This window comes from Eretmochelys imbricata, chromosome 6, assembly GCF_965152235.1.
Source record: "Eretmochelys imbricata isolate rEreImb1 chromosome 6, rEreImb1.hap1, whole genome shotgun sequence".
Taxonomy (NCBI): Eukaryota; Metazoa; Chordata; order Testudines; family Cheloniidae; genus Eretmochelys; species Eretmochelys imbricata.
Window position 1 is genome coordinate 105,294,940 of NC_135577.1, and position 144,179 is coordinate 105,439,118.

A 144,179-nucleotide genomic window follows, 5' to 3' on the forward strand; every position below is an offset into this window, starting at 1 on the left:
CAAAAAAGAACTAGATAAATTCATCAAGGATAGGTCCATTAATGGCTATTAGCCAGAATGGGCAGGAATAGTGTCCCTAGCTGCTGTTTGCCAGAAGCTGGGAATGAGCGACAGCGGATGGATCACTTGATGATTACCTGTTCTGTTCATTCCCTCTGGGGCATCTGGCACTGGCCACTGTTGGAAGACAGGATACTGGACTCAATGAACCTTTGGTCTGACCCAGTAGGGCCATTCTTATGTTCTTATGTATTGATGCCTAAAATAAGAATTTCAATAACAATTGATTACCAGGTAAATTTAATGTCTTGGTTGGTGGCTGCTTATTCTAATGAGTAGAGTATATGTCTGTATAATACCTAGCACAATGGGATCGTGGCTGGGGCTCCTACGTGCTAGCACAACACAAATAATAAACAAATGAGCCAGAAATTCTTGGGTAAAATCCTGGCTCCATTGAAGTAAATGGGAATTTTGCTATATACATCAATGCAGCCAGGATTTCTCATTTGTATTCCTGGCTTTGCCACTCACTTGCTATGTGACCATGGCAAGTCACTTAATTCTTCCATGCCTCAGTTTCCCCACTGATTACAGGAATAATAATACTCAGCAAAGTGTTATGAACTTTAATTAATACTTGCTTGAAAAGTATTTTGAGATTCTCAGACAAAAGAGCACTGTAGGCACAAAGTATGTTTTTTTCAATGCTTTACTAGTTTGCTGAGAGGCTCTTTAATATTATACTTATGCTATTTTTTCTTTCCAAAACTGCTAAAAGGCTTGCTCCACGATGTTAAATGCATCTCTATAAAATGTAGCAACTTGAAAAATAAAACACTGAAGGCTGCTTTTGGTTTGCAGCATTACAAAAAACATCTAAAACTCAAGAACTCGATTCATTCTGAAGCCCTCCAAAACACAAACTTTTTGCACCTTTGCCAATGACTTCGCAATCAGATTTCATCTCAATATGTTTTTAAGAGACTGAGGTAACCCCCCTGAAAATGACTGGAAAAGCTAACAGACCCTTAACAACATTTGTCATAGGTACACAATACAAATATTTTAAAACAAACAAACAAACAAACAGGATGGGAAATACTGTGAATATCAGGCAGGATACAAGCTTTAGAACACATAAAACTTTCCTAAAAGGGCTCGTGTAGAAGTCTCTCTCCTGGACTTTAAAAAAAGTTAAAATGATTTTTCATGGTGTCACATATAATCCAAATGATCCATCTGTAGCCTTTTAAATCTTTATTTTATTCCGAGTAACTGACCATTATTTTCAACTTTTATTAAGTGTAGTAGTTCTTCCCGGCCATTTGAATCTTTACGCTACGATGTATATTTAATTTTTCAGGAGCGTTACATGCTCTGAAAAATGTTTTTTGTAGGGCAGTAAAAAAAATGTTTTAAAGTTTTTTCCTCCAAAAAAAGTTTGCATTTGTCAAATATAATTTATGCCTACACATAATTCATTCCTTAAAATAAATACTGAATCCCAGGAGAAAAGCCTTGTGCAGGATTTGTAAAGAAAAAAGTGCCAAGTAAATGGAAGCGGTGGTTAACTTCAGCTACAGTCCTATTAGTATTCTCTGTGAGTGGTGTAACAGACTGGTTTTTTACTGGCCTCTATTGTGTCTGTTGAACTGTTGCTCTGTCTTTAGTAAAATCTCTAGCAACAGCAATCTTCTATTAAAACCACCTGCAAGCCTTTGTCAGCTGAGCTCCATGCTGTCAAATAACTTAGCTTCTTAAGCCAATACAAGTCATTAAGAAGAAGGTGAATTAGAGATTTAGACATTGCCGATAGTAACTATCTATGATCAATTGATATCTTCCTCTGATAAAGTGGAGTTCCACAGTCAGCCCCCTCCTTTGCATCATCCATATAGGCCTCAACCACTGGATCTAATTATGACTGAAGAATACCAGGCCCAAGTCAGCGCTGAAAGGCCATCAGTAGGCCTATCCATTAATAACTCTCTAGTGCGCTGTACATTGTAATTGTCAGACTGCAATTTACAGTAATCCTCCAATGCAAAAACTTAAATAGCTGCAGCTGATTTGAAATTCATACAACCAGTTGAAAGAGAGAAAAACAAGATGCATGGGTTAAAAGGCCAAATTGTGCAAGTGTGTGCACTGAGTGACAGACATTTTAGTACTAGCCTGGGACCATATTTTAAAAGGTCACTGAAAACTTTTGGCTTGGGCCCTCTGACAAACAATGAACTTTCCATATATTTATTTGCCATCTCTTTGTTTTTACAGCAAGCAGAATAAATGAGTTAAATGACGTTGTGCGGGTCTGCACATTGTCAGCACAGGTTATAAGTCATTATTAAACTCCATCAAATCAGCCCAAACCCGGTCTAGGCAATGAGACTAAAAGTTATTTGCATTCCTTCTGTCATAAAAAATCATATCCCCTTACCCAAGACTTTCGTTTCTTTATTAAATGCAGCCACAAGAGTATTTCAGGTCTGGCAATGTGAGCTCAGGAAAACCTACTCTGTATAACTCAGTGTAACGGCTTAGAACCGATTCCACTAAAATGTCCCAGTTGAGTGTATCTGGGCACTCAATCAAGACACACATATTACTTTTAAATAAGATTAGCCTTTATATTTTGCTGCTTAAGTTAAAACTTTTCATGTCATTCTCTCATTTTATGTAAACTCCAGCATAATTCTGTTTCAGAGAATACTTCAGACAAATTAAAAACCTCAAGCTGCATGTGTCTAACAAAACTTGCCTAATGGCCAAGCAAGCTGTTTAGTGACACTAAAGCACATTTAAATAAGATGAATTTTCCCTGCAATGCCCTGGCTTTGTAATTACTGCTGCTGAACAGCATACGCCTTTGGCTACAATGGCAAAAGCAGCGGCTTGTGTTCCGAAACCTATTTGACAAATAACTTACAAGTGACCTGCAACATCTGTTTAAAAAATTGTCCTTTGGTATCTGCCTCAAGTCAAGTTCAGCATTAATTATAAAATGCAAACATATCATCTGAGGGCTAAGGGCACATTTTACACATACACAGGCTATGGCGGGGTGGAAGGAGAAGAGAACTGCAAACAAGTTTCTCTTGCATGTCAAGTGGAAACAAAATGTTTAAATAAACCTCCATTTGAGCTACCAGGTTGTAATGCTGTAGGTTGATGCTGTCTAGGCCTAACTAAGGGCCCTGATCCTGGGAGGTACTAGCGTCCTCAGTCCCCCTCCCCACTGACTTCAGTGGCAGAGGAATGTGCTCAGCACCTTGATGCTTTGAGCCTAAGCTCTGCAGGACAAGGAAAGTTGGGCGATTTTTGTCGAACTCCTAAGCGCTCTCTGGGGCCATTGACTTCAGCTAGAGTTCTGAGTGCTCAGCACCTCTAAAAAAGTCGGGCAATTAGCCTTATTTTGTTGGAAAGCGCCATGGACAGCTATGGTGTGGCGTACAGAACAACACATACCCGGAGCCACCCACTCGCCCTCGCAAGGAGAATAAACAAAGGGCTATGAACCCAAAAGAATTGTAGTAACTGTACATTAATGAAACTAACAAGCGCTGAATTTACCGTTCACAGAATCCTAGAATCATTTGGGCTGGAAGAACCCTTCTTGAATAAACAATAAAAATTGTTTATAAACAGTGTATTGCTACCTCATTCCATCTCATTCCAGCTCATGAGAAAATGTGACTAGTGATGTAAAATCAGACAGACTACTAAATGTGTCACCTCTTCGTCAGAGATAGCGAAGAGTTTTTGTGGTGGAACAAGAATTATGATCCTAGGTTCTGGATTAAACCAATTTGGTATCTTATTTTAAATCAAATTTAAGTCAAATTCTCTGAACTGTAATCAATATCTGCAGTACATTATTTTTATTATTAATAATATTGCCATTGAACACAAACTTTCACAGAACTATTTGATCACTGTAACCTAAATACACTCCTTCTAGTCTGTGTAAAGAAATGTATTAAAATACAGTTTGAAAATACTAAGCTCCTGAGTTCTGCTTCTTTAAAATGTAGGCTTTAAAGAATAAATCTGAAATCCACTACCGCAGACCCCTTCACCCTACACTGCTGTTTCATGACCTCCTGAGGTCCCTTCCAACCCTGATATTCTATGATTCATCTTGTTATATATGAACTTGACCAGCAAACAATTCAGCCATTGACTGAGATTTCAAAAGCTAATTATAGTGCATAGGAGTCCAATATGAAATATTACTAAGCGATCATATAATTCACATTTTGTGTGAAAAATCAAGATACGCTCCATAGCAAATGCCTACAGTAATTCACTGGATTTACACTCACCGTACTGTATTAAACATACAGTATCAACATTTATCACCCATTGCATTGATTCCTGCTTCAACATTATCTTGTACAATAGCACCTTCTACCCCAAAGCACTTTAAAAATCATACATGTGGGGATGAGTTCATTCACCACGGAAATACAGTCGCCTGGGGGGTGGAATGTGGTTTAACGGTACCTCACCCACCTTGTTGCTCTAGTATCCCGGGACCAACACCGTGGCAACAACACTGCATTAACAGAGCCTAGTCACAGTACACAACAGGTACACGTGCTGGCAGATTAGACGGATGGTTTAGGACGGGAAGTGAAGAAAATTATGTCCAAGTATCGAGAGCATAACATGACATAAGTAGGCACATGGCAGGCAAGGGAGGCTTGTTGCCAAGTTAGCTGGGACATATGCTAATTCAGTGCCTGGAAAGCCACCATCAGCAAGGTTTCTATAAAGCCCCAACCACGCACCAAAGCTGGGCTCCTGTGGTGTAAACCCTGAGGGAAGGTGGCAGTGCAAACACACATGCCTTACAGCAAAGATGAATCCTGTCAGGAGCACGGCAGTCCCTGCTAGCTCAGGGAGTCGGGGCTGCTGACTACAGATCAGATCCTGTAGTTAGTTAGCTCCGGCTCTCTAGCTCCCAGACAAATCAACAGAGCCTGCAATGCCTACTGTCACCACACGGGGTCTCCCAAAATCCTAAAATGTACTGCTAATTGTAGGGCTATTGTCGCCGCAGAGACATACTGAACAGAAATCTGGGGAATGGATAGCCGAGTACACAGTTAAATTGTTCAAAATAATCAATGACAGTTTGGTAGGAATTTATGATTTATGATCCGGCCACTGATCTAATCAGAAGTTGGCTATCAAAGGCTGCTGTTCCATACCTTGCTGAAAAGCTTTCACGTTGTCCATTTTGATTTCAGTCACTGTTGCCTCCTTCCAGCTTCTCCATACTTACATTTATGGAACCCAAAATAAGCTCCAATGGCTCCAAGTCAACATGGAATCCTTCAGTCTGGCCTCTCTTCTAGGGTTGCCAACTTTCTACTTGCATAAAACCAAACACCCTCAGCCCCGCCCCTCTTCCGAGGCCCCACCTTTGCCCCACCCCTTCTCTGAGCCTCCCCCCCTGCTCACTCCATCCCCCCTCCCTCTGTCACTTGCTCTCCCCATCCTCACTTGCTCATTTTCACCGGACTGGCTCAGGGGACTGGGATGTAGACGCCAGGGTGGGGCCAGAAATGAGGAGATCAGCATGTGGGAGGAGGCTCCAGGCCGAAGCAGGGGGTTGGGATGTGAGAAGGAATGAGGGCTCATCTGGGGTACGGGCTCTGATGTGGGGCCGGAGATGACGATTTGGGGCATGGCAGGGGCTCCGGGCTGGGACTGAGGGGTTTGGAAGGTGGAAAGGGGATCAGGGCTGGGACAGGGGGTTGGGGCACCGGGGGGGTGAGGGCCCTGGCTGGGGGTGCAGGCTCTGGGGTGGGGCTGGGGATGAGGAGCTTGGGGTGCAGTAGGATGCTCTGGGCTGGGATCAAGGGGTTTGGAGGGTGGGAGGGGGATCAGGCCTGGGGCAGGAGGTTGGGGCACGGGTGGGAGGTTCAGGAGTGCAGGCTCCAGGCAGCGCTTACCTCAATCAGCTCCCAGAAGCAGAGGCATCTCCCCCCTGGTTCCTACACGGAGGTGCGGCCAGGTGGCTTTGCGCATTGGCCCATCTGCAGGCGCCTCCCCCGCAGCTCCCATTGGCTGCAGTTCCTGGCCAAGAGGAGCTGCAGGGGCGGTGCTTGGGGCGGGGGCAGAATGCTGAGCCCCCTGGTTGCCCCTACACATGGGAACCGGAGGGAGGACATGCCGGCTGTTTCCCTGCCAGCCCCGTTGCATAGTGCCGCCAACTGGACAGTCAACAGCCCGGTCAGCAGTGCTGACCAGTGCCACCAGGATCCCTTTTCGATCGCGTGTTTTGGTCGAAAACTGGGCACCTGGGCACCCTACTCTCTTCAGAGCTGCTCAGAATCTCTCTGATTTCTGGGAGAAGTCAAGTTCTTCTTTAAGTTAGGATATCCGATTTAGCTCAGCAAGAAGATCGACCACCTGATAGGGAGCCACTCTGTCCAAGAGTTAAATCTCAAATAGATTTGGATCAGCCTATCTTACCTCACCCAGGCAGCTGAAATGACAAGCAGCAGTCGCTTCTCTTTTTTGAGCCAAATAATTTGGCTGGGCCGCAGGTCAGATAGGTTGCTGCAGAGCATGATTTAGGACCCTGCTCACGTGGTAAAGGTGCTGAATCCATGTGCCACTAAACATTAACACTCACAATGAGCATAGTCATCATCTGGGGATTTTAAACTGATTGACGGCAAAAGACCACTGATGCAGTCAGCTGCTGCTGTAAGGTCTGAGCCCTTTCACTTTAGTAAGCAGCAGCAGCCATAAGCTAAGAAGTAGAGAGTCACATCCCCACAATCCATCTAAATTACATCAGAACGATACAATATCAGCCTGTTAAGAAGGCGCTCCTGTCCTAACAGATAAAGAAACAGATCTTAAGATGCTGAAAGAAAATGTTATTTGATGGCATCACTTATCAACAGCTGTGGTTGTGAAATCTATACTTATTATTGTTTTGCCTTTACGGTCCCTAGTTCTCTATTGTTTATCTGTATGGGTTCTGTCTGATTCTTTGACTGTTTCTGTCTGTTACATAACTAACTTTGCAAGATTTAAATCAACTAAGGTTGTGGGGTCTGATTGGTTACAGAATTGTTTCATAACGGGCTGGGATTGGTGAAAAATGCTGTTTTTTAGGACTTTAGTTTAGAATGATTGGTTAAGGTCTAGCTAAGCAGGACTCAAATTTAACTATATAAACTGGGGTCCAAAGGGAAATTCTTTGGACCCTGACTCCAGTACACAGCCCAAAATCAGAACTGCCAGACCTCAGCACCCTACCAACCATATTGTGCTTCAAGAAGCTGGAGGAGCCCCAGACAACCTGATCCTGCCTTGCCACCAGGAAAAGTTTGTCTGCCTTATTGGAAGTGGCGAGTATTGTATGCTTAACATATGCATTCTGTTTTGGTAACTGTTAATAAATAGAGGTTAAGGATATTACTGTGTAAGACTCTTTCACTGGTAAAAGGCCCCACAAACCCACAGAAGATTATGCCCAGAGCCTTCGGAACTGAGTAAGGGTAGGTGCCTTTCATCCAGAGCCCTAGGAACTGTGAAAGTGTGGGGTGCCTAAATTAATTGGGTTATTCCTTGACCTCACGGAGGGGTAAAGGTGGGGTGCTCAAGAGCAGTGGTTCTCAAAGCTGGTCTGCCGCTTGTTCAGGGAAAGCCCCTGGCGGGCTGGATCAGTTTGTTTACCTGCCACGTCCGCAGGTTCAGCTGATCGCAGCTCCCACTGGCCGCGGTTCGCCGCTCCAGGCCAATGGGGGCTGCGGGAAGCAGCGTGGGCCAAGGGACATGCTGGCTGCCCTTCCCGCAGCCCCCATTGGCCTGGAGCAGCAAACCGCAGCCAGTGGGAGCCACGATCGGCCGAACCTGCGGACGCGGCAGGTAAACAAACTGGTCCGGCCCTCCAGGGGCTTTCCCTGAACAAGCGGCGGACCGGTTTTGAGAACCACTGCTCTAGAGCACGTGGCAGGTAACACCTGCCTCTCAGACAAGATCCTCACCCCCTCTTACTGTCTCTTCTGCAGTTGGCACCTATCTGATAAGACCCAATTCCTTCTGTGGATTCCAAAACCAAGAGAGAGGTCAGGAACCAGCAGCAGAAGGAAGATGGTCACACCAGGAGTGCAGGCAGGGGGAGTTCCTATCCGGTAGGAGGCAGGGACAGTCAGAACTCACTTCAAGCAAGAGTCCTAGCATGGTGTAAGGAGCATCCTTGAATCCTATCCTGGCTTCATTACACAGAATAAGTATGGGGTGGAGATGAATACCATAAACTTCTAACCCCTAAAGCAGCTGAACTGTGACCTCATTTACCCCTTTAAGCACTAGCATTTTTCTGCAAACTTTCCCACCATTCCACCCCCCTGGTGAGAGCCCTGCTGGAGATGGGTAGCCCGAGTTTTGAATATTATACATATCTGATCTCCTCAAGCCACTGTCCACATGGGCGTGAGCTTGTGCAAACAATCTCACCACAAAGTCATGATGGATGGAGACGATGATCAGGCCAACATGTGAGTGGTAAGATTTGCTTCATAAAGGATTCTAGACGCCATAGGCTACACCAAAGCTTCTGGGAATTGATATTTACAAAGCGATGGGAGGAGCAAAGACCATCACGTTACTACACTGATAGTTCACTACTACATCTGGCCCCGCTACACAGTCCTGCATCTCAGCTTACCATATCTCCCTGTCTTTTTAAAACTTAAAGATCGAAAGTTCACTTTTGCTGAGTTGTGCCAAAACCTTCTCTACTTCCCCCATTGTCACTCTTGGCAACACTTCCACCCCTTTCTGGGTGTCAGGTTTATGATCTGGGAGACAATTGTGACTCCTCCATCTCACCCCTCCAGGCTGTCTCCAAATCTTCGCGTCTTCCTCCGTAAGATCTCTAAAACCTGACCCTTTGTTTTGGTGCACACAGCTAAAACTTTTATCCAGCACCCCTTCCCCCCTCCTCTACCCATCATCTTCTTTCTTGATTATTGCAATCTCTACCTCTCTGGTCTCCCTGACACAGACATCTCCCCCCCTTCCAATCCATACAAAAGGAAACATATATTTGATACCTATCCCCATGCATGCTGCTCATCACCTTAAATGGTAAACACTTCTGGATAGGGACTCTATTTAAACAGCACCTGGCACAACAGGACCAAGTCCTGATCAGGTCCCCTCGGCATCGCCATAATAGAAATCTTAAACAACAATAATTGATTTTAGCTCCTCCTGTTGAAGTGACATAAGCTTAGTTGAGAGAAAGTGTAGTATCTGTTAGCTGCACTAAGTAGCCCTGCACCTTAACTACGTTAACACACTGATCCTGGTTCTGAATGGGCCTCCTACCCAAGTCACTGTGCTGCTATTTTCCATTACCATGGTAGCCTGTACCCAACGCCCATGCACAATGAGGTATATCATTGCAATGCACATGCATGAAGACTGTGGGCTTGATTCAGCCCCCACAGGTTTCCCCTTCCCCGAAGGGGTCAACTGTGCCCCACTTGGGATTCACACCAAGGAAAGCCAGCAGCAGCACAGCCCCTCTGCCTAATGGGTTCCACTGAGGGAGGGCAGCTTTGAAATCTTGCTGAGGCTCTTACCTGGGACTCACCAACACTCCCCGGGGCTGATTTCAGGGTGCGTGGTGGAGACAAGGTTGTGGGTGATTTTTGCCACCGTCTTTGCTCCAGGCAAACCTTCTGTTGACAGGTACGCTAGATTGTGTGTTAGATTGATCCCATACATCTGTCAGTACATTAACACGAGGTCTCTTTTGCCTGGAGCACATGCAAATGTGTGATACTATGGGTGATGAGTCATAGAATCATGGGACTGGAAGGGACCTTGAGAGGTCATCTAGTCCAGTTCCCTGCACTCATGGCAGGACTAAGTATTAAGACCATCCCTGACAGATGTTTGTCTAACCTGTCCTTAAGAATCTCCAATGATGGAGATTCCGCAATCTCCCTAGGCAATTTATCCCAGTGCTCAACTACCCTGACAGGATGTATTTCCTAATGTCCATTCTAAACCTCCCTTGCTGCAATTTAAGCCCATTGCTTCTTGTCCTATACTCAGTGGTTAAGAAGAACAATTTTTCCTTGTCCTTGTAACAACCTTTTATGTAGTTGAAGTGTTGAGTGTTGCTGGCTGGAACATTATTGTTGCATAACTGCACTCAAAAACAAAACAATGTAGAACTTTAGAGAATACAGGTCCACTCAGTCCTACTTCTTGTTCAGCCATGCTATGAGAAACAAGTTTGTTTATGTTTATGGGAGATAATGCTGCTTGCTTATTTACAATATTACCTGAAAGTGAGAACAGGCATTCATATGGCACGTTTGCAGCCAGCATTGCAAAGTATTTACGTGCCAGATATGCTAAACATTCGGATGCCCCTTCATGCTCTGGCCACCATTCCAGAGGACATGCTTCCATGCTGATGATGCTCATTAAAAAAATAATGCGTTAATTAAATTAGTGATGAACTCCTTGGGGGAGAATTGTGTGGCTCCTGTATTGTATTGTTTACCCACATTCTACCATATATTTCATGTTATAGCAGTCTTGGATGACCCAGCACATGTTCGTTTTAAGAAAACTTTCACTGCAGATTTCATAAAACGCAAAGAAGGTACCAATGTGAGATTTCTAAAGATAGCTACAGCACTCAAACCAAGTTTTAAGAATCTGAAGTGCCTTCCAAAATCTGAGATGGATGAGGTGTGGAGCTTGCTTTCAGAAGTCTTAAAAGAGCAACGCTCTGATGCAGAAACTACAGAACCCAAACCACCAAAAAAGAAAACCAATCTTCCGCTGGTGGCATTTGACTCAGATGATGAAAATGAACATGTGTAGGTCCGCACTGCTTTGGATTGTTATCAAGCAGAACCCGTCATCAGCTTGGATGCATGTCCTCTGGAATGGTGGTTGAAGCATGAAGGGACATATGAATTTTTAGTGCATCTGGCAATGTAAATACCTTACAACGCTGGCTACAACAGTAGCATGTGAATGCATGTTCTTACTGTCAGTTGACACTGTAAACAAGAAGAGGGCAGCATTATCTCCTGCAAATGTAAACAAACTTGTTTGTCCAAGTGATTGGCTGAACAAGAAGTAGGACTAAGTGGACTTGTAGGCTCTAAAGTTTTAAATTGTTTGGTTTTTGAGTGCAATTATTTTTTGTACATTATTCTATGTTTGTAAGTTCAACTTTCATGATAAGAGATTGTACTACAGTACTTCTGTTAGGTGAATTGAAAAATACTATTTCTTTTGTTTTTACAGTGCAAATATTTGTAACCAAAAATAAAGTGATCACTGTGCACTTTGTATTCTGTATTGTCACTGAAATCAATATATTTGAAAATGTAGAATACATCCAAAAATATTTAAATAAATGGTATTCTATTATTGTTTAACAGTGCGATTCATCGTGATTAATTTTTTTAATTGCTTGACAGCCATAATAGCAATTTAATTTCTTAATTGAAATTTATTGCAAAATCATTATTAATTTCTAGGGACAGGTGTGAATATTGCTGATTTTAGCAATCAAGGCAGATGGTGAAATTCTTCCTGACGGTGAGTTTTGCAACTGACTGCAATGCAACCAGGATTTCACCCATATAATTTAAGTTACTTAATAATAAATTATATAAGCAAATGGAAGGGTATGATTTTAGGGGGATGCCAAGGGTATAAGAGAATCAAAGCTTGCAGGTTGCTGACTATTGTAATCAGGAGACAGGTGGCCAACTGATCAACCTTTCCCGCTACCTGTCTAACACAGATATGAATTTGTGAACCGAGTGAAATCCTGGCACTACCAAAGTTGTGGCAAAACTCCTATTTGACTTCAATGGGCCTAGGATTTCACTCCTAGAGTATAAGCACTTGTATGAAAGTCATTTTCTTTAAGGAATGCCCACAAGCCACTTTGATAATTTTACTTAAATGTTAAGAAACATGGCAGTCTGTGGTGCTCTTGCCTCTTCTTCATATAACTCAGTACTTTAGACTCAGTTAAATGGAATCCAAGAGATTATTACCCAATTAGCTACAAACATGAAGAGCATTTGAAATGGCTTGATGCAAAATGAACCAGGTCAAGTGGAAGTGAACCAAAAGAAGGAATTCTTCTTACCTGGTAATGGATAGCTGTGACCCTGAATTATCTGGTGTCTGAATGGCAGAGTAAGCATTATACAGACCCCATTTCCCTGCTGGAAAGCCTTCTTTCTCCACCCCGCAGTGACTTTCAATCTTTAGCAACAAGCCAGTCTGCTAGGCGTTTAACAAAACCCCATGGAGTTCTAGGCCAGCAATTCTCAACCAGGGATCTGGGGGCCCCAAGGGGATGGCGGGGGCACAAGCAGGTTTCAGGGGATCCGCCAAGCAGGGTCAGCATTGGACTCACTGGGGCCCGGGCAGAAAGCCAAAGCTGCATTGCATGGGGCTGAAGCCTGGGGCCCTGAGCCTCGCCTCCCAGGGCTGAAGCCAAAGCCAGAGCAATGTAGCTTCATGGGGGCCCCAGGCAATTGCCCTGCTTGCTAACTGCTAGCTCCGGCCTTGGCTTTTATATGCAGAAAACCAGTTGTCGTGGCACGGGGGGCCGTGGAGTTTTTATAGCATACTGGGGAGGGCCTTAGCAAGAAAAAGGTTGAGAACCCCTGTTCTAGGCTGTCCCCCCAATGCCCTCCTCACCCAAAAAATCAAAATGGCCCAGGGCACAGATAGTTGTTTACTTAACTATGCTGGTTATTGTCTGGATGGCTAACTTTATACCCATTAATCCACATACCAGGCTGGAGAAGGAAAAGAAAAATAGGAAACTTATACTGCCACAGTTCCAGGGTAACTGCACCCCTGACCCCTTTGTGGCCTCCTGGAGGTCTGTCAAGGTTCCTTCCCCACTCTGAACTCTAGGGTACAGATGTGGGGACCTGCATGAAAAACCCCCTAAGCTTATTTTTGCCAGCTTAGGTTAAAACTTCCCCAAGGTACAAACTATTTTGCCTTTTGCCCCTGGACTTTATTGCTGCCACCACCAAGCGTCTAACAGATATATAACAAGAGCCTGCTTGGAAACATCTTTCTCCCCAGAATCCTCCCAAACCCTCCACCCCCTTTCCTGGGGAAGGCTTGATAAAAATCCTCACTGATTCGCATAGGTGAACACAGACGCAAACCCTTGGATCTTAAGAACAAGAAAAAAGCAATCAGGTTCTTAAAAGAAGAATTTTAATTGAAGAAAAAGTAAAAGAATCACCTCTGTAAAATCAGGATGCTAAATACCTTACAGGGTAATCAGATTCAAAACAGAGAATCCCTCTAGGCAAAATCTTAAGTTACAAAAAGACACAAAAACAGGAATATACATTCCATTCAGCACAGCTTATTTTATCAGCCATTTAAACAAAACAGAATCTAACGCATATCTAACTAGATTGCTTATTAGCCCTTTACAGGAGTTCTGACCTGCATTCCTGCTCTGGTCCCGGCAAAAGCAACACACAGACCGAGAGAACCTTTGTTTCTCCCCCACCCTCCAGCTTTGAAAGTATCTTGTCTCCCCATTGGTCATTTTGGTCAGGTGCCAGCACGGTTGTCTTAGCTTCTTAACCCTTTACAGGTGAAAGGGTTTTTCCTCTGGCCAGGAGGGATTTAAAGGTGTTTACCCTTCCCTTTATTTTTATGACAAGGTCCTACTCAGGTCTCAGGCCTCTTGCCATCACCTTTCCCAGGGCAGGAACTTGCTCCTGTTCCTCTCCTTCAGACCAGAGGTCTAGGCTGCAATTCCCTTTTTAATTCATGGTGCTTATCCCAGCCCATCAGACTTTAGACTGGTGCCTGCCATTCTGCACTCTCCCAGGACCTAGGGCACTGACCAGCCAGCTTTCACAGTACATGTATTCAGGACTAAAGCATTATGGGGAAAGCATATAACAAAACAACAAACATGCTAAGTTTACCAGGTAGCACCCATCTTCCATATGGAGGGAGATCCTGGGTCAGCTTTGAAGTCCTTCAAACCCTTCCAGCAGGGCTTTGCCCTCTTGGTTAAACTCTGCTTGCCACTCTGCTGAAATGTGTGCTATTTTAAACAGCAGTGAATTGCCAATAAGTACCCTCAAGGAGGCCACAAAGGGGTCAGAGGTGCACTTACCCCAGAACTCTGACAGAAATCATTTGTCATGTTGTTGAAATGCCCCTCCCCCCCCCCCCAAACCCTTTTTTAAAATTTTCAATCTGGAATCTACCTTACTTTTATATGAAGGATTTTTTTAAAAAATTGCATGCAAGTCAAGGGCCCAACTGGGAGTCTCTCCAGTGACTTCAGTGGGAACTGGATTGGGCCCCAAAGCCCCAGGGAGGTACTTTTCGAGTTATCAGAAGGTAATTATCTCAACTGCAGCATTAGTAAAATAGCACAAAGCAAGGTTAAGGGGAAGACAGTAATACTGAGAAGTAAATGATAACCATTTTCAGAATATATGAAGGGTCCTTGGATTTTCTCTCACCAAGATCTCAGTATTGTTTGAATTTCACAGTAAGCAGGGACCCATTTAGCTATGGGTCCATTAAAAATAAATCACATACAGGAATGTTTTGTATCATAAATGTCTTCATGTAAAAGGATGAGCGACTTCTATAACGCTTCTGGTGAAGATGCTCTATGTTGATGGGAGAGCACTCTCTCCTTGGCATAATTACTCTGTCTCCACGAGAAGCGGAAGCTGTGTCAGCAGGAGAGTGTCTCCCACTGACATAGTGCCTGTGTGGACAGTGCTTAGGTTGCTGTAACTTGCGTCGCTTGGAGGGGGTGTGTGTCTTTTTCACAACCTATGAGCGACGTAAGTTAGATTGACTTAAGCGGTATTGTAGACCTGACTTGAGAAGGGTCTTGGCCCTCAATTGCCCAATTCCTCTCCCATTAGGGCTCTTCTGTACTTGACCTTGGCTTTTTTTCCTGACGGCCCTTGAACAGAAGGATCAAGAAGGATGCCCCTGACACAGCTCTGGTGGTGGGCCTCTGCAGCCTGACCACTCGGGCTGGGAGGTACTATCGGAATGGGTCAACAAGTGGGGGACCCTACTTGAGTGAGTGAGAGCAGCTGGAAAGGCTGATGCAAGATGTGCACCATTACCCTACTAAAAGCCGTCCAGAAGACAAGTGAGGAAGATGTGGGAACACGTATGAAAGGCCTATAAACACCATTAAAGAAAAGCACTTACACCCAATTTAGAAGGACTGTTGGCAGCTGACAAAGGCACCCCACAGTCAGCAGCAGAGAGATCTGCACTGGAGGCAGAAGGGCCAATCATTCAAGATTCTGCAAGGGAAGCCCTGCTGGTGTGTCTGTTACAAGAGGAGGCTAGAGCTAGATTACCGAGTCCGTCCACCAATCTGGCACCAGCATTCCCCACTTGCTTCTAATGCTGCTAAGGCAGCCACATTGGGAGGAGGGGCCAAAAGCAGCCTTTTTGTCCTCTAAACGCAATCTGTCCCTAAGCTTTGATACCTTTGTCTAGGGGGAACTTTGCCTACCAGTCAGCGGTGGCAGTTGCTCAGATGGGAAGCTAGAGCAATAAGGCAGAGGCTGCTCCTGAGACCAGAGTGCCAAAACCTTGCTTGGAAGGTTGTAGGGGGGAAGAGCACAGCGAGAACCTCTTAGCTGATGCATCCACTATGCTGAACTTGAGTTGGAGTAGAGGAGAGGCTGCTGCATACTGTGGTGCAAGGCTCACTTACAGCCACAGAACAAATCACAGGCAGTTAGGCTTTCTCACAGGAGGAAGGGGAAAAAATGGTGGTGCCACACTGGCATTTGAGTAGGAGTTTCTTTATGCTTTCTAGTTTAGGGAGGAGGATGAGGGCTGTAAATTGCCTGTTGCTGACGCCAAGAAGCGGATCAAACTGGGGAGTTTTCTAGAAGGGAGAGCAAATCCTTGATTGGTGACTGACAGGTCTATCTTGCCTCCTTAAACTTTGCAGCATGGGACTAGTGCACAAGCTGGACTAGTCTGTTTTCTGTATCCCAGATGAGTGAGATGCCAAAAGAAAAACACCATAAATGGGGACAGGGGGAGAAATTGTTTTACCCTCAATGTATTTTTATTTGCATAGGTTAACACATTTGTTTCTTAAAAATATTGGCCCAAGTTGTGCAATCCCATCTGTGCAGACAGACCTTGGTTCATACACGTTCCACTGACTGCAAGGGGACGTTGTGCAAGTGTAAGGGCACACCTACACAGATCCAGTTGTGGCTTCAGGGCCATTATTTCTCACCTGGGTTAAGAGGTGTGTATGGGGGTTTTAAAATAATTCTGAAGAAACCTTGAGAATTTTTTTCTGACTGTCCATCAGTGGAACGGGATGAGCGGAACTGTACACAAACATTATTTCCTAGTCTTGTTTAAATACGTTTTATATTTAAAGACTGTTATTTAGAGTCAAACTGAAAAGTAAGAATTGTGAGCAATAATAGATTAATATTTCTTGAAAATCTCTAACAGTCTAATTAAACTAAAGAAAGACAACACAAAGTGAACAGACCATAACTTTATTGGAGATATACTCAGCTACAATTGTTACAAAAAACTATTAAAGGTAATTGTGATCCATAAGGTGCAGGCTGCAAATTTCTGCAGCATGATTACAGTATGAATGAATTACATTTTATGTCCCTTAAAGACAGCTGCAGCATGTGATGGTAAATATTTTATTGTTCATCAAATTTTATTTGTTATTCATTCTACTTGATTTTAACCATCTTTTATGTCAAACTATATACAATAAAAACACCTGCAATTCCCAGTTCTTGTTCACAAACATTTGTTGTTTTTCTACCTAACTTGCGGCTGCAGTGCATTTTGAGTACATCTACAAAGCAATTTAAGTAGTCTGTGGTTGCTATCAAATTAGAAGGGGGAAGAGATCTAAAGGATTTATTGGGTAAAGCGTATATATATTTATAAAGTTACTTTTGAAAGAAGTTAATTTTAACTGCTAGTGGAGTATACAACAATGACCTCTACTAATATTTGCCAACATAATTCTAATGGAGCTACAGTTGATATTTAGATTATATTTCAGGGTTGTAAATTATAGTTTTATGTTCTTAAACTTAATGTGTAAAATAAAGATCAATCCATTTTAACTTCTTGAAAATTAAAGTGATTGAAAAATACAAATGTGCCAATAATCAAGTACCACAGGTCAAAATCCTTCTCATTGGACTCACAATAGATCCACTGGTTTCAGAGTAACAGCCGTGTTAGTCTGTATTCGCAAAAAGAAAAGGAGTACTTGTGGCACCTTAGAGACGAACCAATTTATTTGAGCATAAGCTTTCGTGAGCGATGAAGTGAGATGTAGCTCACGAAAGCTTATGCTCAAATAAATTGGTTCGTCTCTAAGGTGCCACAAGTACTCCTTTTCTTTTTGCGAATACAGATTAACACGGCTGTTACTCAGAAAACTCAGAAAACAACAATTAATGGCATATCCTCAGCTGATGTAAACTGAAATTACTCTAAACCTCAATGGTGCCATGCCAATTTACGCCAATTAAGGATCTGTCCATGTGTCTACTAGACTTTGCATTATACTCTGAACTGGTACTCAGATTGGCTTGAATTCTTGTTAAATTCGGTACTCTGTGGTCACAGCACAGCTTCATGTAATGAGACTGAAAAATAGTAGGCCTTTTGATATCAATGTTACCAGCATTAAGCTGAACAAACACTTCAGAAGTCACTACAGATCCCTCCATATCCAGAAAAAGGGGAGATTTAGTTGATCAAATTGCTATGGGCTCTCTTCTTGTAAAAACTACACTATACACACAGCATGTTGGTTTGTTCAGAGATAAATACTGGAGTGTCAGAGGTCATTCTAATTTTAATTACTTCACATAACAGTAAAAATGATGTAATAAAAAACAATAGCTTTAAAATACAATCAAGATTTTCATAACATGTCTTTGTTGTATTTTCATACCCAGTAAAAATGCCACAGACATTAAAAATGACCTATATAAGTTGTACAAGTAAATGACACATTGCAGGCATTATAATTATCTTTTTCAAATTCAGTAAATCAAAACAGCAGCAAGGCCAAACCACATTTTTCCTCTCTGTTAAGCATATTTTTTCCCTTGAAATGAGGTAAAGCATGGTACCAAGTGCAATGCTTATTTGTGCTACATGAATAGAACAGCGCAAAAAAAAAGCAATAAAAATAAAAACGCAGCATAGTTAGGAGGACTGTTTAAAGTACAGTATAATAGAACTAAGAAGATCAAAAACAAGGTTCATGCCAACTAACCCCCACACTATTTCTTAGGAGTCTGTGTGGTTGCTTTTGAAGATGGGTTGCAACAGTCCACTTACACTTGTGCTTACACCATTGCCAAGTGATTTCTATCCCAACCTTCAAATTATCAGATTTAGGTCATTAATAGCATACACTATCCAATATCAGAATCATATCAACTGAAGAGTGAAACACATAGTTGTACAGCATGGAAACTAAGATGATTTTTCTATCCCAAAGGATATGAAACATTTCAGTGAGGTCACACTGGAAAAGAGTTACGGCATTTAAAAAACATCAGCAGCAGAAACTATAGTCAGCCACTGCACATTTCTTTCAGAGTAGCAGCCGTGTTAGTCTGTATTCGCAAAAAGAAAAGGAGTACTTGTGGCACCTTAGAGACTAACCAATTTATTTGAGCATAAGCTTTCGTGAGCTACAACATCCGATGAAGTGAGCTGTAGCTCACGAAAGCTTATGCTCAAATAAATTGGTTAGTCGCTAAGGTGCCACAAGTACTCCTTTTCTTTTTACACATTTCTTATTTCCAATTCATAGGCTTTATCTAGTAACAAGGGGATCATTGACCACTGCTGAAATACAGAGCATAATACCACATTCGGTTTGTTTGTTTTCTTTACATCAAACACGTGGTAGCAAAAGTTTGATTTTTCCATATCATTTTTTACTGCTAACAGATTTACCTCAAAACTGTAAGAAACGATGACCTTCAGATGTCCAAGAAAGAAACCTATTTCTTAAAGTGTTCGCAGATGACCCCACCATTTTTACTTTATACTATTCATTGTAATATAATTAACTTTTATTCTTTTTAAGCCTTAGGGATGGTATGACTTATCTTAAAAATTGACCCTTGGGCCAGGTGCCATGGAATTTTCACATTAGTGATAATGCACTTTCCGTTGGTGTGCTGTAAAATCCTGACTCCTGGCTGAAAGAAATGGTTATCAATAAATTTTTAATTGTGTGGCGGTTCATACCAATTTACTCATACAAAGTTTTTTTTTTTCTTTTGTATAAAACAAGTTTAATTTAAATATATTTTAAGACTTGCAGGTTTTAAACATCCCATGATACTCTTTTGCTCTCATAATGATTGAAGAACAAAAATAGTAATGTTATTTTGTTTTAAAAACATAGCACTTGTATTATTATACTATCGATACCAAGAATTTGTTTCCAGATTTTTGTAAGAATTATTATAATTTTAATATTAAAAAAACTTTAGATAGAAAATCTAATTACAAAATTCTGTATTTCAGAGAAGCTTAATGTCCATCCCCTGCACTAAGACTTTTGTTTTCTATTTTCTAGAAAGCTAGAGCTGACAGGGTTTGGTTTTTTGTTGTTGTTTGTTTAGTGAAAGTGTATGGAAGGGAGTGGGGTTTTCAAAGCAGGAAATACAGTATTTATTTGTAATTTTAACACATAAAACAGCACCAAGTTCAGACCAATGTGCTGGAAATCATTAAAACGCCTTGCTCAGCTTTCTCAAACTTCAAGCATAATTAACAGGGCAAAATTGCAGCAAATCTCTGCTGATATTGGTGGGAGTGCAAGACTGACCCACAGCTTTTAAAAAAAAGGTAAATTAAGAGGTATTATAGTTACAGTGCAAAAAATTAAAATTTCAAGCATAATATATAAACATAGCACCAAAACAAAAACAAAACAAAAAAAACAATGCATGCAAAAAAGAAAAGAACAGAACAGAACTGAGGTATTTAAGTGAAGAGTGCCTACAAAAATCTAATTAAAGAAACATATATGATTTAGGCAAAGCCTAAAAATGTATGATTTTTTTCCAATAAACAAACTACAATGAACTAGTTTCTCCAAATTAAGGACCTAAATCACAGATTATCAAAAGTACGGCAGTTTATCTCAAACATCAGCTTTCATGGCATTTAACAGCACAGCTTTGGTAAGTGAAATATGCATGCAACTCTGTGAAAAGCACAGTAAGAAATTTATGTGGAAATCTTTCTAAGTGTAAAGGTGCTCCATTTGTTAAATAAGTAACCAACTGATTATAAAATCTGCAGCATATTTTAGGTGTGATATGTCTAAGGTTATTTTGTTAGCGCAACAGCCTGAACTGTGCAATTCTTCATTACTATTTGTTTCCAAGTCTTGGAACTATCTAGTTTGCAGGTTTGTGTAAAATTGGAATTTTAGCCAAAGACCATTTTTTATTTGTAGTATTTAAAAAAAAAAAAAAAAAAAAAAAAATCTGTAGACGAACCACCTCCTCTGAATTGTTAAAAATAACCTCATTACACATATATGAATACAATTTCTATTATAACCCTAATAAGTTAAGTCACAGCTACACTAATGTGTTGTACTGTAAATAGAGTTGTATCATCATAAAATGCATAATAAAAATGAAGGGAATGTAAAACAAGTTTGTTCCAAAAAGATCAGAAATTAAAGATTATTAATGAGGGTTTATTTACTTTTAAGGCAAGAACCTTTTTATGCAAGACTATGTGGCATCAGGAAGTTGAAATTTATTTCTGCCAGTATGCCAGCCATTTCAAAGAAAAACCTGTCCCTAACAAATAAGTGCAATAATGACTGAGAATGCCATCTTGATGCAACGATGACATGGGAGGTGGGGATGGGGGTGGGTGAAGGGACAACAATACTGGCACACTTATTCTCTCTTATACCAAATCGTCCTCTACAGTTTATAAACTGCTTTATGACTGGCACTAGTGCACAGATTGAGGAGTTTCAAGATTACTATGTATAAATCAAACATCTGCATTAGGCATAAGATCCCTGTCCTTCTAACACTAAGCAAAGCTGTACTGACAATAAAAATAAACCAAAAAAACCTGACAACAATTCTTTGAACACTAACTAAATGTCATCATTAAAGCACTCTTGTGATTAAACAAAGCAGAAGTGAGGAAAGAAGACAAGATTGTGTTTGCGCAAAAACCTATACCTACAATTAGTTCCAAAATTTTATATGTTAAATGTTTTGTTAGCTATTCTGTTATCAAACAAACGTTAAATTCTGTCTTCAATTTGTTCCTCTCAACATTAACTTTAAAAAAAAAAAATGTGGGATTTTTAATTTTTTTTTAATTTTTTTTTTTTTTTTTTTTAAGAGGCGTCTCAGCTGTTTGGGACCTGAGGTTGGTTTGCTTTGAGGCTTCGTAGTGCTCTTCTTGCAGCTGCAGATTTGGCAATCCTATAGCTTCTGCCAACACCTTTAAACTTTCCTTTCCCTACAACTTCCACAGTTACTCTGACCTTTCCATCGTAAGTTCTTTCTGCAGGACTGCAAAAAACATACACACACATTACCACCAAGATAAGCAAAGGTGAAAAAAAGATTCTTCACATGGTCTTCCTATGGATAACATATATAATGTGTATAAAATATATAATTAAATAGGCTTTATTTTTATCTTTTACTTAGAAAGTTTTCTGAGGGAAAACGTCCTAAAAAAGCAATCAGTAAGTACAAAGACAATCTTTCTTGCTCAGTATAGGACAGATTAAACACAATCAATATCCATTAAAATTTCTCAATATTCTGTGAAGCATGGTTTAAAAAATATTTTACGGCAATGCTTACCAAGCAAATATACTCTTACCTAAACTTGGCTGTCTCTGGTTCCATCTCCAGCAGCTCCCGCACTGGGGAACGAGGCACGTTTGCAGAAAACTTTTCTATGGTGTTAAAAAAAAAAGTTAACTGATTTTTTCCCCCGTTACAAGACAATTAATGACTAAAACTTTCTTCTCTATGAAAGCTAACATTACCTATTAATGGCCTCATCATAGGATAGTACACATGCCAAACCATTTCCAAAGACATCCCACTATCCATATAAATGGCACCAGCCAATGACTCAAATATATCTCCCATGGCCTTTGGTACTTCAATATCTTCTTCCTTCTCTTCATCCTCTTCGGATCTTCTGAGCTGTTTGAAATTATAAGAGACCGTTGTTACACTGAACATTTTTTATTTAAAGAATAAATCTTCAGATATGGAAGTACTCTCTTATGCCCTGTCCTATGTGCCTTGTTTGAGTTTTTCAATGACACCTTTCCACAGCTAAATCATTGCTGTATTCCCAAATGAAACCAAGCAGCTGGATTTACTTTTTTCGAACGTGTGAGTGTAAAAAATAAAATAAAGCCACCGCATACACATACCATATATGCTTTTTGAATTCCAATTGTACTAATTCTGCAGAATTTCATCATGGGTCTGTTTTTCCCCAATAAGAAACAGACTTGTCTCTGTCAGTTAATGCTAGTAAACCATGCATAACCAAGAGAGTTCATATTTTAAACATCTTCTAGATGCAGGCTTTCAAAGCCTAAGTCTAATTTTTGGTTGCATAGACCACGTTTAAATGGTATGTTTCAGAGTAACAGCTGTGTTAGTCTGTAGTCGCAAAAAGAAAAGGAGTACTTGTGGCACCTTAGAGACTAACCAATTTATTTGAGCATAAGCTTTCGTGAGCTACAGCTCACTTCATCGGATGCAGTGAGCTGTAGCTCACGAAAGCTTATGCTCAAATAAATTGGTTAGTCTCTAAGGTGCCACAAGTACTCCTTTTGTTTAAATGGTATGTAACTCACATACACTCTTGCCATAGGTTCTTAGTTATGGAAGGCAGGTGAAGCATAAGTGTAACTGAAATGAGCCATTAACAACAACAACTCAGTAGTGTCAGACTGAATTTACACTATTTGTACTATTAGCTACTTGATGCCAGAGAGGCTGCTTTTAACATATATGCAGTGTTTTCTTCTATGGTTTACTATTGCTTTTATGCAGTGCTGTTATTTTTGCACTGTAAAAAGGTGTGCGTATTGTGTTATGTGTACATCTTGATTTTAATATAGTCCTTTATAATAATATTTTTTTCAATCATCTGCAGTTTTGTCCATATTTTGCCTTAGTGCAAATAACACAGGAAGCTGAATTGAAAAAAAAAACAAAAACGGTTTTTGACCATCACATCCCCAAATAAATGGAAATGAACATTTTCCTATCTTTTCTCTTCCCCTTCTGGCCGCCTCTTACTCATTTGGTTGTGGTTCAGGAATTTAAAATTCTAAGGCCAATACTCGGTCCACACTCTTAAAAGGTACAGTATTACTCCATATATTAGTCCCACCCAACATTTATTCCTAAAATAGGTCTAACAGGGAACTAGACTGAATGTGCAAACTCTCCAAACAGCAAACTTATTGTTAAACAAATATGAAACTGTATTTGCACAGTGTATTTCACACCAAATGTACCGCAAAACACTTTAGGAAGTCCTATTCCCCTTATAAATAATAAAAGTAAGGTACAAAGCAAGGGACAAAAGATATTTTAGGAGTGAGATTTGAAAAAATAAGAGCTGGTGACATGGAGAGATGCGTGGAAACTAGTCCAACTGGCAGGATCTGCTGAAGCAAAGGTTCTTGCATTAACTGTGATGAAATTAAAGGAAGAGACACAGTAACCCAGTGCCAGACTAGCACAGGGATCAGGTAGAGTAGTAGATAGAAACAAGAACTAAAGAACTTGAGGTATTTTATAACCTGCTGGTGTTTCTGAGGTACCACCTCAACCATATTAAATGATTGGGTCACTTTCACAAAGGCAAAAACCACTGTTGTAAAACTTTAAGGCTAGATTTTACACCACTTACTCACACTGGGTAAACCCACTGTAAAGAATACTATACAATATAGCAGTGGCAGAGTCTGATCCTTTGTGATTAAATCATTTGACACTTGTCCCCTCAGTTGTTTTCCCATCTTGCAATGAAAAATTTAAAGATTTTGGTTTGTAGTAAATGCAAGGGTGATAAAAATGTATATATACCTACATAGATTCAAGTCCTTTGTCTCCTTTAAACTGAGTAATGGAGTGAGCAAACTACTGAAGACATAGATGGCAAGTATTTATTCACAGATTTAATCAACACTATTCTTTGAAGGTAGGTTCTTGCTCTAAAAGCAATTAAATCACACTTTTTAAGACTTACTATAGAGGACACTTATCAGACAAAGATCAAACCAAAATGTTAAGGAAGACTGGATGGCTCGGGGGCTCGATAATAGAAAGAAGAGTCTCATCTTTCTGTTCTAGGTAATTGGTTTGAATCTGACCCAGATCACCAGAGACAGAAAGCCATTGCCACGATATGGTTGTTTAGTAGCTTATCTGAAATGATTTGGTTTTAGTTCCTTTCCCAGCAAATAAGTGTCCATCAACATGTAATGTACTTAGTTTTCTTGGCTAGTCCAAAGCCTGTGTTTACAAATTTTCAACCAAATTGCTCTTAAAACAGTTCACTTGAAAGATACTAACAGTGTTTCCCTGGCCAGGGCCTCTCAGTCAGTGATGAAGAACACTGTTGAAGTGGTGTGGGGAAAAATTATGGTGTAAGCATGAAAGTGTGATATCACCTACATTGGATATCATAGGAGATCCTGGGGTAAAATCTGGTATCAATCCAATTAAGAAGTTATTTTCTGAGCACCTTCATTTAGTAAAAACTGCTTAATGAATGCATGCAGTTATGCTAAGTAAGTTACTACATTATTGGCATCCATATGCTTCTTTGGCTGCTATACATTCAAAACTAACACATTATATAAATCTGTATTGTACTAAGAATTCTGATGACATGCTAAAATCAGACATTGAATGCAAATACTTTCAAATACTACTAACCTCAGAATCCATTCCTTGCATTTCATTCTTTTCCATCTGAAACTGTACAAAGTCATCAATAACATGGAACAGCTCAGGAGAGACAGCTTTGAAGTACTTGTGGTAGTCATACTTTACAGCTAATGATGCAAAGATGGTATTATTGACTAGAGCGGATCGTAGGTCAGTTAGAACTCCTGGAGAGTGCTGCCGTGGGTCTTCATAAAGGTGCTTGGTTATGAGGTAGTCCAAAATTGCATCTCCCAGGAATTCCAAGCGCTGGTAACAATCTTAAAGCATTGGAAATAAAAAAAATGTACAGCAATACAATTAAGTTTAGTTAACTAACACATTCTTGTCTGGCCTTTCTGGATAGAAGATTTGGCTTATTACTATGTAAATACCACAAGTTAAACAATGCTCAAAAAAAGATAAACATCTACCCATGTTTAAACATCGATCTCTTTTTACTGGATTTTGTTTTCAGTGTTATCTTAAAAGGCTGTTCTGCCTGTTTTAATGTATTCCAAAAATAAGAAAAAGCTTCACAAATTATATGTAATAATGAAGCTTCTTCTGAACCAAATACTCACTTACAGCATGGTGGCAAAAATATGGGCTTATAATGAAGGCTCAAATGCCTTAAATCAGACTGATTAAAAATAACACCAAGTAATAGTACAACTGTGTTCATCTGAATAGACAATGATAATCAAACTTTCAAAAATTCAATAAAGAAATCAATACACTAAAAAAAAAAGTGGGGCACTTTCGTATTTAATATTTCTGAGCTAACTTTTTATTCCTTTAGACTTTTTTCAGTTTAAATGTTCAATGGTGTTTCACTTGCAGATGTGCTGTTTTTAATTTTGAATTAGGGTTTTTGTTGTTAATGTATACATAAAACCCAGCACAAATCTAGAAAGGCATGAGAGATGGGTTAAGAAAAAACAAACAAACAGAAAGCTTAAAAATGACTAGAATGAAGCAAAAAGAAAAGGAGTGCTCCTTTTCTTTTTACGGATACAGACTGACACGGCTGCTACTCTGAAACCTAGAATGAAGCAGTTTTCAGTAGACATCATATGGATCCTGACACATTTTAACTTTTACTTTTCATGAAAACATTTAACACTAACATTAATAGTTTCCCAAAATATTCTTCCCTGTCAACTAAAGTAGGAGACTGGGAATATAAATTCCTAGATTCCATTCAAGTTTCTGCTACTGACTGTGTAACTTTGGTCAAGATATTATGCTTCAATTTTCTCATTTGTGTAATAGGAATAACTACCTACCACTTACCTCATATGAGTATTGCGAAGCTCAATGTTTGTAGACGAACAGCTCTTTCTCCAGATAAAGCACTTTACAATACTATGTTAATTTTTAATACTATGTATATTCTCGTTAGACCTCTATTGTAGCATATTAACATTTCAATAGGATTTGTGTTAAAAGCTCAGGGTTTTTTGAGAGGAGTTTCTCCTGGAAAATCATCACTCCCACTTTCCGAGGCCCCATGATGTTTGTTCAAGACATCACTAGATTGAAAGTGATCCTTTTCTAAGATCTAGATCCCATCAGGTACAACACCCCTCAGCCCCCAACTGACCTCAGCGTGAGCTGAGGACACTCAATACATGCACCCCACAGGACTGGGTTCTAAAGGTACTCCTGAGCATTTCCAAACTTGGCCACTCCAATGAACAGATTAATTCAGCCTACAGAGGAAATCTTGGCTCCAGTGAAGTCAAGGTGATGCTCTTGGGATGAAAATCAGTGAAATAGCTACCAATTTTTTTTGAAACACCGTTTTTTGAAAAAACATTTATTTTTGAAAACCATGGTGGCTAATTCTAGACAGGCACTGCAGTTTTGGAGGTTCTTTGCTAAGTCACCCTGATGAGCAGGATTAGTATTGAGCACATAACAGCTGATGAGAGAAGGGACAGAAGTAAAATATGAAAAAACTGCCGTCTAGAACAGGGATTGGCAACCTTTGGCCCGTGGCCGCCCTTCCTGCAGCCCCCATTGGCCTGGAGCGGTGAACCGCGGCCAGTGGGAGCTGCGATCGGCCAAACCTGCGGATGTAGCAGGTAAACAAACCAGCCTGGCCCACCAGGGCTTTCCCTGATGGGCTGCATGCCAAAAGCTGCCGATCCCTAGTCTAGAAAAAAACCCTGTGTTATGGTGCCCTATACCACGCACTTGGTCTAGGGAATTGAGAGTCACCCACGTGCCCTGGTAGTATTTTAGGGAGGGAGAGGTCACACACAGTTAACTGGAAGACCCCTTAAAAACAGCAGAAAGAAGATCCTTCTTGGTATTCATTTTTGTATTAAGAGATTATTATCATTTTGTATTTTGACATATAAAAAAAGTCAAGATCTGTGCACAAAAAATAACTGCACTGTACATCCTTTATTTATATCAATCGAATACTGAAATGAAGTAATTTATTTCAGGCAACTTACCAGTAATGGTATTGTAATGGTAGGAGGCATGAGTAAATGCCTGAAGAAGATAAGCCTTATTCTTAAAACTGTAGTTAATTTTCTTCTCAAAATTTTCAAAACCAGATATCAGGTGATTCAGGGTTTTTTCAGCATCTGGGTGATCAAACATACACCTTGGTGGAATCTTCAAACAGCCATACTCCATTTCTTTACACAGAGAACACTCTGAATTGGCTACAGAGGCAGAAGCACAGTTTGGTGAAAGATTTTTCTGTTGACTGTTAAAATTCTCCCTGCTAGAACACGAAGTGCTGTTCCACTCAGTTTTTTTCATTACTGGGAGCACCTTCAGCCCTAATGAACACAGGAAAAGCTGAGCAGCTCTTTCACCACAGCTGGTCAGATAGCAACCCAGCAAGGCTTCCACACAATCTGCAATGCTTTTGTCGGCAATACACTGCTCCGTATGCAAGTCATACGAGATTGACTGTTTCCCTGTGTCAACACCACAGTTTTCTTCTGACGGATTCCAGAAGCCTACTACAAAATCATCTTCTTCGACAGCCTTGCTAGGATCCAGATAGCACATAGCATCCCAAGAACTGTAGTCAAAATCATCAAAATCTGAAGAAAATTGAATGTTACCCAGGGATGATTTTTTGGGTGCTTTCCATTCATAGCTGGAATCAGTGGTTGAAAAGGGTGAGAGAGAAATTTTCTTCACAAAAGCCCCAGATCCCATTAACATATTATCAATGAATTTGATATGTTCCTGATCATATTCCAAAAAATCATCTTCAAGGTCAGCGTCTTCCTTGGGTAACCTCCACATTAGGTCTTCATCCTCCTCATCATCATAATCGTCATCAAGTTTACCATTAGCTAACAAGCTTTCTTTTGTCTGAAAGAAGAAATAAAATGAGGTATGGGGAAAAAAAAGGTATAATTACTTCTTACACAAGTTTCATAACTCTGCCAGCAAGAAATAATCGTTTTCAATTATAACCACTGTCAGCTAGCTTTAACGGTATGACCATTTGTTTTTTGTTAATTGATATCAATTAACTTGTTTAATCAGATGCAAAGAGCAATACCACTTAATATTCTCATTCTAAGACCAAAATAATTGCCTTGGTGTACAATGAAATTTTCTATAAGCAACCTTTATTGTTACAATATATATTAAATATAATTTCTTACAATGAACATCTAAGTTTCATGGGAATACAAAAAAAGCAGAGGATTTTTTTTTGTTTTTACTTGCGTCTAGTACACAAGTGGCTTAAAAAAAATAAAAACCATCCATAACCCACTTATGCTCATAGAAACAGGAGTGAGTGTGAGTGTGAGTGTGTGTGTGTGTGGGGAGAGGGCGTGGGGGGAACCAATTTTAAAATAGTGACATTAGATGCACCAAAATTTGTTTCTCTCTCTCTTGCTGCTAAGTAATGCTACTATATGCAATCAAGGAAGGTAATAATAAATAGCATTTCTACACAACATAAATTTTAACATAGGGTTTTTGCAAACCTTATTTGAGGTAAATCATAGGTATGATGCCCTGTATTTATGCTTTTGAGATATTCACATCAACATACATGAAAAAGGGTTTTAATATGTTGGCAGAAAAGACAAAAAAAACCAGGAGCTCTAATGCCAGTTTGGCAAAAGTTTGACATTTATGTGGGTGATGGCCTGGATAGATTGCATTGGGGATTCAGTAACTTGGTAAGAGATCTAACTTAAAAAAATAAATAAATAAAAAAAAAGCACAGGCCAATTTTTGATTCTGCAATATGAGCTGTATTTGAAAAAAGTCAGAAAAAAATTAAGACAATGTAAGTTCTAACACACAACCTTCCACACTCTGTTTTGCCAAAAAGATTTTTCCAATTTGTCATGCATTTTTGTAATGTTGCAAATATTTCATAAGATCAGGCCTAAGAATGGGGAAAATACAAACTTAGACAGCATGTTTCTTAAATATTGCATTTTTGGATAAAATATTAATGTGCACATTGAGTGAAACAATACCATAACTCAAAAACTACTCCAAAGGGGATACATTAAGAGACTTAATTCTCTTAAGAGGTATTCAGTTAAGCAAAATCTCCTGGGTTACATTTTAGTTTAATTAGAAGTGGATATAGTAGTTGTTGTATATTGTTGCTCGATTTTCTTTCTAATCTGTGCATTTGTCATTGAAAGGAGGAAAAATTAGTGATACATATGATTAATGAAAAATAACAGGTATTGAATTTGTATGGCTTGGAGTAAATCATCAAAAACAGGTATGTCAAAATGTTACCTAACTAAGGATTGCACTGGAAGCTTGTTAAGGCCCTGACCCAAGAAAGCACTTAAGCTCAGTGCAGTTGCTTGCGTGCTTGATCCTGCACCACTGAAGTCAACAGAAGTTTTGTCATTTCATGGGAGCAGGATCAGACCCAAAGCACTTTCCTGGATTGGGGCCTACAAGCGTAAGGACCATTCCACTTTGAATAAAATGGAATCGTTTATATGTGCCCTCATTTTTAAGTATGGATGTATGGCTTGCAGATACTATGGCCCTAGCATGCAGTGCTCCAAATGATCTGATCAGAAGGGAGTATGTAGTATTTTGGAAAATGAAGTATTAGGAGGGCGCATTTCCATATTAGAAAGGAAAATGAACTGTAAAAACTCCATACTCCATATCTGGCCTGAAAGCAGAATTTTGACTACTCCAGTTAAGAATGAGAGATGCCCAAACAGCAGTTTCAAAATAGACTTAAGTGATTATGAATGAGATCAATTTTAAATTTTCTCAAAAGGAAAAAAAAAAAAAAAAATTTGTATTTGTATTTCAAACCAAAGATCAAATATGCTTAAATGTTCCTTTTATGCTTTTTCAAATTTAGTTATTTAATCAGACAACTAAACTACTTGCATTTTTCTTATATGGTTCGGCCAGGCCAAGAATCCCAGCATTTGTCTACAATGTTTTACAACAGTAATTCAAAGTGTTATCAGAGCTCTAGTTAACCCTCTCCCCAGAAAGAATGGAATTTATTCCCTGACAGTGAAATGACTATTTTACCACTTGGCAGCAGTAAACATATCTTGTGAGATCACTCTCCAATATGAGTACTGGACTGAAATATATATATAAAATTTGTGACTGGCAAAGGCATAAGCAGTAAAATGGGTACGAAGAATCATTTTTTGCCCCCTTAGTAATTTATCAGTTGCAGCCTCAAATATGCAGTTTTATTTTTAGAATGGTATAATGATAAATCCTTTTGAAATGAAACTTTGGCAGAATACAGAACTACAATAATCAGGTTTGATTTTTCAATAAAGATTTAGTCATACAGTACATCTGTTTAACAGTCCTCTTGTGTGCCCTCTGGTGGTTCTATAGTCAGAGTATTGTATTGAGTCAAAACATAACATTCTGAGTATTTACAGATTAAGTCATTAATGCCATATAATTAGTGATTTTTTTTCTCTCTTTTTTTTTTTTAAAGCAAGAGTACCCATTTTTACCCTAACTTTTTGAGTTCATAGGGTGAAACATACAAGTATTACAATTCAATTACAAGATGAAATCTGCGAAGTTTTAAAATTGAGATTTGCCATTCTGAGCCTGCTGGTGGGCACAATCTCACGGAAAAGTGAAATCCATCACCTTGGCAGTATTGGGCCCTAACATTAGGGACCAAAGACCAGTTTACAGTCAGCTGTAATCCTGTTTAGGATCAGCAGATGAACTGCACAACATGAGTTTAGAACTGCACTGTATGAGAGACAAACAAAACATCTAAAAGTAGTCAAGATCTTTTTGTGTTCACTCTGGATAGGAGCTAAACAGATTCTTCAGCCCTCACCTATTTAGAGTTTAAATTTCAGAAAAGAAAAATGGTTCTGTTTGATTATTCCTTTTCTACTCTGGTCTCAATCTTCAACCATTAAAGATAAAATGCCATCTGGCAATGGTCAGTTACTATTGAGAAACTTCTCAAACCAGCCATCACCTCCACTCAATCACACAACTAACAAATACTAGTTGTACTAGGTAGCAGTTAGGGGGCACCTGGTAAAGCAGGACAAAAGCTAGCTCACAGAATCTGATGTTGTGCTGCCCATGTTGCCAAAGATGGGCTCATTTTTCAGCAAAATGATGTTTAGCCACCAATAGTGTGCAGAACAGAAATGTTAGTCAAAAACATCATTTATACATATATTTCACAGTTCGCACGAAGGGAGAAACACTTCAAACTAGGTGAGCTTCCACAAAAGAGTGCTGAGAATAATGGAAGGAAGCTTTATTTTAAAATATTTAAGCTCTTATACCATTAAGATATACACTCATTTCTGAACTATGGTCAGCAATCTGTTCCACAAATTGCCCTTCCTAAGTTCTCCATCAGCATCTCTTTCTCCCACATTTTTCATAAATTAGAGATATTTTAAAGAAAAGTAGGAAATGAAGATGTAGGAAGCTATATTTTGCTGAACCATGATAAAATGAAAGCTCGTTTTCTTGTCCCTCCACCTTGTGATATAATAATATATACAAAAAGTTATTTAAGTCTTAACATATTTCAATGACAGCTTACCATTTCATCTTTCTCCCATTTGTCTGCGTTACTCTTGTCTTGGTTTACTATGTAACCAGGAGGGAGCCAATTGACGGGTGGATCAAAAATAGATACCACCATACGACTAGGCAGCCCTTTCTTCTTCCCAAGACGATACAAGTTACAATTGCTGACCTTTAAGAAAAAAACACTATAAACATCTACGTATACATTCATACAAAAGTATATGAGAATACAAATATAAACAATTTTATGTGCCTAAACAATAAAATAAAATGATAGCATGTTTGTAAAACAGTCATGCATTTCTTATTTAAAATAAAACATGCATATGATAATTTATATACAGATATATTTTCCAGTTCTCAGAGGTTATTATGCAGACTTCCTAACACAGTAACTGTGACTGGCCAAATCCTGGCCTACAAACAGAAGTAACTTTTTAACATTTATGTCTATAGTTTCTTGAAAAGTTAAAGCCTTATTTATAAATAAAAGTATAACTTTCTGAATAATAGTAAAAATTTACACAATAAATATCCCATTATATAGTAGCATTCTTGATTGCCACTTTAACAAGATGTATCACAAGCCCCTTGTTTAAATTAAACCTTGGCATAAAAAAAAATTAACAGTTCTGAGGAGAAGTTTGTCCATAAATGTAGCTTTAATTATGATATAATTAATTTATTTTGATGGTATCTCAAATGAATTATTTTAGTCATTTTAAAGGAGAGAGGATTGTATTGTATAATTGTATTCCTAACATGCATGCTAGCAAATTTATAACACAGGTTGTAATTTTATTTTAGACATGAAAATATCTGGTAAATATAAATATGTATTAACATATTACTTATTCAGTGTTCAAATATTTTATCTATAAATCATATATTGTAGCCATTGTTTAACAGAATACTGATAGATCATTAGCTACTCACTTTTTTACTTCTCATATATGACAGGCGTCCCTCATGAGCATCTGGGTAAGTGCAAAACAAATATGTAGTGATGGCATGCTTTAAAAATGAATCACCAAGCATTTCGAGCCGCTCTAGATTAAATCCATCACTAGCATTTGAAAGCGTCAAAGCCTGAAGAATGAGACCAGGGTTTGGGCCAAGAGTTTTTGAGGAGTATCCACTAGAACAGTTCTTTTCAGAATCCATTCTGTCTTTTGAAAAATTAAGAGCTTCTGAAGTACTGGTGGTCACTGCCATTTTGGGGCTTCCATCTGAGGTAGATCTGTTAACATTTCCATCACGGTATTTATTACTCAGTAGAGTACATTCATTGCTGGGCTTGGGCTGGTTCTCACTGTTGTATAAATTCTGAATGGGATATGAGGTAGTTGGTTGTACAGGTATTTCCTGCCTGCAGTAATTCAGTTGATTTCCTTGGCAAAAGTCTCTGTTAACTAAATCACAATTGCCATTGGCAAGATTTTTATTATAAGAAACACCATTAATTGCTGCAAGTTCTACCGATACATCAGTTTGGAGTTTACTGGGTGACTCATTGAGCAATGTTATGTAGTTCACAGACATTTGGTCATGATTTTCTGCAGAGGAGGCTCTTGTAGCACCTTGATGTGCAGCATTTTCAGGGACTACAATTGTGCTGTGCTTACAGTAATTTTCATTCTCTGCTAAAGTGGAGCTAGGAATAGAGATGAAGGATTTGCTGTCAATGGACTTTTTCCACCCGAAGTCCAGGTTAGGATATCTGCAAAATAAATGTTGATTTTTTAATTTAAAAATATCTCAAAGTGAAGGCATAAGAGAACTCCATATGTATGTTCATTTTTACATATTAAGAAAGTAGGGCATTTTTTAAAACAAAGATCATTGTAGTATCCAACTCCACTATTTACAATCAAGTATTTTCTAGCTATATGCCCAACTGAAAAAATTATATGAACCATATAGAGCAGATCAATTTTGCACTGTTCCAGCATTTGCAAATGTTCACTTAGTTGTTCAAGAAGATTTAGAATACATATATGTGTGGCATAGTAAATACCTGAAGTCTGCAGGAAGTGATTTAACCCCTACACCAGCATCAGTGGCTGTTTGGGCTCTCAGTTCCTCAGCTGTCAACAGGCAGTGCAGACGATAAAGTATGCTAGGGAGACAAACTGCTTTTCTCCACAGCGATGCTGGAATAGGATGTATAGCACAGAGTTCCGGAACCAATATCTTTGAAGAAGGGAAAGAGTTTTACTTTTAAAAATAATCTCAAAAACTCTTAAGTGTGGTTAATGATTTAAGCTGAATTAAACAATTTAGAATGGAAAGCAGTTCATTACCTGCTTATTTTGCAGACTTTCCCACTTAGCTTTCCTCTTCTCAGCACTGCTTAGTGGAAGAGCTTTCCCCTTCTGATTCAAATGGCGAGGAGTCAAAAGATTAAGTCTAAAAATATATTGTGAAAATATTTCCTTTAATGTAAATATACAAAAAAATCTAATTAAACCATGCTGAACTAAGTTTTCAAATGATTTTGACCATCAACACTTTTAAACAAACCTGATTTTCAGAAAGCATTTGCCCTCTGAAAATCAGGCCCTTTAATGATGGCTCAAGTTGACTGCCCAAAAAATTACACCCAAAATTTTGAAAATAAGATTGCCAACTTTATTACACACAGTTTACAAAATGTTTCATTATACATGTTGCAAGACCATAAAATATAAAACCCAAAGAAGAATTAAACTAAGTTTATACTATTCAGAATCTCCTCACCTTGAAGATGTGTGGTCCACATCCAGCAGTGGCTGGTTGAGATTGGTCAGGTCAAGATTATACTTTGTTTTATAATATTCAGCAAAAGTTTCATATTCAGGGGAAGGAAATTTACTCAGTGGAGTAAGATCAGTGTATACATCAGCTACATAGAATCGATGAGGCTGATCAAAATTTCGATACCTAAATAAAATCAGATAGTTTGGAATGAAAAGCATTCTTTGAGCAAATTTTCTACCTAAGGCTCTGATTCTGCATTGGGATCAGATGCTAAGTTAAATAACTCAAGTATTTAGTTCTTTGTGCAGAAACTGAATAGATGTGACAAATCAAAGATTATGGTGATGAGTGCAGTATAAGAACTAATATACAACAGAGTAGAAAAAAATCAATTACCCTTTACAATTACTTTCTGTGAAGAAATAGGAACCCAGAACACCTAATTTTAATAAAATTAAGTATCAATTTTAAAAGGGTTATGTATAATGCAATAAATATAGACTTTAGACTATCTGCTTCAATCTGAGCACTTATTTTACAAATGATAAATATTTCTGTTAACCAATATAGAAATTTAGTCCCAACAGTTTTAAATTTTTCAGAAGCTCTTAAATATGTTTAAACTTTTCTATAAAAAGACATTGGTCCTATCACACAATTTTAGAATGCTTAAACAAACAGATTTTTTGTTGTTGTTATTTCAACAAGAATATGTTATTTCAAATAAATAAAAAAATCCCCAAGACAAACCAAACACACCACAAGGCAAATGCAAAATTAAAAAATCCCTTGAAGAAAGATGGGAGGATGTTTGTCCCATAGAGTAGGTGAATGTTCCACAGAAGCTGGAATGATACAAACTTATACCAATAGTACATTTGGCATTTGAGTCTGGTTCTCAACCCATTTATGGCCTCTTCCTTCTTAAAAAGTAGAAAAAGTTTCAAATATTCATTTTCTAGCACTGGAATACTCAAGACGTTTAGTCCTGCCCTTTAAAGCTAGTGTAAATGTGATGTTCACACACCATTTTGCACAAATTGTGATAGCTAGCAAGATATATTCTTAACTATGAGGAGATTTGCATATATTTTTTTTTTGGCACTTTGGTCTTAGTTTCTGATGTGTCTGTCATTTTCAATTCCTATCTAAATATTTACGCATCTGAGTAGACGTCTCTAAATGAGGTAAAATCTCTAATAATTTATTTAATCTTTTCAACCTCATTCTAAAGCGGCAAACAAGGCTGTTACTTTCCAGGACCAGCTGATTTTTTATTTTTTTCAAAATTCTGGAAAAAAGTGGATGCTTAAGTTAAAGCAGCCTTCAGAAAACTCATTTATCTTATCAGCCCTTGCATACTTATTATGTGTACTCTAATGATTCTGGGCATTGTACAAACACATAGTTAAGAGACAATCCCTTGCAGTCAAACAAACAGGGGTATAACAAGGGTGATAAACACATATTTCTATCACAGTTTTATGTAGACTGAATACATGCACTATTTTCAGGTTTTAAGAGGTTTTCTCTTTTAAGATACAAACAAATGAGACAGAATATTCAATTATGTCAGTAGTCCACGTTGTCCACCCCACCTTGCCTAGCTATTATTAGTTGGCAACAAATAATTCTCGCTAGGAGTGTAATTCAAGTCTCCCCCTCCTGAACTTCTAAGTCTCCAATTGTTACTACCACCAATGCAGTTCCACTGGGGGTAGCAACAGAGGGGGTGCTAGTGAAGACCATCCACTGTGTTTTATGGGCAAATCCCTAGCTGGAATCAAATGTCTTAGTTTCACTGAAGTCAATACAACTATGACATTTATGCCAGTTTAGGATCTACCCCCATGTCATTAAGCCATGCTTAGATGACACGGTGGTTAAAAAACTGGTGGCCACAGCTTGTCTCCGCTATCACTCCTATCATTGCTACTGCTGATGGAGCTGCACTGAGGGGGTCATTCTTTTCGGTCTTTGGGACTGCTCTGGCAAGACTTCAGTATCAAGGAGATGTAACTAGAGACAGGATCACCACCAGCCTCCCCAATTTAAAACAGTTCCAGCAAACTAGCTGCTGATAGAGTCACAGCTTTTGGCAGAATACTATGAAAGCTGTGTGGTGACTTGCACTGTTCCTTATGGGGATGTAACAGATTTTTTAGTGACAATACATTAAAACCCCAGTATTATATTTCTATATGAATCATACCACAAACTTGTCATCGACTCTATATTATTAAATAATGTAATTTATCATCAAATGTCATCAGGTTTATGGTGTATGCTAAATATGCTTTGATCCAATACATTAGTTACATAACTTATATGGCAAATACTTATACCGATACATTTTCTACACTCCGAATGTCACAGATGATACAATCCTCACCTTGGAATGATAACTGCATCCTGGTAATCTTCTAATTTGAAAATAAATGGAGTTTCTTTTGTGTACTTTGTACTGGGAATGCCTGTACGTGCTTCAGATTTTTCAATATCTTCCATAAACTTAAAGTCAATGTCCAAAGTGCTGGAGTCATCAACTTAAAAAGAAAAGACATATTTAATTTATTTTGTTGGGTTTCCCAAACTGGAAGCAGTATTATTTTTAACTTGTAAAGTCTTACTTTTCGGGTAGACTATTTGCTGTCAACACACTCTTTGCCTCCCCTCTTCCCTAAAATCTTGAGGTAAACCTTCCACTTATAACAGCACACCTAGATACTTTTAGATCCTTCCTTGTTCACATGAAAACATACTGCTAAGAGATGATTTGTACTCATTTCAAGCACACTTAGAATTGAAAAAGGTGAGGAATGGTAACAGAATCAAACCCGCATACTATTATATTTCTGCTGTTGTTACTATATTAAATATGAAATATGATAACTCTGAAGGATGACAAAATACTAAAGTAACTAGTTTGTTGTTATAAAGCAAACTAAAGGGAATATTTAAAGAAACTCAATCCTTACCAACATTAAGAGGTAGAACACAATAGGCTGAATCAGCTTCTGTAGGTCTGAACTCTAGTGCAGGTTTCTCAAGCCGAAGAATGTGTGAGAAAATGTACTGGTGAAGTCTTGTGATCAGCTCAAGCATTTGTAAAGACAACATAAAACCAGACTTCTTTAGCTCAATAGATATAGTAACCTCTCCAGAACGTGTGTACACAGGAAAGTGAGGAATCTAAGTACATAAAGAGAAACCAAAAGAGAACAAAAATTAGATACTGAAACATGTCTTAGAAAATACCATATATACTTCTTCCAGAATAGGATTGTCCCAATAGAACAGTGATTAATGTTTACTCAGGATTTAGCTATTAATGAACATTAATTTACACATACAGAAACACAAGTGGAAGCCATCATTTTGATACAGGGACAGTTTCACTGTTCAGAAAAGTTTACGTTCTCTCTAACCTAGAAAATGACCCTTTTTTAGAGAGCAGGGGCTACCTGATAAAGTTCCCTTTTAAAATTTTGGCTTCTCTCTAGAGTTTCTTAATTTCCCTGCATTTTCTTATCAATAAGAAGGGTAGTGCTATCCTCATGTCTTCACTGAGGATTTCATTCTCTCCTGTGAAGAGAGACTAGGTGAAGGACATTTTCTTCTGGATTTGATCCTTAACTATTTATTTCAGAATTGATCGGAATCTGAATCAGAAACAATGCAATCATCTCTTTTCTTGTGCTAATGAGAACTAGCATGAAAGATTTTACCCTTGTTTCTCAACTTGTCAGCAAGTTTTATAAGAGGCAGGCATGGAGAGCCATTGCCAGAAACGGGCTCAGTGGTGATGCTGTGCACGAACTGATGCACAAAGAGCAGACACTAGTGAAACTGGAGTTACGGTTTCCGAGAGTCGGACTGATAAGATTCTGTGCCCAGAAAGGCACAGAATTATAAATGAGTGGCCCAAAGGGTCTGACCGGCAGCGGGGGAGGAGTTTGCTGAGAAAGTGGGTGTGTAATGGGGCTTGCGACCCTATAAAACATAACATCCATTGGATGATTTGTGGGGAGGGAGACGTTATTACCTTTACCAATAGTCAGATGAAGACTTCTGGGAGCGAGGGAGTTGATGAATGTGGGACAGGTACCCCAGGAATACTAGGTGGACATTATAGTGAGGGAGTGGCAGAGCTCTAAAAGTGTCCATAACCCCTGCACTGTGATGTTACAGAGTCCTGCTGCTACAGAGATGCTGAAGGAGCTGCGGAGTGCTGGTGATATTGCTGAGTGCAGGGCCATGGTTGGAACTGCGTGGACAAACCCTCTGAGCAGGTAACAGAACATGATTTGTTCTGAGCACAACATAAGCACAGATCCCCTCTCAATGGATGGTTGGGAAAAAGCACAGAAAGAGGTGTATTTCCTCAGCCTGTGCTTAGCCTTGTCTCCCATTTTCAGCTCAGACGAGGCTAGTCAGAAATGTCCTACCTCAGAAGAAGAATTTGGTATTCTTAATCAGAGAATATAAAATGACAATGAGGAAAGTTTGATAGGAAGAAGTTAAACTGTGGAAATAACTGTACACAATACTTTATGATAATTGGAGATCCAGTTTTCAAGATTTCTCCAGGAAGGCAGAGTTGACATGTGGTCTGGTCTCTGGCCTGCCTCAGTGTTTTGAGTCATGAACAGTAGAAGAACTGTCAGGCACAGAAGGGGTAAGAGAAAGTCAGATTCATTACCTGAGGTATAGGTTTGGCTGTCAGTATTCCAAAGCATCTTGTTGTATCCTCAGGAGGATACAGCTTTCGCCTCCTAAAGTTGAGCTCGTCAGGCAAAGGGGTAGTTAACACCATTCCTATTACATACAGATAACAGGGATGATCAGGTTTGGGGTAACTATCTCTCAAACATTCTGGAATCTACAATCAAAGAGAGGAAAATACATTAATATGACTATTTCAACAAACTTCACTTACATTTTCATTCCTAGAACAAATATTTCATAAGATCTGTTGAGACTGGTATGAAACAAAATTATTATACTTTATTAAAACCTTTGGAAATATGTTTCTAAAAGGTAGAACAGGAAAATTCACCCAAACTAACCTGAATTCCCCCCCCCCTTTTTTTTTTTTTTTTTGAACAGCAAGACCCATTAATACTGGTCTTCAGCCTACTTGCAGGTTGGGGGCAAAACCAGACCTCAGTCATTAGTCAGCAGCAGAATGCCTCATGCCCAGAACTTCCTGCTAGCTGAGACAACTATTACTTTCCTAAATTAACAATTGTGTTAATTCTACATTGAAAAACAAAAGTCTCTCCTACTGCAGAGCACCAGAATAATCTTCCCTATGAATAAAATGAAAGCTTTGAATACCATTTTACATCTCTATCCATCTCTGGATAAGCCCTTGTGTCCAGACTCTATGGTCCTTATTTCTCAAATAAAGGCAGTTTTTATATAAAGGTTGGATAAGTCTTCCCATTCTTAATCTGCTAAGATTCAAAGACCCACTGCACTAGGATTTTCTCAGTAGTATGTCTCCAGAATGAGAAGCAAGTTCAATCTTTACTTTTGTACACCAAAAAATGAGGCAAACTATATCTACCCCCCATCTTTCCTTGGCTGTGGCATTAGGCCACAGAATTCTTCTGCCTAAAATGACACTGGCTGAAGTTTGGATGACCAATTTGTGGATTTCTGTGAATGTATGTATTTATGGTGATCAGGTGACTGACTTCCAGCTCTCCTTGTTGGAACCATATAACTTCTCTGCTCATGTGCTCATCGTTGCTCTTAAGAAATAGGATTTGATATTTGATAGAAGAGTAAGATCTACTATTTTGCAGGGGTGAAAAATACTCCATCTCGATTAATCAAAAAACTAGATGTTTTAGATATCCCCTGGCTTATACATAAAAAACCCTGAGTACTTCTTGTAAATCTGAAATGTGCTAAAGCTTCTTTTCCAGATGCAGAGTTGGGACAAAAACACGGGAAAAATTCTTGATTTCTATGAAAAAAACAGTTTTCTTTGTGCCAGTTTGAAAAATCATCTTCTCAGAATGACAGGTATTTTACTGAGCCTTTTGAGCACACTCCATATTGCAAAAGGTCACCTTACTGAGGTAACAGATATTGGGAAGGGCACTCTGATGGAAAGGAAATATGACAATACCTCTTCCAGTGGTTCAAACTGATGAACAGGTTCTTAGTGCTGTAGGAAATAGGTTTTCCCCATTTACACTGGACTGTTCAATCTACTGCTTCTGAAGAGGTCCTCTCTTTTGTTGTACTTCTGGGACTTAACATTTCATGTTATCTATATTCCTTTCTATAATATCTGACTAGGGTCAAGTTTTCCCTAGACTTTTCCGATGACTGTGACTACCTTATCCATTGATTTCCAAAAAGCTTCCCACTGGAGTGTGTGGGAATTGCCAGAAGCTGATTTACCTGACAAATATTCTCTACGATTGAGGATATGTATGCCTACGTGATACTATATTGTATCTCACTGCTCCGGATGAGAGCAAGAGAATATCCTTAGATATGACTGAAGGCTGCTGATAAAGAATTTTTCCAAAAAGATGACTCAAAACTTCTCTTGTGGAGTACACAGAGGTTGTGGATGTCCACAGTCACCTTGCAATTCCTTCTGATTAAGGAGTCCACTCTCCCATCCATGGTGTCTTTTTGGTGGAAGAATCTCCCTCAGCTGGGATCACCAAGTCCTTGATGGAGAAGAGTGAGATATGTGTGTGCACCAAGTCTATTTTTGGGACAGACACCAGGTTGGATCTGAGCTGGTGCAAATGGTAGAATCTTTGGGTTGCTTTTCCAGTCTCTTGGCTCTGTTTTTAATTGAAGTTGCCATGGCCCTCCTGAGCAGCTACAAAATTCACTGGTTGAAAGGATATACCCTGTACTACTAATTATCAATCCTCTGGAAGGAATTTCAGGGAATGGGGCTTTCTTCTGCTATCAGTGGCTGACAGGTCTGTTTCTACATCCATGAAAGCAGGTTGAAGACCCATCATAATGGATCTGTGGAACTTTCCATGATGAAGAATGCAGCTTATAACAAACCTGTTCTGTTAAAGTGAAAGTTCAACTCTGCACTAGTTATCCTATTATATATTATGTTAAATAAATCTAATAAAAGAATATTCCTGTAAAGTGATAAACATGTTTATGAAATAACATGACTTATACCAACACTGTACCTTAATAAATCTCTATTTGAAAAAAGTGATCTTTACCAACCTACTGTTCAAACCGAAAGAATTTGATGTTCCATGCTCAAATGGTAAACCTTTAAATCAAAATTAAATATCTGAAATTAATAAAAAAGCAGCGAGTTCTGCCTCTGGAAATGTCCAAAAGTCAAAATTACTAACACCACAACAACAGTCTTTGAGTCACATGACTTCATTTCACAGACTTTAGAAAAAGAAATTCTTTACTTTCTATACTTTGACATATTGAACTGGATGCTGAAGTTTTGTTTTGTTTTTTTTACACAAACTTCTTCTGACACTTCGTTAGTTTCTTTGGGACAAGTTTTTCACTCAATTACATTAGTGAAACTTCACTGACTTCAACAGAATTGCACTGGTATAACAGAGAATTTGGTCCATGATTTTCAAGACTCCATCAGGGACAGAGAGCTATCTTTGTGATGTACAGAAGAAAAACTGTCTGGATATTACAACTAGACAATTTTTTTTCAAAAGAAAAAAAACAGGGAAAAGACTTCATCCAATATGTCACAATTTCTTTTTGTTTCTTTCAACCAGCTTTGAAAGCTATAATATAATAGTAATTATACATGGGATAAAATGCAACTAGCTAATTAAAAAAAAAAAAAAAAAAAAAGTGCTAGCTAGCATGCAAAACATTTTTCATTCCTCTGAACAGATTCACCTTGACAGCTAGTACCTACCCTCTTTTCTCTAAAAGGGAGACAAACATGCAGCTAGAAGCCTGTACTATATATTTTGTAATGTAAAGACCATCCTGCTAAAAAGTTTGAAACACACCTTGCCATAAATATAAAGGGAAGGGTAAACACCTTTAAAATCCCTCCTGGCCAGAGGAAAAACCCTTTCACCTGTAAAGGGTTAAAAAGCTAGGATATCTTCGCTGGCACCTGACCAAATGACCAATGAGGAGACAAGATACTTTCAAAGCTGGGGGGGGGGGGAGAGGGGGGAGATAAACAAAGGCTCTCTCTGTCTGTGTGATGCTTTTGCTGGGAACAGAACAGGAATGGAGTCTTAGAACTTAGTAAGTAATCTAGCTAGATATGCGTTAGATTCTGTTTTGTTTAAATGGCTGATAAAATAAGTTGTGATGAATGGAATGTATGTTCAGGTTTTTGAGTCTTTTTGTAACTTAAGGTTTTGCCTAGAGGGATTCTCTATGTTTTGAATCTGATTACCCTGTAAGGTATTTACCATCCTGATTTTACAGAGGTGATTCTTTTACTTTTTTTCTAAGAATTAAAATTTTTCTTTTAAAGAACCTGATTGCTTTTTCCTTGTTCTTAAGATCCAAGGGTTTGAGTCTGTGTTCACCTATGCAAATTGGTGAGGATTTTTATCAAGCCTTCCCCAGGAAAGGGGGTGTAGGATTTGGGGAGGATTTTGAGGAGAAAGACATTTCCAAGCGGGCTCTTTCCCTGTTATATATCTGTTAGACGCTTGGTGGTGGCAGCAATAAAGTCCAAGGACAAAAGGCAAAATAGTTTGTACCTTGGGGAAGTTTTAACCTAAGCTGGTAAAAATAAGCTTAGGGGGTTTTCATGCAGGTCCCCACATCTGTACCCTAGAGTTCAGAGTGGGGAAGGAACCTGGACACACCTTAAAATATAACCTTCATTTGAAAAACACCCCATTGTCAGACAAGTTAGAGACTTAAACTTAGAAAGCTTGTCTTATTTCCAGACTATAACAGAATATATTAAATCTTAGATGTGGACAGCAATGAATGATACTAACAGCTTTAGGGTAGCACTGCCTTCGTTTTGTAGATCCTGGTCTTCCTGGAACATTGGTTTCTTCTTCATCATGTAAATCAAGCTCCTCCTCATACTTAACCGTTTCTTTTCCAACTGGCATCAAGTGGTCATCCAGTTCACCTAATTTTATTAATGAGTACAGGTGAGTAGTAGTATTAATAATCACATTTCAATTCTTCAGATATTATGGATTAGCTGTGTTCATTCAATGGAATAACTACCATATAACCTGCAAGATGAATTTGAGGGTATGTCTACACTGCAATTAAAAATCTGCAGCTGGCCCATGCCGGCTCAGGGCTTGGGCTAAGGGCCGTTTAACTGGTGTAGACGTTAGGGTTCGGACTAGAGCCCAGGCTGTAATACCCAGTGAGGTAGGAGGGTCCCAGAGCTCAGGCTGCAGCTCAAGCCTGAACATCTGCACTGCCATTAAACAGCCCAATCCCCTGAGTCCGAGCCAGCTGGCACGGGCCAGCCATGGGTGTCCAATTGCAGTGTAAACATACCCTTAGAGGCTACACAATATTTAGGTGACCTCACTAAATAGTAGCGAGAACTTGCTAATCGTGATACCATGCACACATTAACCTCTTACCAGTTAAAGCTGCTAATTTGTTCTGAGTAAAAATAATACTGATGGCAGAATTCTAAGATTTCCGAAGTACATTTAAAATAAAAATTTTAAATAAATATTCTCCCTATGCTGAAGTTGTCACGGAAAAATCAACTTCCCACACCAATTAAAGGCAGTCTGGGACTGAATTACTTGATTGGACTAATTTGCACACAGTAATGTCTACCACCCAGGATTTCTTACTCCCTTTTCTTTGGGAATGTACAGACTTTCTGTACTGGTTTAGAGCACATCTAGCAATATTCTATGGGATGTTGGTTTAAAAAACACACTGTAATAAAGAAATGTACTTATGACATATTTACAAGCAGCACTACAGCTAAAGTCAGCATGACATTTTCGTTTTTTTGACTATGTTCTATGGCTCAGAGAAAACCTGCTTTGCCCTCTTTAGAAATGGAGATTACTGACTTTTAACTGGAAGTTCTTCAAGATGTGTGGTCCCTGACTACATTCCAGATGTGGGTACGCATGCACATCATGAGCTTGAGACCAGAAAAATATTGCAAATAGTGTTTATTGTTCCGTGCCTGCGCCCTGGCTCCCCTAGTGCTCTGCACTGGGGATATAAGTGGAAGTGCAGACCAATGCCTCTCCAGTTCTTTCTCTACCACAAATCCAGTTGTAATTCAAAGCTGGGACGGCAGGGATGGAGGGTATGTAGTGGAATACAGATAGGAACACGTCTTGAAGAACTTCCAGTTACAGGTAATTAATCTCCATTTCTTTTTTGTGCACTAGTCCCTATTGTATTCCACATGATTGCTGACAAATAGTATTCAAAGAGGAGGGGGATACGAGGATGCAGGTGGTCTATATGCTTGCAACACTGCAGCTCCAAAGGCTATGTCAGCAGAAGAGTCTTGGGCCAATACATAATGCTTTCCGAAAGTGTTCTGGAACTCCAGGTTGCCACTTTAAATGTCCAGTAGAGGGTCTTCTCTGAGAGAAGCTACTTAGGCTTTCTGTGCTCTCGTGGAATAGATGTGCTAACTGATTAAAAAAATCCATGCAAGGTATGGCTGCACTGCACTTACCCATGGCTGGCCCATGCCAGCTGACTAAGGCTCACAGGGCTGTTTGTGGAATAGACATTTGGGCTCAGGCTGCAGCCCGAACTCTGGGACCCTCCCATCTCAGAGGGTTCTGCAGACCAGGCTCTAGTCTGAGCCTAGAAGTCTACACCGCAATTAAACAGCCCCTTACCTCGAGGCCCATGAGCCCGAGTCAGCTAGCATGGGCCAGTCACAGGTTTTTAATTGCAGTGTAGACATTCCATTATAGTCTCTGAGAAGATATATCAGAACAAGCATGAGGTCAAGCAAAAACAACGAACGGTCCAGGTGATTTCCTAAAAGATTTCATTCTTTGCACGTAGAACACAGTGCTCATCTGAGCTCAAGACAAAGAAGTCTCCTGTCTTTGCTGGAGGCGTGAGGCTTTGGGAAGAATACTGGTAAGTGAATTGATTAGTTTATGTAGAATTTGGAAACTAATTTGGGATGAATTTCAGATGAAGGAGAAAGGATACTATATCTTTGTGAAATGTAGTATAGGGTGGGTCAGCCATAAGAGTCCCCAGCTCACTCACCCTCCTGGCCAGCAGAATGGCAACCAGGAAGGCGACCTTCCTTGATAAGTAGGACATTAAGCACATGGCCAATGGTTCTACAGGTGGCCTGGTAAGTGCTGAAAGTACAAAACTGAGGTCTTGTTGTGGCATTGGCTTCATTACTGGTGGATAGGTCCTGGTCAAACCCTTTAGGAATCTGGTTGATACCGAATGAGTAAAGATAGAGTAGCTATCAATCAGAGGATGGCATGCACTGATGCTGCTAGGTGAGGCCACAGTAAGCTAATATAGAGACTCGATGTCTTAAAATAGCAGGAATATCTGCTGACTCTGACCATATTGAATCTGTTGTGACCAGATACACAAATTCCTCCCTGTGGCTAGGTAACATCTTCTGGTAGAATCTTTCCTGCTATTATTCAGAATAGTTCAACTGCCAAACATGAATGCTTTGGGTTTGAAAACTATCCAAATACCAAGCTGTGAGGTGAAGAGAATCTGGGTTGGGATGCCTGACCCTGCTGCTTTCTTGAGTTAGTAGGTCCTTCCTTATCCAGAAATGTTGGGATTATATAAATGGAAGGAATGCATTGCAGGCCCACCTGACTGCTCTTAGTTCTAGGAGGTTGATATGCATACTGGCTTTCCGAGGTGTCCATCCACATGGGATCCCCAGCCCGCAAAGGATGTGACTAAGATTATTCTCATGTTGGGTATGGAAGCTAAGAAAAAGGACTCTAACATATACATGCCCCAGGTTCGTCCACCAGATGAGTGAAGCTCTGACCATGACAGCAATTGTCACTACAGAGTTCATGGTGTGCCTGACTGATGTATACACTGACAGGAGCCAGACTTGTAGACAATGGAGATGTAACCTGGTGAAAGGCATTACATAGGTATAATAGCCTACGTGGCCTAACACAGAAAGACAGAACCGGACCATTCGACATCTGAGTGTGACTTGGTTTATTAGACTGCTCATGGCATGGAATCTGTCCAGGGGAAAGTAGGCCCTTGCTGTAGTTGAGTCCAGGGTCACCCCTATAGAGTTTCTGATTTGCATGGGAATCAGGACAGATTTTTTTTTTATGCAGATCACCAAGGATGCCAAAACCCAGTAATGACGAGGTTGCCATCAGAGCTCCTAGGCATTATCTACTTGTTTAAAGCCAGTCATCCAAGTACGGGAAGATAGTGTAGCTGTTTCATCTCATCTTTGCTCCCACCACTGGAAAGACCTTTGCAAAGACTCTGGGTGCTGCTGCCAAATTGTGCAGGAGTTCCCTGTATTCACAGTGTTCCTGACCTACCAGAAAACTGAGGAACCTTCTGCGGGACAGGTGGATGATCACATGAAAGCAAACATCTTTTATGTGGAGAGCTGTGAACCATGTGTCTTTTTCCAAGGAAGTAGTTATTGATGCCAATGTAACCATGCAGAATTTTAATTTGTAAATAAAGGTATTTAGCTGATGCAGGTCAATAATCCCTCCAGCCTCCCTTTTTATTGGGAAATATGAAACAGTTGGAATAGAACCCTTTCCCTTGATGCTGAGGTGGCACTCACTCTTTAGTTTAGCTGGTGGCTGAGGTTGGGTAGCTGTCACTGATATGGATGAGACTGCATATCTTGATTTCTGCACCTTTTGTTGCTTGTCGCGCAGTTTTGTAAGGTCATCGGTGATAGAAAGGCTAAGGAAAGAGGTGTTGGCTTATATGGTCATTTATGGCGTTTCCTCTTCAGGCCCAGAGAATAAATGCCTAGCGGGCAGTGGGCTGACCTGCAGTTTTTTAAGAAGTGCAAAGACTTGTCTGTCTTCTCATTAAAGAGACTAGTTTCATTACAAGGAAACTCCTCAATGGTGTTCTGAATCTCTCTTGGGAACCCTGAAGAGTGGAGCCATGACTCCTGGCACATTACTATTGTGGTTGCCATAGATCTTGATGCAGTATCAGCTGCTTCCACTGCAGCTTACAGTGAGGTTTTGCCACAAGTCCACCTTCCTCAAAAAGGGCCTGGAATTGAGCCCTGTCCTCCTTGAGGAGTTTTATCTTTGAACTCCAGTAACATTGCATAGTTCATAAAAGGGCCTGGTAGTTAGAAATTTTCAACTGGAGACTGATGGATGTGAATACCTTCCTCCTCGGGTCAAGGCGTTGAACTACCTTGTACGTATGGGTAGTTCCTGGGTGTCGCTTCCTGGATCTTTTCATGGCTGCTTGCGCTATTAGGGAGTTAGGGGTAGGGCCAATGAACAAGAGTTCTTCCCCTTAGGAGTAGGGATACAAGTTGCTGGTGTACGCCATACCACTTTAGCTGGCCTCCATAATGGCCTCATTCACAGGGATGCTACCCAATTGGGTCCGGCGGGCTGTCACATGTTCAAGAGTTTGTGCTGCATATCTTGAACATCCTCTAATGGAATTTGAAGCTCTGCTGCCAATGTCTCCAATAGTGCTTGGTATTACCTAGGGTCACTGGGTGAGAGCAAAGACAGGGTAACTACCTCATCAGGTGAGGAAGATGATATGCCTGTTGGCACTGCTAGTACCAGAGGATCCAGTTCATCATCTTCCTCTTCCATATACTTCTGCAGAGCTGGCTGCTGTTGTCTAGTAGGAGAAGGATGGGGAGACTCTGGTTGAGTGCATGGATTTGGTAAGGGTCCCATGGATGCCAAGGGGCCAGTATGAAGGGTTGAAGACTGGTTGGGATGGACCTCAGGACAGTGAGTACCAGTGCTCTCTTGGAGGGGAACCATATTTGTGCAGAGAACAGGTCCAAGACACTCTCAAAGTCCTGTCTGCGATAACCTCCATAGGTTGAGAAGATGATGGTTTGCCTTGGGCATCGCATTTAGTCTATGGCAAAGGCAGATCCAGTTCCATCAGCAGTACTGTCAGTACCAGTGGAAGAAAAGACTGGCTTATGGATGGAATAGGGGAGTGACTCCTCCTTCTTGAAGTGGTGTCCCCTTCTGGGGTCAATATGGTCCTCAGAAAGACTAGGCTAAAAAGTAGAAGAAATTGCGAGTCCAGGAGGATGAAGATATCCTCTGGTGTAGTGTATGTCTCAGTCCATTCTGGAGTACAAACAGTCCTGGTTGTCAGTTCTGCTGGATCCAATGCCATGACAGACTTAGTTGTTGGTGGGTGCTTTCAGAACCGGGTTGGTACAGCTGGGCAGAGAGGATCCCATCTGGCGCTCCTCAGTACTGGCAGCTGATGGTACTTTGACTCTTTAAGGTTGTGGTCAGCACCGATGTTGGTACCGGTATCATGGAAGCTTTCATTTTGTACGCTTTCCCTTTGTGGTCAAAAGGCTTCGGCAGACTGACAAGCAAAGACTCACCTGATTTGGAAGGACACTGGGAGGATCCCTTCTCTGAGAAGGCTACTTAGACGGGGGATGGACTGTTCTTATGCTTGAAAGAGTTCCCCTCACTCTTATGAGAGGTCCAAGGCAACAGGTCTTTAGATTTAACTGATCCAGCCTCTGCTCCAGAGCTCATACTCTGAGAAGAACTGCTCAAAGCCTCTAGTCAATGTACTAAGGTGTCTCCCCAGCCTGGATCTAACAGGGCTTTCTCCATGAGATACTTCCTCTCGTCTATCTTTGGTCTGGGGTGGGAAGAAGCAACAAATATTGCACTTGGAGGAGACGTGAACTTCCCCAAGGCAGTAAAGACAGCATGGGTGGTCATCAGTGTTCCCTCTAATTTTTCCTCACCTCCATATTGGTGCACATAGAGTTCACGTGGCAGGGTGGGACTGAGGGGTTTGGTACGTGGGAAGGGGTTCGGAACGTGGGAAGGGGTTCAGGGAGTGGTAGAGGGTTGGGGTGCAGGGGGGAGGACTCTGGCTGGGGGTGCAGGCTCTGGGGTCCAGAAGGGGGCTGCGACAGGGGGTTTGGGTGCAGGAAGGGTGAGGGCTCTAGGATGGGGCCCAGGGATGAGGTTTTGGAGTGCAGGCTGCTCTGGGGCTACAGCAGGGAGAGGACTCCTCCCCCCGTCCCCTCTCTCTCCCCACAGCAGCACCTGGGCTGAGGTGCTTTCTCCGCCGCAGCCCTGCGCAGCTCTTAATAAGCTGCTGTGCGGCCACACAGCCAAGAGGGATCTTAGGTGGTCGTCACTGACCAAGAAAGAGCAAGGGCAGGATAGAGAGTTTTTGAATCCCGAAATTCTGACATAGTCCTACTCCCAAAAGGGGAGACAGAGAGGGCTCCCCACCAGATGAGGATCTAAGCTACACTACCTATACAGAAAACTATAAAAGCACTTAAAATATATACAATTATATTTACAAGATGAAGACAAACTCGATGTGAGGATAGCTCCAGACACTGGAGGATTCTGACTGAGGCCATGTGGTGGTACGAAGGAACTGGAGGAGTCAGTCCACACCTCCCCTTATATCCTTGGTGCAGAGCCCAAAGGGAACCTGGGCTCAGAGGCAGACCAATGGTCACTATTTGCAAGATTTTTCTGGATTCAGGTGTATCGTGCACATGCACACTCACATATCGAACACACATAGGGACCAGCACTTGAAGAATTTAGAGTTCTGATAAATATTTTGTAGTTAACTAGAGAAGCCTCCTCTTAAAGCATTGAATTTTGGATTGTACATAACAAATGCTGTTACAATGAACTTTTAGAAAAATCATATTCTATGGTTATCTCATGGCTGAGAAATATAGCTCTCAAATTACACTAGAACTCTGAAATGTGATTTGCTAGCTGACATTGAAATTTTTTTCCTGTATAAAAACCATATTCCATGTCAAAAGTTATGTTACCGCAACTGATATTGAATTTACCATTTTAAAAACCACAGAAATTCAGTGGTGAGATTCCCTTGACAACCTTAACTCTACACCTCTACATGGATGCATGTTAAATTATTTCATTATATGATCACATCACAGAACATTGTGCAATGGGGGTTAAACCATGAATTCCTCTACCATATTATAGAGGACAGAAGTCTTTACCTACAACTTTCCAAATGCCTCAATATAAAGATTTTTTCCCCTTAACCAAAGAGATCCTTGTTTTCAAAGACACTTACCAATTTTGTGAAGCTTTTCACAGCAAATAAGAGCTACCACTCTCTCAGCCAGTCTTGCACAACTCATTGGAGGACCCTACAAAATATTTCACAAAATGTCTTAAATCTATCTTTAACAGTACATAGTTTACCAATATATTTAAATGGTGAGAACTTAACAAACATTATAATGGTTTCATAAACTCAGAAAGAACAGACATTAAAACTCATCACAAAGGAGTTACTGTTTTAAAACACAGTATCAACTCTTATACTGCCTATGCAAAGTGCAGAAATAAATAAATAAATAAATCTGGAGCACATCCCACAACTCAAATAAGCAAATGTGTGGCTTATTTGCGGCTTATTTGCTCATGAGGCTGAGGGAAAAGCAGCACAAGTCTTTGGGATGTACAATGAAAGGAAGTTGCTGAGAAAACAGACTACAAACAAAAGAAGCAGAAGTGGTCTGCAGGTAGTTACAGTGTGTGTTACAGCAAAAGAAAAGAGCATATATGCTGGCTACTAATTAATGCCAATGGAAAATTCATTCAGGTATATATACATACATAATTCACTTATTTCCATCCCCATACCAAGTACTTACAACAATAGAGGCTCGAAGAGGTGAGTTGATTGGCAGGTAGAGAGTTGAATAAAATGTAGTATCAGGCAGTTCTCGGGTTTTACACTTAGGAGCCAGATGAGTAAATGGATCGCTTGGTAATCTTGCGCAGTACCTAATTTGACAATAGATTTTAAAAAGCCTATCTTTCTAAATCCAAAAGCAAGATCCTATTTACAGCTTACAGGGACTCTCAAATTACTAATGCAGGAAGTATGGAAGATTTTAGTCCTGCCTATCTCTTGAATTTCCCAAAATTAATATTTAGTAAAGTAAAATGATTTAATGTTGTCATCCAATACCCTTTTTAAAATAATACAGCAGATCATAAACACCAGAAATGTGAGTGAGAGGATTTTATGTGGCCCCCCTCAACTATAGCACTTCTTTAAAATTTGGCACTGTCAAAAGCAACTACATCTCTTCCCATTTGATGGCTGAATGGTGGACTTTATTAAATGTGTTGGTGGTCTCTATTTTATAAAGGTTTTTATACAGCCCATATCACCATAGTAACTCAGTACATTCCAGCAATGCATTAAGCAATCGGAGTACACCTCAGTCATGTTATGTTCATATCCCTGGGTAGTTCTTAGTAGAAAGGGAATCCACATCACTAATACCAATCATCAGAACTGGTATCCTTGTTGGCAGTCTCAGACAAGGACTGAATGGATCTGACAACAGGCCTGCCCTCTCTAACTCAGAGGTGATCTCATTCAGAATAGAGTTGAAGCATGTTGGTAGAGTGTTATGGGGAAGTTTTCAGTGCCATGCCTTACGCTGCCCTGTTTTGTGAGTCAATGGAGAACTTCAGTATCTGAAGATGTCAAAGTGCAAGGAAAAAAGTGAATTTGCCTCATACCTATTGATGTGTCCAATCGCAGTGTTAATTGTAACTCTTGGACTGCTATCATCTGGCCTCAACACATAGGGTGGAAAGATATCATCATCATCCACGATGGATTCAGTTTCAGTTTCACTAGTATCAACGGACTTTGAGCATTTGTTTCTGAGGATCTTAACATTTTAAGAACAGAATGTGAGAAACAGGCTTTTTTTTTTTTTTTTTACTACTATGCTAACCAAGAAGTATGTTCCTCTGGATACATACCTTCTCAATTGCTTTGTAGGTTTTAAGATCTTCTTCAAAACTTTTGATTTTGTCTGTGTCTGCTAACATGATGTAATTTGAGATTGGTGCCCTGGCTCTTCCTTTGGACTGCACATAGGAACGGTATTCTGTGGGCAAATCAAAACGAACCACCAAATTGCATTTTGGTATGTCAACACCCTCTTCAACAATACTAGTAGCAATAAGTAAGTTGGTCTCATGTGCTCGAAATTTTCTAAGTACCTATAAAAGTAATCAAGAAAGAAATGTCTAAGAAATCATTTCTCTACACAACTGTTTGAATTACTTTTAATGAATTTTGTAATGCTATGTAAAAAACACAAAAAAACCCCCCAAAAGGACGGAATTGGAATTCTAAAAACATGTTTAAAAAGAATCAGAAGGATTACAGTGTTCAGCCAAAACAAACAACAATAATAATAAAAAAAATTTCAGAGACTCTTAGAGCAACAACATTTAATCAGAAAGACAATATGGCTTCCCAGGAATTACATCTTAAATATCAAATTACGAGGGAAATTAAAAAAATGTGGGAACCTCTAATCATGCAGGTGGGGAAAACCTGCTTAATTTACAATATTACATATCTTTTGGCTATGCTCCAGCAATGTTTGTTCAGAAAAGCATTTCTGAAATCAATAATTTGGGAATAACCAATCAGCATTTCTGATGTTGAAGCATCATTTTTGGAAATGACAATTTCCACAGTTGATGTTTCTGCTAATAACAATTTAAATTCACTAGGATCAAGGAACAATTATGGTAAACCTGCTAAAAGAAAAGTCACAACAGTTATATAAAAACAAACTGAAATAAGAAATCCTGACAAAAATACTTGCAAAAAGAAAAATGTCAAACTATTCTGTAAAATCCAGAAAAGGAATAAAAAGGAAGTAAAAATTAGGTTCACTTAAAAGGAAAAAAAACATAAGAATTTATAGCTCATTATACTATGTGTGGAAGAAACAGCCTCCCTCCCCCACACAATAAACTACAGTAAACTACTTGTTGCAGTTCATGTGGTTTTAGGCTACTTTTTAAGTCAAGTTTCAGAGTAGCAGCTGTGTTAGTCTGTATTCACAAAAAGAAAAGGAGTACTTGTGGCACCTTCTCTAAGGTTCCACAAGTACTCCTTTTTTAAATCAAATTTGTTACTGAACAATTGCCAACAGTATTTACTAATTTGAAATGTCAGTGTAGGTAAGATCATAAGAACGGCCATACTGGGTCAGACCAAAGTCCATCTAGCCCAGTATTCTGTCTCCCAACAGTAGCCAATGCCAGGTGCTTCACAGGAAATCAACACAACAGGTAATCAAGTGACCCATCCCCTATCGCCCATTCCCAGCTTCTGGCAATGTTGGGCATACTAATTTTCAAAAGAGATTCAGTTTTGAAACAGGATTAACAAAGATTAGCTTTTCAACTGTTTTTAAATTGAAAGTATTTTAAATGATAGATATAGGGTTCTTTCTAAATATTTTCCCTTCAGCTAAAACAATAATACATTCCCTAATTTTGGTCCTCTTTAACTTTTGTTTTAGGATCTTATTAAAATAACCATTTGCTTTTTTAATGAATTGGTTGCTAAATCATTAATGGACTCTACTTAATATCTGTTACACCACGTCACCATTTAACAACAGCCTTAAAAAAGACAGAGCAATATTATAAGTCTTTCATTTGTGAATGCTCCCTCACTCCTTATCATGCATACAGGCCAAACAAACATTCCACACAACGTTTATTGTTAAAAGGATCCTGGCCAATAATACGTTATAACAAACCTTGTAATGCAAAATTACTCAGTCACCCAGCCCAATTAATCAAATACAGATTTCAGAGTGCTAGGACGTTCCATTTTCATAGATTTTATCATCAAGTTGGAAGCTATGTTTGTATTTTTAAAAGTGTTAAATTTTATTTCTTTGAATTTAATAAGCTACTGGTATCAAAGTACGTCAAGCTGTAACAGGGTAGGTGATTTAAATATTTTTAATAAGGCAATTATGGGGGTTCAGGTTATAAATATGGCTTTTATCAAGTTCAAATACAAAACACAGTTAAAGCTAATTTTTTTTTTAAAACGTCCCAACATGAAATTCAAGACCATGGGTTTTTATTCGACACTAGACTCAATGTAAATCTGAGCTTTTAATGATCAGCAATTTACTGTTATTACAAAAGGGCTTAATATTCTACACTGCAGTCAGGAAATTCCAAAACACTTTATTTTCTGTGAAACAGTAATGTAGCACTGTTAACCCATTAGAGGAAAATTAAGTGGTTGATGTGACAAGACAAGAAACTAGTTATACAGACCATTTTAAATTCTATTTGATTATATAACTTGACCACCCAATTTTTCTAAACACATTTTTTGTAAAAACATCTGCACCACAAACAAATGTGCAGCTCTGTCAAGTCAGAATACTTCCTGAGATTCCAGAAGTTACTGCACACAGATTTTGCCTGCAAATGAAATGATTCTGAACATAGTAGTATCGTAGAATTCTTTTCAATTAAGTTACCTCTTCTTGTTTTCTGAATTCCACTTCCATCTGTTTGTTACGAGGCTGATTCTTTCCAATGCCATGTCCAGTTATAAAATTGCTACTGATGTAAGCCAGTTCTGGATCCTGTTTTCCAGCTTCCTTTATCAACCTAAGAATATTACACACATTTTGGAGTCAGGCATAGCTGAGAAAATGAAAGTTAATCTTTCGTTTGTAAGACCTATATTAAAAATTGAAGTTTGGTAATCGGGTATTTTGCCAACATATATACAGATGGCCTTAGCATGTTTTTTTTCTGAAACTGAAAGTTTATGGTGAAAACTTCTGTAGGGATAATCAAAGATGGACTGCATACGTACGCACATGCTTTGGGTCTAGTATGGAAAAGTCTATACTTGAAGGCCAAGATTTTCAGAAGGGACCAGTGATTTTGGGATTCCACAGTTTCTGGGTGCCCAAACTGAGACACCTTTAAAGGGACTTACTTTTCAGGAAGTGCCAAGTATCCCCAACAGAACAAAAAGGCCCCTCTTAGAGTTTGTCTACATAGGGGTAAAAGACCTGCAACACAGCCCGCATCATCTGACTTGAGCTAGGGCTGTGGGTCTAAAAATCACAGTGTAGACATTCAAGTTTGGACTCCAGCAGGTTTTTTATCCCTGTATAGACATACCCAAAGGGCCTCATGTTGGACACCCTAGAACTCAGGGTCCCATGTCACTAGTCATTTGGTCAAAATCTACAAAGGACAGAACCTAAGAAACCAGCACCAAGTGTTCACATCTCTTCTAAATGTTACAAACCTCTGTACTCAAACATTTGACACCTTTATCTGTTGTGGCGTTGTCAACTATACTGAATGTGTATTCTGTATAGGTGTACATATGCAAACATTTATAAACAGAAAAGCAAACTGAAAAGCGCATGTGTGTATATCACACACACATACACACAAATAAAAACATCTTGAACATGAAATGTAAGGTCCCGTATCCTGCAACTATCTCTGTGTGGGTGGATCCCGTGCAGCAAGGGGCTAGCTGTATGATCAAGGCTTAGTTCTGTAAATTAACAAAGCTTCCGAAAGGTTGCTGACTTCTGACTTCACAATCACAGCACAAAACAGTTCAAGACCCTCTTGATTCTTTGCAGGTTAAGTAAGGTAGTATTAAAAGGTGAGATATACAGAAATTGTTTTACTGTTATGAATAATTCTGTTGGAATGTAAGATTATTAGGTTAATATTAAGGATAAATATCTGCATAATTTAAATTATATTTTCTGTTCATATATGCTAATGACAAAAAGTTTTAAGACTTTGCTGTAATGTTTTGAGAAACTAGATATGTTTAGCACTCTGATTAAAAATATAGACATGTATCTTTCTTATTTAACCTAAATATGTTTGCAATTAATTGGTGAAATTATAAATTACTCAATAATACTGAGCATGGATTATATGATTATACATATTTATTCATCCTTTTGCATTCATTTTTAAATAGGTCTCTTCTTTTGTATTTCCCCTTCTTCTTATAGGCCTAATAAGCTAAAAGTCTGTCTGTACAACACTGATTTCATGAGTAAGTTAAGCAACTAGCCATCTGTCTGTATAAATACACGTGTGTGTATAATCACAGTAATTGCTTTTGAAATGCAATGCCCAATGGGGAGTCCTCTGCAGGGGGGGATGAACCTGGAATCTCTGGGTCTAAAACTGTGTCTTTACTACCTGTGTTAAAAGACCCAGAGTCTGTTAGTCAAAGGCTGTATGAACATCTCAATCCCACCCTGGTCCAACCATTAGAAAGGGATACTGCAGAAAACTGGGAGGGCAGTTCTGTACCTGATTTTTTTTATTTTTATTTTTTTGGAAAGTCAGACCCTGAAAATCTTTACCTTTGTTTCTTCTTCTAGATGACATTCCTATTCTAAAGCTCTTTTATCCCATCAAAGATGATCAAAAGAAATAAATCTCAAATTTGGATTTCTATTAAAGATTGCATTAGGTCTTAATGCACTTCAGTTGTAGAGAAATATACAATTAATGACATCGAGATATAACATTTCATAGTGCACAACTTCACAGGCAATTACTTACAGGAAAATGTATTAAGTTCTTTTCTTCTATTTTTGACCATAAACTAGTAATATACTGTGACAGAATGTATCCATGTATTCACAACCTACACAGTATTGTAATTATCTTTGTACAAACATGCCTTGTAAAGTATCATTTGAAAATCTCAATTTGCTGGTCAGTATCCTCCTGATAAAATGCATGTGATAACACTGTATGTGAAGTTATAAGATTCTACTATACGGTGTTAACTCCATGTGTTCCAAACTGAGGTTGGCAAACAGGTCTATCTCAAACAAAGGAATGTGTGATCTGCTTAATTTGCATTTAAACGGTAAACAGAGTCATCAAGCAGGAAGGGAAACAACAAAGGAAGCTCAAACTGGTGAGGAACAAGCAGCAGGAATCATCCTTCCCCATAGACTTTTGGTTCCCTGGTACCCAGTTGGAAATGTTTTCAAAGGGGGGGGACTGAAACTATAAAAAGGAAGGATAAACACCCCAAGGCACCTCCCTCTCTCTCCCTATCTATCTGCACTGACGGTACCTGAAGCAACAAAGAAAGCATTCATTGGATTCTGGGAGAAGGGGTTCTGACCTGATCCTAAGAAGGATGTGGAGAGAAAGCTCTGCTTTGAATGTAACCGTGTTAAGTTAAAATGCTACTGGAGTGCTTAACTTATCTTTGTTTTTCTTGTAACCATTTCAGACTTTTATGCCCCATTACTTGTACTCACTTAAAATCTCTCCCTTTTTAGTTAACAAACCTGTTTTATTGTTTTAGCTAAGCAAGTGTGTTTAAATTGAAGTGTCTGGAAAAATCCAGTTGGGATGGCAAGTTGCATGTATATTATTTTTATTAAAGTAATAATGGACTTTATATAAAACTTGTATTATTCAGGAGAGGGCTGGGCAGATTTCTGGGGGGAAATCTAAGACTGAGGGTGTGTTGGGGGCACCCTGCAGTATAACCCAGGCTGGGGAGAGCCAGAGTGTAACCCAAGTGTGGCTGGCAGGCTGTAGTTACACACACACAGGGTGTGGCTTGCATGCTGGAAGGCTGTTTGTGAGTGGCAGAGGTGGGAGCCCCTTCAGCAAGGCATTGTAAGGCACCCAATGGTGCAAGGCAGGGTGACAGAACTTTAGATTAGTCTGGATTGTTCCCAGGAATGTCACACATATACTGTGTTTTTTTAATATGGACAAACAAAAAACAGTAAAAAGTATAACAAAAACCTTCTTAAATAGAATTTTCCCCCCACATTTCCCGAGGTATACAAACTGAAATATAAGTTAAAAAATACCTATGGCAATGAATGAACAAATGCTTTTAACACACATCTAATAATTTATGACAACTGATTTTGTTGTGCATTTGTAACTAGTGGGTGAAAATGATACGTGATCATTACTATACACAGATTAGGCCAATTTTTGGTTTGACCAGTAATATTTACAATTTAGGCAATAATCCTGTTTCTGAAGAAAGGGATTAGTAGTTAAGTATCATTTCATATTAAATTCTTACCTGTTTCTGCCACAGGGTATGTGTACACTGTAGTTAGACTCCCAAGGCTGCTCTGTGCTGGCTGACTCAGGCTCGGAGGCCTGGGGCTAACAGGTTGTTTAACTGCAGTATAGACATTCAGGCTCAGGCTGCAGCCTGAGCTCTGGGACTCTCCCACCAGCCCGAGCGTCCACACCACAATTAAACATGGTCCAAGTCAGCTGGCACAAGGCAACCGAGGATTTTCAATTGCAGTGTAGACATATCCATGCACCCCTTTTTACCACCAGTATCAGACTCCATTACATAATTCCAGGACCTGTAGACCAAGTGTAATTATTACTATAACAGCAGCAAAACAAGTCAACAGTGCCTATATATTGATCTGGCACCACTTCATGATGTGCAGGGCTTGGTTATTGGCTTCTAGGTGAAATTTAAGGTGTTGGTTATGACTTATAAAGCCCTAAATGTTTTGGGATCTTCTGATTTGGGAAGAATGCCTCTCTCTGTGTGCCCTATTGCTGTAACTGCAATCAGCGGATGCCTTTGAGCTGAATCCCTCTCAACTGAAAGGGCAAGGAACTGGCAGTAGTGAGGGGTCTTCAGCCTTTGGTCTGAAATACCTTGGATCTGCTGACCTTCCAAGTAATCTGTAAACCCAATCTATTCACAAATGTTTTTGGAACAGCAGGACAATGGAACAGACTGCCTAGGGAGGTTGTGGAAGCTCTTTCACTGGAGGTTTTCAAAAGGAGGCTGGATAGCCATCTGTCTTGGATGGTTTAGAAACAACAAATCCTGCACCTTGGCAGGGGGTTAGACTCGATAACCCTTATGGTACCTTTTAACCATATGATTCTACGCAGAGGGAAGAGTTTGATGCAGCTTAAGTTTGGAACTCGCGTGAGTGTGGGGAGACTTTTTTTGAGAATCTTTGTTCAGTGGTTGACTTTTGGAGTGGGAGTTAGATGCTCAATGCTCATTTTATACTTTGGTCACCATAACTCATGTGAAGGTTGTCTGGAGTCTTAAGGTAAGCCTTTTTGTTAATTCTTTATAAATTTAAATAAATAAAATGTACTGTAAGTTTGAAGTGTTGTGGCAGCCAGGGTGTAGTTTGATTTATATATCATGTAAAGTATGCAGGTATGTACAGTGCAATGGAAAAAGTACAATAGCATTTGAATCAAATTTATCATTTAGTAGTCTATATGAACTGTGACTTCATAATCTTTTACTCCCTGAAGTATAATGTAATATTTATTTCAGGTTGCCAGGCATATTTATCAGATTTCATTAAATGTAAAGACCTTTTAAAAAGTTATTAAAAACATGTATTCATTTCACTGGAAGACTTGACTTGTATCACATAATACACTTCCATGAACATTTATGGGTGCAAAAAGGCAAAGAAAAAGGATAAAATACACTGAAAGTGTGCATGTGGGGAAATGCACAGTTCAAAGGATAGGCCAAGTGATCAAATAATTAAAGTGTACATTCAATTAAAACACACTTCATAAATGTTCTGATCCAAAACTTGGAAATCAATGGAAGTCTTTCCATTGACTTTAGTGGATTTTGGATCAGGCCCAAATTCCAAATAAATGTTAAGTACTGGCAGGTGCAGAACATTACATTTCTTTCCAAAATAAAATTATTTAGCTATGCAGTTTTTTTAAAAAAAGTATAGCAAGCATTTACTGAAACTCCACTGAACAAAAATCAATAAGCTCTTGTAACTGCTGCAGGCTTTTCAATAAAATGTGGGCCAAATCTTCAAACAGACATGGCTTAATTCATGCCTCTTCAGAATTCATATGTGCATCCATGGCAGACATTTTCATTTGTGTGTCTATGGATGTAAACAGGTAATTAGATATGAAAACATTTTATGAGTGCAACAAAGTTTTACCAAATCTCGACTTTAGCCAATGTGTCTTACAGTTGGGAAAACTGACCCCACAAAAAGTTATGGAGGTGCCTAGTAGTGACTCCACAGTTGTGTTCCAAAATGGGCTTAACAGTCAGCATAAAATCCTGTTTCTCTCTAAATGGAGGAGACCAGTTGGTGTGAAGTTTCAAACATGGTTAGTTTTTATGTCCTCTGAATTTTCTACGGAATTTATGTAAAAAAAATTGTGAAGAGAAACTAAACAGGAAGTCTTTAAATTTGGGCTCTGAAACTTTTCCTTGTTGACTGATACCTATTAAAAATATTGTCTGCCTACACAAAAATTGGTAGAGAGGTGGATCCTGAGTAGCCCCAAAGCAACAGAGTGTGCTTTTGTTTGTTTTTGTTTTTAAAGACAGTTTTGGATTTAGGGTCATTTTTAGCAATTATCCACTATTTTTATAACGGAAAATGTATTTGGAGTGAACACAAACCTGATTGATGGGGCATATAACCTTGCTTGCTGTATGGGTATACAGAAGACTGATTGGAATGGGAGAGAGTGGTTGAAAGATGAGTGCAAGGTGCAGGCTCATACAAATTCCACTGACTGATCTGGTGGGGTGAGGAGAGGGAAAAGAGAATGAGGAGACGGGGGGTACATGTAAGCCTGATTGACAGGGACTGCTGAATGCAAACTTGATTGATAGGGGTTGGTTGCACATAAGGGTTGCTCCCCCCTGGAGGTTTTTCTGCAGATTTTATCCTATAACAAAGAGTTCATGCACAACTATCGAAGGATAACATTCTCTTGGTGTCCTTGCATCCCCACAGGTCTGTTACCCATCCTAATTAAGCTGTAGAAACAACCCAGGAAATTACTACAGGGAAAAAAAAAATAATTTGGAAGCAGTTGGGGTTGCTATAGACACTTCCTGACAAATCCACAAAAGCAAGGAAATGTAAAATTGAGCTAAGAATACAGACCTTCTACTTCACCCACAACCACTGTACACCACAAACCATGAACTGCACTCTTAACTCACCTCCCAGATCACACCGTTGAACCATCCTTCTGCATAAAACCCTTTAGTATTTTCCTACACAACCAACTGCTATTGTTGGGGAAAAAATATTCTGGTAAAATGATGTGAACAGAAGGGTGAAAACAGAATAGTGCTAAGGCTGTGGAGCAAGATCTGTGGTGTATGACAGCTGTGGAAATGGCAAGGTGTATGTTTGTGCATGGAGAAGTAGAGGACATGTACCGTTAGGTGGAATAACTTTTCATTTCCTTCCATGAGAGATCTTGTTTAAACTTCAGAGAGGTAGCCATGTTAGTCTGGATCTGTAAAAGTGGCAAAGAGCATCTGACGAAGTGGGTATTCACCCACGAAAGCTTATGCTCCAATACGTTTGTTAGTCTATAAGGTGCCACAGGATTCTTTGCCGCCTGTTTAAACTTGTAACGTAAGTAAAAATATTTAATGTTAATACATGATGAACGCACAAAATAAATTGTATGGGGGTATTTTTTTGGCATATTAGCAGTTTAAAAACAGAAAAACGAATTTATTTGCTGAAGTACCTCTTTCATTGTTTACTTGGGGCAATCAGCACTTACTAGTAAAGTGGTGTAACTTATGGCTAATGCAGATCACCTTTTCAGGAAAAAAGAAACATACCTTATGCAACTAGAGTATGCACACATCTTCAATATTTTTTGGCAGATGCCCCAGTGGCCACCTTTTTTTGTTGCTGATAAGCAAAAACAAGGGCTTGACATTTTCTGAATAAAGAGTTTTGTAAACTCCAAATGTTCTAATATTGCATGTATAAACTTTTTTTTTTTTTGAACTTACAATTATCAGCTTAGGCTCCACTAAACTGGAATCAAATTGATGTATGGTCACAGGATAAAATTCACAGTGTAAAATTTTTAGAAGTGCCTCAGTGATTTTGCAGCCTAAGTCCTATTTTCAAAAGTGACTGAGGTACTTTTGAAAATTTTACTCAAAAGCTCATATTGGTTCTTGGACAAATGTTCTAGGTCTCTTGTTTGACTCTTAAACACAAAATGGAGTGACTTTTCTGAAATACAACACTTAATTTCCTAGATAACGCTAAAACACCTTTCCTTTTGTCAGTGTTACATTCTTTAAGATTTTCATTTTTAAAAGCTTTACCTGTTTAGGACGACTGCTGTGTATCTCCTTTCCACAAAAATAATTCCACATAAAATATTAGTAAAGGGAGAAGGGAAATTTGTCTCTGGCTTCTCTTTCTCCTCAATTTCTTCATCCTCATCATCATCTTCAGAATCACTCCAAGACACATAATTATCCTGATTCCTATTATTATACCACTCAACACTTTCAAACTGCTGCCGCTCATATGGTTTATATTTGCGCAAGATTTCAAGCAGTTTTATTACTTTCGGGGTTACAAATTTCAGATCAAGTGAGGCAGGTGAGAAGTGCTCTTCACACAGTGCATGTATTTTCCTTAGGAAAGTGTCTGTAAACAATAAAAATTTCCTGTGCAGCTCCTCTTGCTCATGTTTGATGTACTTCTGTAGCTCTCTCACCATCATTCCAGCTACCTTATCTGCACACCAGGGTCCCAGAACAACCAACACAGCTCGACAGTCTGACAGTATCTACAACAAATGAATTCAAACCCCAGTTCAACAGGATATATTAATAATTTACTCATTTTATATTGGGCTTTCATTTCTAATATGAGGATAATCCTCATTGTAGGCACAATAGTGGTTGGTTTCTTTGTAAAATATATTTACAAGTTATTTCATTTAGAAGTCCCCCACAAACTTGATAGGAGAAAACGTAAAAATACTTCACCAGAAACACCAGCCGCTAGAGCTACACTCTACATTTTATCATTTTTGTCCTTGGACAAGAAGGATTTAATTACTATTTTGTAGTCTGATGCCATTGCAATCTGGAAATATGCCTCAAAATAATTATGCTAAAAAATAATTCATAATGCAGTTATGAGCAACTGGACAGTATTATCCCCACAGTCTAATGGGGAAACAGGTTTATAAACAAGGCAATATTTTCCATAGGCACTTTTGCATCATTATCTGAGACTGATAATTTGCCAAGAAATTCCACAAACAAGGCTCTCAATTCATTATATATTATTCAATGTATTTAACTAGAGCTCATTAAGTCTGTTCTATCAAAAGAAACCATTTTAATTAAACTAAGGAAATGAAAACTACACTTTAAACAGAGAAAAGAACAGTTTAAAGAAAAAATAAATTTCATTTCAATTAATTTAAATAGGGTTAGTGTAGCAGTACTCAACCTGCTGGAAAGGCATCTTTGTCATTGAGTTAAATGGCCAAATGCCACATAAACACTATAGCGTGACATCCTAACATTGTGTTGTGATGTTGCTATATCACTAAAACAAATTCATGACCCATCACATCCTGATATAATATTACAATGGAAGCATCACAATACAGTTAAAATGTTGGACCACGAGGTTTTTTATGGCTCTACAAAACTCCACTTGAAAAAACTATCCTTCTCTCTACTCCGCCTCTCCATTCCTGACTGCTCAGAGATATCGGGAAGACTCTTTGCAATCCCTGTGCAATTCTGCACTCCTTTCTCTACAGCTTGTTTGGCAGGTAACGTAGGCAATGCTCCTGTAACTCAAGAGACTCAAAGAACATGGGAACTGAAAGAAGCAGAGAGTTTGAAACAGGGTATCTGGCTGAGAGTTTATTTCGTCTTATGACACCAACTGGGGATACTTTTTCAGAATACTTCCTGAAGCACCATTTTCTTGTTGTTGTTGCACTATTAAAATCTTATTTGGAAAAGTCACTGGGTCTTAACAATAATGGCCAACGTATAAGCAATAAAATAATTATGCAAAATGAAAAAGAAAATATATCTGATCCACAAATCTGACAAAGTTCTAAAGTAACAGAGTTAAGGGGCGAAATCCTGGACTCCTTCACATCAGGGGGAGTTTTGCTATTGACTTCAATAGATTTCACCCACGGTTCAAAGGAAAACAGGAAAAGGAAATCAGTCACAGGAAATTAAGATTAATTTTGTTAATATATTTTAGGTTGGCTGAACTAAAATAAAAGTTTCTGTAATTAACTTGGAAAGCAATGAACAAGCAGTGATAAAAATCTAAGTATGTGTTTTATATCTGACATAACGTCCTTACCTGTTTAGAAATTAACGTAGAGTCTCTTTCTTTTGAATGTACAGATATGTTGCAGTCATTTAGAAAGTTAAGTGCTTCATCCAATTCTTTTAACAATCTTTCATACAGCCCGCTTTTGTCGGTATATGGTCCACAATCTACCACAATCTCACATGGCTGAGAAGTATATCTTCATTGAGAGAAGCAAAAGATTTGGTCAACCACAGCTGTTGAAAGTCAGAGTTGTTTTTAGCTACTAAGGCTATACATTAAACAGGAAGGACAGCCATAACCAATTTGAGAGTTTTTAAAATTTTTTTGGTAGTAAACAGAAAAACAGAAAACAAATGAATATACAGTTTAAGATATTATATAGGACATCAAAAACAGCGTACTTATTTTTTAATGCCTTAGTGTTAGTATCTCTCAAAAAAGACTACATAAATATAATTCACACACTATGCAGGAGCCAAACGCATATATTTGAATTTTTCAGGAGTGAGTGTCAAAGTCATGTATGAAATGGATGTTACTTACCTGTAACTGAAGTTCTTTGAAATGTGTGATTCCTATCTATATTCCACACATGGGTACACATGCCTGCCACATACCTGCATCCAGAGATTCTCAACAAGCAGTGCCCAATTGCTCTCCTCGTGCTCCAGATTGAGGGTATAAGAGGAAGAACCAGAGAGGCACTGGCCCTCACTGCTTCTTCTTAACTGCAAATCCAATGGGATCCAAAGCAGAGAGGATGGAGAGTGGGTAGTGGACTAAAGCTAGACACCACACATCTTGAAGAACTTCCAGTTACAGGTAAGTAAACCTTCATTTCTTCTTCAAGTGTTAGTACCTATGTGTATTCCACATGTGGGTGACTGACAAGCAGTATTGAGACTGGAGACGGGGTTCGAGAAGGCTGGCAGTAAAGATGCTTGAAGGATTAAAGTCCCCACCGCTGCCACTGAAGCTGAGGCCTGAAGTAGCATGTAATGTTTTGTGAATGTGTGACTGGAACTCCAGATAGCCATTCTGCATACATCCAGTATCAGTACTTCCCACAGAAATGCTATAGAATCAGCTTGCTCTCTCGTTGAGCATTCCCGTACTCCATCCAGGGGATGGATACACTAGCAGTACGTGGTGATGTGACCAGAAATACATTTAGAGATTCTCTGAGAAGATATTGCTTGTCCTTGCAACCTTTCTGCTATAGAGAGAAACAGTCTTAGTGATTTTCTCATTGGTTTGGTCCTTTGGAAATAGAATGTCAGGACACATCTGACATCCAGGGAATGAAGGTTTTCTCTTCAATGGAAAAGACAATGGTTTTGGGAAGAAAACAGATAAGTGGATTGGTTGGCTGACAAAAAAATTCAGAAATTACCTTAGGGAGGAATTTAGAATGAAGGTGAAGGGAAACCGTCTCCTCGCGAAAAACTGTATATGGTGGGTCTGCCATGAGTGCCCCCATCTTGCTTACTCTTCTGGCTGAAGTAAAAACTAAAAATGCATCTTTCACAGAAAGGTGAGAACATAGAACATATAGCTAAAAGTTCAGATGGTGGTTTGGTGAGTACTAAAAGGACAAGCTTGAGGTCCCATTGAGGTAAGGCTTGACCATTGGCGGAAAGGTCATTTATGAATCTCACTATTGTTGGGTGAGTAAAAATGGAACATCCATTTACTGGAGGAAGGAAAGTACTGATTGCTATGAGATGGACTCTCAGTGAGCTAAGAGAGAGACCCGAGTTCTTCAATGACAGGAGGTAATTTAACATGACTGGAATATTTGCAGAGTCTGAAGAAGGCTGACTGACCTGCACCCAGGTAGAGAAGCATCTCCATTTAGCTAGGTAACAGGTCCTATTTAACTCTTCCATATTTTAAAGAACATAAGAATATAAAAATGGCCATACTGGATCAGACCAATGGTCCATTTAGCCCAGTATCCTGTCTTTCAACAGTGGCCGGTGCTAGATGCTTCAGAGAAAATGAACAGAACAGGGAAATTGAGTGATCCCATCACACAGTCCCAGCTTCCGGCAGTCAAGAGGTTTGAAGACACCTGGAGCATAAGGTGTACCTGACCATCTTGGCTAATGGCATTGATGGCCCTATCCTCCATGAACTTATCTAATTCTTTTTTGAACCTACTACCCCTTTGGCCTTCACAACATCTCCTAGCAATGAGTTCTACAGGCTGACTATGTGCTTCATACGTTTGTTTCAAACATGCTACTTATTAATTTTATTGGGTGACCCCTGTTTCTTGTGTTATGTGAAGGGGTATATAAAACTTTCTTATTCATTTTCTCCACATCATTTATCATAAAGCCCCTTATAGCTGCCTCTTTTCCCAGCTAAACAGTCCCAGTCTTTTTATCTATACTTATACTGAAGCTGTTCCATACCCCTAATAGTTTTTGTTGCACTGCTCTATACTTTTTCCAATTCTAATATATCTCTTTTGAGACGGGGTCACCATACCTGCACACAGTATTCAAGATGCAAGAGTATCATGAATTTATATAGTGCCATTATATTTTCTGTATTATTTTCTAACCCTTTGCTAATGGTTCCTAACATTGTTAGATTTTTTGACTGCTACTGCACGCTTAGCAGATAATTTCAGAGAACTGTCCACGATGATTCCAAAATCCATTTCTTGAGTAATAACAGCTAATTTACAACCCATCACTTTGGAAAACCATCATCTCAGCTAAACATACAATGTGCATTACTTTGCACTTAACAACACTGAATTTCATCTGACATTTTCTTGCTCAGACACCCAGTTTCGTGAGATCCATTTGTAACTCTTCGAAGTCAACTTTGGAGGTGATTGTCTGCAAACTTTGCCACCCCTTTTCCAGATCATTTAGGAATATGATAGAAAGCATTGGCCCCTATACAGTTCCTTGGGGGACCCCACTATTTACCTCTCTCCACTGTGAAAATGGACGAGTTATTCCTACCCTTTGCTTCCTATCTTTTAACTAGTTACCGATCCACGAAAGGACAGTCCCTCTTATCCCATGACTCCCTATTTTGCTTAAGAATCTTTGGTGTGGGACCCTATCAAAGTCTTTCTGAAAATCCAAGTGCACTATATCAACTGAATCACCCTTGTCCACACACTTAACGACATTCTCAAAAAATTATAATACATTGGTGAGGCATGATTTCCCTTTACAAAAGCTGTGTTAACTCTCCCCTAACATATTGTATTAATCTGTGTGTTCTTTACTATAGTTTCAAACAATATGCCTGGTACTGAAGTTATTCTCAGGATTGTCTCTCGAGCCTTTTTATTTTTTTTAAATTGGTGTTGACTGGAGTATAGCTAATATCTTGTACAGAGGCTGATTTAAGCAATAGGTTACTTATCACAGTTAGCAGTTCTGCAGTCTTGAATTTGAGTTCCTTCAGTTTTGTCACCTAAAAAGAATGACTCAAGCGTGGGAATCTCCCTCACATCGTTTCCAGTGAAGACCAATGCAAAAAAATCATTTAGCTTCTCAGCAATGGCCTTGTCTTCCTTGAGTGCTCCTTTACCACCTTGATCATCCGGTGGCCACACTGATTGTTTGGTCTGCTTCCTACTTCTGATGTACTTTTAAAAAAAATGTTGCTGTTAGTTGTGTCGTTTGCTAGTTGCTCTTCAAAGTCTTTTTTGTCCTGAAGCAAGAGAGGGACTGCAGACCAAGAGAGCAAGCTGATGGGCTGAGGTAGACTGTTCTCTTTTCTAGCAGGTTGATGTGCAGTCTGGCCTCCTGTGGGGTCCAAGTGTACAGTCTGGTTATTCAGGTGAGCACACCAACCCAGAAGGGATGAGTCTGTTATGATGGTGGCACTAAGAGTGGGAGTGTTGATGTGGACTCTCACTTGCAGTGGTTCCAGATTCGACTATCAGGTAAGAGAGGTGATGATCCTTGTGAGAACAGTCACTCTGGTGTTGATGTGGTTCTGGTCTGGTGAGTAGATGGACCAGAGCCAAGCCAGTAGTCAGCATAGCTGAAGTCTGGTGAATCACGTCACATAAATGTAAGAGGCCAAATGGTCTAGTAAAGTTAGGCATACTTTAACCGTAGTATTTGGTCTGCAAGTAATCTGTGATATCAGATTGCTCACTGACTGGAATCTTTCTGTGGGGAGGAAAGCTCTTGCTGAAATTAAGTCATGTCACTCCAATAAACTTTACTGTCTGTGTGGAGATCAAGATGGACTTTTCTTTATTCATGCAGACATCCAGCACTGCTAGAAGATAAAGCAGTAACATAGTCACCAACCTGACCTTATTCTTGGAGCAACTTATTGGGAGCCAATCATCCAAATATGGGAAACCTAAGTAACTGTGACGTCTCATTTGGGCTGCCACCCCAGAGAAAATCTTTATGACTATCCTGGGCACTGTTGCTAGTCCAAAGGGAAGGACTCTGAACTATTGATGCACTTGACCTACCAGGATCTGAAGAAACTTTCTGTGGGATGGACGAATATCTATATGAAAAATAAGCATCCTTCGTGTCAAGGAGTCATGAACCACTCTCCCCACACAGACGAGGGAGATTATTGATGCTGGTGTAGCCATCCTGCATTTTGACTTTTGAAAAAAGATATTCAATTGTTGAAGGACCAGAATGGGTATCCACTCTCCATCTTTCTGGAGGACTTAAAAAAAAAAGTATGTGGAACAGAACCCTCTCTCGATACTGAGATGACAGTCATTCTGTCGCCCCTTGTTGGAGAAGAGAACCCACCTTCTGGAGAAGAATCTGCTTGTGAAAGTGATCTCTGAAGAGGAACCAGGAAGTGGATTTGTGGGAAGAATAGGAGAGAAGTCTGATGGATTAACCATATTGGATAATTTCTAGACTCCAAATATCTGTTGTGATAGCATTCCAATTGTGGGCAAAAAGTGAGAGCTGGCCCCCAAAGACGTAGGGCTAGAAGTTGTTGGCATCAATAACGACAGGAGGTTCTCAACTGAAGAATCAAAAGCAGCCCTTTGCAAGTGGGTGGAATGGGTAGAGGCCTCGATTTTCAGCCCATGAGTCCTCTGCTGCTTGCGCAGAAGCTTGGCTGGACACTGGTGATAAAAAGATTGTGGAGGGGGTGGATCTTGGTCTATACACCTGCCTGCAGTGTTTTCTCTTCAGGGGGGTAAATTCCCAGAGTGTGGATGGCTGATCTAGACTAGAGTCTTTCAACAAGCATAGAGAATCATCAGTTTTCTCATTAAACTGAATCTGATTTGTTGAATGGTGAGTCCTCTATATGTTCTGATCCTCCCTGGGGAACCCTCAAGAGTGAAGCTAAGACTTACACCTCATAACTATACCAATGGCTACCACTCTGGCTGCCATGTCAACTCCATCCACTGCAGCTTGTAGGGATGTTTTTGCCACTAGCCTGCCTTCCTCTATGAAGGACTGAAATTGGACTGTGTCCTCGAGGGGAAGTTTGTCCTTAAAGTCTGCAAGTCTAAAGTAGAAGTTAAAATCTTTTTACAGTAACAAAGCCTCAGATAGTAATATAGAATTGTAGGGTCACAGGAGAATACCTATCTTCCCAAAAGTTCCAACCTCAGAATCCTCCTCATCCAGGGTCGCTTTAGGATGTTGTGACCTTGCTCTCTCTGTGGCTGACTGCACCACCACGAGTTGGGCACTGGATGGATGAAAAGGAACTCATCTCCTTTGCCCAAGACCAAATAAGCATCTTAGTTCTTTTAGGTGTGGGGGTACAGGAGTCTGGGGTATGCCAGACCACTCTGGCGGGCTCCATGATAACTAAGTGGTGCCACCTTGCTTGGACCTGTAGGTTGCAGAACATCAAGCAGTTAGTGCTGGGAATCCTGGATCTCCTCCAGTGGTTCTGAAGGTCATTCACTATTCTCTGTAGTAGCTCCTGGTTTTGCTTCTGGTCGTCCAGTGAAGATAGTGTGATTCCTTCATCCAGAAATGAGGATGTTGCTATCATTGATACCTGGGGATCCAGATCAATTTCCTCCACCTCCTAATTTGACAGATCCAGCAGATGCCAAGTGGGAGAAGTGCCGCAGGACTCATGGATGGATCCTATGATATACACATAGGAACCAGCACTCGAAGAAAGTGAGTTTTGCAAGAGAATTGTTCAAGTAAGTTAAGGGGCCCTTTATAAGTGTATGCTAGTGGATAAAGTGATTATACCATCTTTTACTTTGTCTTAACTAAAGCAACTACTTAAGTTTATACCAACCAAACACGGTGGGGGGGCAATTACGATTAACTCACTGACTATGGATGCAGAAGTTGATGAACGTACATATTTTTCTTCTGCTACGTGACAAGCAAGAGCCATAGTATTATTACTATTTATTTGTATGTAGGTAGCACCCACAATGTTCTTGACTCTATACCAACATACGGAAAACGGTCCTTATCTGCGATAGTATTTCTGAATTGCTTCTGTCATTTTTTCTAACCATAGTAACATTTTAAAATCTGCAAGACTTTGTAGTGGGAGTTGTAAAATCCTGCCAAAACCAGCTCACAGGTTATGACAGCTCCGATAATATGCTAGTTACTTTCCAAAACATAATAAACCGTAGTCCCTGCCTCCAAAAGCTCTCAATCTAAGGAACAGCTGCTTTTCAGAAATCTCTTCTTAGGTAATTCTTCACAGCACCTTTTAAAAATATTTAAAAGCTCTCACTACTCAGAAAGAAACTTAGCATCAATTTTTTTTATAAAGTGATGGCACTGTATGTATAATTTTATAGATACACACACACATATATACACACACATGAACATTAAAACACATAGCTACTAATAGTGTTCTTTCCTCAGTCTTATTGATATGAAAACACAGATATAAATTTAACACTGACAATTGTGTATTAAAATGTACCTATCTAAGACCACCAAATCAGTTGCAGTTTCAGCATTGCTCTTTAGGATTTTCTCCAGTTTCTGAATCTTCTCCTCTAACTCAGCAGGATCGCATTTCCCATTTAAAATGGAAGCTGTTAATCCCAGGATTCGAGGACAGGATGGACAGTTCTCACAGATCTGTGAAGTAAACCAGAACAGCAGGGTAATAAAACTGTCAATTCCTCCACCAACGCATCCTGAGTGCATCTTTACAGATGTCTGTTAGTCTATAAGGTGCCACAGGACTCTTTGCCGCTTTTACAGATCCAGACTACCACGGCTACCCCTCTGATTCTTTACAGATAGATATCTAGATCGCAGGTTCAACTAGTATTTCAGCACCAGGTGTCAGAAAAAGAACAATGGATATTTTCAATCTAATATAACTAACCAACTAAAGTTAAATTAGAAAATTAAAACATGTTAAATATAAAATTTTAACTTTTATTGTTTTAGTAAAAGTATATAAAGGCAGAAATTTGCTAAACATTCTATTAAGTAGAGATATTCAAAGCACATAAAAGCAGTGTGAGGTACCTCGTCAACATTTATACCATAAAAATGACCACATTTTAAGTATTTAATCATAGAATCATAGAATATCAGGGTTGGAAGGGACCCCTGAAGGTCATCTAGTCCAACCCCCTGCTCGAAGCAGGACCAATTCCCAGTTAAATCATCCCAGCCAGGGCTTTGTCAAGCCTGACCTTAAAAACTTCCAAGGAAGGAGATTCCACCACCTCCCTAGGCAACGCATTCCAGTGTTTCACCACCCTCTTAGTGAAAAAGTTTTTCCTAATATCCAATCTAAACCTCCCCCACTGCAACTTGAGACCATTACTCCTCGTTCTGTCATCTGCTACCATTGAGAACAGTCTAGAGCCATCCTCTTTGGAACCCCCTTTCAGGTAGTTGAAAGCAGCTATCAAATCCCCCCTCATTCTTCTCTTCTGCAGGCTAAACAATCCCAGCTCCCTCAGCCTCTCCTCATAAGTCATGTCATGTGTTCTAGACCCCTAATCATTTTTGTTGCCCTTCGCTGAACTCTCTCCAATTTATCCACATCCTTCTTGTAGTGTGGGGCCCAAAACTGGACACAGTACTCCAGATGAGGCCTCACCAATGTCGAATAGAGGGGGATGATCACGTCCCTCGAACTGCTCTGCTTTACATCATGTCAAAGGATTAAAATACCACTATAAAAAAATTAAACCTACTACATGATCCCTGGTTAAGCCTGTCATTCATTGGGGAAGGAGGGGAGGAAGAAGGAAGGATGAAGGCAAATAAATAAATAAATAAATAAATAAATACAGAAAGAGATGCTCTTTGAGTTGCTTGGTTCACTTCAATTAGGGCAAATAATGCACAGGGCCAAAAATGCCCTCACAACAAAAGAAAGCTTAAAGCTTTAGAAATCAGTACCTACGTATTTTAAAAAATACAAAAACATCCACACTCTCTCAAATGGATATTTTATCAATGGCTTTTTAAAGGTAATTTCATTTACTCAGAAAAAGATTCAATTTTAAATTCACAATAAAACTAGCTGCACTACTACATCAATTCCTGACCAATCACCAATGTACGTTATGGTAAATTTACTGGCTTCACCATTCTATGTCATCACTGGTGTCCATTTAATCCAATAACTCTTCAGTAAATTCAGCATCCCAAAATACACTGTACACTTCCCATTGTTTCTCATCCTCAGTTTTGTACTGAAGAGGAGTGACACTTAAACATTTTATTTTAAAAACACGAAACACCTTTTAAGGTACAAATCCATATTTAAGCTGCCGTGCAAAAGTTAGAAATATTTCATGTTTCTAGTCTGAAATTTTACCACAAACAAGTTCTTGTTTCCAAGCAATTTGCTTAATGAAGGAAGCCCATGTCATCTACATGAAATAAAATAAAGTGCGATTGTCCTTACTGCCCCAATTGTAAGTAAACATATTTTAAATTGGAACACTGTAATAAGAATATAAAATTACTTGAGATAAATACACTAGAATAAATTATCTAATCAAGAAACTCTACAGTATATTTACAATTTGTCTAATCAAAAATCTACACAGCACCAAATAAAACAATTTTATGAAGTTATATTTCTGAATAGCGTTAAAGCATTGACTACCAGTCGCTACATCACTCTGTCATAAAATGGTAGCCACAATTCAAATATTTTCCTTCTTGAGAGCAATATACACCAAAATGATTTTAAGTACTAATCTTTACACTAAGTCAAATTAGCCAGTGAGCTTTCACTAACAGATTTGTGATCTGAATCTCAGTGAAATTAGAGACGCTGAAGATAAAAAGGTTAAATAATGGTGACCTACCTTCATAATTTCTTGATACGGATGGTCCTGGATTGCAAGATGGCACTCATCAAACACCAGAAGATTAATGTTTGACAGGGATAAGTATTCATTTTTTAAAACATTCAAAATGACATGACATGTCATAACCAGAACCTAAAAATACAAAGAGAAATGCAACAAATACTAGCTATTAGCATGTTACCACAAACATTACTAGCTTTTTTGACTGCCACTACACACTGAACAGACGTTTTCAGAGAACTATCCAGGATGACTCCAGGATCTCGCTCTTGAGTGATAACAGCTAATTTACAACCCATCATTTTGTATGTTTATCTTGGATTATGTTTTCCTATGTGAATTACTTTGCACTTAACACTGAATTTCTTCTGCCATTTTCTTGCCCAATCATCCAGTTGAGAGAGATCCCTCTGTAACGCTTCACAGTCAGCTTTGGATTTAACTGTCCTGGGTAATTTTGTATCATCTGCAAACTTTGCCACCTCACTATTTACCCCTTTCTCCAGATCATTTATGAATATATTGAGCGATACTGGTCCTAGTGCAGATCCTTGGGGAACCCCCACTGTTTACATCTCTCATTGTGAAAACAGACCAGTATTCCTACCCTTTGTTTCCTGTCTTTTAACACATTGCTAATTAACTAAAGGACCTTCTCTCTTATCCCATGACTGCTTACTTTGCTTAAGAGCCTTTGGTAAGGGACCTTGTCAAAGGCTTTCTGAAAGTGCAAGTACTGTACTCTATATTGACTGATCACCCTTGCCCATATGCTTGTTGACACCCTCAAAGAATTCTAGTAGATTGGTGAGGCATCATTTCCTTATAAAAAAGCCGTGATGACTCTTCCTCAACCTATTGAGCTAATCTAGGTGTCTGATAATTCTGTTCTTTATTATCGTTTCAACCGATTTGCCTGGTACTGAAGCTAGGCTTACCAGCCTGTAATTATCAGAATTGCTTCACGAGCCTTTAGAAAAATAAATAAATCAAATGTCACATCAGCTATCTGCCAGTCATCTGGTACAGAGGCTGATTTAAGCAATCAGTGACACATCAGTTAGTAGTTCTGCTAATTTATATTTGAGTTCCTTCAGAACTCTTGGGTGAAGACCATGTGCTCATGGTGATTTATTACTGTTTAATTTAATCAATTTGTTTGAAAAACCTTCTCTATTGACACCTCATTCTGGGACAGTTCCTCAAAAATGTCACCTCAAAAAATGGCTCAGTTATGGGAATCTTCCTCACATCTTCTGCAGTGAAGACCAATGCAAAGAATTCATTTAGTTTCTCCCAACAATCTTTTCCCCCTTGAGTGCTCCTTTAACACCTTGATTGCCCAGCAGTCCCACTGATTGTTTGGCAAGCTTCCTGATTTCGATGTATTTTAACTTTTGCTGTTAGTTTGTGTCTTTTGCTAGCTGCTCTGCTAAGTCTTTTTTGGCTTGCCTAATTATACTTTCACATTTGACTTGCTAGTTTATGCTCCTTTCTATTTTCCAGAGTAGGACGTTAGATTTCCAATTTTAAAAGGATTTCTTTTGGTTTCTCACTGCCTCTTGTACTCTGTTTAGCAATACTGGCATTTTTCTGGTCCTCTGTTTTTGTTATTATTTGGGGAATACATATAGTTTGAGCCCCTATTACTGTACCAATGTTAACCAATGGGATACAGTATTATGAAGGTTCAAACTATATAGAAATGACATAGTAGGTTGTGCTGGTGAGGGAGTAGCACTATATGTGAAAGAAACCATAGAGTCAAATATAGTACAAATATTAGAGTAACACTGAATCTCTATGGATAGAAATTCCATGCCTGAATAATAAGAGTATAGCAGTACGAATATACTGCCAACCACCTGACTAGTGTGGTAATGGTGACTGTGAAATGCTCGGGGAGATTACAAAAACAGAAAACGCAATAATAATGGGGGATTTCAACAATACCAATATTGATTGGGCACCATCATCAGAGTCATGGAGGATAGGGTGATTGAAAAAAGGAATATTGGAAGCCCAGCTTCTCAAAGACACACAGTGGATACTCTCAGGAATATTGCATCTCTATGTTTGCCTCTAAATACCCCAAGTATGTTGAACTTTGCACTGAGCATGAGAAGGACTTGGTCACATAGCATTTAGTTTGGGTAAATATTAGTTTCTTCCCCAGATCACCTGCACTGTAAACTTTTCACTTTTTTGGCAGTTTATATTACATATCTTACCTCATGTTTAGCAAATTCTTGATTCCACTTCTCCTTTGTCCATGATTCAATTATTTCTAAAACTGAATACTCCCCCACCTTCAGATCTGAATGGGTCCTGACAGCTGACACTTGCTGAGCAACTTGATTTGCTTTAAAAAAAAAAAAAAAAAGTTTTCAGTTACAAAATGGCAACGAATTTTTAAATACTTTAGTTTTAAGTGTACATGCCATTGTATCCATGAGTTTTATAACACCTTTAAAATTAGTATAAAACTAGATATACACAATTATAAGACAAAAATCAAGCACCATATGGAGAAGCATAGCGGCTCACAATATACCATTCCATATTTGTCTCTCATTCCCCACCAAGAAAGATCAGAAATTAAACAACATCTCAAAGTAAACTGGCCCTCACTCACTTCTTGGTCTGGTCTTGGAACTAGCAAAACAGCAGAAAAAAAAAAAGTGGAGTTTCTAGTGGACAAAAGTCATGGGGGTAAAGGACATGAAGAAACTTCAAACTATGTCTGACTGAATAAATGTAATTCTATCCTGCAATTTTGTGCAGAATGTCAGAAACAAAACTGGTCACTTTTATCTTACTTTTATTAAGGATTATTCCCGTAATAAACATACACACCAAACAAATAAACCCCATTTTTTTCTTACCTGAGTTGACCAAGAAAACTGTTCTCTTTCCATTTTTGTTGAAGTCTCCCCTGATCTGATAGGACAGCTCTTTAGCAAGTAGTACTGCAATAAAAGTCTTCCCTGAGCCAGTGTTTAAACAGACTATCGTATTATGATCCAAAGCTGCTTCAAGCAGTTCAACCTAGATTTGCAAATGATAAAAGTCACTATTTGCACACGTGGAGTAATTAAAAACAACGAACAAAAGCAAAAACTGTCCACAGAAGTTGTACCTGCATGAACTGTGGATGAGCCAATGGGTATTTTTAAAGCTAACTTAGTCCCCAATAACCACCACTGACTTTATAGGACAAGAAATTTATTTACCACAAAGTACATTGTCAGGTTTCACTCAAAACATGGAAACAAGTTATCAGCTCTAGCTTTTAAAATACAACCTGGTTTATACAGTACCTCACTTTGCTAGTGCTGTAAATATCTGATTAAATAAATCTTTACTACATTTAATGATGTCCCTAGTTCGGTGTCCTTGGTTTAATTCCTGCAGATGACTTCTGGATCTAAAAATATGAGTCTCACCAGCTGAGCAAAAGGACCAGATCCATTAGATCAAAGGCAGCAGCAGTCTCTAATCTCTATGGCCACGTCTACACTACCCGCCGGATCGACAGGTAGTGATCCATCTATCGGGGCTTGATTTATCGCGTCTAGTGTAGACAAGACACGATAAATCGATCCCCGATCGCTCTGCTGTCGACTCCGGAACTCCCCCGTCGACTCCTCTTCCACCTCTTGCCCTGGTGGAGCGGCAGCCGTCGATCCCACACCACGAGGATGCGAACTAAGTGATTCTAAGTCGATCTAAGATAAGTCGATTTCATCTGCGCTATTCTCGTAGCTGAAATGGTGTATCTTAGATCGATCCCGCTTCCCTCCCCCCCGCCAGTATAGACCAGGTCTATGAGGCGTAGCCATTAGAGAAGGACAAGGAGCCATACCATGTTAACATGGGTTACACATGGCTTCTACATGTTGAAATACTTGTATGATTCACCCTAGCACAGCGTTAGATGAAAAATTTATATCACCTTAAAGCAATTTTTATTCTGACAGCTGGATGACCAATATTTTAGGTCATCAAAGCAGCTGTTTCAGATCACTCCTCACACATAAGGCTTTCAAATAATTAAAGAAATTAGCATGACAATACTCCTGAGCCATGCTTTCTGGCCGATTTGCAAACTAAACAGTGGCTGGTACAGAAAAATAATGTCTTGAATTTCCAGTTGACTAGAGGTATGGTACCATTATCATTGCTGCAACTGTTAAGAAGTAGAGTGAGTACTGCAATAAGAACATAAGAATGGCCTTACTGGGTCAGACCAAAGGTCTATCTAACCCAGTATCCTGTCTGCCAACAGTGACCAACGGCAGGTGCCCCAGAGGGAATGAACAGAGCAGGTAATCATCAAGCAATCCACCCCAGTCACCCATTCCCAGCTTCTGGCAAACAGAGGCTAGGGACACTATCCCAGCCCATTCTGGCTAATAGCCGTTGATGGCCTATCCTTCGTGAATTTATCTAGTTCTTTTTTGAACCCCGTTATAGTCTTGGTCTTCACAACATCCTCTGGCAAAGAGTTCCACGGATTAACTGTGCATTGTGTGAAGAAATACTTCCTTTTGTTTTAAACCTGCTGCCTATTAATTGCATTTGGTGATCCCTAGTTCTTGTGTTAAGAGGAGTAAATAACACTTCCTTCTTTCCTTTCTCCACACCAATCATGATTTTATAGACCTCTATCATAGCCTCCCTTAGTTGTCTCTTTTCAAAGCTCAAAAGTCCCAGTTTTATTAATCTCTCCTCATATGGAAGCCATTCCATACCCCTAATCATTTTTGTTGCCCTTTTCTGAACCTTTTCCAATATATCTTTTTTGAGATGGGGCAACCACCTCCCTATATAGTTTTCAAGATGTGGGTGTACCATGGATTTATACAGAGGCAATATGATATTTTCTGCCTTATTATCTCTCTCTTTCTTAAGGATTCCCAACATTGTTAGTTTTTTTGACTGCCACTGCACATTGAGTGGATGTTTTCAGAGAACTATCCACAATGACTCCAAGATCTCTCTCTTGAGTGGTAACAGTTAATTTAGACCCCATCATTTTATATGTATAGTTGGGATTATGTTTTCCAATGTCCATTACTTTGCATTTATCAACATTGAATTTCATCTGCCATTTTGTTGCCTAGTCACCCAGTTTTGTGTGATTCCTTTATAGCTCTTCGCAGTCTGCTTGGGACTTAATATCTTGCGTAGTTTTGTATCATCTGCAAATTTTTCCACCTCACTGTTTACCCCTTTTTCCAGATCATTTATGTATATGTTGAATAGGACTGGTCCCGGTACAGACCCTTGGGGGACACCACTATTTACTTCTCTCCATTCCGAAAACTGACCAGTTATTCCTACCCTTTGTTTCCGATCTTTTAACCAGTTACCAGTCCATGAGAGGACCTTCCCTCTTATCCCATGACAGCTTACTTTGCTTAAGAGCCCTTGGTGAGGGACCTTGTCAAAGGCTTTCTGAAAATCTAAATACACTATATCCATTGGATCCCCCTTGTCCACATGCTTGTTAACCCCCTCAAAGAATTCTAGCAGACTGGTGAGGCATGATTTTCTTTTACAAAAACCACGTTGACTCTTCCCCAGAAAATCATGTTCATCTGTGTGTCTGACAATTCTGTTCTTTCCTATAGTTTCAACCAGTTTGCCCGGTTCTGAAGTCAGTCTTACCGGCCTCTAATTGCCAGGATCACCTCTGGAGCCCTTTTTAAAAATTGGCGCCACATTAGCTATCCTCCAGTCATTTGGTACAGAAATTGATTTTAATGATAGGTTACAAACCACAGCTAGTAGTTCTGCAATTTCACATTTGAGTTCTTTCAGAACTCTTGGGTGAATATCATCTGGTCCTGGTGACTTATTACTATTTAATTTATCAATTTGTTTCAAAACCTCCTCTAATGACACCTCAATCTGGGACAGTTCCTCAGATAAGTCACCTAAAAAGAATAGCTCAGGTCTGGGAATTTCCCTCACATTCTCAGCCATGAAGACCGATGCAAAGAATTCATTTAGTTTCTCCGCAATGGCCTTATCGTCCTTGAGTGCTCCTTTACCATCTTGATCCAGTGGTCCCACTGCAGTGGAAAGCTCTTAACACAAATGCACATAAAACAAGAAAACCAGTCTCATGAAGGTAATCTCGAATAACAGATAGAATGAAAATGAAATATTTTTCATATACAATGAAAAATAATATTGTCATTAGTACCTGATATTTTCTTGGCGTGTAAATGTTATCATGAATTGCTTCTTGTTGCCATGGCAGTCCAAAAAAAGGACCCATTGGTGAGGAAGCAGGGGTCATAAGCTGCAGTCCTGCCATGCTGAGGGATTGCAAAGCAGGGCTTTTCATTCATTCATTCATCCAGTGTTTCTTTCATTGCATTTTTGTTCCAGCACAGCTTACTATGAAAAAATAAGGCATTAAAATCATGCATTATTAAAAGCACAAAGCAAAAGACAGGCTTTCGGTATGAGTTTATCTGGAAACACCTTTTCTGGAATTTTATTTCTTGGAAGTTCTAGCCTTTTGTTTACTCATATCTATGGAACAACAATAAGAAAGAGGTAAATTAAGAGCTCTAAATAAACAGACATTTTTCAATTTCATATTTATACTGAGGACAGCATATTATTAACCAATGTCACAAACTCAGAGAATCCACATTTTTAAAGGGGCAACCCAGAGTAACGTCAGATTCACACTCTTGAATTTGCCTTAATTCTGTTAATACAGTCTCTATTGACAAGATCCAGAAATATATTCAATTACAAGAGATGAGAAGTAACAGATTTGTGCTAGTTCCACTTTAAGTGAAACAGAGTAAGATGATAAAATTCTGAAAAGTTGGTCCAATAAAAGATATTGCCTCACCCACTTGGTCTCTCTAAAATTCTGAAAAGAACAGAGATAAGTGTCTCTCTTTCGCTGGAAAAATTCTGATAAGGAAATAATGTGACACAGGTTTCCCTCTGAATATTCCCCAGAAGAAAAAACAATGCAGAGTATCAGTCAGATTAGGGAAACTAGAAACTCATTGGGTACAATGTTTTTGACAGCAAAAAATGTATTAATTTTTAAGCCAGACACATGTAGAGGTCAAATCAATATTTTAATTTTGTAATGGTGTAATAGATTAAAATTTTAATAATTTAATTTAAATTTTAAAAGTGTGTATCAAGGACCTCAAAAATGTATAGCAAATGATTAAAAAACCATAGCAATTCTGTTTCACCACCTTGTAGAAAATGGTATGTGATAACATAGCTCAACAGGATCATTCATTTGTGCGCCTCACAGTGCTTTGTGGAGTAGCCCCATTTCACAGACAGCACAGGCAAGCATGAAGCTTTGGCCTAATTATTCTGAGAGGCAGTCTGGTTTACTTGATGAGATTTGGCTCTGTCAAAGAGGTTCTACTCTCAGCAGTGTCTCAGGGTCTTCACTTCAGGGGTATGACACCCAAGACCTTTCTCAATAAGTAGTGCTATGAATCACTCATAATTAATACCAGTCAGCGAAAGAGGGAGGACTCGGACTCCTAGCCCAATGCATTTTTCCCTAGGCCAAAATGTATTTTGATGAAGAAGACACATACACTTCATTAGCCAAGGAACTGTATGACAATATTGCTGACATTTGGCAGACCGGATCCAATATTTTAGTTTCAACTGGATCAGGTTCATTTTGTAGAATATCAGGGTTGGAAGGGACCTCAGGAGGTCATCTAGTCCAATCCCCAATTTTTGGCCCAGATCCCTAAATGGCCCCCTCAAGGATTGAACTCACAACCCTGGGTTTAGCAGGCCAATGCTCGACTAAGTAGAAATTGTCAAGTTTGGAAGAGAACAGCTACAGAATTCCAAAGAAGAAAGTGCAGTTCAAAACAAAGGAGAAGTTGAGAATACTGTGAATTTTGTAGCTGGGGACGCTATGGGTTTTGCTCATACAAGTATAAAATTTGGTGAGACACATCGAAACTAATTTCAGAAAACTCGCATGAACGTTTATTTCTTTTTCCAGGAACATGTTCCAGTGACCAAAATACTTTAAAAAATTTTCAATTTTTGACATAAAGCCAGAAATAGAGCATGTCTTCCTTCTTTCATACCCCTCCATGAGAACAGTGACTGACTTCCTGCAATTCCATTTAAGTCAGACATTAAACTCCCATGACATTATGCTATATCAGATGTCATATATCTGATGAGACATCATTTATGGATAAAGTTCATATTCATAAGCAGTTTTGGCTGTGTTTGTAAAAGACTGTGAGCATCACATTTGTTCTAAAACCATAATTTTAATTTTTGCCTATCATCAGGAAAAGTTGCCATTTCTAGGGTTAAAGTACAGCACTCTCTCTCTGCCAGAGCAGTAGTCTTTTTGGAGGCAAATGAAGAATTGTGTGTCCAATTTAAACTCAGGAAAAACCTAAGAAGATAGAAAGTAACTACCATAGTTGGATTTTTTTTGGTCATACTACTGAAGCAACCACCACCCTACAGTGAAACAAATAGTATCATGGGACCTTTAATGAGCACAAATGGCATGAGTATTACCATACAATGACATACATTGTCTCATCAGGTAAACAGCATCTGAAACAGCATAATGTCATGGGAATTCGGGTTAAGTACCAGTATTGACTTGAGGAAAAAAGGCCTCCTTCTGAACCACCACCATTACCTTCCACAGCAGCAGGCTTTTCCTAATATATCTCACATCCGAGTAAAGGGCAGGGACATGTTTGCTTAGCTTTGAGATTTGACAAGATCACAGTCTAAAATGGGTATGGCTGTAAGCCGGAAAAAATGGTTACAAACCTTCCGTAACTGTTGTTCTTCAAGATGTGTTGCTCACATTCCATGTTAGGGGTGTGCACCGTTGCTGGAGATTTTTTCCCTCGGTGGTATCCGTCAGGCTGGCTCTAGTGCCCTCTGGAGCCGCGTACTCATGTGCTGGTACATGGGGTGCTGCCTGCCACACACCCTCTCCGTTCCTTCTTCTCAGTCAACTGCAACAGAGGAGTAGGAGGTGGGTTGTGGAATGGACATGAGCAACACATCTCGAAGAGCAGCAGCTATGGAAGGTTAGTAACCATTTTTTCTTCGAGTGCTTGCTTCCACATTAGGGGACTCACAACCAGTACCCTCAGTAGGTGGGCTCGGAGTTCATGGACATGCTGACTGTAACACTGGTCTTCCAAACTTGGCGTCATCTCAAGCCTGTCGAGTGATGGCATAATGGGATGCAAAAGTATGCACTGATTAAGTTGCTGCCCTGCAGATGTCTTGGATTGGGACTTGTGCAAGGAACACAGATGAAGAGGCCTGATCTCTCGTGGAGTAAGTGGTTAGGACAGGCTAGACATGTGACATTCGCCTGCTCATAACAAGCCCGAATACAGGCAGATATCCAGGAGGAGATCCTCTGGGCTGATACTGGAAGGCCTTTCATCTTTTCTGCTATTGCTACAAAGAGTTGTGTGGATTTGAAAAAGGATTTAATACACTCAATATAGAAGGCGAGGGCACGTCTAACATCTAATGAATGACGCTGCTGCTCCTCAGAGTTCTTGTGAGGCTTCGGGAAGAAGACTGGCAGGAAGATAGCCTGGTAGCTATGGAACTGTGAGACCACCTTTGGCAGGAAAGACGGGTGGAGGTGCAGTTGGAAGTTGTCCTTGAAGAACACTGTGTATGGTGCTTCTGACATAATTTCAGAGATTTCAGAGGCCCTGATTTCAGAGACCCTTCTGGATGAGGTGATCACCACCAGAAAGGCGACCTTCCAAGAGAGAAGTAGTAGCGGGCACGATGCTAAAGGGTTGAAAGGAGGGCCCATGAGCCCCAACAGAACCAGGTTTAAATTCCATGGAGGGATTGGTTCACAGACCTGGGAGTAGTGTCTCTCCAATCCCTTGAGAAACTGAACCATCATCTAATTAGAGAACACTGACCTGCCGTTCACCGGCTGGTGGAAGGCCAAGATTGCGGCTAAGTGCACTTTGAGATACACTCGGGCCAGATCTTGCTGTTTTAGATAGAGCAAGTAGTCCAAGATAGCCTGGAGGGAAGAACAAACCTGAGAGAGATCTCACAGAGATGCCCATAGGGAGAAGTGCTTCCATTTGGCAGGTAGGTAGCCCAAGTGGAAGGCTTCCTACTACCTATTAAGACCTTTCAAACTTGCTCTGAACAGGCCTGCTCCTCCAGGTTCAGTCATGTAACATTCATGCAATTAGGTGAAGGGAGGCAAGGTTGGGGAGGAGCAACCAGCGGTGGTCTTCTGAGATGAGGTCCGGACAGAGCAGAAGTGGAAGAGCAGATGCTATTGATAGATCCAGCAATGTGCCAATCCAGACGTGACGTGGCCATGCCAGGGCTATAAGAATAACCATCACCTTGTCCCGCTTGATTTTCAGGAGGACCCTGGGAACCAGAAGGACAGGGGGAAAAGCGTACAGCAGGAGCCCTATCCATGGGAACACAAAGGTGTCGGAGAGGGAGTCTGGACTGTGCCTGCGCAGTGAGCAAAACTGATGGCACTTCTTGTTTTGCTTGGTCGTGAACCCGTATACCTGGGGAGAACCCCACCTTTGGAAGAAGAACCTGGCAATCTCCGAGTGAAGGGACCACTTGTGGTCAGAGAAAAAGGATCTGCTGAGCTGATCCACCAGTGCATTCTGGGATCCTGGAAAGTGTGACGCCACGATGTGGATGAAGTGCCACACTCAGAAGTCCCACAGATGAATGGCCTCCTGACGGGGCAAAGAATCAAGCACCTCCCTGTTTGCTGATACAGAACATGGCCATGGTATTGTCTGTCAGAACTTGCACCACCTTGCCTGAGATCTGGGGGAAGAACACTTTATAGGCTAAGCATACAGCCCTGAGTTCCCCCCGAAGTTTATGTGCAGGGACAGTTCTTCCTGGGACCATAGGCCCCAAGTCCTGAGGAGGTGGAAGTGGGCTCCCCAACCTAGGTCTGATGTGTCCGACACTAGGGACACTGATGGCTGAAGGGGTAACAAAGGGTACTCCCATCATCACTGACCTTGGGTCTTTCCACCAGTCCAGGGAGGTGAGGACGAGGGGTGGAACAGTGAGCACTGAATCTAAGTGGTGTCTGTTGGGGGAGTAAATTGACACTAACCATGTCTGTAGGGGCCTAGGTCTTGCATGACAAACCACATAAGTGCATGGAGCCATATGCCCCAGTAGCTTGGGGCAAACTTGGGATGTCATAACTGTGTGGACCATGACCTTGGATATCAGGTCTGACAGTTTGGAATCGGGCCTCGGGAAGGAAGGCACTGGCTTGGGTCAAGTCAAGCACTGCCCCCAATAAATTCTAGTCTCTGAACTGGAGCAAGAGTGGACGTTTATCAACAGGTCCAGCACTCAGAAGGTAGCTTGGACCATGCTGATGCTGTTCGCACATAAGCCTCTGACTGACCCTTGATCAACCAGTCATCAAGGTACAGTAGACCTGGACACCTCACCATCTGAGAAAGGCCTCTACTATTGCCATACACTTTGTGAAAACCTGAGAAACTACAGACAGGCCGAAAGGAAGAGTGATGAATTGGTAGTGGCACTGGTTCACAATGAATCTGAGAAATCTTCTGTGGCCACAGAAGATAAAAATGTGAAAGTATGCATCCTTTAAGTCCAGGGTGGCATACCAATCCCCTAGATACAGGGAGGGAATGATGGAGATCAGGGAGATCAAGAGGAATCTCAATTTCTTGAGATATCTGTTGTGGTGATGCAGGTCCAGAATGGTCTGGAGGCCCCCCTGGCCTTTGGGTTTAGGAAATATTGGGAGTAACACCCCTCCCCTCTCAAGTCTTTAGGAACTTCCATAATGGCCCCCCATTCAGAGGATGGGCTGCACCTCCTAGGTAAGGGCTGATCATGAGCAGGGTCCCCGAAGAAGGACATGGGTGGGAGGGAGCAGTGGATGAAAACTGAAAGATAAAGCCAATTGTCTCTGTACTTAGCACCCAGCAGTCTGACATTACGCAGGACCACACCGGGCTGAAGTGCGACAAACGGTCCAAAAATAAAGGGGAAGCAGGATCTGACGAGTGAGCTGGTATAACGCGCTCAGGCACACCTTCTAAAGGCCTGCTTGGGCCCATTGGAGTACCTATGAGACCCTGGCTGGGAGGTTGAGGTGGACAGGAGAGGCTGATGCCTCTTGTAAACGCTCCCTTTCCTTTTATAGGGCTCCTGTCTCAGAGATGGCACCAAAAAAATGAGGTGGCTGTTGGGGCCTGAAGTGCTTCCTGGAAGCAGCTGGAGCTTAGAGGCCCAAGTACTGGAGGGTGGCCCTTGAGTCCAACTCTTGAGTTGTCTGCTCCGAGAACAGCGAGGAGCCTTCAAAAGAGAGGTCCTGGATAGACTGCTGGGCCTCATGAGGAAGTCCCAAGGACCAGAGCCAAGAGCAACGCCTCATGGTGACAGCTGAGGCCTTTGTCTTGACTATTGTGTCAGCTATGTCCAGAGCTGCCCGGAGAGAGGTCCTGGCCATGTTCTTACCCTCCTTCAAGAGGGTAGAGAATTCCTGCCTTGAATCTTGAGGCAGAGAGCCTTTAAACTCGGCCAGGGAGTCCCAAAGATTGCAACTGTATCTCCCTGTGACGGGGTTAGGAATCACCACCGCTGGCGCCTCCCACTGGTTGCTCTGGGAATTAGCTCTGTCCAGTCATGGAGCACCTTTTTCACGTGGTGCCTTGCCCTTCGTCTGCTCTGCTGCTTGGGGACCCTCGTTGCTCCCCACTAGGCAGCATTCCACTGCTCCGGTCTCACCCCCTTCCGGGGGTTTGGTGTTATCAGCAGTCCACGAGCTACACCTGTTGTAGTGGCCGGCTGCAGCCTCTAAGTCTAGCCCCTTATCGCAGGGACCAGCCGCAGCCTGGATCAGGCCACGCTCCTCTTCAGCCAGGTGTAGCGCAAGGGGAAGAGGGGGACCCAGGCCCACCTGCTACTCTGGGTCCCGATCCAGGGACCCTCTAGCGGCAGCCTCTCTGCCCTCCTTCTCTTCCATTGCCCTGCTATTGTCCCTGGGCCACTTCCCCTTCGGCCCTACGCACCTACCGGGCCTACGCCAGCAGCCTGGGGTTTTCCCTAGCCGGTGCTCCCCAACTCCTTCTGGCCTTCCCCAGCACTGCTCTATCCAGGGTGCTACCTTCCAGCTCAGGAGTCAGTCCTCCTCCCTTAAACCCCAAGGAGAGACTGCCCACTCCCTTCCTGGGGCAGCCTTTATATACGGCTGAGTCTGGCTCTGATTGGCTGTCTCTAACTCAGTCTCTGACTGGCTCACTAGCAGGCCTTCTCTGATTGGCTGCCCACGTGCACCGCCTCCCTGGCCTGCTGAAGCCCCATCTAGTAAAGGAGTGGGGCAGCCACCCCGCTACACTCCCTAACAAACCTTGCTGGTTAGAGATATGCAGTTGAAGGCTACCCATTGAATAAACGTCTCTCCCAGTTTTTGGGAGTCTTTTTGTCTGGGGGTAGCGCTCAAATGGGCCTGCCTGTCCCTTTTGTTGGCTGCCGACACAATCAGGGAACCTGGGGGTGGGAGGTGTGTGCGAGTACAGGTACTCAAACCCACTTGCTGGCACGTAGTATTTCTCCTCTGCCCTCCCTGAGGTGAAGGGCAGAGAAGGAGTTTTCCACAGGGCCTTGACCGCACCCATTACAGCCTCATTAATGGGGAAGGCCACTTTGGAGGGAGCTACTGCAGCCAGAATGTCAATAAGGCTGTGGGATTTTTCCTTAAGCTCCTCAGTTTCCGCCCCCAGAAGATCCTGATAGGCCTTGAAGATGTCCTGTGGAAGCGAGCTACTGGGCCCCTATGCAGCCTCGTCTGGGAGGACAAGGAGGCAGCTTGCACCGGAGGAGGGACTCCTTCCTCTTCCTCAGCCTCAACAATGCCCACAGAAGCCAACTCCTGGATATCTGCACCGGAGTCTAGGTCTGGTGCCAAGCAGGAAGGTGCAGTAGCCCACCTCTATGAAACCACAGAGTATGATTGATGGGAGGGAGGACAAAGTACCAGAGTAATTCCCCAGTGGTTCCAGTATGGCCACTGCACAGGCCACAGACCCATGGGACAGGTGACAGCGAGGGGACCCACACCGAGGTCCGGTGGCGCATAGGCTGAGTACTGGTAGTGATTCTTAGGCTGCACATAGGTTTCCCCTTCAGACTCTGATGAAGAATTCTCCCTTGGTGACCATGGTGGAACAATACCCCTCTCTGCCTCCATATGGTGCCAAGAGTATGGGGACTGGCAGCAGAATGGAGATGGCTGCAACAACTGGATCAGGGCCAGTTTGCCCCTAAAGGGTGCCACAGGGCCCAGTGCCAGGAAGGAGCTTGACACTCCCTGCTCTTTCCTGCTCTCAGTAATCGTCGGAGACAGCACTGGAGCCGGGGTGACCAGGAGTGAAAGTAAATCTCTGGCCACTGCAAAAGCCTCCAGGGTTGTTGGGACAGTGAGACCACTAGTGCCGCAGTAGCTTCTGGGTGTCAGCAGAGGGTCCTGCACCAGACTCAATGCTCTGAGTGGAGTCAACGGTGCCACCATGGGACCGGGGGTGAAGGAGTAGCCTGGTGCAGGTTGTACTGAGCTTCCTTCCCCCATGCTTTTCTTTTTTCTGCACTGGTGAGCACCCTCTGTGGGCGTGCTGCTTTTTGCGTTTCTTTGTAGTTCTGGAGATGGTGAACGGTGCCACGAAGAGCATGGTGCCGGAGGAGGGCTTCATGCTGAAGCCAAAGTGCTTGGTGCAGAATTGGAATAACTTGGCTCTGAGGCTGGTCTGAGATTAGGATAGCCTTCAGTCTTATCATTCTGTCCTTTTTGGTGTGGGGTCTAAAGTCCTGACAAATCTGGCACTTATGCAAGGTTTGAAGCCCGGAGCATGCCCAGCCCCTGGGGTGAAGGGAGTCCCTCAATGATAGCGACTATATAGCTACACTAATTATTTACTCTAACTACAAAATCTATGAACATTGAAAACTAGATTTAATTAACAAACTAGGGATTAGAGCCCACATCCCACTGGGAAGAAGCCTTGCCAAAGAAAGAGGGGTCGTTCCAGCAACTGTCATGAGTGATAAGATGGAACAGAGGGTGTGTGGCCAGCAGCACCCCTTATACAGGCGCATGAGCCTGTAGCTCCAGAGAGTACTAGAGTCAGCCCGATGGACACCGTTGAGGGAAAAATCTCTGGCAACAGTGCATGCTGAGTGCACACACCTACATTGGAATAGACATGAGCAAGCCCTGGAAGAAGAAGAAGAATGAAAGATTTGTACCCTTCAAAGTTTCTATTTCAAAAGCAAGAAAAACAACACATTCTTTAATAAACCAAAATTGTACAGAAGTATCTAGAAACCAAGAAAAAAATTAATCAGTTTATCTGAAAAAAAAATGTAAGGTTTTAATTGGAAACAGTCAACAACTAAGTACTTGTGTTCAGAATCTACTGAGAGGAATTAACTGGATCCTGAAACTAACCAAGAAGAGAAGCAGACAACAGCTGAACAAAGTCAAAATAGTTGTGTAGCAGGGCAGTCACCCCACTTTGGCTCAGAAAGGGTTAAAAGCCAGCCCTTGGGGAGGGATGGGGCTGAGAGCCAATAAGAAAAGGCTGGGAGGCAGCCAATCAGGGCCAGGCTGGGCCCTACAAAAGGGCTGTAAGCCAGTAGGTGAGTCAGTCTCTCTCTAGCTTTGGAGAGAGATGGACCTAGCTACCTGAAGAAGCAAAGGGTACCATGGACAGAGCAGTGCTGGGGAAGGGGCAGGCTGAGCTGGGGAGCTCAGCCTGCTGAGGACCTCCCAGGCTGCAGCCTGACAGGAAGGCTTAGAGAGGTACTGGGCTGCAGGGAAAGGCAGCAGTCCAAACCCCCCCTTGCCAATGATGAGTGGCCATTACACTGAAGTCCGCCCCAGTGAACAGGGGCTAGATGATGACTGACAGTAACCACTGACGCAAGGTGGGCTTAGAGGGTTGAGGGTTCCCCTGCAAGGGGACACACAGAGAGTGGGGGTCCTGTTGAGGAAGAACGGCAGGGTAAGGGGCACCGGGGTTCAGGAGGGACACAGGGTCTGAGGCAGGTGAGCCGCTGGCCAGCAGTGGGCACTCTGAGCTGGAAGCAAGCTAATCCCCAGGGCAACCAGCAGGAGGCGCCAAACCGGTAAGTCTCACTTCGCTACAAGCTGGCCTGCCAGGTCAGTGTGGGCAATGAACATATTTGCTAATCTTGATCTTCTACATTAACTTTGTAAATTAGTGAATGTGAAAACTCCGATGAAGTGAGCTGTAGGTGACGAAAGCTTATGCTCCAATAAATTTGTTAGTCTCCAAGGTGCCACAAGTCCTCCTTTTCTTTTTGCGGATATAGACTAACACAGCTGCTACTCTGAAACCTGTCAAACTGTTGAACCCAAACTTGGGGAGGGAAAAATACTTCAGAATTATTGTATAAGTTATCTGCTGGCTCATCAGAGCAGAGCAGAGGCAGCACAACATGCTGCGTCAAAACAAAACTGACAGGACCAATTTTAGGCCTACTAGCCTTGATAAGGTAACAGCCATACCACTTTGGGCTGTGACTGTTATGTGAGTGTTTAAATGGGAGACCTCCAAGAAAAACTCAGATGCGGCAAAGAGCGGTAGTGATTCAGTAGGTGCTACTTCCATTCACAGCAATATTGATATTATACCCTTTCAGAGTCTCATGGGGAGAAAACATGCTGTTGGAGCTGAAATCTTTCAGGTCAAATGTAAAACCAAGGTCCTAACTAGCCCATTCATTGAACTGATTCCAGAATAGATTTGAAAGAGCAAAAGGTATTCACTCCAGAATCCTGCTCACATTACTACTTCAGTAATACTCTGCCTAGTAAATATTTTCTTTGTAATTTCAGTTTGAGTAACTAGTCTCATTAAAAATGACTACATTCTACTCTTGAGGTGGCTGCACTTCAGCAGCGGGTGAGTGTTTTATTTTCTGTATAGATTTTACACAGTGTGCACATGTATGTATAAAAACATATTACAAACAAACTACGTTAAGAACATATTAAAGTTGCAAAGTAAATCACTCGATTTAGGAAATGTCAAGTTAGAAAGACTGGGAACTGTGCTTTGAACATGTGAAAGTGTTACAAAATGCAAGTACTCTGGAAAAAAATCAGGTCCCCGTCATCTCAAATTAGGCACCCAAAGTTAGTGGAAACTTTTGAGTTTAATCTCTGGGCCTCTGCTCCTCATCTGTAAAATGGGGATACCATCCCCTCACTTCAAAGAAGTATTGTGAAGATAAATTTGTTGATGTTTGTGAAGCCTCTGGATACTATAGTGTTGAGTGCCATAGAAAAACCCAAAGAAAATTAATAATTCTGTGTTCAGAGCAGGATTTGAATAGTATGTAGTAAATAAGGCATCGGGTCACAAACAACGAGGAAAACAAAATATTGAGTAGGTGCTCAGTAAATAAGCACCATCTCTCTTGTGAACTAAATGAGGACAGGAGTCCTGTGGAAAAACTAGTATGTGACCATGTAAGCACAAAGGGGCTGAATTAAGGTGGCATATGCAAACATAATCATGGCATTTCCTAACTTTTCAGTGCTTGACTTTGCAACTTAATGATTTTAACATAGTTCTTGTGTGTGTAATGAATCTGTGAAACATTTTAGGATTTCTGTTTCATCAACAGACAATAATTGTTTTCACATCCAATAGTTAAGTAATCTGTTCTTTCAGCAGTCACTAACCTTGATCTATGAATTTCTATCTGACATAATCCTAGTGATGCGAAAGTTCTGTACCTAGCTTTTAACTCTACCAACAAACTTCTAGTTTCCCCTCTAAATAACACTCTCAGATGTTGAAGAAAAGTGTTTCCAGGACTGAATCCACAGGACAGGTAGCAAATTTAAAAGAAAGTCACTCATCAACTATAAAAAATTGCATTAAAGTTTCTCTGCTTAACTGCTATCTCTTGCTACAGCACTCAAACACCATGTTATTTTTAGAAAAAAAAGTTCTATATATCAGCCAAATACGTCATTTTAAATAAAACCCAGAAAGATCCAAAAATAATATCCTGTTCCATCTCTTGGGTATCAAAGAAGAAAATGTAATGGAACTTGAGCATCAACAGATGAAAGTAAACATTAAACCATGAAATGGAAAATACTCACTGGAAGCATTCCATGCCCGTTCCTGCAAAATTTGGAGAGATTCTATTCCAATTTTTGTACACTTAAAGACTTATTTGCTTTGAAATTTGCTGCTCTCCTGGTGGATAAAGTCTTTGAGGCAGAAATTGTCCTCTTTGCCAAACTTGGGGCACACACACAATACACCTTTCACAATACTAATATTTAACAAAGGTAGCATATACGTTTGTAGCTAATTTAAAAAACGGCATTAAAAATTTATTCACTTCCATTTGCTTTATCAAAGATATATTTGACCATAAGAACTGAAAATTAAAACAGTATTGTGATTATTTATCCTTACTAAGATTTCAGCCTACTTTGGCAGTTCAAACTTAGTTTTTCACTTAAGTAGAAGTCTTGCATGAAAGACCCTCTAACCTTCGAGAAAAACCTCAACAATAACCAGATGGAGTGGGAAAAGTTTCACTTTCATTGAAATAGGACTCTCTCCCTTTCCCCAGTAACTAATTTCTTGGATATTTCCAAAATGAAGAGTTCAGAATTCTGGATTGCACTTCAGAGTCCTGTGTAAAGTCAGTTTCTTTCATCTGTAACTGTAAGAACCACACTTAGGAACTAGTCAAACAAGTTGGGAGGTGGATTAGATGACCTAATGGGTCCTTCCCATTTCTATAATCTCTGTAATATGATTGTATGAAACTCTTTTTCTCTGTGTTGGCATTCACTTGAAGCATTCTAGAAAGAGAGCCTGAGTTTTTGTTTTGTCTTCCCAAATTTTTCTAAGAGACTATTGGATCTCAGGTTTGTTTTCTTTAAACTCAAGAAAAGTGCAAAGAGAATGTATTGTAGCTGAAATACTCAAAAGCCCTCTAGGAACAAGTTTCCCTGAGGTATCTTTCAGTGGAAATATGGTGCAATTATTTAACCTCATTTTTAGTTCCCTTCTTGAACCAAAAAACCCTAGAGTTTTTAAGGCCATGTATAATAAGATGTGAACCAAAAAGATCACCTTTATACACACACTCTATACAACATGTAAGCAGAATATTGCTTTCTCAACTGAGAGAATAAAAGGCTTTTTTTTGTTGTTACTCAGCAAAGCATATTTAATAATTTTAATAAGACCAGGACTATGACGAGGCTCATGTTAGACTGACCTGCCTCTGAAGAGCTTCCTCTATAACCCATGTAGTATTGTCAACAGCTGGAGTTCCTGACGGATTCTTCCTGACCTGCTGAAATGGTGGACAATTTAGAACTTAAGTCTCAGCAAATTAAGGACCTTTGAAGTCCCTCATCCTAGGTCAGGGGTGGGCAAACTTTTTGGCCTGAGGGCCACATCGGGGAATAGGAAATTGTGTGCCGGGCCATGAATGCTCACAAAATTGGGGTTGGGGTGTGGGAGGGGGTAAGGGCTCTGGCTGGGGGTGTGGGCTCTGGGGATGAGGAGTTTGGGGTGTAGGAGGGTACTCTGGGCTGGGACTGAAGGGTTCAGCGGGGGATCAGAGCTGGGGCACGGGTGCAGGAAAGAGTGCAGGTTCTGGCTCGGGGTGCAGGCTCTGGGGTGGGGCTAGGGCTGAGGTTTGGGGTGCAGGAGGGTGCTCTGTGCTAGGATCGAGGGGTTTGGGGAGGGGGATCAGGGCTGAGGCAGGGGGTTGGGGCATGGGGAGAGGCTCAGGGGTGCAGGCTCCGAGCAGTGCTTACCTCAAGCGGCTCCCAGAAGCAGTGGCATGTCCCTTCTCCAGCTCCTAGGCATGGAGCAGCCCCCGACCTTCAGAGCGGGGCCACGGCGCAGCTTCCGGGAGCCGCATGGTGCGGCCCCGTCCCGGCACCCCAGCTGGAGTGCCGAAGTGGGGCTGAGCCACATATTGTGGCCCCAATCCAGTTCCCTAGCAGGAGCTCGCAGGCTGGCTTGAAACAGGCCTGTGGACCATAGTTTGCCCACCCCTGTCCTAGGTTAAAACTGTGGTATCTCTAATGAGAAAGGAGATTAAAGTACTGACACTACAGTCAGGTCTAGACTAAAAAAAGTTTGTTGGTATAGCTATGCCAGCCAAACCTCCACTGTAGATGCAGTTTACACCAGCAAAAAAGTGATTTTGCCAGCATAGTTTATACCAATTCTCAGAGTAAAATAAGTGATACCAGCAAAAGGGCTTTTATGCTGGGACTACTGTGTATACTTTTGCCAGTGCACAAATTGGCACACTCCTAATTGATACTGATATGCCAGCAAACATTTCCAATGCAGACCAGGTCTCAGAAATAACAACACAGTGTCCGTAAGTTTTACGAAGGAAAGTTCCCACTTTAACAGAACAAAAATACATAGAGCCAGATTCTGGTCCCCGCTAGCCCTTTTGTACCACTTGGCAAGGGGCGAAGGAGAGGGGCTCTAAAACTGCCCTAAACATACAGCTAAGGATTCTCCTGGAACATGCAGAGCTGGCACTACATAAATTCCCCTTCTATGGCCTCCTTGACACAGAGGACCTACTGGGAGTGCTCAGAGGGTAGGAGGCTGTGATAAATGAAAGGGGGAGGGAAAGTAGCTCCCTTTTATGGACACCCTGCCAGCCAGTAGCTATAAAATCCCTCTTAGTAGCTGTTCTTTAATTGCTCTACCTGTAATGGGTTAAAAAGTCTCACTGCTATGCATCGGTAAAAGGAAGCGAGTGGGCACCTGGCCAAAAGAACCAATGGGAAGACCAGAAATTGTTAAAATTTAGAAAAAACTCCCCTTTTGTCTCTCTGGCTGTTCTCCCGGGGAGAGGCAGACAGGGCAGCAACTATGCTGTAAGAAGCTTGGGCCAGGTATGAAAAAATCATCCGTATCATACTTAGAAACTACTCTTTTAAAGCCCCAGATACGTAAGTAGATCAGGAAATGTCACGGAAGACGCGATTAGGTTTATCCCTTTTATTTCTTTATGGCTTGTGGATTCCTCTGTGCTAACCCCAAGTGCTTTTGTTTTGCTTGTAACCTTTAAGCTGGACCTCAAGAAAGCTATTCTTGGTGCTTAATTCTGGTAGTTGCTCTTTTAAAAATCTAGCAATAGCCTGAGTTCCTAGATGCTTTTTCTTTTTTTTTTCCAATAAAATTTACCTTTTTTTAAAAAACAGAATTGGATTTGTGTGTCTTAAGAGGTTTGTGCGCATTGTTTAATTAGCTGGTGGCAACAGCTGATTTCCCCCCCTCCCTTTTTTTTCCTCCTCTCTTCTTTCTCATCCCTTCCCGGGAGGGGTAAAAGGGCTTGAGGGTACCCCAGAGGAAGAAATTCCCAAGTGCACCTTCCTGAGCTCTCAAACGGGTTCTGCACTTGGAGCGGCCAGTATTAATTTTTAGAATCCTTGCGGGCCCCCACCTTCCCCACTCGAAGTGCCAGAGTGGGGAATTAGCCTTGACAGAGACAGTGTAGCCAAAGCACCCAGCTCCAGCGGTCCCAGCCTGGTGTGATTGCTCACTGGGGCCATTTCAACCTTATGTCAGAGCAGCCCTGGCCCCCAGCAGTCACAAGAATCAGAACAGGATACATTCACCCCACCAGCTAAGTGAGCAGAGTTCTAGGTTAGCTAAAAATGTAGCACAGATAGAAGCACACTACTGAAAATTTAAAAAAAAAAAAAATCTGCATCACTCTTCATTGTGAAACCTCCTAGAGAGCTTTAAAAACAAACTCTTCCCCGCTATGAAGACTTACTTGGACAGTGTTTTCTTCTCCTGAAGTTATATATGGAGCTAAAATTAAGAGTCAAGCGCAAATCCTTACCTTTTTTTTGCCTTATCATTAAAACAATACTTTTTAATCCAATCTGATTTATTTTGTGCTGTTTACTTCCTGCATTTCTTTCAGTTTAGATAAGCACACTGGCTACATTCCACCCCTCCATCCTTTTTTAATAAGCATATATTCATTCTGGGTCTAATTCACTTGCATAATAATGCTTGTGTTCACAACACTGTAAATGTTTAAATCCAAAAAATCATTCAAATTTAAAAATAAGTTAAACATTTTTAATCATATTACATTTCATAAAATTTTGAAGGTCTGTAGTTTGACTAATCTAATGGTAAGTATTTATAATTTGTTAGCTACCTACCTCTTACATAGTCAGCACCTATGGAGAAAATAAAGCTACTACTTCGTAAAAAGTGTGTGTGTATAAAATTAAACTACAGATTATTCAATTTTATATTATCCTAGGTTGTGAACCTAAAGCCTTTACAGTATTGTTCTAAAGGTTTAGCCATTTAATGAAATTCAATAAAACATGTTAATGCCTAATTTGATGCATATAAATGTTTGTAATCTGTTTCTCTCATATTATAAAGCACAGACTTACCGTTTTAATTTCTGAGATCTGTGTTTGTGTTCTTTGAACTGCATTTTGACATCATGATATCAGTTTGTACATTAATTGCATCATTTGCAAGCTTCTGCTCTAAAATGAAATAAAAACCAACATAAGCGTGGAATTAAAGGATAGCTCAAATTCTGTAAACAGTCCAAAATACAAGGAATTTGTAAAAGAAAGGACAATAATATTTGGGTCATAAATAATAATGTAAAGGTCCCTTATGTAATTTCTCAAAACCATCCAGAGATATCTATATCAGTACACAAGAAAGATAAGCTCGTGTGTTAAAGGTCTATCGTGAAAGTGACAACATTCTCCAGTATTTTAGTTTAATAGAGAGAATCAGATGTAAAAATTTCGGAATTTGTATTTTTTTAAAATGATTAAAAACTATTTCAAGAAATGAATGTTCAAAAAAGGAAAAGACTCAGCAAGAAATGAAAAGATAAATTACAAGATTTATTTTACCAGGACATTTTAAAATACGATTTTTGTAGTAGTTTTAAATTCAGCAATTGCTGGAAACCAATAGGCTACCATTAGTCAACAAGAATGAAAATTAGAAGAGAAATGCAGTAATTCTGTATCCTGTTTAATTATGCTAAATTTTTCACACACATAATAAAGAATTCTAAGTTAAACAAAAAAGGCAAGAAAGTTCAAATTATGTTTTGTGCAAATTTTAATTTGAGCCTCAACAAACGTCCTCAACGCATGAAAAAGCACTGAGTGTAGTTTACTACCTCCTGAACATGTCAATACATTCAATATCTTATTGATTAGTTAATATCTAGTAAGATGGTGCAATGTACAAAATCAAAGTTCAATTTAAAAAGTGTATATATATATATATTTAACTGTCATTTGTATAAATGCAACTATCGGGATTTAACAAAGAATTTAGTTAAATACAAACATTGTAATTGCTGCTCCACAGACTTGCATCTGAAACACAAAAGTATAGTCTCTAAGCAGCAATTCTACTTTGTGTATACACAACTATATACATCCCCATAGAGAAAAGGGAGCAACAGAAGTTACTCAATTTATTCATCCAATGTGTAAGCATTCCCAGAATGACTGAACCATTCACTGAAAAGAAAAAAGCTCTACCAAGTCCATTTTTCTAAACAGTGTTACTGAAAAGTTAAAATACAAAATGAACTTTGATAAGAATTTCTATCCTAATCAGTTTTAATAAAAAAGGACATTCCTAAAGATTACTTCAGTGTGTTCATTTTTACCTCTAATGCTGCTACAGAGCTTTTCCAGAGTTTCCAAGCCTGTAATTTTGTTTCACCCTAGGTAACCTAAAAGGTAATATAAAAAGAGAACACTTTAACATGAACTCTCATAAAAATCGATCATGCCATGTGGTAGTCTGTTTTCTCGCATTTTAAGATTTAGCTCTGTGGCAAAAGCACATGGTCCTTCAAAATCTAATCATCACACATCCTTTCTTGGCTGGGGATACAGACAATGAGTGTCTGAAATATTGGTTCTAAGTGCTCAGGAGATATTTGCATATTTTCTGTTTTATTTGCTAAAGTAATTGCTAGAGACCAATTAGATTTACAGCCCTTAAAAACAAAAAAACTTCAGTGTGTGTTTCATTTATGATCAAAATGGAGTTTTAAAGAAACTTAATATTCACCATACTTTAAAAGGCTTATAGCATGCATTAGTTTTATGGTGAAATAAATGCAAACACAATTATTACTTCATTTTATAAAAGGGTCCTCCATTACATTCAGGAAAATACAGAGTACAGTATGTAAAATCAGATATTTTGCGCTCTTGTGCGAAAGAGAACTGCTTGAACTTTATATCCCAAGATATCATATTAACCCATGTCTTTCTCATGTAAAGACCCTTTTCTCCAGGATAAATTTATTTTTTCCTTTCTTTTCTCCAGAAAGTACAGACAATCACTTGGTACATTTAGCGATCAGAGCTGAAGTTTAATGAGTTCCTGTTGTGCCTAATTTGTTAGTTACCATCAAATTACATTCACACTGTCTAAAATGTGCATGATTTCTATTGAACCAGTATATGGTCTAACAGTAAAATCATTTCAGTTGCTGTTAGTATGTTATTAAAGAAATCATTGTTTTCTATCTAGTAAAATTGCTAAATCTGGTCTAAAAAAAACTTGTTAAAGATAGAAATGGTTCTCTCTACAAGGGGGAGCAGAATGTTTTCTCCGATGCACAGAGGTAGTCAAAATATATTATAATAAACTGAACAGAAAAAAAATGCCACAATCCTTTGGCATAATATCTAACTTCATACACTACATAGTATTAGTTTTTGATAATTAATGTAGGAGGCAAACATATTAAGGTGACAAAATGGAGACGGACTAAGTATCACTGATTCATTAAAAGTCACTGACAACTTCTGTTAACACTACATAGCCGTAAAACAGGGGATTCAAATTTTAATTGATGGGCATGACACTGACTGCCCTTCAGCATGGTAGGCCCTTTTAAGGCCAAAACTAACATGTATCCCAGATAAGCCACACACCAGAAACTCAGTCAAGTTCTAGTACAAAACAGCAAGCTTACAAAACATTAGCATCTAAATGATGTTGGTTGAAACCTTGGACAAAAACCTGTTGCAGCAGACAGCCAACCCTTCCTGTCTGAAGGCCAAGGGAAACAACAACTTGCAAGTGAGCACTGCTGAACGATGGCAATAGCGAGTGGTTACCAAAACAAACTACAAAACCCACTCCCTTCCTTCACTGCAATGTGTTGCAGATACCAGTCAAATTTTACAGTCAAAGGTCTCTTTTACCATACACTGAACAAGCAACCCACCCAATCTACAGTAAGTGGAAAGCATATTAAAAGAACACACAGAAGAAAAAGGGGAAACCATGACACTGCTAAATGATAAAACTGGAAAGAGAAGATATTTAATGTACGGTGGCATTACTATGGAGAAACTGTATAGCAGAGGTAGGTTTTTCATTTTTGTAGGATAATAGGACTCTCGTCATTTCTGATTAATAAAGATAAAATGAATGACAAACATTTATTAAGAACACTATAACATGGCAACTTACTATGATTGGTTCATAAGTTTTACAAGCTTAGTTTAGCAGTATGATTAACTAGAATTTTGTTTGAGTTGTTTATGCAATATAAAAAATTCACTTATAGTTAAAGCTAAAAGCTGAGATTTCCAAAAGTAAACTATTGATTTGGGAGGCCTAACTATACTAATTTTAAAGGGTGCTGATTTTCAGAAAGTGTTGAGGTCCCTCCCTTTAAAAATCAGGCCTCTTTAAGGTGGCTCAAGTTAAGCACTCAAAAATATCATTTCCAAACTCAACAGTCACTTCTGAAAACCTTGGCAAGAATCTTCCAGGCATTTTGGCTAATTGCTACTCAACGGTCAGCCAAATGTCAGTAAACTTAGCCAACATACACCAGGCCAGTAGGAAGGGCAGACACGGATTCATAAGCATTATGGTACCTAAAAAATAATTCAAAGAGCCATGCTGCAAAATGAATAAAAACTTAAGTTTATTTTATCTATAGTTAGCAATTCAAAGATTGCAAGAAAAAAAAAAGCCAAAATAGATTTTCAGAATTAAAAAACTTCCAGAAGTGTGGTAATGACAGTGTTTTCCAACACAAGTTATCAAAGCTGCTGCTTGATTTAAAAATCTTCTATAGTTTGATAGAAAAATTTTCCCCCTCAAATTGCTACACTAATTTTCTAACAAAACCATAGGGAATCATGGAAATGTTAAAAATAATGCACAAAATTCACTCATTAGGCCCCTATCCTGCTGCTGGATCTGCACAACTGATCTGATGACAATGGGTCTCCATGCAGGAGTAAGGGTTGCCAGCATGAGTCCAATTGCAGGATCAGTATTTATATCAACAGTCACCAAGCCATTTCTAAGATTGCCAAAGACCTCATGCAAAATTTCTTGGATTAAAAAAAAAAAATCTCCATTCTTCCCATTCAGTACCAAACAAAGCATTCAGAATGAATAAAACAGCAGTTTGACAACTCAGGGTGATTGGCAGCCCATAGTAATATCAAGTAGCAAATAAACCTTTTCCTAAGGTAAGCAGTGTTTAAATGTGAATTATTCTTTAGAAAACAAAATCCAACAAAACAAAGCCATGACACTGTATTACAGTAACCAAAAAACATCAGTTTTAGACTGGATGCAATTATTAGCATTATAAATAGACATTATGTACACAAAAAGATATACAGTAAAATAAAATACCATCCTAATTATAAGAGTAGGGCTAAAATTCTGTCAGCAATTACCCTTACTGTCTGGTAGTAACTCCACAGTAAAGACTTCTTAATACCATGGGCCCAAACCTTCTGCCATTGAAGTCAGTAGCAAAACTCATATCAGGCCCCAAGTAGCCTCCTAAGCAAATAGCTTAAGGGCAAACATTGAGAAAAATCTTTCCTCATCACTACTGTGAACCGAACTACTGATCACATAGGAACATTCCTCCCACTAGGATAATACAGAACAGTGGCGTATATTTTCAGAAGTGACCAGTGATTTGGGGAATTTCATTTTTGGAGTGCCCCCACCTAAGAATTTTTTTCTGATTTTCAGAAATGCTGAGCTTCTACTCTGAAAAGTCAGGTCTCTTTGAGATGTCTATAGTGGGGCACTTAAATTGCACTATCATGACAACTTTGGTAAACTGTTCCAGCAGTTAATTGCTCTCGCTGTTAAAAGTTTATGCTTTATTTTCAGTCTGACTTTGTCTAGCTTCAACTTCCAGCCATTGGATCATGTGATGCTTTTCTCTGTTAGATTAAAAAGCCCATTATTAACTATGTGTTCTGTATATACTGTAATCAAGTCACCCCTTAACCTTCTCTTTGTTAAACCAAACAGATTGAGCTCCTTGAGTCTGTCACGAATAGGCAGATTTTCTAATCCTCATCATTCTCACTGCTCTTCTATGAGCCCTCTCCAATTTATTAACATCCTTCTTGAATTGAGAACACCAGAACTAGACACAGTATTCCAGCAGCAGTTGCACCAGTGCCAAACAGAGGTAGAATAACCTCTCTACTCCTACTTGAGTTTTGAATAGGGCTAGAAAACCCATTAGAGGCAGAGAGTCATAGCAATGTAGGACTGGAAGGGACCTCGGGAAGCCATCAAGTCCAGCCCCCTGTGCTGTGGTAGGACCAAATAAACTTAGACATCATTGACATGTATTTGTCCAATGTGTTCTTAAAAACCTTCCATTGATGGGGATTCCACAATTGCAGAGCTCTGGAAGCGAAGATAGAAAATTTTGTACTAACTAGCCCTAACTTTCTCTATATTCTTACAAACTGCTTTGAGGCTAAGTACACGTAGGGCTGGGAGAGACAGTCAGTTAAAAGGGAACCACAGAGTACTAACCAACACACAACCAAGGGCACAGGAAATTACTCCCTTCCCCTTAATTGACTGTATTATAGACAGTTTTTGAGTTGTAAATCCAGCATAGGGAGCATGTGTACACAGCTCTGAAGTACATTGCAGGGAGCATATCTGAGAATTACAAGACTTACGGGTTTAGCAGAAAGAGTATGTGCGGGGGGGGGGGGGGGGGCAAGGTACTAGTGCTAAGACTCAGGACATGCGGAAGTAGTTATTGTAGTTATGGTGGGTATCTGTGTGAAGTGCCACTGAAGGTGTTTTTCCTCCTTGTATCTGAATATGGTTGTAGTCTTTCCAGTATGAGCAGGTTCTGGAACAGGAGCAGATAGGCAGACTTCAAGACTGTTCTGCAGCTCTCCCGGTATGATCCCAGCAAAGTGGAGGTTCCACTGGAAGTAAAATGGTAATCCTGAAAGGGAGGGGCAAGACTAATGTTCAGGTTTTCTGGACCTTCTCAATTAGCCCCACTTCATTGTGAAGCTATTCCAAAGGCACCCAAAGAACTTTGGCTGCAGGAGCACATCTGGTGCTCAGGGAGTGAATCCATTCCAGCTACTACACTCTATTACAAAACAGAAAATTCCTTTAGCTGGCCAAAGGAGTTGAGATGGAACAGAGGAGCAGGAGTAAGACCTTGATAGGGAGGTTACTATTAGAGCTCCTCAAGGATTAGTCCTGGGACCAATTTACTTAACATTTTCATTAATGACCTTGGTACAAAAAGTGAGACTCCAGTAATAAAATTTACAGATGACACAAAGTTGGGAGGTACTGCCAATATGGAGAACAACCAGAATCATACAAGAAGATATCGTCAACCTTGAAAACTGGAGTAACAGAAATGGGATGAAATTTAATAACTCAAGGTTTAATTTAATAGCACTTGGGGACTAACAACAAGAATTTTTGCTATAAACTGGGTATATATTAGTTAGAAGCAACAGAGAAGGAGAATGACTATGAGCCACCAATGCGATGCAGCTGTGAAAAAGGCTAATGCAATCATACGATGCATCAGGTGAGGTACTTCCAGTATAGATAGGAAAATGTTATTACCATTATACAAGGCACTTGTGAAACCTCTTCTGGAATGCCGTCTGAAGTTCTGGTCTCCCATGTTTAAGAAAGATGAATTCAAAAGGGAATAAATGCAGAGAAGAGCTACTAAGATGATCAGTGGAATGGAGAACCTGCCTTACAAGATGAGACTTGGGGAGCTTGGCTTGTTTATCCTAGTAAAATTAAGGCTATGGGGAGATATGATTGTTTAAATACATCAGAGGAATATAAATCAGGGAGGGAGAGAGAGGAGTTATTTATGTTGAGGGCCAAATTCTGGCACAAGAACAAATGGATACAAACTGGCCATCAGTAAGTTTAGGCTTGAAAGTAGACAAAGGTTTCTAACCATCAGAGGAGTGCACTTCTGGAACAGCCTTCCAAAGGGAGTAGTGGGGGCAAAATAACCTAACTTCTTTCATGACGCAGCTCGATAAGTTTATGGAGGGGATGGTATGGCGAGATTGCCTACAATGGCATGTGACCCATCTGTGACCGCTATCAGCAAGTATCTCCAATGCCAGAGATGGGGAGGGCTCTGAGTGATTACAGAGAACTCTTTCCCAGGTGTCTGGCTGGTGGGTCTTGCCCACATGCTAGGTTGCACCCGATTGTCACATTTTGGGTTGAGAAGGAATTTTCCCCCAGATTAAAGTGGCAGAAACCCCGGGTTGTTTTGGGGGTGTTTTTTGCCTTTCTCTGCAGCATGGGGCATGGGTCACTTGCTGCTTTGAACTAGAGTAAATGGTGATTCTCTGTAACTTGAAGTCTTTAAGATTGGAGGACTTCAGTAACTCAGCCCGAGGTTATGGGCCTATATCGAAGTGGTGGGTGAGGTTCTGTGGCCTACAATGTGCAGGAAATCACTAGATCGGGGTTCTCAAACTTCATTACACTGCAATCCCCTTCTGAGAACAAAACTTACTACATGACCCCCCAGGATGGGGGGGGGACGGGACACCAAAGCCTGAACCTGCCCAAACCCCACTGTCCTGGGGGCGTGGGGGGGGGAGGTGCCCAAACCCCACCACTTTAGGTGCGGGAGGTCAAAGTACAAGGGCTTCAGCCCCAGGCAGTGGGGCTCAGGCTTCGGCTCTGGCCCCGGGCTCCAGCAAGTCTAATACCAGCCCCAGCGACCCCATTAAAAGAGGGTCCTGACCAACTCTGGGGTCACAACCCACAATTTGAAAACCACTGGACTAGAGGATAGTGGTCCTTTCTGGCCTTAAAGTCTTTGAGTCTGTTACTTTTAGTTAATGTTATAAAGCACATGCTGAAGATGAAAATTTGTATTAACTACTCTATGTATTATAAAATGAGATCAAAAAGTGTTTAAACACAACTTCCTTTGTACTTTATTTTTTTCTTGTTCCTTTAGAGTCAAGCAATATTTGCTGTTCAAATGCTTTAAATTATAAATTTAAATATTCAAAGTTGTTTAGCAACATAGCAATCCCTTTTCTTCTATTTAATCCCATGGCACTAAGAGTCAGGAATTTTCAATGTAAACAGTAAGAGGAGACTTCCAGTCCAACTGCATATGTTTTTAGAGGTGTAAAAGCCCTACTTCTTACAACAAAGTGTTCACATTATAAATATTTCACACAAAAAAAGTGTTCAATAGAATTGTGAAATATTACAGATAACTCCCAAACTGTTCCTTGTGAAACTAGCTCCAATGTCAGTAACTGCTAGTAACAGAACTCCTTGACAGAACAAGGAGTAATGGCCTCAAGTTGCAGTGGGGGAGGTTTTGGTTGGTTATTAGGAAAAACTTTTTCACTAGGAGGGTGGTGAAGCACTGGAATGGGTTACCTAGGGAGGTGGTGGAATCTCCTTCCGGAGAGGTTTTTAAGGTCAGGCTTGACAAAACCCTAGCTGGGATGATTTAGTTGGGGATTGGTCCTGCTTTGAGCAGGGGGTTGGACTAGATGACCTCCTAAGGTCCCTTCCATTCCTGATATTCTATGATTCTAAGGCTGACATCAATTTAGCCTGTAAATACAAACTGATAAACTACAATCTACATAAACCCTGCAAGCTTTAACCCCAATAATGACTTCCAAATAACCAACATTAGAAGCAACTCAATGTAGTTTTTGAGGGAATTCTGGAAAAGTGCTCCTATCCCACCTGTGCTATCCCGAGTAACCCATTTGATCTCCTTTTCATATATTATAAAGATTGTAGCCTCTCCTAAGTTAAAAATTGCAACCAACTTTCATTATGAAGCCTTAGTAAAAATATTTCAGAGACTAACCAATTTATTTGAGCATGAGCTATTACCAGCAGGATAGTGAGTTTGTGTGTGTGGTTTTTGAGGGGGTGAGAGAACCTGGATTTGTGCAGGAAATGGCCCAACTTGATTATCATGCACATTGTGTAAAGAGTTGTCACTTTGGATGGGCTATCACCAGCAGGAGAGTGAATTTGTGTGTGGGGGGTGGAGGGTGAGAAAACCTGGATTTGTGCTGGAAATGGCCCAACCTGATGATTACTTTAGATAAGCTATTACCAGCAGGACAGTGGGGTGGGAGGAGGTATTGTTTCATATTCTCTGTGTATATATAAAGTCTGCTGCAGTTTCCACGGTATGCATCCGATGAAGTGAGCTGTAGCTCACGAAAGCTCATGCTCAAATAAATTGGTTAGGCTCTAAGGTGCCACAAGTACTCCTTTTCTTTTTGCGAATACAGACTAACACGGCTGTTACTCTGAAAAATATTTCAGCAATATTCGGGGGGCGGGGGGAGGAAGAAGAGACCTGTTTTTCTCTGTAAGTCACTAAAAAGTTACCAGGTTTCAGAGTAACAGCCGTGTTAGTCTGTATTCGCAAAAAGAAAAGGAGTACTTGTGGCACCTTAGAGACTAACCAATTTATTTGAGCATGAGCTTTCGTGAGCTACAGCTCACTTCATTGGATGCAAAAAGCTCATGCTCAAATAAATTGGTTAGTCTCTAAGGTGCCACAAGTACTCCTTTTCTTTTTTTAAAAAGTTACCCTGATTTGTGATTTTCACTTTTATTTATTTCAATCTAGCTCACCTTGTTGCTACTGCTTACAATTTCCCATACAGTTAATGACTTTTGTTGTGGATAGTTTGGGATCAAAGATGATTAATTTCAAGCAGGAGTTAAGGGCCCATTTGTTCACAGTTATTTCAAGGGGGTATGGTCTGGGTCTCACACCCAGGCATTACCCTAGCCTTCACCGGAGCCCACCCCATGGGAGCAGGAAAAAATAGGATAAAGAAGGAAGACGCACAACTTTTATGTTAGCATATTTAATGTATGTTCCTTTATGTACTCATTCTCTCTAAGTTTGGGAGAAAAGGAGTGGAATGGATATGTTAAGCACTTATATTAAAGTTTAAAATACCCTCCTATAGGGATCCTTAACTATGATGTCATGACTGCATAATATTGCTGGATAATTTGGATTCTAGAGTTACGTAATTAGGAAAAAAAGAACCTAAAATTCACCAAAAGTCTGCAAAATTCTTGGACAAAGGATGACCTTGCACCTTCAAATCCCCACCTTATTTGGAGAATGGTCCCAAAAAATGTAAATGTATACAGTTATTAACAGATACCATATAAGCAATTGGATTTCGTCTTCCGCAGAGAAAGAGGTTATTGGCAGTGCAAAATTCTCCCCCTTCAATTCCTTTATACAGAAGGTACTCATTATGGCAAGAAGGAGGAGGGGGGTAAGAAAGGCCCCAAATAATTTTGGCACTCTCCAAAATCTTATGGTCCTGCGGACAGGAGCTTAAGGCAAATGTGGGGACAAGAACTGTTTAGCAAGCAAATCACAAAATACTAAAGCCTTCTCGGTTTCTGTGTGGAGCAAATAAAACCTAATTGATTTAAACCATTTTATTTAATGACGAACTAAATTATAAATGCTGTATTTTGGTAGAGGGAGGGGGACAGGTGTTAAATACCACTACTAGTAGGTCTTTTGGAGTTTTACAAAACTGCTACAAGCAAAAAAAAAAAAATAAAAAAATTAAGGCCTTGACCTGCAAAGACAGAGGCCATATTTATATTACAAAGTTAAGTCGACTTTCCGTAAAGTGACATTGAGCCTCCAATTTAAGCAAGCAGATCTTGCGTCCACACTACGCTCACTGTGTCAGCAGGATGCAAGTCCTGCTAGGGAGGATGCATTGACACACTGAGCACTGCATTATGGGTAGCTATCCCACAGTGCACGTAGCTGAGTGGAATTTTGGGTTGGGCTTGCAATGCCTTATGGGACCAAAACATTGGCATGGGTGTTTATGGGAACATGGTGTTAGCCTACCATGATGGCACTTACCTCCCCCTCCTTCCTTCTCTGAAATCAACAGCAAACAAGCCAAGCCTTTTTCATAAGCCTGGATTACCTACGCGGATACCATAGCACGAGAAACATGGACCCCATTCAGCTTTACACTGTTGTTATGAACATTACAAACATCTTGCGCCTTATCCTGCAGTATTTACACAGCCTATACAGGAGCCACCGTGTAGAACAATGCGATGCCATGCAAGCAGCCCTGCTGGAAGACAGAGCGGAGCAATTGACAGTTGCTGGTGACAGTCACGCATCACCTTGACGCTGTTGAGTGCCATTTCTGGGCCCAGGAAACAAGTACTGACAGGTGGGACTGCATCATTATGTGGCCATGGGACGATAGCCGTGGCTGCAGAACTTTCTAATGCATAAGGCCACTTTCCAGGAACTGTGTGAAGAGCTTTCCCCAGCCCTGAAGCGCAGCAATACTGAAATAAGAGCTGCTCTGACAGTGGAGAAGCGAGTGGTGATAGCTCTGTGGAAGCTTGCCCCACTGTTCGCTAGCAGTTTGGCATTGCATCAATTTGGAGTGGGTAAATCTACCATGGGATCTGTTCTGATCCAAGTTTGCAGAGGCATTAACAGACTTCTGCTAAGAAGGGCAGTGACTCTGGGCAACGTGCAGGACATAGTGGATGGGTTTGCCGCAGTAGGGTGTAACGACACTGGTTCTGGTGGGACCCAACTGAGAGTGCCAGTTCAGGACAAATTGCTTAAAGCAGGGCAGTTACAGCCCAAGGCTGGGGGTTTTCCACCTCTAAGGCAAACCAAATCAGCCAGACAGAGAGGACTTTGGTTTTACCCCACTGGCCAACCACAAGTCACACAAGCAATTCCCTTAGACACCCCAGTTTCCCAGTATCACCACCAGAGCCACTTGTTATGGGGACGAATGGTTATGAAAATCAATATCCCAGTAAAAGAAAAAAGGTTTGCCCGACACCAAAGGACCAAGCCCCAGACCCAGGTCAATATACAAATCAGATCTTACCCACAAATCATGCTGTTCCCAATCCTTTAGAGTCTAAAATCTAAAGGTTTATTCATAAAAGGAAAAAGATATAGATGAGAGCTAGAACTGGTTAAACGGAATCAATTACATACAGTAATGGCAAAGTTCTTGGTTCAGGCTTGTAGCAGTAATAGAATAAACTGCAGGCTTAAATCAAGTCTCTGAAGTACATCCACTGCTGGGATGGGTCATCAGTCCTTTGTTCAAAGCTTCAGTGTAGTAAAGTTCCTCCAGAGGTAAGAAGCAGTATTGAAGACAAGATGGAGATGAGGCATCAGCCTTTTATAGTCTCTTGCCATATGGTCTTTCTTTCTTTGTCCCAAAGACAAGCTGTCCATCACATGGCATGGAAAAACCTCAGAGATCTGTCCATACGCAGGTCCCTGCATACCTTGCTGAGTCACAAGGTGTATCTGCCTTCACTCAATGAGTCAGTTGTATAGCTGATGGTCCTTAATGGGCCATCACGCAGGCTAGGCAGAGCTGACACCAACTTGTCTGGGGTGTCACCCAGAAGCATAGCACAAGTTTGAACTACAGACAATATAGAGCCAATACTTATAATTTTAAATACAAAAATGATACATGCATACAGATAGTATAATCATAACCAGCAAACCATAATCTTGTCTTAGACACCTTATTTGACCCCCTTTATACAAGATTTGGTGCCACTACAGGACCTTGGTTGCAACAATGTTCTATATGGTCCCAGATTATGTCAATAACGTCACACAGGGTTCCCTAACTGCAGTGAGGCGATAAACGGAACACAACCTATCTTGGTACCAGACCACCTTGTAAAAGAGTACATAAACCGAAAGGGGCACTTCTCAATGGTGTTGCAAGAGCTGGTGGATCACAGGGGCTGTTTCACTGACATTGGAAAGGTGCATGATGCGCGCATCTTTAGGAACACAGGTCTGTTCAGAAACCTGCAAGCAGGGACTTCCTTTCCAGACTGCAAAATAACCAGTGGTGATGTTGAAATGCCAATCATGATCCTGGGAGACCCAGCCTATTCCTTGCTCCCATAGCTCATGAAGCTGTACACTGGCAGTCCGGACAGCAGTAAGGATTGGTTCAACCATCGGCTGAGGAAGTGCAGAATGGTGATGGAATGTGCCTTTGGACATTTAAAAGCTCGCTGGTGCTGTTTGCTTACTAGGTTAGACCTCAGTGAAAACAATATTCCCTTTGTAATTGCTGCCTGCTGCGTGCTCCACAATATCTGTGAAACCAAGGGAGAAAAGTTTCCACTGGGATGAGGGGCTGAGGCAGATCGCCTGGCAGCAAAACACCAGGGCAATACAAGAGCACATCCAGGGTCTCTGCATCTCTGTGAGGCTTTGAATACAAGTTTCAGCAATGAGCCAGAGTAATATGACACTTATCTGTGTTGTTCCTTACCAAACGGTCCCCTCTATTGTATTTTTTTCCCTCTAAACTCCACCCCCACCAACCACCATATGTTGATTGAAAAAAGAGCCTTTTCTCCTCAATCCATTAAGTTTTATTATGCACACAAACACAGAGACAGCAAAGAAAAGTGATATAACCCGGGGCAAAATGGCTAATAACACTGTGGGAGGAGAAAAAAGAAAAATTTGCTTACAGATGCACTGCAACAACAATCAAAGGTGTGGGAATGGGTGTCTTCTGGTCCTTGTACCCGCCCCTGGTGTTGAGTGCAAGGGATACTTAACCACTTCTCCCCTGCCACATAGGACAGTTGGGCAGGAGGATGTAGAACTGGGTGATGATGGCGACAGGTTCAGCATAGGCTGCAGAGGGACTCTAGTATCCAGCTTCCTTTCTTAAACCTCAACCAGATGCCTCAACATGTCTGATTGCTCCTTCATAATCCACAGCATCTCTTCATGCATGGCGCACACTTGTTCCCTGCATGCTTTCCTGTCCTCCATGTCCAGGTTCTCGGACAGTATAATCCTCCATGCTCTGAGCTCCATCTTGTCAGTCTCAGAGGCACACATTAACTCACTGAACATGTCCTCCTGAGTCTTCTTTTTCCACCTTCTAATCTGGGAAAGTCTCTGTCCCGGTGTGGAAGATGCACCGACGGACCAGATTTCAGCAGCAAGGAATGCAAAGCACAAGGGTAGCACTGACAGTGCATACATTGTTTCTGGTGTAAGGTTAACTTTTTTTTAAATAAAAAAACCACCCCTCAATACACTTCACTGCAAGCCACAACATAATCACAACTGCTGGCTATTGCAAGAATTGGTTTGCTGCTTCAGCCATGGTGAGTAAGGCCACGAGCCATGGGTGAGAGGTCTTATGCTGCTACTTTTGCGAAGACATCTTTGGGATCACAGGTTGGAACTTGAAGAAAGCCCCTGTTCCCCTAGCAATCTGGATGGTGCTTGAGGACCGGCACCAGAGTAACACCCCCCCGCCATGGTTTTTTTTTTGTTTTTTTTTTTTACAAAAGCAGCACCAGGTCGGGGGAGGGGGGGGAGAACAGAAACCCCACCCCCTTTCCTCCAACCCCAATGCTGCTTGCAATATACTTTGATCCCTTCCAACCACAACCACGGCATGTTTGGGAAAGCATGATTGGGTGATCCAGGTTCTCGGACAGCACAATCCTCCATGTGCTGAGCTCCATCTTGTCACTCTCAGAGGCACACATTAACTCACTGAACATGTCCTCTTGAGTCTTCTTTTTACCAAACGGGGGTGGGGGGACGGATTACTTGTTGAATTGTTTGCGGTTTAAGGGCTAGCATTGAAAACTTCCCATTGCCCCTAGGTGACCATATACGATATTACTCTGGGTACAGAGACCTGGTCCTTATGCTGCAATGCTGTGTGCTGCAATGATGCCGGCAGAGTTCCCAGGGCTGGCCTGTGCCAGCTGACTTAGGCTTGGCCTGTGGGGCTGTTCCATTTCTGTGTACATTTCCAGTCTTGGGCTGGAGCCTGGCCTGGCCTTGCCTTGGGCTGTTTCGTTTCTGGGTAGACTTCCGGGCTTGTGCTGGAACCTGGTCTCTGGGACCCTGCAAGGTGGGAGGGTCCCAGAGCTCAGGCTACAGCCCTAGCCCAGAAGTCTAGACAACAATGGAACAGCCCCACAGCAAAGCCCAAGTCAGTTGGCACAGGGATCTAGTTGCTGTGTAGACATACCCTCAATTACCATTTGTCTAACAAGTTATCTTTGTTATAGTTGAGCAAACTGCACTGTATTTTAAATTTTGCAGATACCCATTACACCTACTTTTTTGTTCAGATTAAACCACCAAAAAATTATTGTGTGTAACCCCTAGTTTGATTGGAAATGTGTACTCACAAGAAGTGCCTTCCCCAGCATCACACTCTGCCGCCAACTGGTCCTGTGAAGGGATATACTCCAGAGTTAAAAACAGTCCTTGGCTGTTGGGGAGAATGAATCCTCTGCTTGCCTGCCTCACACTTCTCCTCCTACTACTCAACAATGTCCTCCTCGTTGTTGCTCAAAGTCCCCTGGAAGCACTCTCGGGTAGTGGAGGGGTCACCACTGAGAATCGCATGTAGCTCCTCATAAAAGCAGCATGTCTGCGCGGCAGAACCAGAACGACTGTTTGCCTCCTTTGTCTTTTGGTATGCTTGCCGAAGCTCCTTTATTTTCACATGGCACTGCTGCATGTCCCTGGTGTTGCCCCTCTCCCCATGCAATCTTGGCATAGATATCAGCATTTCTTCTTCTGTATCAGCGCTCTGCCTGCACAGACTCTTCTCCTCACACAGCAATAAGATCCTCCACCTCCTGTGTACTCAATGCTGGAGCGCATCTGCAGCCTTGAGTCTCCATGATCAGCTGTGCTGGCGAGCTCTCCATGCTGATCAAACAGGAAATGAAAATTCAAAAGTTCCCAGGGCTTTAACAGGAGCAGCTGTTTCCTGTGTACCTAGCTAGCGTGCAGTAGAGTTGAAAGTGCTCTCCAGAGCAGTCACAGCAGAGCACTGTGGGACACCTCCTGGAGGCCAATTCCTTCGAATTACACAACACAGTGTCTACACTATCCTTATGTCGACTCAACTGATATGCCTCTCTCAGAGGTAGAGTACAGAAGTTGACTTTACAGGCCACTTAGGTTGGCAGAAAGGACTCGGTAGTGTAGACACAGATTTAATGTGGCTTATGTCAACCTAAGTTTGTAGTGTAGACCAGGCCAGAAGCAAGTATATAGCTTAACTCACATGACTAGTGCCATTGACTTCAATGGGACTACTCATATGCTTAAAGATAAGCATGCTATGTGCATCAGGCACTAAACCTGTATTTTTATTAAAAATTTCTTTGTGACATAAAATCTTTGCCATTTCAAAACAAAACTGCTGCAACATTAACAATGAAAAGTTATTTAGACTTTCAGTACACTAACACAGTTACTATAAACTTTTTTGTACACAGGCAAAAATTTTCAAACACTGAAGTCTAAAATTAGGTTCTAAAGCCCATATTTAGGCTCCTAAGGCTGACACTGTCAAAAACACCTAAATGACTTTGGAGCGTAAATCCCATTAATTTCAAATGATAAAGCCTGGTAGAGGAGTACAGCCAGGTTGAAGCTGTTCAGCTTTCTTGATTTATGGAAATTCAGTGAATCAGAAGATGGTGCTACTGGTAAATATAGTGCAGGCTATTTGCTAATCAATTTTGTGTTGTTCTCATGGTCAGGATATTAATGAGATCTTAGTCTTTCCATAGATCATCATGTTAAATGAGAAACTTCTTAGAAAAAAAGTAGTATGTAAAATCTAAAATTACACTAACAATTAGGATACTAGAGAAATAAGTACAAAATGTCCACTTTAACAATTTAAGACTTTGAAGTGGAAAGTAGACACTAGCAACATGTACATTTTAAAATGTTTTTTTTAAATCATGATTTTTATCCACCCTGCTCTGTTCCTACTCCTTTCCAGACTTGCTTTGAATAAGCAAAAGCTTAGATGCGGGAGTTTAGTTTCTTTCCAAATTTAACCTTCGTTATTAGATTTTACAGTAGCTAGCTCTGTGCTTATGAACCTACTGAAATCTTTCATTAGATATCCAAACACACAAGTTTGTTCAACCTAGTTTCTTCTTCCCAGATGTCATATTAGACAGAAGGTCTTCAGAACACTTACTTTGGTCCAAATCATGGCTTTGCTTAGCCAATTTTAGTGACATAAGCAGCTCAAGATGACTGCACCAGCGATCCTAATCAAGCATCTCTCGTTACAAAAAACAAAGTATCTAAATGGAAAGTGAGAGAAAGGGAGGAGTGTGGGATAAAGAATTAGCTGAATAAAGGAAAGAGTATTTTATATATCATGGAACATGAAATTATTTAGCACGAGTGAAAGATTTGGATAACAGGCTTTTGACTGTTGCTGAGAAACACACACTAACTTATCTTCTTTCCTGCAGTCTTGTGTTAATGGTCTTGCTCTAATAGCAATAAACGTAGAGTTCCAGAAGCAAGCCCCTTATTGATTATTCAGGGAAAGAAGTGATTGAGTTTAGTAGGAGAGAAGATCAGTGGTGGTGAGCACCAGGGATAGAATGGACTGATCGAAATTTTTAGAAATTATAAATATTCTTGGCAATCAACTTCCATTTTTAAAAAAGTTACAGGCATATTGCTTGAAACCCTGCCAGAAAAGAACACCTGCTCCTCCCAGTCACAACATACCGGATAACATTTAGTGTAATTCCTTGTAGGCCCTTATTCACTGAGATAAAGGCAATCAGGCTGTCTGTCTGTAAACAGTATTGCTGAAACCATGACTTTCCTTACTGGAACTCCCCTTCCATTCTGCATATATAAAATGCAGCTCTGAACAGACTGAAGTTTTGCCAGAGCACTCACTATTAACCAAGACACAGGTTTCACGTATCAGGCCCTATACAAGTAAAGCACTAACTATGTTAAGAAAGCACAGAAAAAAATTACTTGTCTCTTCGGACTTGATCACGTCTTTCCAAAACCCATGAAGCTCATAAACCTTTTTGGCATTCTCCCAGTTCCTTTCAACCAAGTACTTCAAGGTGAAGTGCAGGCCTAGAGCGCCTATAATCTTAAAAAAAAAAAAATACCACACACACACACAAAAAAAACCAAAAAACACCCCACCTGCTCCTCCAAAATTTTGTCATCTGTTAAAGCTCAAGCTTTTTCCTCAAAAGATCCCAGTAGGAAAATTCCTGATTAAATGCTCTAGTTACCATTGTTGAAGAGAAATTCCACCATACTGAGCATCTTCTGATGGTTTTTCAACTACTTTCAATTCTAATAAGATCTATTTATCTATTCAAAACATAATCCTAGGATTTAAAATACCCTTGATCCAGCCTTGTGAATTGATTTGATCCAAATTTAAGATATATTAACAGCAAGTCGTAATTTTAATTTTCAAAGGGTGAATTGCCCTTGATGCCTTACTCCTGTGAGGAGTGGATTAGGGGGACCTATATCAACTAAAATGTAAGCGCTTTGAAGGTAGCCTGCAAAGTTCATTGTGCTTTTTTTGCTTCTCTGCAATTTATAAAATATGAAAGATGTTTTTGTCTTAAACAGAAAATTCAGGTTGCCCTATTTGGAAGCCTATGGTGACTGAAGAATGAATGACATTATACAATATGAATTAGGAAAGTGAAAGCTGAGCAACTGAGAAGGGAAGGAATTTTTAGAAAGCCTGTTAAAAATAATTTGGTTTTGTTAACACCTGTTTAGCTCCAATCAATAATGAACATTCTGAAGAAAGGAAGTCCTAGCCAAAAAACTGTACACCCCTGCCACTTCAATTAAGGTGCAAGACAGCTCACAATACACCTGCTCTGAGACAACCAAGAAGTACTCCAGCAACAGTGGCAAAGACCAATTTTAGTAATCCAGATACTTCTATTTTTTTTCCTTTTTAGAAAGAACTTTTCAGGCCCTCATAAAGCAGTAAAAATGGTATAAGCCACTTTTTAAAAAAATCCTCTGTAGGGAACCTTCGCATCTCTCTCTTGCATCCATGTGCGCAACTCAGATAGCGCCACTGTTTTTAAGATCTTGGAGATTATCCAGACAACACGGTAGTAGACTGCATAAACAGCAACTAAAAGATAGACTTCTACTTATTGATCAAGGATATTTTCCAAAGACTTTTTCACAAAGATCACATCATTTCTGATTCATATATTAGATTTGTGCCAGACCTATTATTCAAGTTTACTTATTAAAAAGGTAACTCAAATTCAACTACCTGTAAAACACTTTTTTTCTTAATTGTTCTAACAGGGAAAAAAAGAAAATCTATCAACAATACCTAGTGAGGTCAGCTATAGACTCATCAACTTACATCTGTGCAACCTGGCTGGGTGGTGGACCAGCACAACGGATACACAATCTCAAATCAAAACAAAGCTAAAGGGCCTAACCACACTTGTTGCTATCCCCATAAATTAAAAAAACCCACACCAAGCATCCTCTATTAGTGATCATACTTTTAACTACATGTCATACACAAATTTCAAACTAACATTTTTAAGGGCCTGTTGCCTAAGAAAATTCCCAGGTAACATGTTTTACTACTAATTTATATTACATTTATATCTACAGGCATCATCATCTAGACAACATACAATCACAGGAAAAGACAATCCCTGCTCCAAAGAACTAACAATATAAATCGAAAGGATATACAAAGAAAAGAAGGAAAAACAGGTGCACAGATGCTAAGTAACTTGCCCAAGGTCACACAGCAGTTCAATAACAGAGCTAGGGATAGTCCCAGGTCAGCAGCCTAGCCACTAAACCATAATGGCTCTGAACTTAGTTTTTAAAATAGCTATCAATTACTAAGGATGTTAACCCTTAAGCAAATGTTATAGTTTTCTCAAAATAAACCCAAGCCCAGAAAGAAAAAAAACAAACCACACACCACACAAGAATATGTTATGGTCACATTTTTAACAATGCTCCTCTATCCCTATATTGTGAGGTAACAATTATGAAGCGCAGAGAAGTTAAGTAAATTGGCCAAGGACACACTGAGTCAGTATGAGTTGGAAGAAAGCAACACATAATCTAGTCTTCAGACAACAAGATTGTTGCAGACAACTTAAGAAGAGATATTACTATTTTTCTGCCTCTTTCCTGCCCACTAGCAAAAAGACGAGTTTGTTGTCGCTGCTGTTCCTACGCATAAGCAGGTGCATCAATGAAAGCGATCTTCTTGAGGTTTATGTTACAGCTCCTCTACCCCAAGAGTATCAGCAATATGAAATTTAGCAGCTTACGTCAATCTAACTCGGAAAGCATCTATGCTAAAATGTTGCTCCTGCCCATGTAACTTTCCCACTATGCCAACTTAATAACTCCACCTCTGTGAGAGGTGTAGTGCTTAGGTCATCATAGTTAGGTCGATACAGAATCAGTACAGACACTGCATTGCTTACATCGAATGTTGCAGCCTTTCATAAGCCATTCCACTATGCCCCACACTGACCGTTAAATCAGTGCAAGTGGTAAGGATGTGCACTGCCAGAACAAGGAGTGTAGTGTGGACATGCAAAAACGATTTAATTACTGCAGTGGCTGTATGTCGACATAACTTAAGTGGACATAATTCTGTAGCGTAGACATACCCTTATGAAATCAGATCAATTTCAGTAAGCTAATGCAGTCTGTAGTAAAGAACAAAAGCAGCAAGAGATGATCCTGGGCATACTGCTAACCCTTCAAACCTGAAAATCTGTGACAACTGACCAAACTGTGGAATACCTGAGTTTTCTAGTGTGCTGCTCTTTAAATGATTAATAAAAAACAGTTTTACATTGTGTAAACTAACCATCTTTTAAACAGAAAACTGAAACTAGAAATATCATCATGTGCAACCATAAGGCTCTCCCCACATGGGCCATCAGCACCGTTTGAATACTAGACCTTCAGATTCCCACCACAAACCTCTATTGTTTGAGCTAAAGTAGTAACTCTCCCTCTATGTCAGCATTTCTCATCCAGTTTGTCGTGTCTCCTAGGGTAGTTACAAAGCGTTAGAAATTTTATTACAATCTATACCAAAGAAAATCTCATTTCCCCACTCCCACATATCCTTACCGTTCAAGTGTTCTCTTTCATCCTCTTGAAAAACAAAAATTAAATAGGCTTGTTAAAATTGATGCACTTACATTTTTTACTCTTATTTTATGTAAGAGGATTTTTTTTTATGTAAGAGGATTGTGAATGTTTTTGACTTCAAAAAAGTAGTGGCAATCTGAAAAGGTTGAGCGACTTTGCTCTATATGAGCTAAGCACCAGAAGGAGATGGGACATGTTATCAGTAGGTCACACACTATTTGCTAGATAGCAGCAGAATTTTGGAGATCATGAATCTCTGGTTCTGGGAGTGGAATAAAGGAACCATCATACTAGATCAGACCAGTGGTCCATCTATTCTAGTATTCTGTCACTAACAGTGGCCAGTACCAGATGCTTCAGATGAAGGTACAAAAGAAAAAGACCAAGAAAACAACCTTGCAATAGATAGTTATTGAGATTAGATTATACATGAGCATTTATATCCCTCCCAAAACTCTTGCCTATACTCTTCATATTTACAATAACTAGTTATCCATATAGCTGTATAATTTTTTTTTAAATCCTCTTAAGCTCTTGCTCTCAACCATATCATGCAGTTAGATCTACAGGCTAATCGCACATTGTGTGAAAAAGTATTTCCATCTATCAGTTTTAATTTTCCATCTCTCAGTGTCTCTCAGTACCCTATTGTTCTTATACTAAGAAAAAGAATAGACAAACATTCCTGATTTCGCATGAGAGATAGGAATATTGATCTGATAAACACATAATGAAAGACAGTGTGGATGAATTGGTAAGGCTTGTGTTCTACCCCCAGCTCTGCCAGAAATGACTGCAAGTTAGCTATCTGTAAAATGGGAAAAATTATATTTTACAGACCTCTTGAGCGGCTTATAAGGCCTGGCTCAATAATAAAGGTTATGAAGCGAGCAGAAATATGGATACAAAAATTTGAACTCTGTGCCTGAAATGCATTGTCACTGGACTTTTTCCTAGGCTACAGAATATTTGAATGAGGAATCTTTCACTAGTGCAATCTAGCAGTTTTGAGCACCATCATCTCTATGAATTAAAAGTGAAGGAATAGGAGAAAAATCACAACTATTTACTGGGTGAGCTGCTTAGGCCTAAATAGGAGCATTTTCATATTTTTATTAAGTACTACAGATTGTGACCCCACAAGCTGTGATCCAGTGTAGAAGGTCCCTCCCTTTAGAAAAGTATTTTAAGATATAATCAATCCCCATATATCAAACCACCAAAAAAGACCAGCTATTAAAAATATGTATGTAACTCTGCTTCTGTACATAACACTTCATAAATATAAAAGACATGTTCATTGTCCCAATGAATTTACAATCTAAAGCAGAAAGACAAGACACCGGACAACAGTTCAAGAGATGGAGGATGAGCATTACTAAACATATACTGACTAGTTGACTAAAGATATAGGTCAAGCTTTTTTCACTTTTGTGGGGTGGGCGGGGGGGAGGGAAAAGATGTGTCTAGATTTGTAAACTAAATTGGCAGAATATCTCTCACCCACTAGTGGAATGCATCCTCACTGGGCTTAAACAGTCAATTGATGTTTAAAAAAAAAAAATGAACACCCACAACTGATAATATTAAGCGCAAAAGATCTTCTAAGTAAGTTTTTAGTGATCAAAGTTAACCTAATCAATAAGATATTTTCTATCAAAGAATGCCTGTTACCTCTGGAAGAAAACAAATACACAAGTGTCCGAGTTTGTTTCAGGTTATATCAATACATGACCCACTTTTTAAATTTTTTTCTATTGTAGAGCTTTCTATAGCATGTGGCACTAGAATAGCTAAATGCTTTAATGGCACTACTTAGACTTTGTAATATTTTGCATACAAGTTTTGGAGAAGGACCTTTTAATTTTATCACTGTATATTTACAGAATGCAGGACGCCCCTCGTTTCAACTGGGGGAGATGGCGAAGAAAGAGAGGGATAATAAAAAACCTTAAAATATTACTCCAGGGGAGCTTTAAGTTAGAACTCCTCTCCTCCGCCCGCAACTCATACCCAGAACAAGGGCCCCTTTAGCAGATGGTCCATGAGTAGGCGTGAGGAAGCAGCTCCCGGGTGCCACAGGCCTGTCGTCTGAAGGGGCAGCGGTGTCCGGGACGGGGCCCAAGAGCCTAGCGCACACGCCTCAGCAGGCCCCAAGTGCTGCTGGCCTTGGGGCGAGAGAAGACAAAGCCAGCGAGAAGGACTGGGAGACCCTTCGCCCTGGGCTCCACCGAGCCGGGGCCACAGGGGCAAGGGGAGTGGCGGGGCCCGCGGCAGGCAGAGCCCGGGGGGTGGCTGCGCCGGGGGCCCTGCGCGGCTCCGGCAGGTGGACATGCCTTGCAGCCAGCGGGAGAGAAGGGAGGCTCAGCCGGGCGCCAAGGGCTGGGGAAGGGGGCTGAGCCGCGCACATGCTCGGAGCGGGCGGTGACCACTCGCCCGGCAGAAACTGCCCATCCCCGGTGTTGGGTCCCCGAGCCCGCCATGAAGCCTTCGGCGAGGGCACATGCCAGAGCCGCCGCCTCCTACCTGCCGGACTGGACCCAGCCCAGAGCTTCCAGACTACAGGCCGCGTCTCATTGTGCTGCTCCCGCCGCCATTTCCCCGCCGCCGCCGCCTCACTCCCCCCAGCTGTCAGGTTCCTCCATTCACCTGGGCCCGGGACAGCCTCCTGCCCTCCCTTCCCCCTGCGAGGCTGGTCCTACGCAAATAGAGCACCGCCCGAGCTCTCCGCCCACAACAATAGGCCCGCCCAACGCAGGCAGCGTACTCGTGCTCTGAGAATTCCATCCCCCATAGCTCACACCCTCCACCTCCCCAGCCCATGAGAGCAGTGAGGCGATTGGACTAAAAATGGGGGTGAGAGGTCAAAGGTTGAGAGGAAGACCAATTAGGTGACAGGAGACAGCAAACGCTTAGGCCGACTGGCGTCTTCCGCGGACTCACGTGTGTTCCTTCTCACACTCAATTCCCTGCTGAACTCTGCGTGGCGCGAGATGGCATCACACGCAGATGCCCTCTCCCTGCACGGGGGCTGGGGGGGTAGAACGCGCAGATGTCTCCTCCATCTCCCTGCATAAGCGGTCGGGGTGCTTACCTCGCATAGCTGCCCCCTCCCACTAGGGTTGCCAAGCCTCCAGGATTGTCCTGGAGTCTTCAAGAATTGAAAGATTAATTTTTAATTAAAGATTAGAATCATAAAATATCAGGGTTAACAGGAACCTCAGGAGGTCATCTAGTCCTACCCACTGCTCAAAGCAGGGCCAGTCCCCAACTAAATCATCCCAGACAGGGCTTTTATTAAGCCTGACCTTAAAAACCTCAAGGAAGGAGATTCCACTGCCTCCTTAGGGAACGCATTCCAGTGCTTCACCACCCTCCTAGTGAAAAAGTTTTTCCTAATATCCAACCTAAAGCTCCCCCACTGCAACTTGAGACCATTACTCCTTGTTCTGTCATCTGGTACCACTGAGAACAGTCTAGATCCATCCTCTCTGGAACCCCCTTTTAGGTAGTTGAAAGCAGCTATCAAATCCCCCCTCATTCTTCTCTTCCGCAGACTAAATAATCCCAGTTCCCTCACCCTCTCCTCATAAGTCATGTGCTCCTGCCCCCCAATCATTTTTGTTGCCCTTCGCTGGACGCTTTTCAATTTTTCCACATCCTTCCTGTAGTGTTTCAGAGTAACAGCTGTGTTAGTCTGTATCCGCAAAAAGAAAAGGAGTACTTGTGGCATCTTAGAGACTAACCAATTTATCTGAGCATAGCTTGAGTGTAGCTCACGAAAGCTTATGCTCAAATAAATTGGTTAGTCTCTAAGGTGCCACAAGTACTCCTTTTCTTCCTGTAGTGTGGGGCCCAAAACTGGACACAGTACTCCAGATGAGGCTTCACCAATGCCGAATAGAGGGGAATGATCACATTCCCTCGATCTGCTGGCAATGCCCCTACTTATACAGCCCCAAATGCCATTAGCCTTCTTGGCACCAAGGGCACACTGTTGACTCATATCCCGCTTCTCATCCACTGTAACCCCTAGGTCCTTTTCTGCAGAACTGCTGCCTAGCTGCTCGGGCCTTAGTCTGTAGCAGTGCATGGGATTCTTCCGTCCTAAGTGCAGGACTCTGCACTTGTCCTTGTTGAACCTCATCAGATTTCTTTTGGCCCAATCCTCTAATTTGTCTAGGTCCATCTGTATCCTATCCCTACCTTCCAGCATATTTACCACTCCTCCCAGTTTAGTGTCATCTGCAAACTTCCTGAGGGTGCAATCCATGCCATCCTCCAGATCGTTAATGAAGATATTGAACAAAACCAGCCCCAGGAGCAACCCTTAGGGCACTCCGGTAAGTCCTTTAAGTTACTTTCACCCTTGTATAATGGGGATGCAGAGAGCCACTGAACCAAACTGTAAATCCTGTATGTGGTGGAAACCACTTCAAGCCAGGGGGTGCTGCAGCACCCCCCACACCTCTAGTTCCAGCACTTCTGGTGGGGGAAGTCATCACACTGACACAATTGTGTCCTAGTGCAGGGGTAGTCGATTATTTTTTTTGTCAAGATCTAAATCTCTTGGTCAAGGTCCAGACTCCAGAGAAAATAATAAGAAAGTAAAAAGATTGAGTTCTGTTCAAAAGCATCTCCTGGCCCATAGGCCCCCTATTGATGACCCCTGTCCTAGCGATAGTCCCAGAAAAGATTTACCTGGGCTTGGTCAGCATTTGGATAACAGCAGCCCCTTCCTACGGCCTCTTGTAGTCTTGGTGAGCTGCATGAGTTGCTGCTGTGCAGCAGCATCCAATTGAAGAATCGCAACTTTGGGATGGTCCATTGTATGTGCAACACAGTTGGAGCCTGAAGAGTTGGCCTTCATCACAGCTGTACTCCCACCGCTGGGGGTGGTGAGTGCAGACAAACTGCATGTGTAATGCAGTGCATACATGGGGTCATGTGCTTTTCACCTGTACTGCCATTCCAATAGCAAGCATCATCCTTCAACAGACAGGGTGGAATACTGGAACCCAAAGATTCCATGGCAGTTGGTGGCCCAGTAAATGGAACTAGAGGTAGAAAGAATTTTGGAAGCCTGAGGTTCCATGCCATTACCCCCTTCCCTCCCATACACACACTGGGGCGGATAGGCAGGAAACAGGGTGGATTGTTGGAACCAGGATATACTGTATCAGTTGGGAACAGCTGATAGATCTCACCTCATTACAAGTCCTTCTTTCTGGTCCAATTTCCATCGTAGATGCTAGCAAAAAATTTTCCTACAATCCCGGTGTGAGGTATTTTACAGACTTGCCAGCACTTGCATGCACTAAATTTTGTATCTCAGGAACTCTACTAAAGTCAGAAATCTTACAGGTATCACTAACCTCAAACATTCTACTTCTGATTTGTAAATTTGCACCTTCCCAACATCCTGAGCATTGCCAGAGTTCATTCTTACCTTAACCCTGGGTCCACTGAAATAATTATTCATTCCTTAATTCACTTCTCATCTACCGTAATTCACTTTCAGTGGCATAATGTGCATGCTGCTGTATATTGTGTCCTCTGAATATATCTTTGCAATGTAAAATTCAGGAGGTTCAACAAGCTATAGCCAAAAAATATTATTTTTCTCTCTGCAGGAATGGGGCAATATCAATTGTATTCATTATTAATATTATTAATTTGCATATCTTGGCAGTAACAGGATGTCCAGAAGGATATCATGTCACAAACTGGCAAGGTTTACATAAGTTTTGGTCATCAAAAATGTACAACTTAAAGGCCAAATCTTCAACTCAAATGTTATTTCGAACTCACATGGATATGAAATCCACCAAAGGTACAGATGGATGTCTAAATGCCTTTGAAAGCAAATGCCTTAGAAAACTATTACATGGAATTAATTTGTGACAAATGCTGAGATTCTTCAAAGAGTTCAACAACCCCTTATCTCTAAAGTTATCCAGAAAAGAAAATGAAAATATTTGAGATATGTAAAGAATGAATCCAGAGCAACTGCCACAGCTGGCATGCCTTTGGGCAGCTGGACAATAATGCAGAAGGCTCTGACCAAAAGAATCCCTCCTTTCAACATACTCAGAGAGGGAAAACATATGGGACTTAACAACACAAAGGACATGCAAAGAGCGGTCTAGGATAGACAGAAATGACTGAGTCTTGTTTGTGCCCAATGTGACATTCAACGACATGGGAAAGATTCAGAATAATTATAATAATTTGTACTGTTGTCACACTCAAAGGTCCCACTTAAGATGAAGGCCACAATCAGGATCAGGCCTATGGTGCTAGGCACTGTGCAAACACACTAGATGATATGTCCCTGCTTCAAAGTGCTTACAATTTGATTTAAGACCAGACACAGCAAGTGAGTGTGACAAACAGGAGGAGAAAGTTGGGGAGGGAAAGAAAGGGAAGGTTACTCACCCTGTGCAGTAACTGAGGTTCTTTGAGATGTGTGCCCCTATGGGTGCTCCACTGTAACTGTAACAACACAGGTATTCTTAAGTTAACAATACATAGAACTTGATGGGTTCAAATGAACAACATACTACAGTAGCATCTATAGGCCACAATCAGAGGCTTCATTTTGCTACGCACTATCCAAAGAAATAGGAAAAAACGGTTACCTACCTTTCGTAACTGTTGTTCTTCGAGATGCGTTGCTCATCTCAATTCCATTCTACGTGTGTGCACGCCTATGTGCAGAGTTGTCAGAGATTTTTGCCATAGCAGTATCCATTAGGCCAGCTGTGGCACCCTCTAGAGTGCCACGCTCATGCTGAGGTATATCAGGTGCTGACATCCCTATGCCCTTTCAGTTCCTTCTTGCCAACAACTCTGACAGAGGGGCAGGCGGGCGGGTAATGGAATGGACATGAGCAACACATCTCAAAGAACAACAGTTACGAAAGGTAGGTAACCATTTTTTTCTTCGAGTGCTTGCTCATGTCGATTTCATTCTAGGTGACTCACAAGCAGTATCTATGGAGGTGGAGTCAGAGTTCACTGCTTGGAGGCTTGCTGTACTGCTCTATCGAAGCCAGCATCGTCCCGAGCCTGCTGGGGAAGCGCATAGTGGGACGTGAAGGTATGGACCGATGACTAGGTGGCCACCCTACAGATGTGGAACTGGATAGGCACTTGGGCCAAAAAGGCTGCCAAAGGGGCCTGCGCCCTGGTAGAGTGGGTGGTGACAATCGCTAGGGGCGGCACCTTTGCTTGATCATAGCAAAAGCGAATACAGGCAGTGATCCAGGAGGAAATCCTCTGAGTGGAAACAGGTTGACCTTTCATCCTGTTGGCCGCAGCAACAAATAATTGCATTGACTTGCAGAATGGCTTGGTCCTTTCAATGTAGAAGGCCAGAGCCCTCCTGACATCCAGGGCATGTAGTCTGTACTCCTCCTCCTCCGACTTTCGCAGCTTTGGAAAGACCAGTAAGTAAATGTCTTGGCTTGAATGAAACTGAGAGACCACCTTAGGAAGGAAGGCCAGGTATGGTCTGAGCTGGACCTTGTCCTTGTAGAAGACCATATAAGGTGAGCGCCCAGATCTCAGATACCCGGTGTGCCAACGTGACCGTGACCAGAAATGCGACCTTCTAGGAGAGGAGAAGGAGAGAGCAGGAAGCCAAAGGCTTGAAGAGGGGGCCTGTGAGCCGTGACAGCACCAGATTCAAGTCCCATGGAAGAACAGGATCCCTCATGTGCGAGTAGAGGTGCTCCAGGCCCTTGAGGAATCTGGCTGTGATATCCTGAGAGAAAACCGACCCGTCTTCAAGCAGTGGGTGGAAGGCCGAGATGGCCATTACATGGACCTTGATAGATGATAGCGACAAGCCCTGATGCTTGAGATGCAGGAGGTAGTCTTGAATGATCTGCAATGCGGCTCGCTCGGGACAAACCCCCTTATTTGCCATCCAGCAGGTGAATCGCTTCCATCTGGCCAAGTAGGTGGCCCTGGTGGAGGGCTTTCTACTGCCCAACTAGGGCATTGTGAGGCTTATTTAATATATATATATAAAGAGCTATGAGAACCTGACATGAAATGTGCTATAGAGGTGCAAAATATTTCATCACCTATGTCACATGGGTGAACCCCTGACTGACATTGAGCACACTGTCCCCATTATTAAACACAATAAAATGACTAGGTATTTTTAGTGCATACAAGGGGCATCCTTCTGCTTCTCATGGTTAGAAGAATAATTATATCCTCTGAAAGAAAAGGTGTACTTGTGGCACCTTAGAGACTAACCAATTTATTTGAGCATAAGCTTTCGTGAGCTACAGCTCACATCGGATCCGATGAAGTGAGCTGTAGCTCACGAAAGCTTATGCTCAAATAAAACTGGTTAGTCTCTAAGGTGCCACAAGTACTCCTTTTCTTTTTGCGAATACAGACTAACATGGCTGCTACTCTGAAATATATCCTCTGACAGAACCTAGGAAAGAAGAACAGCTGTTCGGTACTATGCAGTGGGAGTTGTCACAACGCATGGGTCTATTTCTCCACTTATGGCTGGAGCACTGGCAGAAATTGGCACTCTTAATAATTTCTGAAGTAAAATGTAGCAGAAAAAAAACAGCCCTTAAAAATCCTTTGCAGGCCACCATTAAGAAACAATTTGTTTCTGATTAGGGGAAGTTCAACTAAAGGGCAAGTTGGGAGAATTAGAGTTCTAAACTGAAAGCTTATTCATGGAAAATAAGCACAAGGGACCAGATTCTCAAGGGTATTTAGGCACCTAACGCTCATTGATTTCACTGGGAGTTCAGCACCTAAATAACTTTGAAGGTCTGAGCCAAGGACTCAGAGAAAGAATTGTGGGCAATTACCTTCATTTCCACACCTCTTCTCCCTCCATCAGCCACAGGAACATTTGATGTAATGATTCAGTAAGGATCACACTTGTGCTGTATTTTATCCTCTTTTATCATTCTGATTGTTTTTTTGTTTTGCAAACACTGATTATTTTAGGTCATCTGCTTTCGTAAGTAACGTTTATCCCCAGACTGTAAATTCAGATAATTTCTTCACAAATTTCTTGCAAAGATTTTCACACCAGGCTATGTAATGTAGCCTGTGCAATACAGAACGCTAAACAAGTACAGCATGCAGGGCATTTCAACTTCATGGACATCCTGTAACTTGTTTTTGTTATTTATTATTGTTGTTATTATCACTATTATTATTAAAACAGGTTGATTGGATTGAGCAAGAAAAATAGGCATTGCCAACTAATTAAAATCTCTAACAAAAAAATGGTAGGACACTAAATTATGGCTTTTGCCATGTCCTGGCTATTAGAAGTGTTGATGTCTTATTCTGTGTGACAGAGTTTGTAAGGCAAAGAGAAATTTCTTTTTTTCCATTTCAAAATTCATACTGTTTAGTTGTGTTTTGTTTTTATTCTGTCTGGGGAAAAAATATCTCATATTTGTGCTAGAATACTCAAAATTGCAAATTATTTTACTGAGTCTGTTCCAGTACTTGGCTTTGCTCATGCTATTGAATTTTGAAATCATGCCAGGAGAAAATAGGTCGTGCTTTTTGGCTCTGTGCATCTGCTCAGTGTTCTAAAATGGATCCTGAAGTGATTTCTTACTATACGTCAATGGTGACCTCTATTGTTCTCTGCTGTTGAGACCAGCTACAATGTTGTCTTGTTACTTTACTACACACACTACATACAGTTTCACTGACATGCTTTGAAATAAACTAACAATTATCTGGGAGGGAGTATGGTCGCATGCTTGAACCAAATTACTGGACAGCAGCAGACTTCGATTCTATTCTCAGTTCTGCCATTGGACTTGCTGTGACTCTTTGGTCAAGTCACTAAGATCTGATTTTCAGCTGGACTGCAACCTGGCTGCCATTTTCTAATTCATGACTTTGTACTAGCGTGTCTGCAGCTGCAATAAATGACAAGCACAAATCCTTACGACTATGTACCGATATTTGCACCTCAAATTTACCATTGATGCAAAAATACAAATACAGGGCAAAACAATACCCAAACAGAGTCCATTCTAAAAACCTAGACTGGGACTTTCAAAGGAGCCTAGGGGAGTTTCAGTTAGATTTGGTCATCTAACTCCTTAAGGCTCCTTTGCAGATCTTATTAGCCCTAGGCTTTTGTGGTCTGTGCCTCATGCAACCCATCTGTAAATGAGGACTAATGCTTCAATGACATGGTGTTCAAACCCCACATGAGTCCGGAACAGTTTAATGGGCTGCTAGCAGCCCAATCACCCCCATGTGCCAGGCTTCAAGGGAGAAGCTAAAAGGTGAGAGCCCAGCTCTATTGGCAGCTAGCAAGGAGGGAACGCAGACTCTCACTGCAGGAGAGAAGGCTGGCAGGGGCCAGAAATTGAGGAAAATGCTGTCTATAAGAGCATCCCTGAGAGAAGTTAGGCCTGGCCCAGGACAATTGCCTTGTTTAGCTGCCAGTGACCAACTTAGGCTTGCATGAGGTGAGGCAGGGCAGAGGCGTTTGTTTCTTGGTGTGCTGCAGAGCCCTGGAAGGCTGAAGATTCTTCTGAGGACTGAGCGCAGGAAGGGGGAGGAATGTGTTTCTGTGTGTGTATGTTGCACTTTGGGGACCCAGGAAAGGTTTGTGACCTAGCTAGAAGGCTAAGTCACCTCAGCCTGAAAGGTGTTGGAAGCTGGGTAGATCAGCAGATGACCAGGAAGGAGGCAGAGCCAGTCATGCCATAGGGGGTATGTCTACAAAGCAGCTGAAAGAGTGCTTCCCAGCATGGGTGACAGACATATTAGCCCCACTCAACCTAGTGTACTAAAAATAGTAGTGTGGCCACAGTGATGATGGGCTGCAGCTCAGGCTAGCTGCCTGACCCCAAGGATCTAGGGGGCATTCAGCTATAGCATCTGAAGTGCTAGTGAAATATGTATATTCCTAATTTCTTTGGCTTTTTTTATACTTCTGTAAAGGTCCCTCGCGCTCGTGCTCAGGGGAAGGCCACTCAGGCTGGCCCTGTCTGGCCAGGACCAGAGTCTGCAAGACAGCCGAGAGCCCACAGTAGGGCTGGGTGATTAATAGTCACTATCAGGCTTTAGCCTGGGGTTGGGTAGCTCAAGTAGTCAGCCCTTGAACACAGTCTCTCAGGGCTGGCTTTGGCCTGGGCGGGGCTCACACGGCCAGCGAACAAAACAGTCTACAGGTGAGCTGGGGCCTGTGCTTAAGTAGGCTCAGGGACCAGCAGGGAAAACAGTCTTTCAGGGCTGGCTTTGGCCTGGGCAGAGTTCAGGCAGCCAGCAAACAAACAGTCCCTAAGGGTGACTGGTAAGGGAAGCTCCTCTTCAGAGCTATAGTCTCTTTGCACAGTGTAGGGGGGTCAGCCACCATGGGGTGGGTTGGCAGGGGTACACGGGCCCACCCTACTCCACTGCGTCCCAGCCCAGGGCCCTGGCAGGGACAGGATTGGCTGCCTCTGCGTAGGCGGGGATCCAGCTGCAACACGCCGATGGCGCCATACCTGGTTCTGCAGCCGGGCCACTTCCTGCCTCCCCGGGATTTGGTACCTGCGGTCTCCAGGCCTCTTCCAGCTCCTCGGGATATACAGCAGCAGGTACTCCGGGCCAGTCCTTGTCAGCGTCTGGGAATCGGGAACAGCCAGGTGCAGGTTCCTCTCAGGGACATGGGAGAACAGGCAGAGCGTCCTTCTCCTCCACAGGTGCTCCCCCAACTGTGCAGCAGGGCAGGCCTTTTATACTTCCGGCCATGCCCTGGTACTTCTGGTGAGGGGGACGGGGCAATCTAGGCTCTGCCCTCCAAGGAGCGAGTAAAGGTCCCTTGCTCTCCCACTCGGAGGGAGGCCACTCAGCCTCACTACAACTTCTTTAAATTATGATCCTGCCTTTCAAAACAGTACACCCTGAATCAACACATCTGCTCCATGTGTCTATTTAGAATCAATACATTTTGTTCTGAGTGACTAAAATACACTTTTGCTGCTTTTTACACCTGTTAAGCAATGGGTTTGCCCAAGAGAAACAGAGGTTATAACTTGACATTCAGCATCTTTACTTGTGATGATTTCAAAAGGAAAGAGCCCAGCTTGACTTTACAGATCCCTGGTTACGCTCACAGGCTGGCAGTTATAAAACGCATCATTTTGACTCAACAGAGCAAGAAACAAATCTGGAACCTCACGTTGCCATTTTTATCAAAATTGTGTATGTGCTATAAAATGGTATCTGTTGAATGCCTCTTGCACCAATGACTTAAACACGAAAAAAAAAATCTTGTTATTGAATTAGTCTGTATCTCTGGTAACCAAAGCGTACTCATTGCTGCTATAGACTTTTCTGTATTTGTTGATCTGAAACTTGCTTGTTCATTTTGTCAGGAAAGAAAACACAACCAATAGCGATCTAGACACTCCTGCTTTTGCATATCAAATGTAATATTTATTTGTGTCATTGACTGTCCTACAGTACAATACTGGCAAAGGAAATGTAAGTACACAATTATTCTTAGGAAGCAGTTTTTTCATGAGAGCTGTATAGTTTTTGATGATTAATCAGAGCAATGGTTTTAACCTGAAATGAAAACATCTCTTGAGATAAAGAAACTAGAGCAAAAATGTTTATGCTGACAGCTTTGGGAAGTGACTTGGATCACAACTAATTACAATACAAATCATCACTATGCCCATTCCCCTCCTTCCAAGTCTATAACATTTATTAAGGAAGAGATCTGATTTACATGGGAACACTTACAAAAATACGTCAGTTTCAAGGGAAATGCAGTTAACTTTGGTACATGGTATATAAGGGAAAGGTTTTATTCTCCAGTGATTAAAACCAGAAAACTGGTGGCCAGAACTTTGGGGGCCAGATCCTCAACTGATATAAACTGTCAGTCAATGGAGCTCTGGTATTTATGCCATCTGAGGATTGGGCCCTGGGAGTCTACTTCCAGCTCTGTCACTGATTCTTGGTACAACCTTGGGCAAGTCATTTAACCTCTCTTGCCTCATTTTAGCCATCTGTAACACACGTATAAAAATATATATGTCCTGGAGGTATTAGGGGAATTTTATTAACTAGCAATTGTAATACACTTAAGATTCTTAGACCATGAGGGGTATATAAGAATTATTACTCTGCAAAGTGAAAGATTTAGCTGCAATATATAGCGGTGGATGACAGACAAATAATGTAGCTAGATTATCATTTTCTTATTAAACGTACACATGGCAAAGTAAATTCCACAAGTGCACAGACCAGCCATAAACATTAATGCAAAGATATTGAATTCAAAGGTTTACAACAGATGGAGCTATATATTTCACTTTGATCAACTCTCACATTGCGTTTAAAGGTAGCATGTATATCGAGGCAGGGAAAAATAATCGGTGGATAACAGCACTACCCACTCAGGATTGCATATAGTCACTAGGAAGGCATTTTAGAAATGATTGTAATAAGCTCTCTTGAAGATTATCTTTGCAAGTTAATACCCGTAGCAATGCTACAGGAAGAAAGGTTTGATAATCTGTAAATTACCTACATACATGTTAATAATATCTAAGGACAGAGGCGTTGGTCAAATCTGAGACTGTTGCAAATGTACAAGCAATTACATGTGGCATTACTTTCAGCTCCTAGTAGTCCAAGTCCACCCACTCATACATTCACAGTGCTCAAATCCTGCACTTCATACTCACACGACTCCTAAGGCCTGTAGAACTTTGGACCTACATGTTTGGGCCTCAATTCCACAGTTAGATTCACCTGATGTCAGGACCCTGCCAAGCCTGCTAAGTACTTAGGCAGTATCCTTATCCACTGCACCACAACAGTGTACTGAAATGCTACCTCAACCTTAGTGCTAAAGGCCTACAGACCCACAGCAGCCATACCGCAGGCCCCTCATTGGATGGACTGGCAGCACGCTCATTAGGTACCAGGACTATTTAAAGACCCCAACAGGAAGAGGATGGAAGCTATCTGAGCAACAGACCATTGCCTGCTGGTTGCTGCCTAGATCGCCTTGCCTGACCCTGCCTTGCCAAACCTCACCTCCCCAACCAGCTGATCTAGCCCCTTGGATTGGATCTTCTGGGTACAGACTCTTGTGAGAATGCCAACCGTTGCCCCAGACTGCCTCTGATACCGATTGACCTACTGGCAACCTGACCAGCCCCACACACTTGACTGGTGCTTTGGACTGACCCTAGTCCACCTTGGCCACCAGGCATTACACCTGAACAGTCCTAAATGCAGGATCAGGGCCACATATTGCAATAAATGTTGCAATTTTTTTTTTTTGTTCCTAACTCTATCCTCATCTACTGTACTATTAAAAACCACAGGCTGAGTTCCATTGCTGCCAGCATAATATCATATCTAGGGACCAGATCCTGCACTGCTGAAGTCAGTGGAAGTTTTGCACTTACACCACTGGAAGCAGGATTGGGCCAGTATTAGTGACAGATCCCTATAGATACTTACTACCTGCAGGATTTAGGTGGAAAAGGATGGTCCAATGGTTAAGTACTTCCCTACCTCAGCGGGGTATTGTGGAGGATAACTACATTAAAGAGTGTGAGTTGTGCAGATTCTGCTGTAAGGGGGGCCATTTAAAAGTACCTAAGATAGATAGCCCATTAAACTTTCTGCTCTGATTCCATCTATCACACATTTATTGAAAGATAACCCACAGTTCTCTCTTCCCTATCACCTTCCTTTGTTTATGTGCATGTCTAAGTTTGTCCATTTTAGATTGTAAACTCTTGGGGACAGAGATCCAGGCCCTGGTTCTCTGTGTTTCATTGTGTTTCTGCTACTTCCCCATCGCTGATGTTCTGCAAGAGAAGTGACTGGGGAACACTGTAAAATGGATCCATGCATCAGCTATTCACCTGTTGAACCACCAGTTCAAATGCTTAAAATCGTAAGTGAAAAGGAGCTCGATAAGTCTTATTGTAAAGCTGACATTTATCCACCTCTGCAAATGCATGATTCAGCAAAATTATTTCTGGAAGCTTACATAAGGCTTGTTGCCCCAATATACCTGATTCTACATGCTGGTAAACCTTCACCTTCCTAAACTCAACATCTACTCCTTTTTAAAAGTGACTGGGAGAGAAAAGTAGGCTCCCGTTTTCTAACAATCACTGTCTGTATGTTTTCGGCTTGTCAAACTATCTCTTAAGATTTCTTTATAACAAGCAAATACAGTCTCTTAGCATGAAAATAACATTATTCGAAACAGAATGGTTTCTCCTGAAAAAGTAAATGTAGCACAGAAATTTCTCAGCATGGGAAAATATGCAGACAACAGATACGTACAGAAATTGTCAGTTTATTTCAAAATTGGAGGTTTTATAAAATAAAATTTTAAACTATTCACTCTTGCATCCTAGTCTGATTACAGAGCAAATTTCCAAAAGTAATCTCTTTTTGCTATTTGTAGCAACTATACACAAAACATTTTAATTTCTCTTAATGTTTCCTTCACAAAAATCAGCTTTGAACGATAATTGCAAACATTCAGGGTGGAGCACTGACCAAGAAAATATTCAGAAGTATTTATATATAAACTTCATTGTCTTTTAAATACATATGTCCTTTTTAATACCATTTATAGTTTCAAATTCTCCTCGCTATTCAATAAAATGCAAGTGTGTGTGTGTCTATAAAACAAACAGGGCCAAGCTGTGCACTCAGTTATCTCCCTGGAACAAGTCAATGGGGGTCTAGCAATCAGATCAGTGGAGTTGCATTAATGTAACCAAATTAAATAATTTGACACAGTGATGCTGCATAAGCTTTGTTATTAGGGGATATAGTTAAGACTTCTCCACAAATACAAACTGGATAATTTATTTATGAGAATCTCCAGCAAAGTATGATCAGGGCTATATATTTGAACAACTTACACACAGAGTTGGTTTGATGGTGAGGCAGCAAACACATTTAAATAACCAGCATCCTTGACAATTAGCCAAAGAAAGGGAGCTAATTAAAAATAAATGTACATTCATTTAAGTTTGCTGATGCATGTTTACTCCTGGCACAAAAGTCCCTCTAACTCCTTCAGCAACCTAGCACTTTACATATTAAAATTTAAACTGGAAAACAGTAACAAAGGTAAGTTAAGTAAGTTCATCCTCATTTTACAGGTAAGAGTAAGATAGCTGAAAGTGTTGGCATACCTGAAGCACCAGTTAAGTTATGGCCCATCAATTATAATGAGATCACAAAAGAAAGAAGATGGTCTGATTCTTATAATTAAAAACAGAAGGGTTTGACTAAACAAAAATACATTATTCCATGTTCAAAAAAAAAAAAAAAAGTGAAGAGACTGGATCACTGATTTCTAAGGATGGATTTAGTCATCGGGATGAGATTCTCCACCCGTCATCGTTTTGAGGGCACCTAACCAGACATTATTATTATTTATTTGTTACCATAGCACCAAGGAGTCCCAGTCATGGACTAGAACCTCATTGGGCTAGGCCCTATACAAACACAAAACAATGAGTTGGGCCCCTCCCCAAAGAATTTACAAGAAGTCCCACTAAAACTAATGAGGCTACTTGTGGAGTAAGGTACCACAGAACATGAGCAAGGTTGTCCTTGTTCAATGGGCATGTTTTTGTATTCTCGTGAGGTGAAATTGTTTCCCATTCCCCGGCAGTAAAACCACAAATCAGGCTCTTAGTGCCATTTTATTTCCTTCTCATATAGAAGTTAAAAATATAGTAACCACCACTTAAAGGGTGATTTCATGTCCCTTAAGCAGAGATAGCTATTGCTAACGTAAGCCTAATGTTTCCTTCAGAGTGTGAAAATAAGGTGTAATTCTCATTTTCTTTTACCAGCAATAACCATTAGCTGGAAAGGGGACAGCAGAAATTCTACGGAAGAAGGACGTTTTTTCTGACAAAGAGTTCAGAGTGAAAGAACAATGCTTTGATGGTCACTCAAGAAATGAACATGGCTTTAGCTCGAGAGTAAAGGGATCATCCAAGGTTCCTAAAAATAAGAAGCATGATTCCATTTCCCTCCCATGCCTTATTGTTGGGTTCTGTTTAAAATATGTGGGAAAGTATCATCAGAATGCCTAATTCATTTATATCATTTATTTAAATTAATACCTAAAGATCCACCCCTTCACTATACAGCTTTGGCAGTTTTGCGCTGTTAAAAAAAAGAAAAGAAAACAAAACAAAAGTGCAACTCGTATTCTTATTGAAGAGAGGATTATAACAATTAAAAATTAGATGTCATTGAAGTAGCATTATCACTGACACACAGTATTGCTTCTTGAAAAAAAATCTTTTTTACTGCAGTGTTAAGGTGGCAAAGTAAATATATAAGGACATTAGGAAATGGAAAATGTAAGGTTCCTACAGCAATGCTAACCTGTCCCACCTTCACTCCTGCATTTTGTGGGCTTTCAGATACCCACATAAACTGTGCAATCTTAATATTGCATTTGCACATTTTTGCATTTAATTTCCCTGTTTTTCTTCTCTTGTGGCTGGGGGGCGGGGGGGAGAGAAGAGGTAAAAAGTCTCCATTAACTTGCTTGAAAGACTAAGGTTCTGATCCTGCAACTCTTATTCATGCAAACAAATCATCTTGTTCACACCGGGAGACTCACTGAACTGAATGAGACTATTAAGTGAATAAGGACCTAAGTGAACTGGCTCTTAAAGTGGCAGGTGCTCTTATTCTGCATTATGGTATATGTACTTAAAATTGATTTAAAGCCACCATAAAGTTCTGATCTTGCAAGCTGCTGAATGCCAACATGTCCTATTGACTTCAATGGAAGTTGAGGACACTTAGATCTCATAGGACACACTCAGTGCCTTGGCAGGATTTAGCCCTAAATCCTTAAAGCTGTCACAGATTAATCGACTATTAGATTACATTGCTAAGTGCTCACTTATAAAAGACCCCCATTTCTTTAAGGTCCTGGTCCTGCAATTGGATCAGTGCAGGTGAACTCCTGCACCTGCGTGAAGTCCCACTTAAATCAATGGGGCACTGTACATCTGTATAAAATCAGAATAAATTCATTGACATCAATAGAGTTATTCCGGATTTACATTTCTTTAGATGAAAGCAGTGTTTTGAGCAATGCATGGAAAATTTCAGCCCCAAAAATGATTATTTTAAAAAGCTAAGGATGCAGTGAAGAAAAGTGGGTCATCACTTAGCCTATTTTGCAACCTTAACAACAAGTTTTACCACAAAACAAAAACTGTAAAGCATCTGTTTTAAAGATTGTATTGTATACAGTTTTATATGCTCATTCACCATATTTTTCAAGACTACTATTCATTGACTCACCTGACTCATATTTGCAGTTATTTTGTCATGTCTGTAAATTATGCATGAAATTGCATTACTTTTTTAATATTAATTTTCTCATGATTTACAATGATTAATAAGTATAACATTCATACAATTATACAGATACTCTTAAAATGTTTTTACAGCTTTCAAATATAGATAAAATAAATCACTGTGATACAAAATAATATTTCATCTTTAAAACAGTTTTTCTTAGCTGAACTTTTAAGCTTTCAATAAGATTCTGTAGACACTTCAATTACACTGTAGAAATTCCACTAAAATAAGTTTTAGAGCTCAATCCATCAAAAATATTGATGGTATTTAAAATGGGACTGTATTTTTTAAGGCTACACAAATGAAACTATTATGCATCACACCCATGTTGCTGACCCATTATTACCTATTTGGTGAGGGGTGAATTAATTTTCAGTTTGATAATGTGTATGCCTAATTTTGCAGCTGAAAATGGAGTAAGAATCTGCCAGATAATTTGTATGAAATTTCCTCCTTAAATATCAAAACCTTTTTTATATAGGCCCAGATTATTAAAGGTAATTAGGCATTGCTGCACTCAGCGTCACAATGCCTAATTGATTTAGAGCCTACATATCATTTTCAAAAAGGATTTAGGCATACATGAGTCAAAATCTGAGGCCCCAATTCAGGAACACATCCCTGTTCAGGAAGGGCACTTTAGTAAGTACATGCCTAGGTTTAAGCGTATGCTTAAATGGTTCCCTGAATCAGGGCTTAGTTAAGTGCCTAAATATGGATTTGTGTGTCTAACTTTAGACACTCAGATTGATAACTTTGGCATCAGTGACTAGATCAATGTTACACAGCTAGGAACAGAATTGAAGAATCCTAGTCCTCTGCTTTAATCACCCACTTTTAATCTCTCCTCATTTCTGCCAACCTACATTCTTACTGCTGCTGACATTGCCCACCAGGTATTAAAACATCATATACCCCTGGCTAGTCCTGCATTCTTCAGGCAAAACTCTCATGAACTTAAATGGGAGTTTTTCCAAAGTAAAGACTTCAAGATCAGCCTCCCAGGTTGCAACATACCAATAGAGTACACAACATCTAATTACAGGTAAAATGCCTTGGTACATTTTAAGTATGCTGCATGTGGAATGAAGGGCTTCAGTGCTTAAATGGGTGCATTTGTGTCCAGTGCTGAGTATTCCAATAGACTGAGTGTTCCTTAAGGTGGGTGAGGTCATATCTTTTATTGGACCAACTTCTGTTGGTGAGAGAGACAAGCTTTCAAGCTACACGCAGCTCTTCTTCAGGTTGGGGAAAGGTACTCACAGTGTCACAGCTAAATACAAGATTGAACAGATGGTTTAGCATAAGTAGTTAGCACATAGGAGGCCCTTCAAGCTGAATTGTCCTGTTAACACCCCTGTAGTTTTAGGACAAAAAGGGGGGGTTAGTGGGTTACAGATTGTTCTATATAATAAGCCATAAATCCAGTGTCCCTATTAAGACCATGATTTTTAGTGTCTAGCAAAGTTATGAATTTAAGCTCCCAGGCTCATCTTTCAAAAGTGTTGTGGAGAGTTCCTTTGAGGATGAGGACTGATCGGTCAGATAAGGAGTTCCTTAAGGAGTTCATCAGAGGTTAATCACACCAGTAAGAATCACCTTTTGTTCTTTACTCTTGGTCCCCTTATTTAACAGCTGAATAATTTTGTAGCAGTGAAAACAGCTCAATAAATCCTGGGCCCATCTAGAACTGTACACATCCTATTAACACAAAGGGACATAACCCAAGCCCCACCTCTGTTCATGGGATAGATTTGATAGCATTGTTTAATCTGAATGATCTGTTATTAACTGTTTAAGACAACAGCTGCAGACTATATGAGGTTTAATCTGCATGATCTGTTGCTTGAGTAGATATCAATCAGTAGGGTGGAATGGAAAATAATATAGCTGTCCTTGTGGCCATGTATTTCCTGGCAAGGATGAACGCTTATGTCCAAATAAATTTGTTAGTCTCTAAGGTGCCACAAGAACTCCTTGTTGTTTTTGCTTACACCGACTAACACGGCTACCACTATGAAAACAGACACTACTGGCATTAAGCTGTGTTATATAGTTTCTGAGTTATCATAATGATCTTTATGGATGACATTGTTTATTTCCTTGAGACATCCAATGAGCTCCTCTAGGTGAGATGAGGTTTTTGGGGAGGGATGTTTGGTTTCTTAGTTATAACACTGCCAGCTTTCTGAATATTTGGGAAACAGGAGATTATATCCAAGTTCCAAGCGATTTCTCTTGACGCTCAAGAGTCTTGGAAGAACCAGAAAGAGCATGATAAAATAACCTATTCAAGAATTTGTCATGAAGAGAAGGAGTCTCCCTGTAGCATTAACCAAATGTTACAGAGAAGTGAAGTCTTTTGCCCTAAATTACTGTATAGTGTTACTGTGTGTGTTAAACAGCTGCTATACTCTACCTCAGAGTTGGCTGCACTTCAGAAGTGGGTGCAGTGATTCTCATTGTGCAAAGGGATCCTCTGGGAGAAAATGTACTAATTCAACACAAGATATTTATCTAAATATGAAGATTCCAGAATTGTAATTGTGTGGGTCACTGAAACCTAAAATGTTTGAGTCAGTGCGAAGTGATGGAAACATATGCAAGCATGGCTATGAGTTTTTCTTCTTCAGACTATCACCAGGTTCAACCATCACTGGAATTCGTGGCCTCTTACTGTCTATTTTTTAAGTATTCAGCCATTTTGACTTCACAAATTACATCCGTTCAGCATACAACTATAGTAAGGCATGTACCTATGCCATGCCCAGAGTCCTAGTCCATTGTCATATCAGAGGTGACTCAACCAATCACTGCCCTTACACTACAGCTAACTTGCATCCAACAATTTGATTGGTTGTATAGGGAGACTGCACAGATGATGGATTACCTGGCCCAGCTGCCATACCCGTGCAACAGCACAGGCTTTTGGCCACCAGTTATTAAATAACCCATCAGACTTCAGGGACAGCTGCATGAAGTAAATGTCACAATACAAAAATCAGTTATTGTCCAATTGTTCAATCAACAAAAAGCGTACTCAGCTCACTGTCTGGTTTGTGGTACTTTTTTTTTTTCTTTTTAACAAAGGCAGTGAGACTTTATCCATGATCCCCAGAGTTCCTCCAGAGAAGTGCCAGTTATGCAGGGACTTTTCTCAATTCTGTCATCTCTCTTCTAGAAATAGGCCTGAACCAAAAACTTTGGACCTACTTCCCCTCAAACTTTAGGTGAAGTCCAGATCTGAATCTGCTTCTCAAATTTATGGCTTGGACCCATCTCTACTCTCGTCTGATGTTGGCAAAGGACTAGAAGATCCTTATAATGGACAGACGGGAAGAGCCCAAGGGTGAAATCCTGGCTTCAGTGATATCAGTGGCAATATTCTTATTGACTTAAATGGGCCAGGATTTCACCCCAAGTGTTTAAACTATCATCCTATGCAGCATTATCCTCTAATCCTAATTGCACCTCCAAGATGAGGTGTTACTGAAAGAGGTAACAACAAGCTAATATCAAGAACCTATACAATAGTTTAGTGCAATATGCAACTAAGGAAATACTCAGCAGACAGCAAGCCTTTAACAACTTCAAAGCATATGCAAATGAAGTGCTTAACATTCAAGTACATATATATGCCCTGACCCCAAAGAGCTTTTATTTAAGATGAGCACTAAAAATAGCATACTGAAAGGGAATCTTAAACATACAGCCTCTAATTATATAGAGGCTGTATGTTTTATTCTAACAAAGTTGACTGCAAGCCCATGAAACACCTCTTTTTTTTTTTTTTTTAATGAGGCACTCTGTGGTCTGATGTATGGATGTTCAAAACTGAACCAGCAGCATTACACGTCCTCATCAGGGCATCGTGAAGTCAAAATGTGCCTGTGGTGGCAGATGACTACACCAGAAATACCATGGGTAGAAGTTATTGCTACTGCCAGGTAGGTGACCCCAAGCTTATACCTGATTCCCATTCTGGCTAAAAAGCTCAGTATAAGCTATAAAGGAATCACTGATGTCTTCACACGTTTACTGTCCCATTTCTATGCTGTTTTTGATCAAAAGAATAAGACCAAATGCAAGCCAGGATTTTTGCTTTTTGTCTGGCGATAGGAGTCCCTTCATATGTACTCGAGATTTTCAGAGAGAAGAAATATAGACTGCTGACATTTTTCTGGATCTATTTCTCCAGTAGTCATTTCCCCCATTGATCTCAGTGCTTATAATCCTCATGAGTTGCACTTTCACCTCAGAAGGTGACAAGCTGGGGTTTTTTTTTATTATTTTTGGTGTCTTCACAGGCAGGGTCTTCACATGATCTGATAAGTGCAATTCATTGATGCAGCTGATCCAGAGGCTGAATGTAAAGGACAAGGAAGTAGATAAATCAGCAGAAGAGGCAAGAGATCCAAACTGATGTTTTCGTTCTGCTTTGGAGTGAATGATGAATCATTTATTTTAGAGAGATGCTCCTTGAAAGATATTTTAGAGGGTGGACTCTTTGTCAGTAGTGTATAAAAAGAAGAAATGTCAGTAATCAAATATCCTCTATCAAAGTCTCTCCTTTCCTCCCTTTAAATCTCTTCTGGTAAGCAGCTACCTTGATCGTTCTTTTCTCACAGCCAATTTGCTAATATAGAGGGTACAATATCAGAAGATGAGAAGACAGCAATAAATCTGAATTCAAAAGAAAACTTGCAGAAAAGACAAACTTCATAATCATCACTTCATCTGTACCAAGGCTCAGAATAATGTTTCCTTGTACTTCGTTAATGGAAATGTATTAGCTCTCCTTCACCCTCATTCCAGACTTGGGGCAAGTTTTTCTGTTGTATATAGATTCTTATTCCTTGCTCATCACCACAGATTCTGAGTGCCTTCCAGTAATGTATGACTATACATCTATCATGTACTGTTTGTTCTCTCATATTATTCCCAGGAGAAGTGTGTGCAACAGAGTATCTTGTTTTGGTAGCATTTTAGGTTTTTAATAAATATAGCAAGATTTATATTTGCAATTCCTCTACCCAGACACAGTAACAATATGGGCCAAATTCTGATCTCAGTTACGCTGGTGTAATTCTGATGCAATTTCACTGAAGTCAATGAAGTTATAGGTGCAACTGAGATCAGCATCTGCTCCCATGTGTTTGAAAAGTCCTTTCAATTGAAAACAAAACACACGATGGAAGAATAATTGATGGAAGAAGGTTAAGCTTCTTCTACCAAAGTATTTCCACTGGAAATACAGAAAAGATCTTATTTCAAGCCCTGCCCATGTGGATGACCAAGCTTTGACACGAAGTCACACATTACCCTTCTTTCACAGCTACATGGCCCTAGGTAAATAAGTGTAGCCAGAGGAACAATTTTTGAAGAACCATTTTTGAAGAGTGGAGCTCTAAATCATCTGTGTCTCTAATAATAATTATCCATTTTATTTAGCATTTTATAAAGCAAGGCACAAATGTACAAAATTTTCATATATATCTATATCTATCTATATATATATATATATATATCTACACAATGTCACAATATAAAATGTGCTACAACATTATAAATAGCACAATAGTAAGTTAAGACTAATCTTTGTATCAGCTTTAAAATCAGGCCCTATATTTGTCTGTGCTTCACCTGAAGGAACCGATTTATATGCATACACATGAAAAAATCAAGCCACTGTCTTTTATTATTCCCACACTCACAGAGATCAAAGTTTGTTGCTAACAAGATGCGGAAGGAGCAACAGGCAGTAGACCAGCACCCAGAGGAAAACAATGAAGTAAAATAACTCGGGTTGCTCTACACATGGAGGTTCAGAAGGTGGAATAGCATTCTCTGGAGCCTCTAAGTCTTTTTTCTTCCTACAAAAATGGGAGAGAGAGAGGTTGGGTTGGGGGAGGAAAACAACTGTAAATGTGCAGTGGATTGACTGCAGTTGTTGATGGAAAGATGGGCAGAACTGTAAGGCAGTAGTTCAATTAATCTTACAGTCCAGCCAGCTAGAGAGTGAATCAGAACTGTGAGGCACACAAGGGGGTTGTGCAGTATCACTTCTTAGAAGCCAATGCACACTACTGTTTTAAGCCTCTGACAACTTCGGGCTGATTCTCAGGTAGCATCAATCAGTGCAACTCCCACTGAAGTCACTGGAGTTATGCCAATTTATGTCAGTTGAGGTTCCACCCCTAATTGTAAACACCTATGAATATTGGGCAATGTTCAAATACAGATTTTTAATTGAAACAAAGCTAAGATTTTCAGCAATTGTGAATGACATTGGGTGTCCAACTTGAGACATCTTAAAGGGACTTCATTTTCACAGGGTAGAACCACAACTGATTTTGAAAATCAGATCCCGTTCCGGTTTCTGAAGAAGGGCACTCACAAATCACTAGTCACTTCTGAAAATGCCCTCTGAAAAGGGTCTCAAACACTTGAGTAATGAAGCCATTTATTTTGAAAGTTCTTGCCCACGTAGGTTTTGAAGAATTTAATTATACATTGATAACATACATTGGAAATCTTTTCTTGAGGGCGGATGAATTCTCTGATGCTATTTGGTCAAAGTTCTCAAAAGTCTGAAATGAAATTTAAAGACTAACAAGAGAAACTCCAACACAGGAGCCAGCAAACAGAGCTGTAAACACGGGAGTTTGAGTGGGAGTTTGCAAGGAAGAATAAGAGAGGCAGACAGAGGAACAGATAGGCTACTGAAGGGTGTGTGGTGTTCTGGCACTCGTTGGGGGTTTGTTTTTGCTCTGGGTGGTGGTGGTTTGGTTTGGTCTGTGTTCCTTGGACTAACAGGACTTAGATGGGAAGGCTATGACAGATACAGAGGCAGCAGTGGTAGTGACCCAAGCAGTGGAAGACACAATGAAGATGACTGGATGTAGAAGCTGCGGCATATACATGATCCTGGAGGGGGTACCTGAAAAGAGTTTCGTCTGCATGAAGTGCTGCCTGGTAGAGCTGATGGAGGAAGAGATCCGAGGATTGGAGATGCAGGTGGAAACTCTGATTGAGTTTAGAAGGAGGTTCGAACAGATATTGGAGCAAAGACATGAGGAGGCTGAAGGGAAAAGCTCAGACTTGCAGATGGAAGCAGGACCAAAGAACTCTGAGGGGAGACTGCTGGGTGAGGAAAGTGGACAGTGGAAGCGTGTGACTAAGAGAAGCAGGCAGAGGAAAAGATGGGCTAGTGAAGGAGAAATAAAGCTCAGGAACAGGTTTGCAGAGTTGGAAAATGAATAAGGGGCACAGCAGGTGCTCACTGAAGGTGAGAGGGCAAGGAAGAAGAGAAGAGCAGATAGTCTTATAGGAAGAGGGGAAGAGTCAATGGAGAAAACACCACCAAATATGAGCCCGAGGAGGATACGGGATGGGTTGCAGAGGATTGCAAGGGAGAATAGAAATCGAGAGGACTTGCAGCCAGAGAGAACAGGGGATAGACCAGAGAATCGCACCATCACCAGGAAAAGGCAGATCTACATGACTGGGGACTCCTTACTGAGAAGGACAGGCCTGTAACCAGAGCTGATCCAGAGAACAGAAGGGTGTGCTGTCTGCCGGGTGCTAAGATACAGGACGTGGACCTGAGGCTGAAGAGGATTCTAATGGGAGTAGGAAAGAATCCACTGATTGTCCTTCATGTGGGAACAAATGATACGGGTAGATTCTCGCTGGAACGTATCAAGGGAGACTATGCCAGGCTGGGGAAGACTCTTAAGGAAATGGAGGCTCAAGTGATCTTCAGTGGGATTCTGCCTGTTTCTAGAGAAGGGCAACAAAGGTGTGACAAGATTATGATGATCAACAGATGGCTCAGGCAGTGGTGCTATAAGGAGGGCTTTGGGATGTATGGCCACTGGGAGGCATTCATGGA

General features: G+C 40.7%; 2 protein-coding genes across 12 annotated transcripts in view; both read right to left on the minus strand.

Moving 5' to 3' along the window:
• Window positions 1-17,473: 17,473 nt before the first annotated feature.
• On the minus strand, window positions 17,474-120,530 carry DICER1 (dicer 1, ribonuclease III). 11 transcript variants are annotated; one of them, XM_077819316.1, is made up of 30 exons: window positions 120,398-120,530; window positions 98,144-98,209; window positions 96,885-96,983; window positions 93,698-93,772; window positions 80,538-80,734; window positions 77,209-77,371; window positions 76,555-76,685; window positions 74,321-74,455; window positions 71,953-72,113; window positions 65,074-65,242; window positions 63,042-63,514; window positions 55,387-55,519; window positions 52,835-53,077; window positions 52,586-52,740; window positions 51,703-51,835; window positions 51,117-51,192; window positions 43,817-43,956; window positions 39,553-39,732; window positions 37,829-38,042; window positions 37,243-37,396; window positions 34,851-35,033; window positions 34,415-34,520; window positions 34,129-34,304; window positions 33,048-33,831; window positions 32,125-32,280; window positions 27,542-28,424; window positions 25,086-25,354; window positions 22,157-22,319; window positions 21,988-22,063; window positions 17,474-21,668 (listed from the first exon to the last, which is right to left on the minus strand). In XM_077819316.1, exons 5-30 carry the CDS (start codon window positions 80,679-80,681, stop codon window positions 21,503-21,505), a joined length of 5,766 nt encoding a protein of 1,921 aa, XP_077675442.1. In that variant the 5' UTR covers window positions 80,682-80,734; window positions 93,698-93,772; window positions 96,885-96,983; window positions 98,144-98,209; window positions 120,398-120,530; the 3' UTR covers window positions 17,474-21,502. The 11 variants fall into 11 exon arrangements, 10 of the variants coding, with proteins under 10 accessions (XP_077675442.1, XP_077675445.1, XP_077675444.1 ...); XM_077819319.1 differs by having other exon boundaries at window positions 93,698-93,775; XM_077819318.1 differs by lacking the exon at window positions 98,144-98,209 and having other exon boundaries at window positions 96,885-96,978.
• A 21,474-nt stretch (window positions 120,531-142,004) lies between these two features.
• The window catches only part of CLMN (calmin), a 90,192-nt gene continuing 88,017 nt past the window's right edge, over window positions 142,005-144,179 (minus strand). Inside the window, exon 13 of the mRNA XM_077820435.1 lies at window positions 142,005-142,158. Within this exon, the coding sequence (XP_077676561.1) occupies window positions 142,005-142,158 (154 nt within the window). The remainder of the gene's footprint in view (window positions 142,159-144,179) is intronic.

Coding starts and splice junctions, on each gene's coding strand:
- DICER1 (XM_077819323.1), bottom strand. CDS start 80,681: ATGAAAAGCCCTGCTTTGCAATCCCTCAGCATGGCAGGACTGCAGCTT. Junction 53,078..55,386: donor AATTCAGAAAACAAGAAGAG/GTAACTTAATTG, acceptor TTACTTTTATAG/GTACTTAGAAAATTTCGAGC. Junction 34,521..34,850: donor GTGGACCACACATCTTCAAG/GTGAGGAGATTC, acceptor ATATATTTTTAG/ACTTAATCTTTTGACTCCTC.